The sequence below is a fragment of the Natator depressus genome, chromosome 5 (genome assembly GCF_965152275.1).
Source record: "Natator depressus isolate rNatDep1 chromosome 5, rNatDep2.hap1, whole genome shotgun sequence".
Classification (NCBI taxonomy): domain Eukaryota; kingdom Metazoa; phylum Chordata; order Testudines; family Cheloniidae; genus Natator; species Natator depressus.
In genome coordinates, this window is record NC_134238.1 from 29561671 (window position 1) to 29687011 (window position 125341).

At 43.9% G+C, this 125341-nt stretch overlaps 2 protein-coding genes across 7 annotated transcripts; one reads left to right on the forward strand and one right to left on the reverse strand.

Annotated features, from left to right (window-relative positions):
- The first annotated feature begins 5053 nt into the window (after positions 1-5053).
- On the forward strand, positions 5054-81062 carry NIM1K (NIM1 serine/threonine protein kinase). Of its 5 annotated transcripts, XM_074952518.1 has the most exons (5): positions 5054-5204; positions 67027-67162; positions 67795-68171; positions 78573-78841; positions 80232-81052. In XM_074952518.1, exons 3-5 carry the CDS (start codon positions 67880-67882, stop codon positions 80979-80981), a joined length of 1311 nt encoding a protein of 436 aa, XP_074808619.1. In that variant the 5' UTR covers positions 5054-5204; positions 67027-67162; positions 67795-67879; the 3' UTR covers positions 80982-81052. The 5 variants fall into 5 exon arrangements, with proteins under 5 accessions (XP_074808619.1, XP_074808620.1, XP_074808618.1 ...); XM_074952519.1 differs by lacking the exon at positions 5054-5204 and having other exon boundaries at positions 67015-67162; XM_074952521.1 differs by lacking the exons at positions 5054-5204; positions 67027-67162 and adding an exon at positions 77088-77220 and having other exon boundaries at positions 68038-68171.
- Positions 81063-84038: 2976 nt separating this feature from the next.
- HMGCS1 (3-hydroxy-3-methylglutaryl-CoA synthase 1) lies at positions 84039-104814 on the reverse strand. Of its 2 annotated transcripts, none has more exons than XM_074952516.1 (10): positions 104665-104814; positions 92938-93395; positions 91701-91826; positions 89248-89412; positions 88418-88586; positions 88111-88281; positions 86598-86704; positions 86093-86218; positions 85614-85777; positions 84039-85207 (listed from the first exon to the last, which is right to left on the reverse strand). In XM_074952516.1, exons 2-10 carry the CDS (start codon positions 93383-93385, stop codon positions 85115-85117), a joined length of 1569 nt encoding a protein of 522 aa, XP_074808617.1. In that variant the 5' UTR covers positions 93386-93395; positions 104665-104814; the 3' UTR covers positions 84039-85114. The 2 variants fall into 2 exon arrangements, with proteins under 2 accessions (XP_074808617.1, XP_074808616.1); XM_074952515.1 differs by lacking the exon at positions 104665-104814 and adding an exon at positions 96421-96495.
- Between the last annotated feature and the right edge of the window lie 20527 nt (positions 104815-125341).

Consider the following 125341-nt stretch of genomic DNA (forward strand, 5'->3'; position numbering starts at 1 on the left):
ATGCTGCTTTACACCCATAACATCTTAATTGTCTCTCTTTTTTAAAAAACAAAATAATCAGTGAGGTTGTGTAGATTTAACTGAGGGCAGAACTTGGCTTATTGCGCTTCACAAAAGAGTAGAAACAGGAGTCAAACAAGTGTTAATCTCCAATTTAGGGTTTCTGTCAAATCACTGCAACCAGCTTCTATTAATTTTTAACTGAAAGTATGTCATTGATTTTTCTAATGTAAATATTAGGAATATTAAATCTTAGAAACGTTAAATAGGTAAGCAGTTAAAACAATCTTCAGAAGTTATCTTTTTGTCAGGATTTGTTAAAACACACGGGTGCAGGAGCTTTTAAAATTGTTTTCTAGTAACCACCTGAAGAAAAAAGAACCACAGTAAAGAGACAAAAATGAATATTTATAATGACGGACTAAATGTTGATTTGTTTTGTAGATATTTATGTGCTAGTGCTCATGACCATGTAAAAATGGCAAAGTGTTCTATATGATCAGCATGTGCAATGTAAGGAGTCTCCTACTACTGCTAACAAGAATTGTTTGTTTTTAATTAATGACGATAGTAGAGAAGTGTGAAATGAAACTAAAATGAATTCAGGTAAATTGTTGATCCAGTGTAGATTCAAAAGGTGTACAGTATCCAGCAGTGAATTTTGGGGAAAGAGCCTCCATAGGTAAGAGTTTTGGGGAGGGGTTTGTCATACACAGAAAGTAACACGAAGTCCAGAGGTAAATTCTGCATGAGAGAGAGAGAGTAGTGTGTATCTACCTGTAGCAGGCATCTTATGAACACCCACCAGCAGCAGATAGTTTACTGATTTACAGAAACCAAAGGCTGGTCTTGCGTTATTTTGTCGGATGTGTAAAAATGACCAGGGCTGCTATCTCTTCCCCAGATCATATGATGCCACCTACCTACAGTAACTCCCCACTTAACTCCTCTCGCTTAATGTTGTTTCGATCTTACATCCCTGCTCAATTACAGAACATGCTCCATTTAAAGTTGTGCAATGCTTCGCTGTAACGTCGTTTGGCTGCCTGCTTTGTCCACAGCTGGCAGCCCCCCTATCACCTCCTCCTGCCCGCGGCAATCAGCTGGCTTGTGGCGTTCAGGAGGGAGGGGGGAGGAGCGAGGACTTGGTGCGCAAGCTCTCCCTCCCTCCCCTGCCTCTTGAATGCCGCAAACCAGCTGATTGCTGTGGGCAGGAGAGGGAGGGGGGAGACTGCAGTCCGAGTCCTTGCTCCTCCCTCCTGCCCCCTGAACACCGCAAGCCAGCTGATGAGTAAAGTGGGGGGGGGGGGGAGAAGAGGCGGGTTAAGGGTGGGGGTTTGGGGGAAGGGATGGAGTGGGCAGGCCAAGGGTTGAGCCCCCGCCCTGGTGCTTGCAGAGTAGGGGAAGCTGTGCAACATGCTTCTCCTAGCTTACAGCACCTTCAGCCTCCTTGCCTGCCTCGTCTCCAGTGCCAGTGGGCTGTGCCTGTGTGGGGTAAGGGAGGGGAACCTCCCAACTATAGTACTGTACTGTATGGCAAAAAAAAAAATTCCCTGGAACCTAACCCCCCCATTTACATTCATTTTTATGGGGAAATTGGAGTCGCTTAACATTGTTTCACTTAAAGTCTCATTTTTTAGGAACATAACTACAACATTAAGTGAGTTACTATATGCCCTTCACTCACTCCTGCTCTCTAGACACCCATTGCTCTCATTCCTGTTTATCCCCCAGCATATGTTCTTTGCTAATCAGCATGCTCCTTCACAGGGTAGGGAGCAGACCTCCAGTGGGACACCCTGAAATACCTGATTCAGTGGTGGTGAAGCAGTTCTCTAGCACTAGAAGCAAGAATCAGAGGGGGAAGAAGAAAGGGACTGGTTTGGATGGGGAAAATTTGAGTGTATAAATGTACAGAACAAAGGGTACTCCTACTTACATTTTTTCATAATATAAGGAAGATGCATGAAATAAATGCAGCTAATATTCAAATTAAGAAAAGGAGAAACACTTATGTAATGCATAACTAGTATGGGGAACGCATTGGCACTAGAGTTGCGTTAAAGAACCTAGTAGAATTCAATTGACATTAATTTGAAAATAACAGACCACAGTCATATTAGGCTAAAACTAAAATTAAGGATATAAAACCTCATCCTGTAGATCGTAAGCTGCTAATTGAGGGGAGTAGGAGAAAGTTCACGGGTGGGAAGGTTAATCCATCACATCCCTCTGTCAGGTTTCTTGTATCTTCCTGCAAAATTACAAAATATCTATACTGACCACTGTCAGAAATAGGGTACTCAACTAGATGGACTACAGTATGACCCAGTATGGCAATTTGTGTTACTACATAGGGACAAGGAAAGCTGGGAGAAGCGAGAGATCTGTCAAGAAAAAAATCTTCGGAGGCTCCTACCTCAGCTTAAAACACAAGTGATTCCCTCCCACTTCCCTCAATCAAACTTAACATAGATACAGCAGGAGGAAGGGGTGGAGAATGTATGTATGAAAAAAATAGCAGGTGATCATGTAATTAAAGATCATTGTAGCGCAGAAGCACAAGGAGTTTGAATTAAGATTGCACAGACAACCTTAATTCTGGTATTTTTTAACTTTGGGGGGCTTGACTTTGCATCCTTGATGTTCTTTTAATGTAGGGTTTTCAGGTTGGTGGGTTGGGTTGGTTTGTTTTATGTAACTTCCTAGGTTTTTAACAAAGCAAATAGAAATTCCATCATAGTAATACCAACATGGTTCTACAGCAAGGTTGGAACCTTGAGTTCCACAGCACAGACCACTGCCTGGTGAAATAAGAGTACTGCTAGCAGCAGTAGGCTATTATCCTCTGTGTGGGCCAGTCACTAGAGGGCGATGAGAGCAACATTTTTCCATCGAGTTTCATAATTGTTTGTTGACAGCAGAGGAATGTTGAGACTCAGGAAAGCTGGGTTTCAGTCCAGTGCTGAAGGCACTGTGTTCTAGTGGTTACAGACTCTTCTACCCTGTCCCTCCAGCCTGTCCTTTTCACACCCAGAGCCGTCCCTTGGGTAGGGCAAATTGGGGCAACTGTTCTGGGCCCCATGCTTTGGGGGGCCCTACGGGCTAGTGCGATTGGCCAGCGCGGTGGGTCCTGGAAGAGACTAATCCATCACTTCCACCCTGGGTCCCCTAGGGATGGCCCTGCCCACACCCTCCCTAGCTTTTTGGCCCAGCCTTCCCCACAACCCTACTCCCAGAAAAGGCTCCTCACAGCTCTGAATTCTGGTCACGCTGTTTCCTTGCTGCTTGGGCTAAGCAGATTAGCATTGGGAACACAGGAGAAAAAATTTCCCTGCTTTCAATTCTTGTGCCCAGTGCTATAGCAGTGCTTGGCTATTAGGAGGAGCAAGTCCAGGATAACTCCTGCTTGGCCTCTGCAACCATAGCATGGAGTAAACTGAGCTCCGATGGAATCCTCTGTGTATTTAGCTGTCAAACTCTTAAGTCTGAGCATGTGTGAACTGAAATTTTCACAGGATCACAAATTTGGGAGGATTTTCCTGGGCACAGCAAAAGAGCCATCCCTGACACCAGGGCACACATACCCCTGCTCTCCCACATCACAATCACATGTCAAGTCCCTGCTCCAAAGGATGGAGGCAGCAGGGCTTCTCACCAAACGGTAAGAATTTTTCTAATATGGCAAAACTAATTTTTCCCCAACATTGTTCTGAGAAACAGCTGGCCTGTTTTTGCTGAAATTTTCCAAAAATTTCAGTGTGATGCAGACACTGAGCATGAAATTCTAAACAGACAGGAGACTGGTGTATTGTTCTTTTCTTTTAACCTCAAAGCTTAACAAATTTACCAGCAACTGAAAACAAGGTCTGAGGTGTTGGACAACTTTAACTGGAAGCATCACTCCCTGCTTCACTTATAATATATACGCTCCCACCATTTATAGAGCCTCTGAGCAATTTGGGCTTAAAACTGCAGCTGATGCCTGTTACCAGAACCCCTAAAGCTATGCTAGGGCATATGGCTTTAGGGTAGGAATCAGAGAAGAATGATGGACTTACAAGACTTCTGCAACATAAAACAGTCACTCTTTTGTGGGTGCAGTCTACACCTTCTGTTGTATTGCAAACACAAAGTGAAGTACATGCACCTGTAAGGATGTAATTTGTAGCGTTAGTCAATCCTGCAAGAATCCTGATTTTGAATACAATGCAATCAACTGTGAGTGCCAATTTTGTAACCACAAGTTGGCCACAATTTGGAAGAAAATTCCCTTTGCCTGAGTTTCCTTATCTATAAAATCGGGCAAATGCCTATTTATTATCCATGTTAAGGGACTGTTGCCAGGATGAATTGATATTTTTCTGTGAAAAGTGTTACTTTATTATTAGACTGTTGGGATGTTTTGGGTTCCCCGAATCAATGCTGATCTTCAGTCCTAGTCTCTGAAACGCTTGATCAAGCCTACCGAGTTAAATGATCGCATTCCCATGACTGCCGTGTTCCCCCTTGCCGGGAGAATCTTGCCTGGGTAATGGCGAGAGAGCTAGCGGAGCTGTCCAAGGTTGTAGAGGAAAACAGCGGCTCGCTGGCTAATTGCATTGTCGTTTTTTAAAGCACCTGTCCCCACCCCAGTAATTCTGCCCTAAAAAAAGATGGCCCTAATCTTGGTCCTTGAGTCCCACGCGTTTCACCAGCTGCCCGCCTGTAGCTAGCGGGCTCCCCGCGCGGCGAGCGGCCCGCAGCCCTGCAGTGCCCAGGCGGGCTGTGTGTGTGGTCGGCTCCTAGCTCCATCTCGCCGCGCCCAGCCCGGGGGCCGCCTCCCGCTGCCGCCAATCAACGCCGAAGGGCCCTTCCCACCGCCGAGCGGGCGCAGAGGCGGCTGGCTCCCCCCTTCCTGGGCAGCGGGGCTGCTGCGCGGTGCCTCGCCGGGCTCCGCTTCGCCATGCCCCGCGCGCGGCCCTCAGCCTTCCCCGGGGGCTGGGGCTCTCGCTAGCCCGGCCTTCCGCGGCCCCGGCGGCCCGCCCTCCCCAGGGCCCTGCCCCCCGGAGCCTCTCCCTCGCAGCCCCTTGACAGCGCTGGTCCCCTCGCTCCCCGCGCCGTGCGAGCCAGCCGGCTGCCCGGGGCTGCAGGGGGCTGCAATGACTGCCCCGCGCAGAGCCCCGCCTGGGGCCGCCCTGCAGCCGGGCACCCTCTCTCAGCAGGTAAGGCGGCCGGGAACGGGGCAGCCGCCGCGCCCCGTTAACCTGAGATGAGAAGGGAGGATGGGTGGAGGGGAGGGAGGCTGGAGGGGGCTGGGTGTGTAGGAGAGGGGCTGGGGATGAGGGGAACGGTGCTGTGGGGTGTTTGTGTAAATGGAGGGGCTGGCTATGTTTGGCGTAAGGGCAGCAGAGGCTGTGGGGAAGCTAAGGGGATGCCTGGGGAGATGCTGGGTTATAGGAGGTGTAGAAGATTGGGATGGGGGTTGGGGGACTGAAGGGAGAGTTTATGGTGCATCCTGCCAAACTTTCAGATGTATTTCAAACAGTCCGTTGTTACGTGCTAGCATATTGGGATGTAATTAAAAAAAAAAAAAAGTTTGCTGCCCTTAGGATGCCCAGACATCCCAACATTAGGGGCTTTGTCTTATAATAGGCAGCTATACCCCAGAAAAACAAAGTGTCCCGGTTTTTCACACTTGCTGTCTGGTCACCCTAGCTGCCCTTACAGTGCTTGCTGAGGTCGTTGCCTCTAGCATCCCTGGCTTCAGCTTGTTCCACACCCTGTATACCAAGCCAGGCATTCCTAGTGTTTGTGGGGTCAGAGGGAGACAAGGTAACATCTTTCATTGGACCAGTGTCTGTTGGTGAGAGAGACAAGCTTTCAAGCACACACAGAGCTCTTCTTCAGGTCATTTGTGAAGTCATGTTTTGCCAACGGAAAACTTAAAGGAGACTGTTGGCCTGATATTGCTTTAGTTCTACAAAGCATTTTTGAGATGTTTATTCATCTGCAGTCTAGGGCCCACTTGCTCTGGTGGAGTGTGGCAGCTGCTTTGCACTGTCCCCCCAGTACAAAGCAGCCTAAAGCTGGCAAAGCCAACCCAGGCGCGAGGGTGGAATATCTCCCCAGCATAGGGGGAATTCTCTGATGGCATAGAGCTGGCATAGTTGCTGCTGTCCTGTCCTCCTTCCCTGATGCTGACATCAAGGGCATGATCAAGGTTTTCTTACTTCCCACCAACTCCCTGCTGCAGTATGGGATCCATAGAGTAGTTATGGACTCTCCCAAATGATGACAAAGGTTTTGAACCAGCACACAGCCAGCCTAGTATTGGAGGAGCGCAAAGGCCGCCTTTTGCATGCCCTCCTCCTGAGCTGAGCTGTGTGTCCCTCAGACATAGCTGAGGATCTGAGCCTAAAAATGTATCAAAGAAGAAAGATGTGTTTATGTTGTAGCAGGGGTGGCTGCAATCATTATAGTTAGAGTTATTTAATAGTTTTCATTCTAAATCTCTGTCTTCACCTTACACGTCTCTGTAAATTCAGCATTTGGGGCTGAAATATCAGGGCATCACCTCTGCCCCCCATTGATTTTCTGTGCAAAATATTTGAGCAAAAACAGATCAGCTGTATTTGAAAATGAGAATGAAAATACTACTTTCCTCACTATTCAAATGGAACAGTAGTACATTTGGAACCTGAACCTGAAATGTGACATGCAAATAGACCCGCTTGAGGAGAAATGCCTTTGAGTGCTCCTGTGAAATTTGGTTTTGATCAAAAATTGTTTTTTCATGTGACTGAGTTAAAACCCTTTTAAGATCACATCCTGCTCAGGAACATGTTGGCTGTTTCTTGTTTGTTGGCTTTTCCTTTGCTAATCTTGTAAAATAAACATTTGAGGAAGCAGGCTGTGTATTCTGCATGGCTAATTTAGCTGCCTATTGAAAAGAATATTAAATTTGTACATAAACTAAGCAAGGAGCTCCACGTTATCCCTTTCTCCAGCTCCTTGTGCAATGCCTTGCTAAAGTGCACCATAAGGGAGTGAGCTGCTGTGGTCCCTCGCAGCTTTCCCCCTGGAGTACGATCCTGTCAACGGGACTTGGAACTCCGCTGGACAGCACTTTCTTGCAAGAGCCGCCCCATTCCCACAGTCTCCTCATTATATCTCACCATAGGGAGAGTTCCTGTGGCATTGGCAAGGTGAGAATTGATTGAGGGAAGGCTTCTGGGCACCTTATAAGGGGCACTGGATGAATCCTTGCTCTGCCATACCTTAAGGTTTCTCCATCTGACAAAGGCATAAGGCTCCTTGAATATGCAAGAGAGGGGCTCTCCCAAGCTGTATGGGATAGACTGTTCCAGCAGGCTGCTGCTAACTTGTTTCAGATTGTGGATTTTACCCACATTATTGTCAGTTTTCACTGTCCCAATAGAGCTAGTCAGTTTTGAAAATCCTGGCCACAATACATGAGTGCTTATGAAAATATTAATGTAAATACCATAGAAACAAGAGAAAGTATCTTACACAAAGTTTAAGTCAATAATGACATAGAGCAGTATTATGAGAATGACGCTAATGAAAGATGAATGAAAAACAATTGCAAGATAATATTTGTGAGAATCTACAATTGGAGGGAAAGTGGCACTATATATGGTATGTGATGCAGTGTGTGATTTAATCAAAGGTTATACTGTAATGCATACAAGGGGGCAGTGACTTTAGAGTGCTTAATTGTGCATCTTGAATGGTCTAACATAGTATTTTTTTTTATGTAATAGCAATCCTTCCCCCTACGTTTCTATTTTAATTTTCTTAGTCGTGTAAAATAACTTAGGGGGTAAATCAAAGCTCCTTGAAACGATTGGAAAGATTCCCATTCACTTCAATAGGCATTGGATCAAATTCCTTTTGTCTGTACATCTGGAGACTCTTGACAATGGAAATACTTTGTTGTTTTTGTAGTTTTTTTGGTGCTGTCATGAAAAAAAGAAAGATCTGGAATAAAACCTTTTTTCTAAAGGGTACCTAACAATTTTATGTCAAATTTCTAATGACTCACATAAGACTACCTTACTCCAGAAGTAATCCTGCTGATTAAATGGAGCTACTTTATGCAGTAAGGTGGCAGTCTAGTTCCCAGATTTTTCTTTCACAACTCTGAGGTTGTATCATGAATCCTCCTTATTAGGCAGAGCAGGATTAAAAGTAAATATTGTCTAAAACAAACTGACAAAAATATATTTCCCTTTGCCCTATGCCAACCTGAGTTTTAAAAAACCTGCTGCAAAGAATCTGGCTATGAGGACTTAAAAAAATCTGTACAATATATTCCCACATGCTGTGCTTAACTCTAGAATCCAGTACTATAATCTATAATAAACACATTTCTAGTTTGCTCAGTTTTCATCTACTATCTAAGTATTTTGGGGTAGCATTCCTTATCTCTTATAGAATTACTGATCTTTGGACTCTGTAAACCAGATAAAATGATTGTTCCCCTGACAAGATTTGCCTCTTCTGTTTCTACAAGGTGACTGGTATATACATTTCCTTTGTATTACAGTACATATCATAATGAAATATTTCTACATTATCCATTTGTATCCACATTTATCCATTTATGATGGTTATACTGTCTCTGCTTGAGTCTTTATCCAGCACTTCAATTCCCTTCCTGCTTTCTTGCCCCTGACACTTTCTGAGTTACAGAACAATTTACGAGACTGGCCAATTGCATTCAGAGCATCGCTTCATTTGCAATTGTCATTCTGAAGAGACATCTACGCAGCTTTCTTTGATTGTGGCTTGTACCTTGCTTTTACTGCTGTTCATATGGAGAAAAAGAAAGTGCACCCCGATCTCTTCAAGCTATCTTTGATGTAATATTCCAGAGAGTTGACAGAAATTCAGGATTTGTCATGCAAGTACAGTGTTCTGATGTTTGGAAAAAAAACCCTGCTATTAAAAATGAAGATAAAGGGACAATGTCAAGATGGTGTATATTAAAAAGATTTCTTAAACCACTGCATGTTATTAAAAACTGAAATATTTTTTTTAAATTGAAATGATTCTCCCCTCACTTATGCTGATTGTAAATCAGAGGTAACTGCATTGAAGTTGATCAAGTTATATTGGCATAAAAATGATGTAAATGAGGCAGAATAGGGCCCCCAGTTTATGCATTTAGGCCCCAAGCCATCAAAGTACCTATGCACATGCTCAGCTTTAATGATGTGAGTAGTTCCATATATGTTAATGGAACTAACAACATGCTTAAAGTTAAGCACATGGTTAAATGCTATGCTGGAATGGGGCATTATTAATATTTTATATAGTTTAATTGGTGTATATGGCAGCATCTGATAAGTGCAGTTATTTACAAGAAAATAACAAATCCCTGCCCCAAGAATTTTAAAATCTAAGGCTCTGATCCTGCAAAGGCATACACATAAGTTTAACTTTACACACTATGAGTAGACTCATTGAAGTTGCTTGCCTCTGTGTGTGTGTGTGTTTAATAATTTAATTTTCCCCAGGGTAAGTAAGAGGGAAGATACAAGAGGGTACAATATTATATTAATACTATACATTAGATACATACAAAGAATATAATTTTGTAACAACAAACATTATTCAATCAAATAAAATTTACTTTTAGTCATACATACAGACATCCTCTCACACTTCCTATCAGTACCGATTCAATGGCACACTTCCAAAAAGCAAGACCTAGTTTCTTGATTTTTTTTTTTTAAATATTTTTTCACTTTTCTTAAATGATTTTTTTATTCTTAAATAATTTATCGTCTAACTTTTTCTGAGATTCAGAACAGTTTCAGAGACTGATCAGTCCAACTGCTAAAGTTGGGAGAGAGTAAGTTTCCACTATTTATTTACCCTGACATTTGTAAATATTATGGTCCAAACTCTGGTAGCTTTTCTCCCATTGAGAGTTCTTCAGTAAGGACTACTTTATTTAAAAATAGTCCCACTGACTTCAAGCAACACACATGATGATGCCAGTCAGTGAGACTATTTGGGGAAGAAGGTACTACTCATTCTAAGGGTATCAGAAAATGGGCTTATGTAAAAAAGGTCTCATGAAGGCTGCTATTTCTAGATTTTTATGTACTAGTTTAGGTATTGTGACTTTGGAATCTTTTTGTATCATATTTAAAAACTGCAGAAGTAATCTGCTGCTAGGTTTGTTTAAAGTTTTCTTTAAATTATAAGATCTTTGGGGCAGGGACTATCTTTTTGTTATGTGTTTGTACAACACCTAGAACAACGGGGCCATGATCCATGATTTGGACCTCAGCGTGCTACTGCAGTGAAATAAATAATTATGATAAACTATGTTGAAGGCAGTTAATTTACACCAGGCATGAATTCACCCCACTTAATGTGATAGCATCACAAGAAACTGATTGAATAGCCTTTTGCTTCCAAGGTCAGGTTTTTCTGTGGGTCCTATCCACACTATTGTAGAGTTTTCTGGACTCTAAAATAACGTGTCCTCTTGAACAAGTATGTCAGCATTTCCCACTACACAACGTGATGCAAGGCATAGGCATAACCAGATGTGACATGTCATCCCGGGTGAAGTGCTGAGCCTGCGGGAAATAAAAACAAAACAGTGGATTATTCTGAGCTGTATTTTAAAAATGCTTGTTTTTCATTGGAGAAATATGAACAGGAGCTTATAAATTGTAGCCATACTAATAGGGGAGAGTCCCATACAGCTGGGAACAGCACAAACAGCATCTGCATGGATAGCCTTGGCCTCTGGAAGATTACTAAGATTCAAAAATTTGGGGAATTGCTCCCCCCCTTTTGCATTTTTAGAGGGGACCTAAACCATACCCCTGGTACTTGCCTCCAACAATGGAATGATCTTGTAGAAATTCTTTGGGGAGAAACCTACAATTTCTCATTCCCTACGTGGGTTTTTCAGTGTGTAGGACCAGAATATTCCTTAGTGCTTATATAGTGCTTTATTATTTCAAAGCACTGTACAATTATTAATGAATTCAGTTTCTCGACACCTGTGTGAAGTAGGTAAATATTTATTATCCTGTACCAATGTGATAACTGAGGCACAGACATATTAAATGATAAAGATTAAATTAAAGCTCTACAGGGAGTCAGTGGTGGAACTGGGAATAGAACCTGGCATCCTGACTCCCTTCCTATGGCCTATGAACAAAACCATCCTTACCTTCAAGGAAGCCAGGTTATTGGAAGAATTAGAACTCCACTCTCTAGTTCTCTGAGTGGAAAATAGATACCCCTGTCCCCTTGTTTGAATAAGCAAGGTGCACCTCTTTCCTCATCATTTATGTCAGGAGTACTGTATTATTTCTAGGGCTGTCAATTAATCACAATTAACTCAAACGATTAATGCAAAACAAATTAGCTAGATTAAAAAAAATAATGATTAACTGCAGTTTTAATCACACTGTTTAAGTGGTAATAGAATACCCATTTACATTTATTATAAATATTTTGGATGTTTTTCTACATTTTCAAATATTGATTTTAAGTACAACACAGAATACAAAGTATACAGTGCTCACTTCATATTATTATTTCTGATTACAAATATTTGCACTGTAAAAAAGATAAAAGAAATAGTATTTTTCAGTTCACCTCAGACAAGTAATGTAGTGCAATCTCTTGTATCGTGAAAGTGCAGCTTACAAATGTAGAATTGTTGTTATTATTATTATTATTACAAAGCTATACTTAGAAACAAAACAGTGTAAATCTCTAGAGCCTACAAGTCCACTCAGTACTACTTCTTGTTCAACCCAAGCGCTAAGACAAACAAGTTTGTTTACATCTGCAGAAGATAGTGCTGCCTGCTTCTTATTGACAATGTCACCTGAAAGTGAGAACAGGCATTCGCATGACACTGTTGTATCCGGTGTTGCAAAGTATTTACTTGCCAGATATGCTAAACTTTTGTATGCCCCTTGATGCTTCGACTTGTAAGCTCTAAAGTTTTACATTGTTTTGTTTTTGAGTGCAGTTATGTTAAAAAAAAATTCTACATTTGTAAATTGCACTTTCATGATAAAGAGATTGCACTACAGTACTTGTATGACGTGAATTGAAAAATCCTATTTGTTGATCTTTTTTCCGTGCAAATATTTGTAATCTGAAATAATAATATAAAGTGAGCACTGAACACTTCGTATTCTGTGTTGTAATTGAAATCAATACATTTGAAAATGTAGAAAAACATCCAAAAATATTTATAATAAACAATAAAAGAATAGCAATTTAAATTTAACAGTGTGATTAAAACTGCGATTAATCACAAATATTTTTTAATCTTGTGATTGCAATTATTTTTAACCGATTTACAGCCCAATAATTTGTTGTTACTAGTTATTTGATTAGATTTATAAAATGATAAGATCCTCTCTGAATGCTCTATTTCAAAATACGAATAATCTCATGGAAGTGAATTATAAATATACATTTCAAATAATAACCAAAGATCTCTCTTTCCTTCCAGTTTTGATCTTCTCACTGATTGTTAATTGCAATGCATTTGCAAGTACTTTGCTATTTATTAAGATGTAAAGGGAACTACAGATTATACCTATCGAGGTATCTGAAATAAAATCATCCTAAATATGTCAGTGCTGGTGATAAATCCTGTTAATGCTACATGGAGACAGATCTGTTGAGAGAGGATTAGCAGGATACATTTTCTATTGGTTGTCGTGACAACCATGACTCCATGCATCTGTAAAGCAGCATGTTAATCCATGCAGGTTAATCTAGTTTCAAGATTAGCTCATCAATATCAAGCCACTAAATAACAGGGGGGTTAAATGCCTTTTATTCTTTTTTCTTAAAAAAAAAAAACCCAAAACCTATACAGATAAATAAATTATATGATCCTGGAAAATATTTACACATTGAATTAATTTGTTGATCCAAATTATTATTATTATTATTTATTAATTACAGCAGTAACCAAAATGTGCTAGGTATTGTGTGTGTGTGTATATATGTGTGTGTGTGTGTGTGTGTGTGTGTGTGTGTGTATATATATATATATATATATATATATATATGTATATATATATATATTCCTCCCCACCCCCAAGGAGTCCAGGGATGGGGATATGGATACAATCTACTAGCAATATGGTGAGATAAATGATGACTGGTTTATGTCTTCTTACTACCAGGGTTGCCTGTTTGTTTTGTTCAGTTATTAGATTTTTCATAAATGAATGTCTGGCTCATTTCTTATAGAAGTCATGGCAGAAGTGGATGTTGAAAAACGATTTGATATCCTGATACAGCACAGCACATAAGCAAATGCTTAACTTTAAATTTGTGAACAGTTTACTTCAATGGGACTACTCACATGCATAAAAGTAAGCATATACTAAGTGCTTATTCAAGGATGGAATGAGGAATGGCCTGGTGTATAAGCTCTGGAAGAGTGTTCTGTTCATAATGCTAGTGGAGAAAAGGGGGGTGGCAGGCAACATAACAAATACGGTCTAATCAATAGGATGGAGCAGAGTTATGCAGCACCTGGAAGGCCAGGACAAAAAACTTCAAGTAAAGTGGCTCAATTTATGTGATGAAAATTGAAAATTAAGCACTTTGTTTCCATGGGAAGCAAAAGAAAATAAAAGAGTGTGAGAAAAGGTTCTTAGACTAATTAGTCTGGTGGTTTGGCAAAGTTGCAGACTTTGGCAGCATTAGAACAGCCATCTAGGAATCTAGATTCTTGGGTTTATTCCTGTCTCAGTCGCTGGCTTGCTTTTTATCCTTGGACACATCACTACGTTACAGGTGCTACAGCGGCACAGCTCTGGCACTGTACCTATGCCACTATAGCACTGTATTGTAAAGGCACACTACAGCGACGGAAGGGATTTTCCCATTTCTGGAGTAACTCCACCTCACCTAGTGACGATAAGTGGGTTGGCTGAAGCATTCTTCAATTGACCTAGCCGTGTCTACACTGGGGGTTCAGGGTCTTTGTCTATGGTGCTCAGGGGGTGTGGATTTTTCACGCCGCTGAGCATGGTACCTATGTCAAGCTGAGTTTTTAAGCGTAGACCAGGCCTTAGTAGCTCAGTTTCCCCATGTGTGAAGTGGGTGTATTGATACTTACTGTACCTCACAGGAGTGTTTTAAGACTTTATTAATGTTTACAAAGCTCTTTGCAATTCTTTGGTATAAAAGACCCTGCAGATATGTATATTTATTATTATTACTATTATTTTATCAGTTAATAGCCTAATATAACAATGGCATTACTTAAAAATGATCTGAGCTATCAGCATGGTCTTGACTATAATCATAACAGTTGGATACAAAAAGCATTAATCATTTAGGTTAAATACAACTTAATTTTCTGAAATGTAGCTTACATATGAGTTTTTCAATGAAATAAAATGTATAAAAAGTTTGAAGTTTGTATAATAGTGCTATTCTGTTATTCAAATCATTCAAGTCAATGATTGCTGATTTTTTAAAAAAACATTATTTTAAATGTTTATCATGGAAAAGTAAGAAAGTTTGTCATCCAGAAAATGAATTAGAAAATTCAGTTGTCCTCGGAGGCGCAATTATAAAAAATTTCAAATGAAATTCATTAATTAAACTATAAAGTATGGGTATTTTAGTCCTGCTTCCAGCTACATGAAGAAGAGGAAAACAAGGGCCCAGATTTTGTGTGGCAAAATGGCCACTTTATGCCATCCCATTGGTGTAAAGATGCCATAAGGGACCCCCACAGAATACACTCATTATAGCCATAGGGCAGTTCTCCATACAGTGTAGAGCTGGCATAACAACTCTATGCCAGCCCTTCCCCAGTGCTGCTCTAAATTGTCCAACTGGTAACTGTCCTGTATGGCCTGTTCTGCCAGCAAAGAAAAGGTGGATTATACTGCATTCCAGTCACACTACCTTCAGCCCCCTTCTACACTGGCGGGGAGGGACAGTGTAGAGCCACTGTGCCAGCTGTATGCTATATTGAGGGATGGAGGGATTCTGCAAGGACCATTTAAGCCCTCCTGTTATGGCCCCTTTATATGGTGGAGTGTCTGTTTTGCCATATTGAAACTGAGCCCTTGTTTTCCTGTCTTCAGACAAAAAATTTCATTTCACTGAAGTGAAGGCTGAAAGTATTGTCAGTCCAGGAGATGCAAAATAGGAACAGAGCACTGCAGAATTTAGAACAAGGTCCCTGCTTGAAAGGGACAACTCTCTGTGGATAAGGGTGGCACAACTGTGTCCATGCGGTGTAGATCATTTTGCAACGTCAATTAAATTAATTATTACCTTTTTTGACCCAAGTAGGTCTTCTGGGTTGGCACTGTTAGGTGGAGAAATTGATGATGGAGTCAAGTATTTCTTTGGTACAATCCTGTTTATTACAAAGCATGTACAAAGTCCTGTTTCCCTGAACAAATCAAATGCAGGAGACTGTTTCTTTGCTCACACTTTCAAGCCTCTCAAACCAGCACTCTACCCAAAAGCTCTCTCTCGCTTAGCTTCTTCTCAGGTTCATGGTGCAAGTGATTCTTCAGGGCTTCCTTGCTTTCTTCTCTGTGGGCTTCTGTGGTGTTTCTGCTGCTTTTCTCCACATGCATCCAGCCACTCTGCCTTTGCATTCAACCCCCCAGTGAAACCCCTTTGCCTGCGTAGCTGAAATTCTTCACCACCCTTGCACGTGGCCTGTATTTTGTGAGAGGGCTCCCATTATCTCAACTGTCTGTTTCATAAAGAAGCTTAATTGTATTTTTACATTTATCCTGAATGACAAGTGGTTGTCACACACCCCAGCTTCAGCAAGGTTTCACCCAACCCGCAGCATAGGAACATAAGAATGGCCATATTGGATCAGACCAAAGGTCCATCTAGGCCAGTATCCTGTCTTCTGACAGTGGCCAATGCCAGGTGCCCCAGAGGGATTGAACAGAACACTTAGTCATCAACTGATCCATCTCCTGTCGCTCATTCCCAGCTTCTGGCAAACAGAGGGTAGGGACTCCATCGCTGCCATCCTGGCTAATAGCCATTGATGGACACAGGAATATATTTCCGAAGGCACATAACTTAAAGCCATAGAGTGAAATGGGAGTTTTGCCATTGTCCTCAATAGGGCCAGGATTTCGCCTATAATTTATTTTTTTGCCATAGGAGCAAGGCTCAATGTTTTGTTTTTTAATGGTTTATGTTTTCATAATCCAAAGGTATTGTGGAGTCATTTTACATACAGTACAGTTCACACTGATTGCATCTGATGAAGTGAGCTGTAGCTCACGAAAGCTTATGCTCAAATAAATTGGTTAGTCTCTAGGGTGCCACGAGTACTACTTTTCTTTTTGCGAATACAGACTAACACAACTGCTACTCTGAAACCAGTTCACACTATATTACTCTTTATCGTTTCAGACATGTTAGTATAGAATTTCTTAATTTTCCATCAGTTTTACTTGAACAAAATTGATGCTGAATGCAGGTTTCAATGATAGGTTTGATCTCTTATAAGGTACCTCCTCTGTTAAGTGACTGTACCTCACTGGAGTTGTGATGTGCTGGTCAGTGTAGTGGCCAGCCCCTGTGCTTGTGTGCTAGCTGGAAATCCTGCCCTGATGCTGTACTCTTCTCCCTCCATCCCTTCTCCATAACAGGGTAAGATTTAACCCTAGGACTCTTATGTTTTTGTTACAATTAAAGCAAATGTGACTTAAAGGAGCAATCATATTACTACTTACATCTCTTTCCAGTTGCTGTAGGTTATTAAAATTTCATGGCCTTAGGGCCCAGTTTTGTGATTGCCTGTTTATTGCTTCAGGGTAGCACTCTTCAGAGAGAGCTCTGCATGCCTAATTGCTTAAAGAGCAGGTAATTTGGGCAATAGTTTTCTTTCCTTTAAGGCACTATATTTATTAATGATTTAATCCATTTCTGCATATCTGTTCTGCCATGAGTGCAGGGGACTGGGCTAAATGACCTCTCGAGGTTCCTTCCAGTTCTATGATTCTATTGCTAATAAATTAATCATGTTGACAACATATAGATGCATGTGCACAGACAGATAAATGTATTTATGACATTTTAAAATATACTAAACACAATCCAGGGTCTAGTAATCTAGAAGTTTACCCCCACCACACCCTCTCTGCCTCAGAAAAAGTAATGATGAGAAGATGCAACTATCCATTGCTTAATGACTTCAGTGTTCAGATATAGGAGTTCAAGAAAGAAAATGTTTACCTTTTAGAACAGGGAGCAAGGGGTGGAAGGGAGAGGGCTCGTCTACATTGAGTTTATTCTGGGCCTATTTTATACTCTTCAGTAATGCATATAGTCTGGTTGGATAGAAAGCCGTTCTTCAGTACTAATCGGCAAGTACCTCTGCAATATGTTCTCTCAGGAAGCATGGACTTAAGATGAGTCAGCAGTAAATCTCTTGAGTGTTTCATAGATTCATAGATATTTAGCTCAGAAGGGACCATTATGATCATCTAGTCTGACCTCCTGCACAACGCAGGCCACAGAATTTCACCCACCACTCCTGCAAAAAACCTCACACCTATATCTGTGGTATTGAAGTACTCAAATCGTAGTTTAAAGACTTCAAGGAGCAGAGAATCCTCCAGCAAGTGACCCGTGCCCCATGCTACAGAGGAAGGCGAAAAACCTCCAGGGCCTCTTCCAATCTGCCCTGGAGGAAAATTCCTTCCCGACCCCAAATATGGCAATCAGCTAAACCCTTTTTTTTTCCATAGAATATCAGGGTTGGAATATCATAGAATATCATCTAGTCCAACCAACTGCTCAAAGCAGGACCAATCCTCAATTTTTGCCCCAGATCCCTAAATGGCTCTCTCAAGGATTGAACTCATACCCCTGGGTTTAGCAGGCCTTAAACCACTGAGCTATCCCTCCCCGAGTGTTAGTAATTACTCTCTTAGCTGTGTATCAGAATTGACCTTTTTGCTGCTTAAACATGCTAAAGACATAGAGTTATGGCAATTTCATCATGGTTATGGGAATTTTTCAGTGTCTCTTTCACTGTGATACATTTCATTCGAATGCCCAGACTTCGCAGCACTAAAGTTGCCAGGAATCCAAAGTCTGCGGCTGATTTACATGTAAATGCATTGCACACTTATGGCACCATAAATAAACACTAAATAATAATTGCACTACATGTGCAAATCTTTTTAAAAATAGCTAATGCTCATGGGCGTATCCTTGAACCTCCCTGACAGAGCAATACGAACTTCTTCCTGTTTGAATTCACCAACAATAAACCCTTACCCAACACTGTGCTGTTACAGCACAAGGAAAGCTGCAGTTCTCATTTTAGGATGCTGCAAGCCATATTTGTCACTCGGGCTGCATTTGAGCAGCCCTAATCTAGGGCCTGATCCTGCAGAGTGCTGAGACCTGGAGCTCCCGTCAGTTTAAAAGGAGTGGAGAGCTCACAACATCTCTCAGGAGGTGTTCAGTAGCTTGAAGAATTGGCCACCTAATAAACATCAAAGGCAAGCATCTAAAACGCATCCTAATGCAAACTTTGTGCTGCCACCCATTAGATAAGCAACTCTCTGATTTATAAAAAGAAAAGGAGTACTTGTGGCACCTTAGAGACTAACCAATTTATTTGAGCATGAGCTTTCGTGAGCTACAGCTCACTTCGAAGTGAGCTGTAGCTCACGAAAGCTCATGCTCAAATAAATTGGTTAGTCTCTAAGGTGCCACAAGTACTCCTTTTCTTTTTGCGAATACAGACTAACACGGCTGTTACTCTGAAACATCTCTGATTTATATCATCTTAATTTTGAAGCATAATCAGAGCTTCATGTGAGGAGGAGTTTTTCTTAGTAGCAATTCACTGGTAATTAACTCTGACATGTTCTTGCTTCAGTACTAAAGATTTCCTTGTCTATTTTTCTCTCAGGCCTTCCCACCAATTCCCACCCTGCTCACCATTTTATCTCCCCGCTTCATTTGGCTGCTAGATGCCATTGAAACAGCTGATGTCCTGCTAGGTTAGGAGAATGATGCAGGGACTCCCTCCAGAGTCAGAAAACCAGAGCTCTTGTAAGAGGTAGGGTTGGCAACTTTCCCAGACACAGATTACATCCCCTCTTTGGTGTTCTTGGCCTCTAGTGACCCAGTATTTGATGAGCTTCTGAATGCTTGTTTGGCAGAACAATGAAAGTGCTGATTTGCCTGGCCACCACAAACTGGCCCCACATTTTACATGAAAATAGAGACTTCAAGAAAAAATACAGTATATAAATGCAGGTTGTGAGGCAGGACTAAGCTGGGCATTGCTAATATTCATTATACATATTGGACATGTCAAAAGAAGCAAATTACTGATTTAGTTTTATTTCTAAATAGGTACTGGGATCATCCCAGCCCATATCCTCACAGAGAGCCCTTCTTGCAGTCCTTTGGCTGCAGGCAAAACTCCTGATGACTTCAAAGGGAATTTTTTTATGTGAGGACTGTAGAATCTGGCCCATAAATGCTGCTGAAGAATTGTTATAATTCTATTGAACCGAAATCAGGTGATTAGATCATCCTTTTGGAAACTGTCTCTGACGTCTGGAAAGAAACAGGCTTGTGTGTGTGTGAATTACAGTAAATCACAGCACATAACATAAATCACAACATGAATCGAAGGCACATAAGCTCTCCTGCTTCTTTTTCACTATCCACAGGGAAAAGGCAGTCACACTTCCAGTACAGGCAGCATCCGTCCTTTTGTCATCAAGTAGCAAATCTAGGGGTTGGTCCTGGTTCTCTCTATATCAAGTTCCCAGTCTATAACTAGGAAATAGCTCCCTTTACAAGGATGTTGCAGAACATAGTTTGCTTCAGAGAAAACCCTGGTTTGGCAGTTCTTTATTCTTCTTTGACATCTTTTGCTATCCTGTTATCTGAGAGCTTCTGATTTTACTAGTTAAATTATACTTTGCTCCTTCTTAGAGAATCTTGTGTGAATTGTAAATCCATAATCAGTTGTATGGTTCCCTGAATACTTGAAAGAGCTGCATACATGCTGAGCTTTATTAGCCCACTGTGACAGAATGACCTTTAATGAAAAGCTGCTGTAACTGTAAATGCCACAAAATCCTGGGATTAGTAGTATAGCATTTTTCACTAGTAGAACTCAAAGTGCTTTAAAAAGGAGGTAAGTATCATATCCCCATGCCTCACTCCCAGTACTCAAGTGAAGAATGATCATTCAGAAGCTCTGGCAGGATCCATATTTTGACATCACCAGCCAAAGGGAAGGAAACTGGGAAGCTTCATTCTTGATTAGAGACAGACGCAGAAGGAAGAATCCCAGTGGATGCCATCTTTCCGTGATTGGTGGCTTTCCTTGGCCGTCATGCACTCCTATGTATAAATCTGGGTATCGAGACAGTAAATTATATATATTCATGAATTATGTATCGTAAGTTTTTTAAATTAAAATTTAGGATTGAAATAATGCATATTTTAAATACCTAAAAACCAGAATTGTATACAGGTATGTTTTAAAAAAAAAAAAAAAAAAAAAAAAACCTGACCAAGAACTCTCTGTCACAGCCTTTCTACTGACTCACCAAAGGACCAAAGATGTCATATGAATCAGTTAATGCTGAAATAAAGGGAGCATGCACTTTTCTTGTGTACTGTATTCACACTGGAAAGAGCTTTCTTTCAGCTTGCTGTTGTCATTTAGGACATCTTATAGATGATCAATTGTTTATTGTCAAACAAGTGTAATTGACTGGAAAACTACATGAGAAAGCAAATGATCAGATAGTCTATACTAGTTTGGGAACCCATATAAAGGCAAAACTAGGGCTGGGCAAATGGTTCAGCACAGAGATGAAGTTGTTGCAGGCTGGAGTTCAGCAGATTGTAACCTGTCATAGGTCTGTGTTGTGATATGATGTCAATTGTGTCATTACATCATCTCACTGGAACAGCATCCCACAAGAGCCTACAGTCTCAGAACTGAGCCCTAAAGCATGAAGAGAGGAAGTCCCTTCCCCATGCTGCATGCTTGCTCTACCCTAGAGCTGAGATTTAATGGGTAGGCATTATGACTTCATGATAGTTAGTCTGCACTGCATTATTGCAAAGGGTATTGTACACTTAAACCAGTTTTCAGTCAGGATTTCCTGAATGCTAAACCTGGCTTGGATACTGATTCTCTGCAGTCTTGGGCAACTCTGTTAATCTCACTACCTCATTTTCCCTATCTGTAAAATGGAGATAACTAACATATCTGCTTGTAGTGCCAATCTGAGGATTAATCAGTGTGTCTTAAAGTATTTCAGTACCTAAGTGCTAAGTGGTATGAGGAGGCACAAAAGCATGCTTACATGTTATCTGATTCTCATAACAAATGCATCCTTCCAAATAACTGGATTATCTGGTGGGCCCATTTAAGAGAGGCTGGGGGAGGGGAAGCCCTCTCTTTATTTTTTATTAGGCGTTATTTTCATTATTCTATCTTGCTTGAAATGGTATTTCAAAAATGCCCAACATTTAATATACTTTTTTTTTATTTCAAAGAGACCTTTGCTGAAACTCTTAAGGCTGGGATTCCTAAAGAGGGGCTGAGGGGCCGAAGGGCCCCTCTCCCACTGAAAGTCAATGTGTGTTAGGCACCCAGCTCTCTCTGGCCCCATTCAAAGTCCCAGTCTAAATGCTTTGGGACAACCTTAATGGGATTGCAGTTGGTTTCTAAGAAAGCCCAGGATTTACTTTTAAAACTAGAGTGAAGCAGCCAACATTAGCAAACGTTGCCAGGCCTCATTGACGTTGAGATACGTGCAAATGAGATTTATATGCCAGTGTTAAAACAAGTTACTCAGGGAAAAGGTAAAGGGATTTCCTTCTCCTAAATAATGAGACTGTGTCTATGAGCCAGGTATCAAACTAGTAACCTTATGCTCACACTCTGAAGATTAAGGAGCCAAGATCTACATGATAGTCATGGGAAGGGTCTAAAGTTTTTTATATATATTTGCAAATGGTTCACTGAAGCCATTATTATAACCTAGTTATTCTTCTGGAGGTAAATATGTTCAAACAATTTTTGTCTGGATGAAAGCATGTATTTTGTTTTGCTGGAAAGATATCCGAAAACACAAAAGCTGACTATGTTGGAAGAAAGAGAGAGCATCAAGTGAGGAGAAAGTTAATATGCAAACTAACATAAAACCCCTAAAAAACAGTAACCATCTCTACAATCACTGCTGTGTACCTTGTTAGCATGAAACCCTTTTTCAGTGCATTCCCTTCAAGTGAATCTGATCAATATGCATGTACAGAAATTGCATCTTATTTCCTTTTCTAAGAAACAAGACAATATAAGCTTTGGGATCAGATTTTTTTTCTGGTTTCACCTGATACATACACCCTAGTTTTCTAACTCTAGGGTTGATTCATCAGTGTGTTATTCTGGTTTTACATTGGTGTAACTAAATTTAGTACAGTGAGGATACACAGAAGTCAAACTTGAGTAATGCAAGAGTGAAGCAGATATCATGCTTCTACCATACTTACTTAACAATAGGTCAAAATAGAAAAGTGCAGAAAGAGAACTGTTTAATTCCTGGCGTATCTCCATCAACTAGAATACAAGGGATTGGATTGAGAATGGATCCAATGTCCATTAAATTCAAGGAGACTCTTCTCATTGACTGCAATGAATATTGGATTTGACCCTAAGTGTGTATGTAGTGACTCCATAAAGCAAGAAACTAGCACAATGTGGAAGCAGGCATTTTTTTTGTTTGTTTGTTTTTTTGTGAAGCCTACAATCCATAGAAACTTCCGGTTCTGTTATGTATTTAGCCAAATTCTTCTGAGTTATCCATAAAAAGTGTGATCCACTGCTCCAGCTTTGGCACTGAAACAAACCTCCACAATAATGGTTTCACATTTCTCTGGTTTTCTTTTTTAATTCTCCCTCTCACTTTTTAACCTGTAATCACTCATGTATGTTCTCACTGAGAAACAGAATTCCCATGTTCTGTGCTATTAACATCAAAATCTTGCCTAAATAGGTAACATAAATTTAAACTTATGCTAAACCAGACTTTCTTTCCTTTAATCCTATTGCATGGAAAACAATAGCACTCAGCAAAAGACAGCACAACAAAAATGTTTCTTAACTTTTGATTACAGATTAAAACACAGTTGCCAGAGTAACTGTTGTTCTTTGATTGGGTTGTTTGTATGGACCTACACTCTTGGGACAGATGCAGCTAGGCGTAAAAACTCAGAATCATTTAGAAAGTAGTGCCCCTTCGTCCCTTGTGTAGGTTTCCAAGCGTATAAAAAGGGGGAATGGGGAGTTGTCCTAACTGCCCTCCAGTTTCTTTCATTAATTCAGGCCTTCATAACCCAAAGCTCCAAAGAAATGGAAAAGGTGGATCGCTACAGGTCATAATCTTGAGAGCACGACAGTTGCTATCTGTTTCACAGAGTTTTATGGCCAGAAAGGGACCATGAGATCGTCTAGTCTGACCTCCTGTATATCACAGACCATTAATTTAACCCAATTACCCAGGTATTGAGCCCAATAACTTGTGTTAGGTTATAAAGCATTTCAATGCTCAGGAGCCTAAACTGACAGATTCAGGAGAGACCAAGGTGCCACGAATGCCCAAGGCCCTGCAGGTGAGGTAAGCCTAGATGATTCCAGCAGGTGATCCATGCCCCCTGCTGCAGAGGAAGATGAAACCCTCCCCCTAACAAGATCCCTGCCAAACTGACCTGGGTAAAAATTCCTTCCCAATGACAAATCTGGTGATCAATTTGATCCTGAGCATGTGAACAAGACCCACCAGCCAAGTATCTAAGGCCTGGTCAAAACTAGTAATTTACTTTGGCATAGCTACGTCTCTTAGGGGTGTGAAAAATCTACACCCCTGAGAGAGACAGCTATACCAATCTAACCCCCAGTGTAGACCAGCGCTGGGTCAAAAGGAGGGTTCTGGGTCAACCTAGCTACCATCTCTCAAGGAGGTAGATTACCTACACCGATGGGAGAGCCCTGCTATTGGCATAGGTAGTTGGCAAAGGCTGTGCCTTTGCAGCATTTTAAATGTAGACAAGCCCTAAGAAAAAGGATTCTCTGTGCCAACTCAGAGCACTGGTCAGACCCAGCAGACCCAGGGAATTACAGACCAGTCAGCTGAATGTCTGTACGCGGAAAGATAATGGAGCAAATAATTAAGCAATCAATTTGCAAACACCTAGAAGATAACAAGGTGATAAGTAACAGCATGGTTTAATCAAAAACAAATCGTGTCAAACCAACCTGATAGCTTTCTTTGGCAGGGTAACAAGTCTTGTGGTTGGGGGGACATGGTAGACGTGATATATCTTGATTATAATAAAACTTTTGATACTGTCCCGCATGACTTTCTCATAAATAAACTAGGGAAATGCAACCTACATGGAGCTATTATAAGGTGGCTGCAAAACTGGTTGGAAAACCGTTCCCAGAGAGTAGTTATCAGTGGTTCAGAGTCATGCTGGAAGGGCATACATAACAAGTGGGGTCTCACAGGGATCAGTTCTCGGTCCAGTTCTGTTCAATATCTTAATCAATGACTTAGATAATGGCATACAGAGTAAACTTATAAAGTTTGCGGACGATACCAAGGTGGGAGGCGTTGCAAGTGCTTTGGAGGATAGGATTAAAATTCAAAATGATCTGGACAAACTGGAGAAATGGTCTGAAGTAAACAGGATGAAATTCAATAAGGACAAATGCAAAGTACTTCATTTAGGAAGGAACAATCAGTTGCACACATACAAAATGGGAAATGACTGCCTAGGAAAGAGTGCTGCGGAAAGGGATCTGAGGGTCATAGTGGACCACAAACTAAATATGAATCAACAGTGGTCTAGATAATTAGTCCTCCCACAAGTGCAGGGGACTGGACTAGATGACCTCCTGAGGTCCCTTCCAGTTCTATGATTCTGTGACCCAGAATTTGCGAACCGCTTCCATAGACCTTCAAATCAAGTTCAAGGTCTCAGTCCTTATCTTGAAAGTGCTCGGTGGCTTGGGCCTAGGATATCTATTAACTTGGGTTTGAATAGAGACTAGGAGTGGCTGAGTCTTTAAACATATTGAATCTATTTCCCCATGTTCAGTATCCTCACACCTTCTTGTCAGCTGTCTAAATGGGCCATCTTGATTATCACGACAAAAGTTTTTTTCTCCTGCTGATAATAGCTCATCTTAACTAATTAGCCTCTTACTCCACCTTTTTATGTTCTCTGTGTGTGTGTATATATATATATATATATATATATATAATCTTCTGACTATATGTTCCATTCTATGCACCCGAAGAAGTGAGCTGTAGCCCTCGAAAACTTATGCTCAAATAAATGTGTTAGTCTCTAAGGTCCCACAAGTCCTCCTGTTCTTTTTATGGTCAACAACTTCACTTCTCTGGCACAATAGAACTTTTTCTACAGTAAGAGTAAAGTAAAGTCTCTCTATCCATGCATCAGAGGGTGGAAAACTTACCAGCAGCCAAATGGGCCCTGATAGTTCAAAACAGTTTTGACTCTTTCAAATGTAATAGCTAATCTATTGGTAGGGATGGAAGATGGGCTGGGGTATACACCCTTTTGATCTGTCTGGATGGAGAATTCTTCCAATTCATCTAGTAGGTTCATCTCCCCAAAAGTTTCTGCTTTCTGATAGGATCTTGTGGACTTCATCAGAACACACTTAGACTTGTTCTTTGGGGAATCCAGTGTGAAAGTAGAATGAATTATATTGAAATTATAATTCATTAAAGAAATGCTACTTGAAGGGTTTGTTGAAATATAGTTGTCAGGAAGAGAAACATTAAGGAGTGTGAGACAATGGGTCCTCAAACTAATTAACTTAGAGCTCCTACTGAGCTAGGAGATTGGTAAACGTTAGTATGCAAATAAGATATGTATGTATATTTGTCAGTTTCTGCTTCCTTTTGTCTCCTATGTTAAATTGGCTTTGGCTTATTTGTATAAATAAGTTAGCTTGAGCCTCAGAGAGGGGCTCACATATCTGGGTGCATTGGCAAAGCGCTTTGCTAATAAACAGAGTGGTCTGACAAATTATGTGAGTCCTGAATCTGACTTTGACACCAGCAACTGAATCAAGGATCCTTATTTAGATATAAAGAAAAAAGAAAAGGAGTACTTGTGGCACCTTAGAGACTAACCAGTTTATTTGAGCATGAGCTTTCGTGAGCTACAGCTCACTTCTGCATCCGATGAAGTGAGCTGTAGCTCACGAAAGCTCATGCTCAAATAAACTGGTTAGTCTCTAAGGTGCCACAAGTACTCCTTTTCTTTTTTCTTTTTACGAATACAGACTAACACGGCTGTTACTCTGAAACCTGTTATTTAGATATATAAGTGCCGCTCCACTAATGCAGGCAGCTATATTAATCTTCTTTTCCTTCATTTCCAGTCCTAAAACATTGTCTGCCATGACAATGTACTGGTAAAACACCCATATAAAGTACATTGAAATTTTTTAGTGTGAAAGGTGCTTTTGTGAAAAGAGTTATTGGATCTTTAATAACCACAGATTTTTAAAGCCATCTCTCTCATGAAAGTATTCAGTGTTGCTGTAGCTATGTTGGTCCCAGGATATTGAAGAGACAAAGTGGGTGAGATAATATCTTTTATTGGATCAGCTTCTGTTGGTGAGAGAGAGAGAAGCTTTTCAAGCTTACACTAGAGCCCTTCTTCAGGTCTGGAAAATGTACTGAGAGTGCCACAGCTAAAAACAGGTCAAACAGTTAGTTTGGCATAAATAGCATATATTCTAAGGCAGTGGTTCTCAAAGCTGGTCCACCGCTTGTTCAGAGAAAGCCCCTGGTGGGCCAGACCAGTTTGTTTACCTGCCGCGTCCGCAGGTTCGGCCGATCGCGGCTCCCACTGGCTGCGGTTCGCCGCTCCAGACCAATGGGGGCTGCGGGAAGTGGCGTGGGCCAAGGGACGTGCTGGCTGCCTTTCCCACAGCCCCCATTGGCCTGGAGCGGCAAACCGCGTCCAGTGGGAGCCGCGATCAGCCGAACCTGTGGACGCAGCAGGTAAACAAACCAGTCCGGCCCGCCAGGGGCTTTCTCTGATCGAGCGGCAGACCAGCTTTGAGAACCACTGCTCTAAGGAACAAAAGTGTATGTGTGGGGGAGGTGTTAGTGGGTTACAGATTGTTGTAATAAACCATAAATCCAGACCATGATTTTTAGTGTCTAGCAGAGTTCTGAATTTAAGCTCCCAGGCTCATCATTTGTAAGTATTGTGCAGGTTTCCTTTGAGGATGGGGATTGATAGGTCAGATATAAGAGTGCTCCCTTTGTGAAAATTGTTCACCTGCAGGTGATATGGTGTTTTTGTCTTTTATCATTTTCCTGCATAGTGATTGTCTGGTTTCACCCACATAGTTTTTATTAAGGCATTTAGTGCACTGGGTGAGATACACCACATATTGTAATAGGCATGTATAAGGCCCATGGATCTCAAAAGGGGCGTTGTGGGGCGTGTTGATCATTTTAGCAGTGGAGCTATGTCTGCAGGCTTTGCATCTGCTTTTCTGGTAGGGTTTGGTGCTACTTTTGAGTTGGTGTGTCCTGGTCTCTGGGGAGCTTCCTTCTGATGATGAGCTTGGAGTGGTAGGAGGGTTGTTTGGCCAGAAGAGAGGGTTCAGGAAAGATTTCTTTCAGGATGGGATTCCCATTGAATATGGGTTGTAGTTGTTTGATGATATCCTGTATGGGCCCCAGTGTGGGGTGATATGTGACAAACCCCACCTCTGACTGCGGACCCCTAGTTATTTCTGTACTGAGGCAGGTTCTCTTGGGGTATTTGTGTGGCCTTTTCCATGATGCAATCTACTTCTCTGTGGAGTGTCCTTGTTGGTGTATGTTAAGGTGTATATCCTGGACTTTCTTTTTGGAGTATATTCTGTAGTATCTGCGTGTCTGGCTGTAGATAACTGATTTCTTGGTGTGTTTGGGGTGGTTACTGGATTTGTGAAGGTAGGTGTGGTGATCTGTGGGTTTCTCGTATATGATTGTGTGTAGGGTTCCATTGTTGAAACTGATTGTGGTGTCCAGGAAGTTTATGCTGGTGTGAGAGTGTTCCAAGAAGACTTGAATAGATGGATAGTAGTTGTTGAAGTTGTGATGGAAATCTATGAGGGAGTTTAAGTCATCTGTCCAGAGGATGAAAATATCATTGATGTATCAGGTATATCATTGCTTTTGTGGTGCATATGTCCAGAAATTCTTCTTCAAGGTTGCCCATGAGGAGGTTGGCATATTGAGGAGCCATTGCAGTACCCATGGCTGCTCCCATGGTTTGGACAAAGTGTTTGTTGTTGAATGTAAAATTGTTATGGAAGAGGATGAAATGGATGAGTTTGGCAATGTATTTGGGGTGGTTGTCTGAGTGTTGTCCATTATCTGGTAAATATTTGAGGCAGCCAGCAGGGATGTTGGTGTATAGGGAGGTGACATCCATGGTGGGAAGGATGGTGTTCTGATGGAGGATGTTAACGTTGTGGATATTGTAAATTTCCACCACAGCTTTAACAGCCACCACCCATCCATTAAACTCTCTCTAGAACAGCGGTTCTCAAACCTTTTTTTTCGTGGACCACTTGAAAATTGCTGAGGGTCTCAGCAGACCACTTAATGATCTTTCCAAATGCTGTTTGTACCGTTAGCTAACTATTGTAAAGCATGTTGGATAAAAGCGCTATATTCAAAAAACCGTAATAATAATTAACATTTTTTGTTCTACAAATGAACGCACACAATTCATATTTTAATATCAGTAGTCTTACCTTTCTAATGTGATTGATGTGCCCTCCCTCCCCTGCCACGGCAGGAGCCCCCGAGCTGGGGCTGGGAAGGAGGGGGGGGTTCTCTCCCCCACCACAGCAGCCACAGAGCTGAGGCTGGGAAGGAGGGCTGTCTCTCCCAGCAGCCGCAAACCTGGAGCTGGGGAAAGTTGCCTCTTTCTCTGGCCGCTGCAGCCCTGCATGTCCCAAATTCCCCCCACTCCCTCTTCTCACCCCACTTCCCCCTCCCACCTACCCCCTATTCCCCCCAAGGCCACCACCTCACTTTACATATGTGTCTTCTCCAGGGTCATGCGTGGCTTCACTAATTAGGTGGGTGGCCCTTCATTCTTTTGTGTGCGGCTGCCCAGGTGTGCACCTTAGAGGGAACTATCCGCGGACCACCTGAATGGAGCTTGCGGACCACAGTTTGAGAACCTCTGTCCTAGAACACAGTGTTTCCCTCTTTCTTTCCCCCCATGAATGGAGAGATTTTAATGGGCTGCTTCACTTTGAATGTTCCCTTGAAATATGTGTTAACTACTTATGCTAAACAATCTGTTCAGCTTTGTATTTATCTGATACACTGAGTGCATTTCCCAGACCTGAAGAAGCGCTCTGCATAAGCTCGAAAGCTTGTCTCTCTCACCAACAGAAGTAATAAAAGGCATTCCTCATCCATCTTGTCTCTCAAATGCTGTCTTGGCATTTCAACCTGATTTCAGTTGCACCATCATAGAGCTTGGTCCAATACCACCAAAGACTCTCATTGACTTCAGTGGGCTTTGGAGTCAGCCCACAGTGCTTTCTAGCACCTAACTGGGATATTGGTTTAATCTGATTCAGGGCCTGTTTACACTACACTACAATTCAGGGCCTGTTTACACTACAATTAAGTTGATCCATGTTAGGTCAACTTACAGCTACCACATGTCCACACTGCCCTCCATAGATGACATGTGGGGCGGCATGTGGGGTCAAATGCCCCCCAGATTTCTGCTCAGCCTGCTGGGGGGCAGGGAGAGGGGCTCTGTCTTTCTCCCACTGCTCCTAGCCCCCATCCCCACCCCACAGTACGTTTGGCTCCTGTCCTTGGCAGCTGGGCCCTGGCAGCGCACGGAAGGTGCAGGACAGAACTGCTTCTCACACCAGCTGAGGGTGGACGCTCTTGGTCACTGCTCTGTGCAGCACAGTGGCTGCCTGTGAGAAACCTGCTGGGATGCAGGGGCAGCCTGCCCCCTCTGCTCTCCACTTTGGAGGCAGCCGGGCTCCCAGCTGGAGTACCGCACTCACCCCAGAGTGACAGCCCAAGCTGTGAGCCTGGCTCAGGCTTCACAGCATGAGCCTACCAGCCTTTCGTGTCAATTTCATAGCTGCCTCTAGCTCAGAGCAGCAGTCTAGCTCACACCTGTGAAATTGACAAGAAAGGCTGCATAGGAACCATGCTGTGAAACTGAGCCAGGCACCAGGCTCACAGCTGGGGCTGTCACCCAGTGGTAGGGGGCAGTGACTCCAGCTGTGAGCCTGGTGCCCACTGGACAGCTGGAGGGGGGGGGGGGCAGCTGTGAGCCACATGCTGGGCTCTCTTTCATAGTAGGGAGGCTATCAACCTTTCTTGTCAATTTCAGGGCTCCAGCTGTGAGCCAGGTGCAGCAGAGCTGAGCTATGAAATTGACAAGAATGACAGCCAACAGCTGATGTAAGTAATGCAGTGTCTACAAGGACAGGGCTTCGCCCTAACTACACCAACATAAGCCCTACACCTTTTGTGGAGGTGGAGTTATTATGTTGGTGTAGTAGGGCATTTACATGGGCAGGAGCAAGGCTGTAGTGGAGACACTGACATAATTAGGTCCATGTAAGGCAACTAACTCTGTACTGAAGACCAAGCCTCAGAAGGAAGTACACCACCTACTGAATTACAAGCACCACTACTTGCAGCTCCCAGATTATGCTTAGAAGTTCCTCATCTCATTTGATCTCATTGGCCTTGTGTGACCCTACTTAGCTGTGAAATGTGAAGGGGTTATCCACCCCTATTTTCCAAATTTTTACCTGTTCAGAGATTCAACCGAAAATGCTGATACATGTTTACATATGCAGCCATTGCTGGTAGTACTGAAATGAACATTGCTTTTAAATCCACCACAATAAGTGGTTCTGTTCTTTGCTTTAATATTTAAAGAAACAGAATATCCACTAGTATTCTTTATGTTGCTGTGGGCATGTAGCTTTGTGTGAATACATTTTAAACAGCTATACTATTCATCTATGACCTCAGCTACACCCACACCTATGGCTTTCACATGTTGTTCTCCAGTTTCTAATTTAGTAAATTATAAACATTTTTTAGGTTTCAGAGTAACAGCCGTGTTAGTCTGTATTCGCAAAAAGAAAAGGAGTACTTGTGGCACCTTAGAGACTAACCAATTTATTTGAGCATGAGCTACAGCTGTAGCTCACGAAAGCTCATGCTCAAATAAATTGGTTAGTCTCTAAGGTGCCACAAGTACTCCTTTTCTTTTTGCAAACATTTTTTAGTGTTGTATGTTTCTAGACAGTTGCCACCATGGTAACTTTATATATCTTTTTAATAGTATGATTTTAAAACCCACATGTTAAAAAGTATATAAAAAACTAGCATGTATAATTGCATTGCATATTTTGTCAGATTATTTTCTCAGAAACTAAAGTGAAACTAGAGAGGTTTTCTTTCTTGATTTTTGTTTTGTTTTGTTTTCCCTTGCAACTTCTCTCCATCTAATTCTGCTCCACTCATGCCTTTCCATGTGTTGGTGGCAGGTTGCTTTGAAGAGGCACAGCATTAAGGAAATCCAGGATGGATTAGTCAGTGAATGAAGTGCCAGAAGCACTGTTAATATCTATGTAAAAATAGCTTTGGTTATTTCAGAACTTCCATCAAGCAGTATTAGCTTGTAGCTTCTACTGCACTTAAAAGACTATACCTCAGTTCTCCCAATTTCCTTTGAAGTCTGGATTCTTAGCCACAACTTTTATTTAAGATCCTGGGGAGGAACGGAGTCCGAGTGACTTTTTTTTAAAAGATTTTTACACAGACTTTTGTTATTGGGCCTGTGGTACTAGCAGTGGTTCTACAATTATGAAGTATTGCTTATAACATCATCAGGTAAGTGCAAATATCAGCAAGAATAAAATGTAGGGATCTTGAGTGTTTGTAGAGGAATTGGAGGTGAAGTATGGTAAATTTAAACATACTAGTGTGAATTTCTCTGACCCAGAACTCTATCATTCATAGGCTGATATATATCATTTGACACCATATATATCATTCATAGGCTGATCAATAAGAAACTGTAGTCTCCTAAAAATAAAGGAATGATTCTGATCTCATTTGTAACTCCGTAGATTCAGTCAATGGATTTACTCCTAATTTACACTCTTGCAAATGAGATCAGAATCTGGCCCCAAACCTTTAGGAAGAGATTGTATTTTATTTTCAAAGTAAAAGTTTAAACAAGTATAATCTGTCCTACCTTCTAGAAGAACATACCTTCTGGCTGTTTTTATTGTCTTCTTTTTTGTGGCAGTTCAAATACTATATTGTACAAAGTTAGCAGCTCCAACATCCTTTGGAATAATATACATAATCTATGTGTTTAATTAGAAATGGCTGGTCTCCTACAGATTACCCCATTATTGTCAGATATTCAGGCCAGTGTTGCTCTTTAAGGATGTAAATGTGTAGGAGTCTTCAGTTTATCCAAAAATATTATTGGATCTTTGAGTTTCTAGGCCAGATACTCAGCTGTTGAAAATACCTGTAGCTCATTGAAATCAATAGAGCTGCAGCTATTAATAGTAGCTGAGTATCTGGCACTCTGTGTTTTGTTTGCTTAGGTTTTTTGGCTGTTCCTTTTTATTGTTAATCAAAAAATCTCATTCAGATCAAGCAAACTGTTGAGTTGGGCTTTTTAAAGTGTGACATGGGGAAACTGGATGTCTGTAGGGATAGGTACTGGAATATGGAGCATTTAACCTTTAGTTACTACTCTAGTTTATAGGTGTATCTAATTGTATGCCATTCTATCTTATAGTTGTACCTCTGATTGGTACTTTCTGATGATTCTTCTTTGGCATATGACTCTTTGGTGGCCAACAGAGAAAACGTTTTTGACGCTCCTGCCCCTACCCCAGAGCTGCAGAGGAGAAAACACATGCACACATACCTACGGCGCCCCCTGAAAGATAGCGCCCAGAGTGACTGCTCTGGGTGCCCACCCCAAAACCAGCGCTACCTGTCTAAAGTAAGTTTCAAGGTCTCAGTCCAGCCAGCAGGTTCTACATCACAAAACTCTTGACATTTAATTGGAACCTTTTGGAAACTGAACTGGGCTGAAACCTTCAGCAATGGTCCTGCCAGGACAGAGTGGAGGCCCAGTGGCAGGGCAGTGTGGGCAAGCTTTCATCGCTGCTGCATGTGCAGCACTTGTTCTATGAACACGTATAGGTCTCCAGGGCCATCAATTCAGCATCTCTTCAAAAAGAAGTAAAAAATGTCAGATGTGAGGCTTCTGTTGAACTTCTGACCGAGGCATGTTATATATTTCAGTATTTTCCTAACACTGGAAAGTATGAAATTAATGTTTACATCCAATATGATGAAATGACCTCTTGGAGGTCAAACTGTGTGTGAAATTATATATTTATCAATGAGAAGGTGCAGTGTTTGATCTCCCTGCTTGGACATTATTAGAAATTAAATGGGGAGGTTAATCTAATTCTTTGATAAACGGAATTTATATTATTATATCATAAATGGTGATCAGATTCTGATAATCTTTTCTCATGTTGAATTATTCCATGAATAGCCCCATTGAAGTTAATGAGTCAAATTGCGAGGCCCTTACCCACACTGATGCTAAGTTATTCAGATGTAAGCAAGGGGGTTACTGTCTGCCCGCGAAGTTATTTGCTGCAGCCTGCCAAGCTCCCTGCACCCGCCCCCCTGAGTTATTTCCTGCGGCCACCAAGCTTCCCTCCCCTGCTGCCTCCCCTCCCGCCCAGCCTGCTGCGTCCCAGCTCCTCTGCCTACCTCCAGGCGCTTCCTGCCGCCAAACACGTGTTTGGTGGTGCTTAGCACTTTCCAGGAGGGAAGAGGGAGGAGCGGGGACCCGCGCGCTCAGGGGAGGAGGCGGAGAAGAGGCAGAGAAGAGGCGGATTTGGGGAAGGGGTTGGAATAGGGGCAGGGAGGGGGCAGAGTTGGGGTGGGGACTTTGGGAAGGGGTTGGAATGGGGGCAGGGAAAGGGTGGGAAGAGATGGGGCAAGGGCGGGGCCTCATGGAAGGGGTGAAGTGGGGGTAGGGGCGGGGGCAGCCGTGGGAGGGGTGTCAGTGATGTGGCCCTCGGGCTAATGTACTAGTCCTCATGTGGCCCTCATGGTGATTTGAGTTTGAGATCCCTGGTCTGGACCATTGGGACTATTTGTGAAATCAGAAACTACTCAGCATGAGCAAGGCTATCAGAATCTGGCCCCTAAGAACTGAAAGGCAACAATTCAAAAAATGTAGTGGAAATCATCTTCACACATTGATACTCACCAGATAAAGTTATAGTTTCTTCCTTCAACCTCCATTCACTTCACTTCTTTCTTGTTTTGAATATTACTCATTATTTTCTTTCCTCACTCTCCTTAAAGAAGTTTTGCAGACAGGTCAATCAGCTAGCATAGCAGTACATTGCATAGTGCCAAGAAGAGCCACTCTAAAGAACTTGGAGGCAACATGGCATTACTTGCAGGGAACACTTAGATATTTAACATGCACCCACATTAAGTTGCACAGTTATTATTCATTGTTAAACTAGTTGCTGCTTCTGGGGAGCAAAGCAAGCTATACCTTGATTTGCTCATTTTAGGGAATGTTTTTCATTGCCACATTAAAAAGATTCTAATCAGATTTGTTTTCACCAACCCAAAAGTTTCCAAGTATAATCAAATCTCAAGTCATGGACATAGAATTCCTTTGAAATTAAACTGCTTCTTTGATATTTGTTTTGTAGGCTTTTAAAAATGTACAGAATACCTAACCATGATAGGGTCTGAACTTTTGTTTTTAATCTCTTATTATTATATTTTATTAAATATGTCTAAATGTAGCTCTTGAGAGAGGGCCTGGGGTGTGAAGTCCTCTGTTAATCACAGAAGAGGTACAGCCTGGGTATTAGCCGCACAAGCTTCCCCTCGCTACCTGTTAATGTGTCCCAGCCCTGCTATAGAGGCGTTATCTGTAGGGATGAGATAACAGTTCTAGCTAGCTAAGGTACTTAGGTGGATCCCATTACCGTAGTACTGGAACTTTTAACAATCTTTTTAATATATATATCCTCGCTATGCCCCTGTGAGGTTGGGAAGTACTGATGTGCCCATTTCACTGGTGGGGAACTAAGGCACAGAGGGACAGACTTTGAAAGGTATTTAGGCACCTTAGGGTGCAGTTAAGGGACTAGTCGGGTTTTCAAATGGGTGTTTAGGCACCCATCTCCCATTGATTTGAAATCAGTGGGAGTTAGGCACCTAGGCTCATTTGAAAATCCCACCAGGTACCAATCAGTATCTTTAAGCACCTAAATACTTTTACAAATCTGGCCCAGAGAGACTCCAATTGAAGTCAGTGGGGCTTAGGCATCTCACTTGCTTAGATGTTTTTGAAAATCCCACTAGATGCCTATCTGCATCTTTAGACACCTAAATACCTTTGAAAATCTGGCCCTAAATGTCTTGCCCAAGGTCACACAGGAAAGTCTGCGGCAGAGCAGGGAATTGAGTCCAGGTCTCCTAGGTTCCAAGCTAGCACCTCAGCTACTAGGCTATCCTTCCTCTCTGTTCAGTCTCTATAGCCCCTTCAGCCTTTGGACTCCATATTGCTACAGGTTGCCTGTTAGTGCTAAGCACCAAGCATGGTGATGGTTATTGTGATTTGTCCACTAATAAGTATTGGTCTGAAACCACCAACTCATTTTGTGAAGGCTTCTGATAGGTCACTGTCCATGTGGAGGTTAAAACTCCTATGGCACTGTAAAAAAAGAGTGGAGGGTATCACTGGTGGCCTAGCAAATATTTCCTCTCTCAGTGAACAGGTTCTGATGCCCCAGGCCATGCCTGTGTAACAGGGTTGCCAGCTTTCTAATTGCACAAAACCGAACACCCATACCCCACCCCTTCTCCGAGGCCCCGCCCCTGCTCGCTCCATCCCCCCTCCCTCCATCGCTCACTCTCCCCCCACCCTCACTCACTTTCACTTGGCTGTGGCAGAGGGTTGGGGTGCGGGGGGAAGGGTATGGGCTCTGGGCTGGGAGTGTGGGCTCCAGGTGGAGCCAGAAATGAGGGGTTCAGGGTGTGGGAGAGGGCTCTGGGCTGGAGAGGGGGTTGGGGTGCAGGGGGGTGAGGACTCCGGATGGGGGTGCAGGCTCTGGGTGGGGCTGGGGATGAGGGGTTTGGGATGGAGGAGGGGGCTCAGGGCTGGGGCAGGGTGTTGGGGTGTGGGAGGGGGTTCGGGGTGCAGGATCCTGGCAGCACTTAACGTGGCTCCCAGGAAGTGGCCTCCAGGTCCCTGCAGTGCAGCTCCTAGGCACAGGGGCGACCAGGGAGGCTCCATGCACTGCCCTTGTGCCCACATGTGCTGCTCCCGCAGCTCCCATTGGTCACAGTTCCCAGCCAATATGAGCTGCGGAGCTTGCACTGGGGTGAGGGCAGTGCACAGAGCCTCCCTGGCCACCCATGCAACCACAAGGACCTGGCAGGCACTTCCAGGAGCCGCGTGGAGGTAGGGCAGGCAGGGAGCCTGCCTTAGCCCCAGGCCCTCGCTGTGACACCAACTGGACGTTTAACAGCCCAGTCAGTCGTGTCAACTGGAGCTGCCAGGGTCCCTTTTTGACCGGGAGTTCTGGTTGAAAACCAGACCCCTAGCAACCCTACTGTGCGAGCTATTGTTGGTTGCATGATACCTCTACCACCTTTGGTCTACAGTTTCAACACTGCCAATATGTTATTGCTTTGTAAAGCACCTTGGGAATTTGTAGTGTAATAAGTGTATGGTCAAACCTGAGTACAGATATCACACTTGTCAGCTAAACTGTGCACATGAAATATAGAAAATAGAGCAGGTCTGAGCCAGTCCAGTAGAAAGCAATGTCATACAGTCCCTACATCTTTAGTATGAATGGTGCTACATGAAATGATATTCAGGATTTTTTCAGTTCCAGTGTTACCCGGGGTTATCTGAACCCAAAGCTATGGTAACTAATCTGTTTTCCAGGCTGTTTCAGGAAATAAATCAGTGGGGGACACAGCACCCCTGTCTGGTACACACCAGAGTGCTTCCACTTGTTTTTATTGAGTACAAAGCACATATCAAAACTAGCAATACTCTAGAACAGGGACAGCAACCTATGGCACGCATGCCAAAGGCGGCATGTCAGCTGATTGTCAGTGGCACTCACACTGCCCAGGTCTTGGCCACTGGTCCGGGGGGCTCTGCATTTTAATTTAATTTTAAATGAAGCTTCTTAAACATGTTGAAAACCTTGTTTTCTTTACATACGACAATAGTTTAGTTATATAATATATAGATTTATAGAGAGAGACCTTCTAAAAACGTTAAAATGTATTACTGGCACGCGAAACCTTAAATTAGAGTGAATAAATGAAGACGCGGCACACCACTTCTGAAAGGTTGCCGACCCGTGCTCTAGAAGCACATTCAGTTACCCAAAATCTGAGGTGGTGTCAAATGACAGGAACAGGATTCTAGTGGCCTGCCTTTCTCCTAGCCACTTGGGAGTTTGATGCCAGTCTCCTTGCTTGTAAAAAATCCAAACTTCTGCAAAGTACAGTCTAACTAAACTCTTTATAGATTTTCTCCAAACCAGGCACACAACTCATAATGGCCCCGATAGGCTAACAATCCCCTAGTAACAGCAAATAAAAAATTATTATTCTACTCATCAGGAAAGCAACTTAGGCACCCAGACCAAGGGTCAGTTTTCCACCCCCTCCCCATGAATCTGTCCTTTCACTGTATCTATCCTGTTAGTAATACTGCAGCTTTGTGCAGCTGTTTTTGTTCTGTCCGCCTAAGCCAAGGCCAGATTTTCTGACTCTGTGGCATCCTTGCTTCTAGTTTTAAGTGCATAAGATGGCTGCAAGTTATGTCAAATCCAATTCTCTCATTACACTGAGAGCTGCCTCTATGGTTCAGAAAATAGTCCAGTACCAGTGCACAGCTGCCATGGTTGCTCCATCCACTGTAGATCCAGGGACACTGCTGAGCCACAATGTTCCCATTGCTATGCTTCAACGGGAATTGTAAACCTTAGTTTCTTCTGTGAGTGGGTTTTCAATTTCCTGCTGATCCAGAGCATATGTAATGGAGCTGCCTTACTGGAATTGCATTATGTGTAACTGGAGGAAAAAATCAATGCCATCAGTAGAGAAGCAGATGCGTGTCCTTGATGTCTGAACTCCTGGAGCAGGCTATTTATAAAGTAAAACGTTCTCCTGAGACTTTTGAGAAAATACAGAATCCTGCTTGGGGCTTCATTGCTCAAGTTACATGTGTGCTGTATATTGATTCAGAGGGGAGAACATTTGTTTTGTAAGACTATTTAGTCTAAAGGTTTTTAATATTTTATGTCTCTTATTTCATCCTGTTTGGATTGCTGTTGATGATAATATGGGAGTCCGTAAGCATGCTTTGTATAAAAGGCCATTTCTATGAAAACGATTGGGTCTGTGTAAAACTATACTGTCTGGTGTTCTAAATCCAAATAATTTCAAATTTATCTCCATGCCTCTCACCACCACCCTCCTGATCTGACTGTTTTTAAATGGTTTTGATCTTTCATGCTTCAATAGCTCAGAAATAGCTAAATAGATTTTCTTCAAACTTTACAAAACAATTCCAAGCCCAAAAAAATCTCAGTCCGAAAGGTAATTTGTGGAGAAACTGATGAAACTGAAAATCGGGCTTGAATTTAATGTCCCATCTTGGTTGTAGGCATAGTGTGACTTTCTGGTAATTCCTGTGGAATAATCCATTGTATTGTTTTCAGCCAAAACATTTTTATCCAAGCGAAAAGGATAATATGTTTTGAAAATCAAGACAAGAAAAGTACTGAGAATTTATGCTACACAGGGAAATTAAACTGCAATTTGGTGATACAGTCAATGTATGAATGGCAGCAGGGTAGCCAGCAGATTCAAATGTGTATGTACACCCTGGCTGATCCATTGTCTTCAGGCACTCATCAGAGTATATCTGTAGTTTTGCAGGGTGGGTATACTGTTGTGTACAATGTATGAAATTCACCCTCGGATAGAAGACCCACACAAGGGTCTATGTACCATGTAAATCCTCAAAATAGGATTTATGTGGGATTTAATTTGTTCATAACTAGATCTCAATGAAATTTTTTGACTGAAACTTTTTTGGCAAAAAATGCAGATTCAGCAACCTGTCTGGGCCAGCAGGAGCATGCAGCTGGCCTTTGTGGGGTAGGGGATGTGAGTGTCTGGGCCAGGGAGGGCCCCATGGCTGGGCTCTGGGGATGCAGGGGTGTGAGTGTCTATGCCAGGGAGTGCCCCACAGCTGGGCTGTGTGCGGGAGGAAGGGTGAGTGTCTGGCCTCCCCGGGTGGGCTGTGAGGGGGTGGAGGCAGAGACACAGGAACTGGGTTTTCATAGGGGTTTCTTTAAATTTCTACTCCTGGGGGGAAATTTGTGTGTGTCTGTATTGTTAAAGACATACTTGTTGACAGGTATTTTGAAATAAATTACCAAAATAATTGAAACTGGTGTGATTATATGGTGTTACTTTGACAAATTTGTGTGCAGAATTTTTAATTTTTTGGCACAGAATTCCCCCAGGAGTAACATTAGCAGTTTGTTAATGCACTTTGATCTAGTCCTGTTTCAAAGAGGACTAGATCAAAGCACATTAACAAGCTGTTAATGCATGTCAGCAGGGTCTACATGGACAGTTAGTCCTTGGCAGGCTAATGCAGGCAGGGTAGATTCACACCCTAGGATGCCACTAACTAATTGTTCATGTAGACACGCCCAGAAGGGTCCATTGTGATCATCTAGTTTAACCTCCTGTATAGCAAAGGTCATAGAATTTCCCCAAAATAATTCCTAGAACATATATTTTTAGAAAAACGTCCAATCTTGATTTAAAATTTGTCAGTGATGGAGAATCCACCATGACCCTTGGTAAAGTGTTTCAATGTTTAATGACCTTCACTGTTAAAACATTTACACCTTATTCCCAATCAGAATTTGTCTAGCTTCAATTCCAGCTATTGGGTTGTTTTATACCTTTCTCTGCTAGAGTGAAGAACCCATCATGAAATATTTGTTCCTCATGGAGGTACTCATAAACGGTGATCAAGTCATCCCTTACCCTTCTCTTTAAGCTAAATAATTTGGGGTCCTTGAGTCCCTCAATATAACACATGTTTTTCTAATTCTTTAATGATTCTCATGGCTTTTCTCTGAACTCTCTCCAGTTTATCAACATCTTTCTTGAATTGTGGACACCAGACTGGACACAGTGTTCCAACATCAGTCACACTAGTGCCAAATACAGAGGTAAAATAACCTCTCTTCTCTGAATCGAGATTCCCCTGTTTCTGCATCCAAAGTTCACATTAGCCCTTTTGACCATAGTTTCGCACTGGCAGATCACGTTTCAGCTGATTATCCACTATGACCCCCAAATCTTTTTCAGAGTCACTGCTTCCTAAGATAGAGTCCTCCATCACATAAGTGTGGCCTACATTCTTTGTTCCTAGATGTATACAGTAGTCATATTAAAACACATGTTGTTTGCTTGTGCCAAGCTTACCAAGTTATCCAGATCACCCTGTATCAGTGACCTGTCCTCTTCATTGTTTACCATTCCCCCATTTTTGTGTTGTCTCTAAACTCTCTACATCACTTATTCATGATGAATTTGTTTTTTTTCCAGGTCATTGATAAAAATGTTAAATAGGGTAGGTCCAAGAACTGATCCACGTGGGGACCCCATGAATGCACACCCACTCAGTGATGATTCCCCATTTATAATTACCTTTTGAGACCTATCAGTTAGCCAGTTTTTAATCCATTTAATATACGCCATGTTAATTTTATGTCATTTTATATCATTCTAGTTTTTAAATCAAATGTGTGTTACCAAGTCAAATGCTCTATAGAAGTCTAAATATACTACATCCGTTCTATTTCCTTTGCTAATTTATAATCTCATAAAAAAAAGACAGGCTAATTTGACAGGATTCATTTTCCGTAAACCCATGTTGATTGGCATTAATTATATTACCCTCCTTTAACTCTTTATTAATCAAGTCCTGGATCAGCCACTCCATTATCTTTTCTGGGACTGATGTCACACTGACAGGCCTATAATTACTTGGGTCATCCCATTTACCCTTTTTAAATATTAGCATATCATTAGCTTTCTTCCAGTCTTTTGGAACCTCCCCAGTGTCTCAGGAGTTACTGAAAATCAACATTAATGGTCCAGCAAGCTCCTCAACCAGCTCAGGCGCAAGTTATCTGGACCTGCTCATTTATAAATGTCGAACTTTAGCAGCCGCTGTTTAACAATATCCTTAGTTATTGTTAGAGTGGAAAGTATTTCATTATCGTCATATGATATGATTACATCATCTGTTTTTTTCCCCAAATACAGAACAGAAATACTGATTGAAAACTTCTTCCTTTTCTGCATTATTATTGATAATTCTATCATTTCCATCTAGTAATGGACCAATACATTGGTAGGATTCCTTTTGTTCCCAGTATACTTAAATAACTCCTTATTGTGCTTAACTCTACTGGCTATAAGATTTCTCCTTGTATTCCTTTGCTTCCCTTATCAAATTTCTACAATTCCTAGCTTCTGGTTTATATTCCTTACTATCGACTTCCCCTTTATTTCATTTTTATATATTATTTTTTAATATTTTAGCTGGCTTCACTTCCCCTCTAAACCAGGTTAGTTTTTAACTGGTACGGCCTTCTTAATCGATTGTGGCTTTTGGGGTATCAAGTAAAGCGTTCTTAAACAATTCCCAATTATCATTCACCTTTTTCTGATTAAATGCTTCCTCCCAGCTGATTTGCCTTGTAATTGTTTTCAGCTTTGTTAAATTGGCCCTTTTAAATCTCCAAATGTATATATTACTTGTTTAGGCTTTATTCTGTTTGCATATTATAGATATGATAAGGTCATTATTGTTTATACCTAAGCTACCATTAATTTTTTAGTTCATTTCCTCTTTATCTGTCAGAATGAGGGCTAATGTAGATTTCCCCCATGTTGGATGCAACACTTTTTGAGTTAGCAAACTGTCATCTATAATATTTTGAAAATTCCAAGGATGTTTTAATTTTGGCACCATGAGACCTTCAGCATATGTCACTCAAACTGAAGTCCCCCTGATCATGCAGCTTTTTTTCCTACATGTCATAAATAGGTACTTAAGGAGCCAGTCATGCTGTTCCCTAGCGTGATTTGGTGGTTTGTAGCAGACAACAATTAATACAGCGTCACATGCTTTCTCTCTTAGGACATTGATCCTTAAGCACTCAAGGTCATTTTCTTCTGAGTTGTCAGTGACTCGGAAATGGGTAATACTATTTTAACATAGAGTGCCTTCCCCGCTCCCCCTTTTGCCTACTTGATGCTTCCTAAATAAGTTATAACCATTGATTTTAACATTCGAATCATACGAATTATCCCACGAGGTCTCAAGAAAACCAACTAGATCCAATTACACTCATAAATGAGCAATAACAATTCCTCTTGTTTGTTCCCCCAGCTCCTAGCATTGGTGCACAGGCAATTAAAGAATTTCTTTTCTTCATGTCCCTTGATTAATTTTGTTATGATATTGTGCTAATCTTATCTTCTCTCTTTTTACCCTCCCCTTTTGTTATTACTTTACCCCCCTCCTGACTATGCTAGCCTGCTGCCCCTTTTTGTGGAGACCTTCCAAATGATACAGCCCCCTTCCCCCATAGAGAATAGGCCAATATTCCATAAAACCAAAGCCCTCCACCACTTACCTAGCCAGCCGTTCACTTCCACATCCTGCTGCTTCTGCCTTCCTTTGTTTCTGGGACAGGAAGAATATCAGAGAACATTGCTTGGTCATTATTATTCTTCAGCACGCTTTCTGAGTTTCTTGAAGTCCTCTGTTATCTGTGAGATGTCTTGTGACACAGTGTCATTGGAGTGTTCTCTTCTCTAAGTTGCTTTGAAATTTTCTGGTAGGTAGGAGTTGTCTTCTAATCTTGACCTTTAACAGCATATTGTACTGCTCTAGCGCTGGTGTCTGCAATCTTCTGCAGCCTACTCAGCTCACAGAGCTGAAATAACGTTGGGTTGGCTGGGACCTTAGGGTCTTCACCACATAGTTATTTAAAACTATTTAAATTTTTTTACATAGGTATCCTCAAACTGAACACTCATGTAAAGAATGTGACTAGTTTGCCCTATATGTTTCACTTAGAGAATAGAGTCCTAGTCAAAAGTTTGAGTCTTCAGTGGATAATCTGTGCAAACCAAGGATGGTGCAATTTTATCTGCCTTCCAACCCCCATGCCCATCAAAATGACTCAGAAAGGTCTGATACTAGTGATATCTGAAGTTAGGCAGGAAAAGCAATTAAAACCAGTGTTTATCCTGTGCTTAAAGTGGTCTTAAAGAGCTGCCAGTCATTTCCTACTGATGGAATTTCATCCGTTTGTAACACTGTTAGGGCTCCAATGGCTTGTTTAAACTCATGTGTAATGCTTCCTCACCAGCAATGAGTTGGTCTAACACCCACCTCAGAGATCTCTGTTTATTTTCCCTGCTGGCCCTGTGACCCTGTATGCCCCAGTCTACTTTCAACCTTCCATGAAAGCTCAGAGCCAATTTGCCAGAAATCAGTAAAGATCAGACAATATCTGACTCTACCTTGAGTGGCCTCCACTGCAGTCAGAGTTTTACTAAATAAGACAAATGCCATCCCTGTTTCCAGATGAGAGAGAAGTTTTGAAGAAGGGTTTGTCCTTTATGTCATGTCAGAGTCTAACATCACTGTGCAACTTAATATATGGAGAACTTTATGCCACTGCTGCCCTTTGTCATATCAGCAGCTGACTGATTTCAGCACACTTCTACCATTTAAAAAGCAAAAAGGATTTTGAGAAGCAGATTAGTTTTAATGTATCCTCTCACTAATTCACATTAATTAAGGAGGAAGTATTTTTCTTTTTTGGAAGGATGGGCAGATCATTTAAGAAGATTAGTCTTTTATGCCCACTGTTGTCTTCTGCTCTTTACACAACATATGTTATATGAACAGATTACTAAGTATATATACCATACAAGGACAACCTATGTATACACACTGCTTCTCTGGCAGGGTTTGTGTGGCTTCTGAAACATAGTGAGGGCCACTAGAAGGCTCATAAACTATTTAAAGAGACACTAACCAATTCTTTATACACTGCACCAGCCTATCAGTTGTTTCAGACAGGCCTTTTGCCATGCTTGAATATGTTTGGAGCAAGGAGGGTGGTTTAAAAGTGTATGCCTCTGTTATATAAAGTTGATACAAAAATTCAGTTGGGAGCAAATATGATGAGGAAGACCTAAGCAAATCTCACTGGGGATGGCAGCCTGTGACCTTACCCAGAGTACAAGCTGGACTGTTCGACTGTTCTCCAACCAGGGGGACCTTTTACATTGCTTTGCTATGAGAGCAACCACTCCTGACCTGTTCACACACAGCCCCCAGCATGTAAATTACCCCTAGCTAGATTGCAAGAGTGCTTCAGGCAGCCAGCCTGCCACCCTTGAATTACACTGCAGAGTAACACCAGCAAATTCCCAGCCCCAGACTTTCCCCCAGAAATGTGTGTCTTGTAGTGCCCAGTACCCTCCCGGGCAATGCAAGCTCATATAAAGTCCATCATTTCATTAATAGAAAATGATATTCACAAACCTTGTTATCGCAAATGGAGTTCCCCAAACACTTCAGTCCAAACATACTCTGGCTTATGTAAAACAATAAAATATGTTTATTAACTACAGAAAGATAGATTTTAAGTAATTACAAGTAATGAGGCATAAAAATCAGTATTTGGTTACAATAAAATAAAAGATAAAAATGCAACTAATAGCTAATTTAACAAGCTAAAGTGAATTCAAAGCAGAGGATCTCTCACCACATGTTCTAGCAGTCTTACTGGCTGAATCTTTCAGCCAGGATCACCCTTCAGTCCAATGATACTTCCTTTGTCTTTCAAGTGTCATTGATGCCACGAGTAGAGATGAAGGGAGAGATTATTGTGTCCTCTGTTCTCAATTTTTATAGTTATTTTCTTCTTTGAAAATCATCTGCAGCTGAGGTTCAGGAGACGAAGAGTCTATTTGTACAGGAATTTCCAGCTGTTCCATTGCCAAAGAATGCTCTTCCTGCCAAAGAATGGTCGCTTAAACAGGTGATAGTCCATTTGATTTTGTTGACACTTGGTTGAGGCATCAGTTTACCTTGTCTCTGAGGAACTGGTCTGTGCCTGCTTTTCTAAACTTGGAATATGTCTCAGTAAAGTCCTACAGCAGAATCTTATAACTTTACATACAAAGTTGCCACACATATTTTACCAGGACAATAATGACCAGCAAATTATGAGTTTTCAGATGATACCTCGCAAGGCATATTTATAAACTCTTATAGACTCTTATAAAAAGGGTGAACATAAAAATACAAACTGTCAAACAGCCCCTGATAAGTTCATCTTTAGATGGAAGGCCAGTGGGAATACTGTGTGAGCCAAATTGCACTGGACCAGTTTGGTAAGATTTTAAAGGTTCTGTGGTCAGATAGGACTTCAGTTAACACCTTAGCCACCCCAAATCCACAGAAGTGAGCAGGGATAGAGCTTCTGTCCTTCTGCTAACACACAGGCTCCTAACACAAGATCTAAAAATGAATCTTATTGAGGATTCAATCCTGCAAGGTGCTGAGCAGTCTGGCCCTGATTCAGCAAATCGCTTAAACAAATTTCCCAATGTCTTCAGTGAGATCAAGAGGGGCCCTTTGTCCAGTGGTGATGATATTTGGTTTACTGAAGAGGCTTCTCATTTGTCTAGGTTTGCTATTAATTGTGTTATTAAAATATCAGTGGCAAGAAAAACAATCTAGGGAACAGAATACATCCTTCTAAAAATGAAGGGCCTGGTCCTGGCTGCAACCAAGGAGCATTGTGAATTGTTGGTCTTTTTTTTTTTTTGGTAGATTCATAGAGTATAAGGCCAGACGAGACCATTGGATCATCTAGTCTGAACACCTGTATATCACAGATTGTTAAATCTCACACAGTTCCCCCTGTACTGAACCCAATAATTTGTCTTTGACTAAAGCATAACTCATATTTGCCAAGCGCACATTTTCCAGAAAGGCAGCCCTTCTTGATCTGAAGACATCTAGAGATGGGGAATCCATCCTTTCCTTTGCTAGCTTGTTCCAATAAAAATATGTGCCCTATTTCTAATTTGAATTTGTCTGGCTGCAGTTTCCATTACATCTGCACAATTACCTTAATGAACCAAACTTGTAATTTCCTCAAAGAATGAAATCAGGTTTGTTTGGCAAGACCTATTTTCCCTAAAACTATGTTGACTGGATTTATTATATTTCTATCCTTTAATTTTTCATTAATTGACTCTTATATCCTCTTTTCCATTATTTTGCCTGGGAATGATGTCAGGCTAACTGGCCTGGTCATTCCACTTGTTTTAGAATATTGACACAATATTAGCACTCTTCCAGTCTTCTGGAATTTCCCTGGTATTCCAAGATCTATAAACTATTAAGTTCTCTAGCCGGCTGACATTATCAGCCAACTGTTTTAGGACTCTTGGGTTCAAGTTATCCAGGCATCCTGATTTTAAAAATGTTTATCCTAGTAGATGTTGTTTTTAACCTCCTCCTTGGTTATTAATGGATTGGAAAGTATTTCATCTTCATGTGATAAGAGTACATCCTCCTGCTTCTTTCCAAAGACAGAACAGAAACATTTACTGAACACTTCTGTCTTTTCTGCATCATTATTATCAATTTTACTATCTCCATCTAGTAATGGATCTATACCATGCTAGGATTTGCTCCCCAATATACTTTAAAAAATCCTTTTTATTGTTCAGAACCCTGCCAACCATGGATTTTCCCCTTGATGTCTTTAGCATCCCTTATCAATTTTATACACTTAATAACTTCTAATTTATATTGATTTCTATCTATTTCTACTTTTTTCCATTTGACGTATATTGCTTTTTTTATTTCTAATTGCTACCTTCACTTCACCAGTGAACCACGATGGGATTTTAGCCAAAGACATCCTATTTCTTGAATGTGGAATCATGGCTTTTTGGCCATCTAATAAACTCTCTTCTTAAGGAACTCCCATTTTTCATTCACATTTTTCTCTCTAAACTATTCCTCCCAATCAACTTCACTCATTTTCACAATAAGAAATTAGCTCTCTTGCCCATTGCACTCTCCCCCCCCCCCACCCCACCCACCTCTGATTGGAACTGTCTTCTGTTTGCCCATATTGAATGTAATATTACTGGTCCCTTGGCAACCACCAACTTCCAGTCCAGCGATTAATTCATCTTCATACTACTTGGCACAGCTCAGAAGGGATGACACAAAGATGTTCTTATTGTTCCCCTAATTCTAGGTTGTCCAGATGCCAGAGTGGGTCCCAGCATGAGTTAGGACAGTCTGAAGGCTGCTCTAATTTATGGAGGCTATTAACAGCCCAGTGGGTTTTCTTTTCAGCCATGGATTGATGGGGCACGGAGATGGACTGTGCTCCTTTCCCAATTTTTCCAGGAAGGAGTGACTCCCATTGAGCATGCTATGTACTAATAAACAAGACAGTCATGTACTGTACATATGACATATGCTATGAAAAATACACAAGATCAGAGTAACTATCAGGAGATAAAACCAGAAAATTCCCACTGAGAGGCTCCAATTCAAGGACACAGAGATTAGCCAAAGCCAGGTACTCTGCTAATCCTCCATTAGCGTCACCTATCTTATTCTTGGATAAATTCTTTGCAAAACAAATCATAGGTAAGTGCACTAATGAATCTGCTTATTAACACATTTCTTTCTGACATGCATGCCAAATGTTTAGGATTTGCCGCTTCCTGAATTAGGAAAACCATCATTTTATATTTTTAGTGAACTGGGTTGCATTGGATAGTGAAAGATGAGGTGGGTCCTCTCCAATTACAGCAGGCCAAAGCCAGTTTTGGAGCCCAGGACACAATACACATAGCCAGACTATGCATAGGGGTCTCTGTGGGACCAATGGAAAAAGGAATCATCTTCCTCCAAGCCATGAAGCAGCAGGGAAGCCACCCCATGATCACTACTGCATCTTCAGGACAGCAGTCTGTCTGCATGCCCCCTATATGGGAGAGACTGGCTAACAGATCTCCTTGGCCATGTGGCCACTCTCCACTCCATGCACTGTATTTGCAAAGGGCAATTCTGTTTATCCTGAGAGGTCTGCATCAGAATATTCAATACACTACTAGTAGTTTCACTTTCTGTTAAATCACAATGTTGAATTTCCTTGAGTTACATCAGTGAAAGCCAGGATTAATGTTACAGGCTGCTTTAAAGCAGATCCTGCCAACAACATCCAGAGATTAAAAGATTGTCAAAGAGAGATCACTTGAGGTTTAATAATTGCTATATGAAGTCTAGACAAAATAATGGCTATTTTTCTTAGTATTTTCACAGCTGCGTACAAGTGGATAAAAACAAGTCACAAAAGAAAGCTCAGTTTTCTTTGATTTTGATTAGTTTTCTGACTACATACTTGTTTCTTGAAAATTGGAATGAAAGAGCACACAAATCAGTATGGGCAAAATTACCCTTTCCAGCTTTTACATAATCTGCATCCAATCTGAATTAAATTCACCATGTCTGTAGAGAGCCAGAACAAGACCAATACACCACTTTAGCCCTTAAATCGGTCTTATGTGTGGTGCATAGTCCTTGTGCTGTTTGGTTCTCTGTACCTTCAGCCCCCAATTAAAACCTCTCCAGCGCATCATCAAAGATCTACAACCTATCCTGAAAGACAGTACCTCACTCTCACAGATCTTGGGAGACAGGCCAGTCCTCGCTTACAGACAGCCCCCCAACCTGAAGCAAATACTCACCAGCAACCACAAAACAAAAACACTAACCCAGGAACCTATCCTTGCAACAAAGCCCAATGCCAATTCTGTCCACATATCTATTCAAGTGACACCCTCATAGGACCTAATCACATCAGCCACACCATCAGGGGCTCGTTCACCTGCACATCTACCAATGTGATATATGTCATCATGTGCCAGCAATGCCCCTCTGCCATGTACATTGGCCAAACTGGACAGTCTCTACGCAAAAGAACAAATGGACACAAATCTGACATAAGGAATCCATAACATTCAAAAACCAGTATGAGAACACTTCAGCCTCTCTGGTCACTCAGTAACAGACTTAAAGGTGGCAGTTTTGCAACAGAAAAGCTTCAAAAACAGACTCCAACGAGAAACTGCTGAACTGGAATTAATTTGCAAACTAGATACCATTAACTTGGGCTTGAATAGAGACTGGGAGTGGCTTGGTCATTACACAAATTGAATCTATTTCCCCATGTTAAGTATCCTCACACCTTCTTGTCTACTGTCTGAAATGGGCCCTCTTGATTATCACTACAAAAGTTTTTTTTCTCCTGCTGATAATAGCTCATCTTAATTAATTAGCCTCTAAGAGTTGGTGTGGCAACTTCCACCTTTTCATGTTCTCCGTATGTGTATATATATATATCTTCTTACTATATGCTCCATTCTATGCATCTGATGAAGTGGGCTGTAGCCCACGAAAGTTTATGCTCAAATAAATTTGTTAGTCTCTAAGGTGCCACAAGGCCTCCTGTTCTCTTTGTACAGTGTGAATATCCCTATCTGTAGGCAGAAGTGCCATTGACACCAATGGAAGCCGCATACATGGAACAAGTGCTGAGGAACATACTCTGCAGGGATAAAAAAGTTCTCTACAACAACAACAAGAAAAAATAATGATCTCAGCCTGTGCCCCATGTCGAAGCAGCTGATTTGCTGATTAGATTATTCCTGGTCCTGACTTTTGACAGCAGTCTTTTTTAGACAATTGTAGTAAGGTAAGTCAAAGAGCGATTTAGTGGTACGCCAAATGTAGACCGGTTTTGCCTCATGTTTTAGTCATTTTCCTTTGAGGAAGGTGTCTAACTCATGTTTAGCACTTGTGTTGTGGCGGTGGAAGATGCTCAAAACTGTCTTAGTCACAGCTGGTGGATAAGCTGCTCCAGGACTTTGAAGATGACACACAGCAGAGAGATTGGTCAGTAGCTTGCCGCATTGTATGGGTCCTTTCCAAGTTTTAAAAGGGCAATCACTTTTTTTGACATTCTGAAGATCCTTGGCAGGTCACCCTCATTGACAACTTAAATCAGGAATTTGGATAACCATTGATGGGCATGGTTTCCAAGGTGGTTCAGAAATTCTGGTAAAATGTTGTCATATCTTGCTGCCATTCTGAGTTTGATGTTGCTCAGTACAGTGTCTAATTCAGCACTTGTGAATGGTGCTAATTCTGTAATTCTGGACGAAGCCAGAAGTCATTGAAGGCCATTTGTTTACATCCAGGAGCAGAATTTGGCCTAGAGTCAATTAATATACAGTAGTCACAAAATCATGTCTCTAGACTTATTTTAAAAAAAAAAGTGTCTTCCCATCCTCTCCCCCAAATGTAAGGTTTTCCTGTGCCCTGATGTGTGCTTGTGGTACACCTCTACCCCGATATAACACGAATTCGGATATAACGAGGTAAAGCAGTGCCCGGGGGGAGGGGGCTGCACGCTCCAGTGGATCAAAGCAAGTTCGATATAAGGCAGTTTCACCTATAATGCGGTAAGATTTTTTGGCTCCCGAGGACAGCGATATATCGGGGGTAGAGGTGTATTTGTTAATGTATGGTACATGTGCACATTGAGGGTGTGTCGATACTGCAACGTTCAGGCTCCGGTTACAGGCTGAGCTCTGGGACCCACCGACTTTGCAGGGTCCTAGAGTCTGGGTTCCAGCCCAAGCCAAAATGTCTACACCACAGTTGCAGTTAGCCCAAGCCCAAGTCAGCTGGCAGGAGCCAGCTGTGGGTTTCTAATTGCAGTGTAGACATACCCTAAGGGGCTAGCAGACTGCTTTGATTTGACTCAGTGTTTGGGTATGAATCAGAGAACTGTTGTTTGATGTTAGGGTCTGTGTATATGACTAAGCATAGTTGTTCTAGGAGGTTTACAACTTGACTGGGAAAAGCATTAGTTAATCGGCTGTAAAGATCACTCCTGCATGGACAGGGCAGAGGAATTCCAGCTCCATTTTTTTGTTATTCTTTGATTCTAAGTTAGGGGCATAGTCATGCTATTAGGTTTTTAGCAAAAAGATAGTGTTGCTATCTTGTAGTGTGGTAGCACTCAGAGGGCCCCAGCCAGGGATCAAGGCCACCATTGTGCCAGGCGCTGTGAGACCATGGGAAGTTCTGCTTAAAAATTAATGGTACATTCTGGCCCATAGTTGCATAAATGTTGTTATAAACCTGATACCTAGTCTGTCAGAATTGCAAACATATGTTCAATTATATAACAGGAGAGTGAATGCTATAATGCAGTGCACATGATGTACATTATTATAAATTAATATGGCACACACATTGTGTTGACCAAGTAGACTTACATGAATTACTGAACAAGAAATGAGAATAGAGCATGTGATCAATCTGCTATAAGAGGCTTATCTCCCAGGTCACAACAGTCTAATTAATTCTTATATTCACCTGGCATGACACACCTATAGTATGGATAAAGCTTCGTGTTTTTAAAAGCTCTATGCTATTGTCTTAAATTGCATTACCCATTAGGCATGTCCGCTGTGTATATTAACCTTATGTACGAGGAAAGCCAACATACAGTGATGGTTTGGTTTTGGATTTTTTAAATTACAGGGCCTCATCTGTGTCTCAGCAAACGTTGAGTTACAGAGTGATAGCTCTGTGCTAAATGTAAAAGCAGTACTTATTCTGGGATGTAGTTAAGTTGGCAGCATGTGGACCTGCGCAAAAGAGCTAGTTTAGTTATTGCTGTAGGCTCTTCCAGCTGCACTCAGGACATTGTAAATATTTTCTCCTACTTGGGTTGGCAATGTAAAGCAATCTGAGTTCAAAGGCTGAAGTTGTGCCCACAAAACTGTCTCCCTACCCCCTAGTTTCATCTCTTGCATTTGGGATGTTACCTTGGAACATCCCAACTGGCCCCGAGGTGTTTCCTGTTGCTTGCATTTTTCGGATTTAAACAACATGCTTAGCAAAGGTTGAGGACAAACATTCAGCAACAGGAAGTTTATGTGGCTTGTTCTGGCTACTTCAACCATGAACTGAACCAATATAACACAAGAAAAAGAGCAAAATTGGGCTGCTTAAAATACTTTCCCTCTGCTTAGAAGAACATGCTGTGCAGTAACACCAGAGAGGTTTTGTGATGCTTTCAGCAGATCTGGTACCTCCACTAGTGCTCTGTCACCTTCTGTCAAAGCTAGGCCTTCAAAAATAGAAACAAACTAAGGCATCAGTATTTTCTTGAATTACCCAAATCTGGAATGCTGAATTTGGAAAGTGGAACCAGTGTTTTCTTCTTAATCCCATCAAAAACTCCTATTTGGAGTTCAGTTCAATTCCTAATTTGGCTCACAGTGAATAGAGGAACAACTTCTGCAGTAGTAGAAAGAAGTCTATTCGATAGGGATCAGATAGCTAAATCTTAATCTCTTGCTGTCTGGGAAATACTTCCAGGATCCTCCTATCTTTAGAGACTGTAATGAGGGACACTTGTGAAGTTAGCCTTCAGACCTGTGATCTCTGAAGGAGGGGAGCCAATCACCAGTGACCTCCTCCTAAAGATCTCTAAAAAGAAAAGGAGTACTTGTGGCACCTTAGAGACTAACAAATTTATTTGAGCATAAGCTTTCGTGAGCTCACAAAAAGCTTATGCTCAAATAAATGTGTTAGTCTCTAAGGTGCCACAAGTACTCCTTTTCTTTTTGCGAATACAGACTAACACGGCTGCTACTCTGAAACCTAAAGATCTCTGTGGCACCAAAAGTCTGTGCTGTATTAGGCCATCTTGTGTGTTCTTCCATGTTTACAGTTTTAAAATATATCTGTGGAGAAACCGCTCCATTTTCGTTATACAACATGCACTTTACATGCCGTGAAATTAAAAAACAGTGACCAAAGTTTTCAAACTGGGTATGATAGATATGGCAATTTCTTCTTCTAGTGCTTGCTTATGTTGATTCCATTTTAGGTGTGTGTGCACCCATGTGCACAGTTGTCGGAGATTTCTTCCTTAGAGATATCCGTAGGGCCGGCTGTGGTGCCCTCTGGAATGGCACTCCCATGCAGCGGTATATCAGCCGCCGCCAGCCCTGTGCCCTCTCAGTTCCTTCTGACCGCCCGTGATGGTTAGTTGGAGCACCTTGCCTTGCTTCGCAAGAGGAGTAGCGGTTTTTCCATAGACTTCATTTTGTTGTTATTATACATAGTTTCATTGTAGTTAGTCTACAGTGTTAGTTAGTCAGTGGAGTCCCAGTTAGACTCAGCCCAGCACCGTTCCATCTTGCCGGCACCAAAGAAGAGGCAGAAGAAGCAAAGCCCCTCAGCACTGAAGGACAGAGGGGCTTCAGGCAAAGGACCTACGTCAGGCCATGCATCTGCTACGGCGCTTCACAGGGGTACCACTGAGATCGGACCCCCCAGCCTGGCCAGGGACCTGCACCCCACCCTAGGCAGGGACAAGGGCTCCAAGCCACTTGTGGGGCCTTCAGTGCCCGAAGTGGTTCCGGCGGCCAAAGAGCAAGGCCGATTGGCATGGCAGGTGCCAGGCCAGGTGACCAAAATGGCTAAGCTTGCAGCACCAAAGGGGAAAACCACCGGGCTTCTGTAGTAACATAGACTGGCGGAACACCCCAGGTTACGGACTGCAGGTGCAAGTCCCCGTCACTGCAACCTCAGACCCCAGCACCGCAACCTAGTTTCCCCAGCCAGAAGGCCTAGGTCTCCATTAAGATCCCCTCCTACTAGGCGAGGGACTCCAGACTCGTGGCACCGCTCCCTGTACCATTGGTACCGGCGACCGTCTAGTCATAGGTCACCAGACGCTGGTCACGCTCTCCCAGAAGGTCTCCTTGTTGGTCACTGTCCCGGAGGGGTTGTTCAGGATTTCGGCCTAGTTTGCGCTTGCCCCAGTACCCCAGTACCAATACCCAGTACCCTAGTACTCCGGCAGGCGGTGCTACTCCCCGTCTCCCTGCCAATCACCTACCAGGGTCAGTAGGAAAACCCAGGCCTCAACAGCCCTGCTGTGGTCACTGGAGGGACAGTGGTCAGAGTCGGACCGTGATTTCAGCCCCTTCCCAAGAAGGGGCGACTTCCCAACAACGTGGGAGACTGGGGCAGCACCAGCCATGGTGCTAATGCAGCAAGGACAGTGGCCCCCCAAAGTGGCCATACTGGTACCCGTTGGGGGTGCCGGTGATACCTGTCCAGTACTCCCATGCAACATATGACAAACCAGCCAGGGCACCGCCAGTACTGCAGTAAGAACACGGCACCAAGGAGGAGGCCTAGCCTGCGCACCGTACTCCGGCACCGAGGGAGCCCTCCCCTGACAAGGAAGGGGATAACACATTCCCTCAGGTGGCCCACACCAGCAGTCCCCTGAATGATTTTAAGGAGCACCAGGCCCTCCTTAAACAGGTGGCTGAAAAACTTGGCCTGCAGATCCAGGAGGTTGCTGAGGAGGCCGACAACTCTTCACTGTCATCTCAGCCACCACACCGGCAAGCATTGCATTGCCTGTCAACCCAGGGGTGCTCAGGATAGCCAAATCTTTGTGGCAAACCCCATCTTCTATTCTGCCTATGTCAAAGAAAGCAGAAAAGAAGTACTGTGTCCCTGCAAAGGGTTTTGAGTATCTATATACTCATCCCCCTGCATCATCGCTGGTCATGTCTGCGGTGAATCAAAGGGACAGACAGGGCCATGCCAGCGGAACACCAAAAAGTAAAGATGCCAAAAGACTAGACTTATTTGGCAGGAAAATTTATTCAATGGCCAGCTTACAGTTTAGGATCTCTAGTTACCAGGCCCTGCTGGGACATTATAACTCTAACCTGTGGGACTCCCTTAATAAGTTCACAGAGGCCCTCCCACAGGATCATGCCCAAGAGTTCACCGCGTTGGTGAGCGAAGGCACGGTGGTGGACCGGGGAGTTCTCCAGATGGTTGCGTTGGTGGTGGCCATGAGATGCAGCTCCTGGTTGCAGGCTTCTGGGCTGTCCCAGGAGAAAGCAAGCCACTATCCATTTGAGGGTTCGGGGCTCTTTTCTGAGCTGACTCCAGGCTCCAAGGGCTCAAGGACTCCCGAGCCACTCTCTGCTCCCTGGGCTTGCACACCCCAAGAAACCGTTCCGGCCTCTGCCTCCTCCTCCTCCAACACAGTCTAGGTCCTGGGGGGGGGTCCCAAGTCAGGCTCCTACAGGCGGAAGGACAAGGACAAAGGGCCTCAGAGATGCTTCCTGTCCTCTTCCCGTTCGGCTGCCCAACCTGATCCTCCCAGAGGTCAGGGAGGCCAGAAGCAGTCATTTTGAGGGTGCGCTCGAGGATGATGCCCCTGCCAATGTACTGGATCCACTCCCCTCCTTCCTCAACTGCCTTTGGCCTTTCCGGTCAGCCAGGTCCCATATCACCTCAGACAGCTGGGTGTTCGATACAGTTTCTTTGGGTTGCATCCTGCAATTTATAGCCAACCGTCCCCCCCCAGCCCCCTTCCCCATCCCTCGTCAGGGACCCTTCTCATGAGCAACTCCTCATTCAAGAGGTCAAAAACCTCCTGCGCGTAGGGCTAGTGGAAGAGGTTCCTCGGAACATAGAAGGAAGAGGATTCTACTCCCGCTACTTCCTAGTTCCGAAGGCAAAGCGGGGCCTCAGACCCACCCTAGACCTGCATTGCCTCAACAACTCTCTCAAGAAGTTGAAGGTTCATATGGTCTCCCTGGCCTCCATCATTCCATCCCTGGATCCAGGAGACTGGTACGCCGCCCTCGATTTAAGGAACGCATATTTCTATCTTCCCGGGGCACCGGCGCTTCCTCCATTTCATGTTTTGCCAGCGCCTCTTCGAGTTCACAGTGATGTCTTTTGATCTCTCATCAGCCTCAATAGTCTTCACAAAGTGTATAGCGCCAGTGGCCGCTTACCTGCAACATCGGGGAGTCCAAATATATCCGTATCTCGACGACTGGTTGATAAGGGGCCGGTCCCCAGATCAGGTGCGGAGGCATCTCCATCTGGTCTGTTCCCCCTGTTGCGACCTGGGGTTGATAATAAACAAGAAAAAGTCAACCTTAACCCCAGTGCAATGCACAGAATTCATCGTAGCGGTCCTTGACTCCAGTTGGGCCAGAGCCTTCCTCCCCGAGACTTGGTTCCAGGCTATAGCGGACCTCATATCGGGCCAATGGGCCCACCCACTCACCACCATCTACACATTCCTGAGACTGTTGGGCCACTTGGCAGCATGTACTTACTTGGTCCGGCATGCACGGCTCCGCCTCAGACCCATACAGGCATGGCTGGCGTTGGTCTATGTCCCCAACTGGCACAGGATGGACTGGATGATCAGGATTCTGGACAGCATACTGTCATCTCTCATCTGATGGCAGGATCCCATGTCGGTGCTGGAAGGCGTTCCCTTCGCAGCCCCGGCCTCGTCGGTGGACCCTTGTCTCTGATGCCTCCGACCGGGGATAGGGAGCACACCTGGGCAATCTCAGTACTCAAGGATGTTGGTCCAGATCGTTCCCTGCATATCAACGTCAGGGACCTCAGGCCGGTTCGATTAGCCTGCCAAGCCTTTCTACCCTCTGCACTCTGCCAGGAAGTGCTCTGGCTCTGGGATTTCTGTCCGCTGCACATCCATCTCGTAGCCACTCACCTTCCAGGGGCCAAAAACACTTTGGCAGATTGCCTCAGCGGGGCATTCTTGTCTCCTCACAAGTGGTCCCTTTATCCGGAGGTGGTCAGTTCCATCTTCCACAGGTGGGGAACTCCCCAGGTGGACATGTTTGCTTCCAAGCAGAACAGAAAATGCCACATCTTCTGCTCGATTGGGGGCATGGACAGAGAATCCCTGTCAGACGCCTTTCTTCTCCTGTGGTTGGGGGCTCTGATGTACACCTTCTCTCCGGTGCCGTTGCTCCCCAGGGTCCGCACGAAGATCAAACAGGACAGGGCCAGGGTCATCCTCATAATGCCGGCTTGGTTCAGCACGCAGCTGGGCCTCTCGGTTACAACTGTGTTCCAGCTACCGCTCAGGTTGGACCTGTTGTCCCAGAACCACGGCAGTCTTCTACACCCCAACTTGACGGCGCTGCATCTCACGGCTTGGCTGCTGCGTGACTAAATGCACAGGAACAGCAGTGCTCACCTGAGGTTCAGTGAGTCCTGTTGGGGAGTAGGAAGCCCTCCACCAGAGCAACCTACCTGGCCAAGTGGAAATGGTTCACCTGCTGGATTGCAGACAAAGGTGTTTGTTCCGAGGGGACTTCGCTGCATCATATTCTAGACTACCTCCTGGATCTCAAGCTCCAGAGCTTGTCTCTCTATTCAATCAAGGTCCATCTAGTGGCCATCTCAGCCTTCTACCAGCCGTTTGAGGGCAGGTCAGTTTTTGCTCAGGATATCACAGACAGATTCCTTAAGGGCCTGGAGCACCTCTACCTGCACATCAGGGACCCCATCCCTCTGTGGGACTTGAATCTGGTGCTGTGGCAGTTCACAGGTCCTCTCTTCAAGCCTCTGGCTTCCTGCTCTCTCCTTTTCCTCTCTTGGAAAGTCGGATTCCTGGTCATGGTGACTTCGGGCACTCACCTCAAAGCCGCTGTACATGGTCTGCTATAAGAACAAGTTCCAGCTAAGGCCACACCTGGCTTTTCTTCCCAAAGTAGTCTCAGTTTCATTTGAGCTAGGACATTTATTTATGAGTCTTCTTTCTGAAGCTGCATAAGTCGGAGGAGGAGTGCAGGCTACATGCCCTGGATGTCTGGAGGACTCTGATCTTCTACATTGACAGGACCAAGCCATTCTGTAAGTCGACGCAATTATTCGTCGCTGTGGCTGACAGAATGAAGAGTCGCCCGGTATCCACTCAAAGAATTTCTTCTTGGATCACTGCCTGCATTCTCTTTTGCTATGATCAAGGAAAGGTGCCTCCCCCAGGTGCTCATCACCGCCCTTTGTACCAGGGTGCAGGCCTCTTCGGTGGCATTTCTGGCCCATGTGTCCATTCAGGACATCTGTAGAGTGGCCACCTGGTCATCTGTCCATACCTTTATGTCCTATTATGCACTGAGCCAGCAGGCCCAGGATGATGCTGGCTTCAGTAGGGCAGTACTGCAAGCCGCTTAACTGTGAACTTCGAGCCCACCTCTGTGGATACTGCTTGTGAGTCACCTAGAATGGAATCGACATGAGCAAGCACTCGAAGAAGGAAAAACGGTTACCTATCTTTTGTAATTGTTGTTCTCCGAGACATGTTGCTTATGTCCATTGCATTACCCGCCCTCCTGCCTCTCTGTCGGAGTTGTCAAAAAGAAGGAACTGAGAGGGTGTAGGGCTGGAGGTGCCTGATATACCGCCGCATGGGAGCGCCACTCCAGAGGGCCCTATGGATACCGCAAAGGCAGAAATCTCCAACAACTGTGCACACACCTAGAATGGAATGGACATAAAAAACATATCTTTAAGAACATTAGTTACAAAACAGTAGGTAACCGTTTTTTCCTGCAATATCCTGGACAAACATTATTGAAATAAGTTAAACCTTATTGGATTAAATTAGTGATTCTGGGGAGCTCATTGTATTAAAAATGCAAAGGCTTATGTGTAGAACCCTCCGCAATAATTTACTTGTATCCAATTCACGATCTGTGCTCCAACTTTTATGTGTATCAGCATCCGTGCGAGAACCCTCTAGAGCAGCTGTTCTCAACCAGGTGTAATGAAATGTTGTTATCCTTATTGCATGAGTAAAGGGAAGTGGAACTGTACTTAGCTTGTCCTGATTGAGGGGGTCACCCTCAACTGAACTCACTAACCAGGGGGTTCGGATGCCAGAGCCCAGTGGAGAGAGAGAGGGTGGGGACAGGTGTTTCTGCCTGGTCTTGTGGGCTCTACCTAAGAGTCATAGGCACTATCTGACCTGCCCCCTCTAATGTTCAGAGAGAGAGCTGATTAGGCTCCATTGAGAGTCTTTTGTTTTGTTAAGTGATCACTAGAGCTGAAATCACCGATAATTAGGTCTAAGGCCTCAGACAACGTTGTTGTGCAAGCAACTGCCCAGTCTGCACTAGCAATGAGGTTCCCACAGTAGCTGCTGAAATCACTGAGAGCTGGGTGGAACCTCAAGAGACGACTCACCGAGGTCACAGTAGACAGGCAGGTGGCTGCAGAAAGGGCTGGTGCAGAGCCATCGGCACTGGCGCAGATGACGGTGGGGTAGAGTGAACAGTGGCACAAAGGATGACAGCCGCGGAATGAATGATGGTACAGCGACAGCAGCAGGCAGGCAGCAGCAGGCAGTGACACAGAGCGAATGGCAACTCTGAGCCAGTTGTGGTGGCAGCAACACCTGAGACATTGCTTGATGTTTCTTCCCCCCACATCCCGGGTGGGAGGTGAACTCACATGAACACACCTCTGAACTCTGGGTCTTCGCTGACCAAGGACAGCAGCTGTGAGTGGGGTGCGGTGAAAGGAGAGGGGAGTGGCGTGTGAAAGGGACGTTCGTTTGTTGGACTACCACACTGCAAAGTGAGAAATGGAGGCAAAGGACACTGCCCAGTGTACTATGGTTGGGGGGGTGAGGTGGGGGACTTTTGCTCAGGGTCAGATGTGTTCAGATCATGGTTATGGTGTTTTCCCAAATTAATGCCAGGTTCCTTTCCCCTTTTTATTAAAAGTTTTCTCTGCTATACACAGACTCAGTGCTTGCAAGTAGGGAAGTATCACCTCTTAGAGGCGCCATGAAGTGGTGTTTAATTTTCCCAGATTACTGGGTGGGGGCTCGAGCTGGTTCTGGACCCCTGGATATTGAATCCGTTCCTTTTTGCTGCTAACTCCATCTAGCAGAAGGAATTACAGATGCCAATACATGGATTTAGAAGCTTACGTTATGCATCAAAGTCTGAAAAATATTGACCTAAATTGTATTTGCAAGTTAAAAGTATTCTCATTCTTGGCTTTCTCCTTCTTCCTTTCATTCTAATGTGTTTCCCAAGTCTGTGATGTAAGGCTTGAGCCAGTGGCGTCACTGATGGAGGGTGTAAATGTTTGAATAATGGGGTCAAATATTTTGTCTTGCTCGTGGCTCTAATATCACTAGTATTGATTTTTTAGCAATGAGCTAAATCAGACAGACAGCAGGCTGGCCAGCTGCTGTGGGTCACTAATAAGCCAGGTGAGTTACAAAACTGAAGCACTTTGGAACATAAGCTGCCTTTCAGTACATGAGGCTCCTGGTTGTATCATAGAATCATAGAATATCAGGGTTGGAAGGGACCTCAGGAGGTCATCTAGTCCAACCCCCTGCTCAAAGCAGGACCAATCCCCAATTAAATCATCCCAGCCAGGGCTTTGTCAAGCCTGACCTTAAAAACTTCTAAGGAAGGAGATTCCACCACCTCCCTAGGTAACGCATTCCAGTGTTTCACCACCCTCCTAGTGAAAAAGTTTTTCCTAATATCCAACCTAAATCTCCCCCAGTGCAACTTGAGACCATTACTCCTTGTTCTGTCATCTTCTACCACTGAGAACAGTCTAGAGCCATCCTCTTTGGAACCCCCTTTCAGGTAGTTGAAAGCAGCTATCAAATCCCCCCTCATTCTTCTCTTCCGTAGACTAAACATCCCCAGTTCCCTCAGCCTCTCCTCATAAGTCATGTGTTCCAGACCCCTAATCATTTTTGTTGCCCTCCACTGGACTCTTTCCAATTTTTCCACATCCTTCTTGTAGTGTGGGGCCCAAAACTGGACACAGTACTCCAGATGAGGCCTCACCAGTGTCGAATAGAGGGGAACGATCACGTCCCTCGATCTGCTGGCAATGCCCCTACTTATACATCCCAAAATGCCATTGGCCTTCTTGGCAACAAGGGCACACTGTTGACTCATCCAGCTTCTTGTCCACTGTAACCCCTAGGTCCTTTTCTGCAGAACTGCTGCCGAGCCATTCGGTCCCTAGTCTGTAGCGGTGCATTGGATTCTTCCGTCCTAAGTGCAGGACTCTGCACTTGTCCTTGTTGAACCTCATCAGATTTCTTTTGGCCCAATCCTCCAATTTGTCTAGGTCCATCTGTATCCTATCCCTACCCTCCAGCGTATTTACCTCTCCTCCCAGTTTAGTGTCATCTGCAAACTTGCTGAGGGTGCAATCCACACCATCCTCCAGATCATTTATGAAGATATTGAACAAAACCGGTCCCAGGACCGATCCTTGGGGCACTCCACTTGATAGCAGCTGCCAACTAGACATGGAGCCATTGATCACGAAGCGTTGAGCCCAGCAATCTAGCCAGCTTTCTATCCACCTTATAGTCCATTCATCCAGCCCATACTTCTTTAACTTGCTGGCAAAAATACTGTGGGAGACCGTGTCAAAAGCTTTGCTAAAGTCAAGGAACAACACGTCCACTGCTTTCCCTTCATCCACAGAGCCAGTTATCTCATCATAGAAGGCAATTAGATTAGTCAGGCATGACTTGCCCTTGGTGAATCTATGCTGACTGTTCCTGATCACTTTCCTCTCCTCTAAGTGCTTCAGAATTGATTCCTTGAGGACCTGCTCCATGATTTTTCTAGGGACTGAGGTGAGGCTGACTGGCCTGTAGTTCCCAGGATCTTCCTTCTTCCCTTTTTTAAAGATGGGCACTACATTAGCCTTTTTCCAGTCATCCGGGACCTCCCCCGATCACCATGAGTTTTCAAAGATAATGGCCAATGGCTCTGCAATCACATCCGCCAACTCCTTTAGCACTCTCGGATGCAACGCATCTGGCCCCATGGACTTGTGCACATCCAGCTTTTCTCAATAGTCCCGAACCACTTCTTTCTCCACAGAGGGCTGGTCACCTCCTCCCCATGCTGTGCTGCCCAGTGCAGTCGTTTGGGAGCTGACCTTGTTCATGAAGACAGAGGCAAAAAAAGCATTGAGTACGTTACCTTTTTCCACATCCTCTGTCACTAGGTTGCCTCCGTCATTCAGTAAGGGGCCCACACTTTCCTTGACTTTCTTCTTGTTGCTAACATACCTGAAGAAACCCTTCTTGTTACTCTTGACATCTCTTGCTAGCTGCAACTCCAGGTGTGATTTGGCCTTCCTGATTTCACTCCTGCATGCCCGAGCAATATTTTTATACTCATCCCTGGTCATTTGTCCAATCTTCCACTTCTTGTACGCTTCTTTTTTATATTTAAGATGAGCAAGGATTTCACTGTTAAGCCAAGCCAGTTGCCTGCCATATTTACTATTCTTTCTACACATCGGGATGGTTTGTCCCTGTAACCTCAATAAGGATTCTTTAAAATACAGCCAGCTCTCCTGGACTCCTTTCCCCCTCATGTTATTCTCCCAGGGGATCTTGCCCATCAGCTCCCTGAGGGAGTCAGTCTGCTTTTCTGAAGTATTCTGCTGCTTTCCTTTCTTCCCTGTGTCAGGATCCTGAATTTGACCATCTCATGGTCACTGCCTCCCAGGTTCCCATCCACTTTTGCTTCCTCTACTAATTCTTCCCGGTTTGTGAGCAGCAGGTCAAGAAGAGCTCTGCCCCTAGTTGGTTCCTCCAGTACTTGCACCAGGAAATTGTCCCCTACATTTTCCAAAAACTTCCTGGATTGTCTGTGCACCGCTGTATTGCTCTCCCAGCAGATATCAGGGTGATTGAAGTCTCCCATGAGAACCAGGGCGTGCGATCCAGTAACTTCTGCGAGTTGCCGGAAGAAAGCCTCGTCCACCTCATCCCCCTGGTCCGGTGGTCTATAGTAGACTCCCACCATGACATCACCCTTGTTGCTCACACTTTTAAACTTAATCCAGAGACTCAGGTTTTTCTGCAGTTTCATACTTGAGCTCTGAGCAGTCATACTGCTCTCTTACATACAGTGCAACTCTCCCACCTTTTCTGTCCTGCCTGTCCTTCCTGAACAGCTTATATCCATCCATGACAGTACTCCAGTCATGTGAGTTATCCCACCAATCACATCATAATTCCTTGACTTTGCCAGGACTTCCAGTTCTCCCTGCTTGTTTCCCAGGCTTCGTGTATTTGTGTAAAGGCACTTGAGATTAACCCGCTGATCGCCCCTCTTTCTCAGTATGAGGCAGGAGCCTTCCCCTCTCACGCACTCCTGCTCATGCTTCCTCCCAGTATCTCACTTCCCCACTTACCTCAGGACTTTGGTCTCCTTCCCCCGGTGAACCTAGTTTAAACCCTCCTCACTAGGTTAGCCAGCCTGCTTGCAAAGATGCTCTTCCCTCTCTTCGTTAGGTGGAGCCTGTCTCTGCCTAGCACTTCTCCTTCTTGGAACACCATCCCATGGTCAAAGAATCCAAAACCTTCTCTCCGACACCACCTGCGTAGCCATTCATTGACTTCCACGATTCGACGGTCTCTACCCAGGCCTTTTCCTTCCACGGGGAGGATGGACGAGAACACCACTTGCGCCTCAAACTCCTTTATCCTTCTTCCCAGAGCCACGTAGTCTGCAGTGATCCGCTCAGGGTCATTCTTGGCAGTATCATTGGTGCCCACGTGGAGAAGCAGGAAGGGGTAGCGATCCGAGGGCTTGATGAGTCTCGGCAGTCTCTCTGTCACATCGCGAATCTTAGCTCCTGGCAAGCAGCAGACTTCTCGGTTTTCCCGGTCGGGGCGGCAGATAGATGACTCAGTCCCCCTGAAGAGAGAGTCCCCGACCACCACCACCCACCTTCTTCTCTTGGGAGCGGTGGTCGTGGAACCCCCAACCCTAGGACAGTGCATCTCATGCCTTCCAATCAGTGGAGTCTCCTGCTCCCTTCCCTCAGACATATCATCTGGTCCACTCTCCGCATTAGTACCTGTGGAGAGAACATGAAAACGGTTACTTACCTGTACCGGCGTTGCTGGTACATGGACGTTCCCCTTTTTCCTTCTGGAGGTCACATGATGCCAAATTTCTTCACCGTCGTCCTGTCCCCGATGTGCAGCCTGCTCTGAATCTTCAGAACCTTGTGCCCATAGAAGCATATCTTGACGTCTGTCCAGGAAATCTTCGGTTTCTCTTATGTAACACAGGGTCGATACCTGTTGCTCCAGAACTTGAACCTTCTCTTCCAATATGGAGACATTGTGGTAATGTCAATCTCTCCAGTCTGTCTGTCTCGCTTTTGGAATTAGTATTATTTATTTACAGGCATCTGTGAAGTACCGTTCACCACAGTATTTGGGTGCATTCTACATCAGTGGTTTTCAACCTGTGTTCTGCAGACCCGGGGGGGTTCACAGACTATGCCTAAGGGTCCATGAAAGGTTGCCATTACCATAGAACAGTGGTTTTCAACCTGTGGTCTGCAGACCCCCTGGAGGTCCGCAGACTATATCTAAGATTTCCAAAAGAGTTTGCACCTCCATTCAAAATTTTTTGGAGGTCTGCAAATGAAAAAAGGTTGAAAACCACTGTTCTACATGATTTAGATTAAAGAGTAAGACAACATTGGCCACAGCTGGAGAGCATATACTCCATTAGCTCCTGCAGCACTGAAATAGCTCATGTTAAAGGACTGAGGAAACCTAGCCAGTCGGCTAAGTGCCAGGAGATTGCAGGGCCTGCAGTTAGCGGGAGGGTTGGAAAAAGAAATTAATCTTAGGCTGTGTTCTAAAAATGGCCATCTTTGGGCTCAAGCAAATATTTGGGAGGCATAAATTCCAGAAGGACCTGGTGCTGAAAATGCCTTGACCCAGTTTCCTCTTTGGATAGACAGATCTGGATTAAAGCATTCTCATAGCCGTGATATTGAGCTTCCACAGCTGGCCTCTCTTTGCCCATAATCAATATCACACAATGACTGTTCACATAGGTCTATCTGACAGGCTGCAAGAAGGATTTTCTTCAGCCCTTTTGTACAGCTGATTGGTGCAAAGGCATAGGTAATTCTTGCAGAAGATGGCCTTAATTGTTGAGTATCCTCTGTATGCCCAATTAGCATAAGTAGGCTGACTCTTTCACACCGAATGAGCTGACAGGCATAATGATGAGCTAGACTTCTGTGGTTAATTTTCTTTCACTAAGGTAGTGCTCATGGCAATCTGTTTTTTGCATTTCTGGTTTCTGCTCTCTGACTCCAACAAACATAACTTTGACAGCAAAGCAGAACTTCATGTTGGCAGCCACAGATCGCAGAAATATCCAGGGTAGAGCCTGGGTGCTGAGGGGAGCATACTTAAAATGGTTTTGCGCCTTTGTTTAAGGGCCCAGTAAGTGCTTTTTAAAAGGGAGCAAGCCCTACTGGTGCAGCATATGCTCTGTTCCCAGCATCAGCCCTACAGCTGATTCTGGGGGGGCTTGGCCCTAGTTATGCCCCATCTAGGGTACGTGTACACTGCAATTAAAAACCTGCAGCTGGCCTGTGCCAGCTGACTTGGGCTAAGGGGCTGTTTAATTATAGTGTAGATACATGGGCTCAGGCTGGAGCCTGTGAGGTGGGAGCTCCCAAAGTTTGGCCTGCAGCCCAAGCCCAAATGTCTACACTACAATTAAACAGCCCCTTAGCCTGAGCCCCACAACCCAAGTCAGCTGGTACAAGCCAGCCATGGGTGTTTTATTGCAATGTAGAGATACCTCTAGTCACTCCTCACTCAGCATACCGTGTTAGCTTATGCCCTCTTGTGCTCCTGAAGTGCAAGCCCCAACACCCTGTCTGCTCCCATAGCACTTGCACAAGGGAAGGAAGGGTGGGTTATCTGTGCCCTCTCACCACTCTTGTGCACCCATGCTGGAGAGCCAGAACCTAGCAATGAATAGCACCTATACTGTTGTGATATAATAAAGACTTTGGTTGGGTTACTGTCAACCCAAAGCAGTTTAATTAAATAATAATGCTTAGCTCTTATTGCTCATTTCAGCTCTTTTCAAAGGAAGGTGAGTATCGTTTCTGGGGCACAGAGAGGTGACGTGGCTTTGCCTAAGGAACAGCAAAGCAGGAAGAGAAACCAGGTCTCCTGACTCCCAGTCTAACGCCTTATCCACAATACCTTCCATTTCTCCACCTATCCCCAGTGGCACAGGGAACTTGTCTTCAAGCCAGCCAGCTTCATCCTGCAATATATGCAGGACACGAGTGGTAACACCCCTTAAAATGTGATACCTTAGATGACTATCTTCCAAAGCTCAAGGCCTTGAGTCATTGGGGTGTCCTCACCATCTTTACGTACCTCACGCACTCCACATACTTAAAGTGATAATCATTTTGTTGGTCTAATTCTATTTAATCAGTTATGTAAGGATATTGCTCCTGTGTCTGTGCATGGGCGAGGTAGGCTAGAGGCAGCAGCTTCTTTAACATCTCCACGCCTTCTGTGCACACACTGGTACTGCTGGGTACAGAAATGATTAACAGTGTCTGATAAAATTCCTCTTCCTGCACAGTTATCAGCAGGTAGAGAGGAAAGAACATCTTACTATTATTGTGTGAAGTGACTGCTTGTAAGTATGTTTTAGTACAAGCTGTAATTTGTATGTGTGCCAAAACCAAACGGTGTGGAAATAAAATTGGTAAAAGATCTAATCTATCATGTAGCTCAGTGAAACATGAGGCGATTTATATAAAGGGTTTAATGACTTTCTTCATCTCTCTTCTTAGGAAGACAACGCATCTGGCAAAATTTTGAGAAGGCTCAAGGCTTTAAAGAAGGCTCGTCTAAATAAAGGAGGGTTAAAGTGACATTGCAGTTACTTAATCCTGTGCTTTCCTTCCATGTGACTCGAGCAAGACTGAGGTACAGCTTTTCTTTTTCCCAGGGCACAGATTACACTGCTCCTAGCATCCTCCAGCAGCAGTTCTGTACATCAGAGTAGCAATGGAAATTAAACAAAGCAGTGGCAAGCATTTTACAGCAGGGCTGCAAGGTAAAGGTCAGGCATTTCCAAATCACAGTGAAAACCTTGCTGGCTGAAAAATGAATCCAAAGAAAATTCAGCTTTTGGACTGAGCCTTGAACCAAGAAGGACTGCATCATATCCTACCGAAGCTGTTCAAAGTGATCTGAAAGCTTTTGGATTTATTCAAAGTAGTTATTGAGCTACCAGTCTGAGGTGTGCCCATCAGTGTTTTCAGGGCAGCAAACCAGAACCTGAAAGTTAAAGAAGTGTCAAATGTATTGCATTTGTTTGCACTCCATTGAAAATGGACTCCTTGCTTTTGTATGTGTACAGTTTACAGCTTTAATTAGCAAGCCTTTTTTATCTTACAGATAAGGATTTAAAATTGCTCGCTGGAGATTAAAAGCCAATTGGCTTTTAATTTTACTTCTGATTTTGGATAGAAGCAGCAGTATATATATATGATGGAAAATTTGGTTTGTAAGTCATTTCCACATTGATCTTTGGACCTCTGGCAATTTTTGTTCAGGTTATCACAATTCTGTTATGTCCAGGATTGTATTCCACTGGAACAGCTTGCTAAACCAAATGGAAATGTGATCACTCTGTGGACTATGACAACAAGCTATATGAATGGCGGAGGTCTTGGAAACCACCGATATACCAGGTGGAATCGTGAGGACAGCGGAGAGGACTATGGGCGGGCTGAGTGCTATGGAGAAGATGAGGAGGGCAGGAAGCGCAGGCTGACCCCATTGGAGAAGCTAACCCAGGATATGTCCCAGGATGAAAAGGTGGTGAAGGAATTAACTCTGGGGAAGAGGATTGGATTCTATCGAGTCAGAGGGGAAATAGGGAGTGGGAATTTCTCACAAGTGAAGCTTGGAATTCATTCTCTAACCAAAGGTAGGCGATGCCATTTGCAACACGTTATGATTGTGGTGGTGCTGTGTATATATATGGTGCAGGGTTCTTTGGAATGAAAGGCACTGTGTGAGTCCTACATACCTATACAGTTTTGGCAACATGTATTTATAGGCAGGGACACAGGTAAATGCTTAGGACTAGATTATCCCTTTCCTTTGAACAGGGGAAGGATCATTCCCCTATCTAGCACCTCCTGAGCCAGATTCAAGGAAAATTGCAGTCTCTGTGTTCCAGGACTTGCACAGGCTGCATCCCTTGGCTTCCAACCACCACAGATAGAATGAGCCTTGGGCCTGCCCCCACATCACACAATAAAGCTCATTAAAGGGTGGTTCTGTGTGCACATACCCCTGAATTCCTTGGAGCACTTGGAGGGGTTGTGCCTCTCCCCAGGGTCCTCGGCCACATGGCAGCCTGCACTTATGTGATCCGGCATGCCAGACTGAGGCTCAGACCACTCCAAGTGTGGCTCACTTCGCCCTATCACCCCAGGTGCGACAGCCTGAACTTAGTGGTCACCTCAGCAGATCGTTCCGCAATCACGAGTGATCCATCCGACCAGATGTCATACATTCCATCGTCCAAAGGTGGGGGTTTCCCCAGGTCAATCTGTTCTTCACCCGGAGCAACAGAACCTTGACAACACTGATTACACCACGCTCCTGGAGCTGTCAGTGGATGCCCTGATCACGTTGCCACTCCTCCCCAACCTGATCACACAGGACCACGGTTGTCATCATCACCCCGACCTCATAGAATATCAGGGTTGGAAGAGACCTCAGGAGATCATCTAGTCCAACCCCCTGCTCAAAGCAGGACCAATCCCCAATTTTTGCCCCAGATCCCTAAATGGTCCCTTCAAGGATTGAACTCACAACCCTGGGTTTAGCAGGCCAATGCTCAAACCACTGAGCTATCCCTCCAGTCCCTCCACCTCACGGCCTGGAAGCTTCATGGCTGAACCCTATGGAGTTTCTATGCTCTAAACAGGTAAGGGAGGTCCTCCTCGGCAGCAGGAAACCCTCTACTAGAGCCACATATCTGGCAAAGTGGAACAGGTTTACTTGCTGGTGTGACCAGCATTGTACATCCCCACTTCAGGTGTGTATACCTTCATCCTAGAATACCTTCTGCACCTGAAACAGCAAGGCCTGGCAGTGTCATCCATAAAGGTACACCTTGCAGCTATTTCGGCTTTCCATCCAGGAGCATCTGGACGTGGGACCTTAACTTGGTCCTCTCCAAATTAATGGGGCCCCCGTTTGAACCACTGGCGACTTACTTCCTTCTCTACCTGTCATGGAAGGTAGCCTTCCTGCTCGCCCTTACCTCCGACCCACCTTTATAGGATTTTCCACAGGGATAAGGTACAACTCAGGCCTCACCCGGCCTTTCTTCCTAAGGTTGTGTCACATATTCCTGCCTGTTTTTTATTCTAAGCCTCATGCCAGTAGCCAAGAGCAGAGGCTGCACTTTCTGGATGTTTGGCAGGCGCTAGCCTTCTACATCAAGCTCACTAAGCCGTTCAGGAAATTGAACCAGCTGTTCATAGTGGTGGCAGACTGGATGAAAGGTCTCCTGGGCTCTTCTCAAAGAATATCTTCCTGGATCGCATCCTGGATCATGTGCTACGAACTGGCCAAGATACCGGCCCCGGCACTTACGGCACACTCCACAAGGGCACAAGTCTCGTCGTCAGTGTTCCTGGCCCAGTTCCCGATACAAGAAATCTGTAGGGCAGCAACTTGGTCCTCGGTGCATACGTTCACTTCTTATTATGCCATCATCCAGCCTGCCAGAGATGATGCAGCATTCAGTAGAGTGGTGCTCCAGTCAGTGACTCCATAACTCCGACCCCACCGCCTAGGTAGGGCTTAGGAGTCACCTAATTGGAATCGAAATGAACAATCACTCAAAGAAGAAAAAACAGTTACTCACCTTGTTGTAACTGTTGTTCTTCAAGATGTGTTGCTCGTATCTATTCTAATACCCACCCACCCTCCTACCCCTCTGTCAGAGTCGCCGGCAAGAAGGAACTGAGGAGGCGCCGGGTTGGTGCCACTCCAGGGGGCTCCACAGCCGACCCGCCGGGAGCTACTAAGGGAAAACTTTCTGACGCCCGTGCATGCAGCGCGCGCACACCTAATTGTTCTCCTTAGCCACTGAGGACAGGACACAAAGCAATGGGCTTAAATTGCCACAAGGGCGATTTTAGGTTAGACATTAGGAAAAACTTCCTAACTGTAAGGGTAGTTAAGCTGTGGAAGCTCCATCAAAGGAGGTTTTAAAGAACAGGTTGGACAAACTTGTCAGCGATGATCTAGCTAATACTTAGTCCTATCTCAGAGCAGGGGATTGGACTAGATGACTTGTCGAGGTCCCTTCCAGTCCTACCTTTCTATGATTGTGCTTGCTGCAATGCTGAACATAGAGGAAGGTATGGTCTCTGTCCCAAAGAGCCTATACCTTCAGACACAGGCAATGGCTTCCTCCAGGCCCCAGGGGTGCTCAACTCCTCCCCCCACCGTCCGCTCCACTCTGCCCCAGGCCCCACCCCCACCCAACCCCTTCCTCCCAGTCCCCATCCCTTCCTCTTCCTGCCCAATTCTGCCCCCTCCTCCAAGCGCACCCCATCCCCATTCCTCTCTCCCCCCCCCCCCCCGAGTGCCTCCTGCACACCACAGAACAGCTGATCGCGGAGGGTGGGAGGCACTGGGAGAAGTTGAGCGGCAGAGGCCCTGGGGGGTGCTAAGCACCCACTAATTTTTTTCCATGGGTGCTCTAGCTCTGGAACACCCACAGAGTCAGCACCTGTGCACTGAGAATAAAATGTCTTCATTGTGGTTCATCAAAGAGCACACAACCCACTGTTAATGTAGATCTAAAACAGTCACTCAGAATGAGCAGTAGGGACCAGATTAATCTGTAAACAAATCCTGCTTTTTTATGCTATTTCAGTGACACAAAGCTGCTGCTGTGCTAAGTTTAACCAGGTTTCAGAGTAGCAGCCGTGTTAGTCTGTATCCGCAAAAAGAAAAGGAGGACTTGTGGCACCTTAGAGACTAATAAATCTATTTGAGCATAAGCTTTCGTGAGCTCACAAAAGCTTATGCTCAAATAAATTTGTTAGTCTCTAAGGTGCCACAAGTCCTCCTTTTCTTTTAAGTTTAACCAGGTTATCCATTTATGTATACAACGTGTTCACTGGGGTGAAGAAATGGGGGTCACAATGTACTGATGATACGTATGTAAGCATGGCTGCTTTGCATCACCAGATTAGCACGAAGTAGCAGGAGCAGTTCATTGGTATAGTCCTACTTAGCAGTAGGTACATGAACTGGTAGGTGGCTTCTGAGCACACTTACTGGATTGGGCCCCACATGTGAGTAGGTAGACAAATGTCTATCTCCCTGGGCTTTGTGGATCACTCTGGGTTTCAGATGGAGACAGGCATCCAGCTGCCTGGAGTACGGTAGCAGTATGTGTGAGCACCTATTTTTGCTGTAAGCACCTACTTTGTTTGGTGGCAGCCAAGCAAGAATTTTGTGGCGCACAGTAGAGCCTAAAACTGGGACATAAGGGCCTAAGTACCTTTGTTTTCACTAGTTGCGTATTAAAGTTAGTTCTGTCCAGGTTATAACTTTACATTCTCCAGTCCTCAATCCACTAGATAATCATTGTGGCTTCAAGCGCCTTCAGTGGAAAAAGCAGGAATTACAGCAATAGCTGGAGCGTGGACAGCTACTGCACTGGAAATGGGCGGTGGAAACACCCCAGAGACAAGCTTGTTAAAAGCCTAACTGGTTGGGATGCAAACACCAGCAAAATCAATGATACTTGCTAGGGATCCATCACAGTCTCTTTCTGCTTATCGCTCTTTGTTTTGTCCGTTGTCCATTCACAAGGGTGACTAACCCCCTTGGTATTTTGCACCTGCCTCAACAATGTATGTTATCATATGATCAGGTTGGTACAAGAGGCTAGAATCTTAGGGCTAAATTGACAAGGGGGGTTTAGGCACCTAACTGCCACTTCAGGCACCACTGGCATTCACAAAACCACCACTCAGCTGCTGCTACTCTCTGTAGGCACCTAAAGTCCCTCAGGGCTGAATCCCTAAAGGGGCTTAGACTCAGCATTGCAACACCTAACTTTTAGATGCCCTGTGCCTAATGGAATCCACAGCCCAGAGTTTGTTGCCCAGCTCCCTATACAATGCATAGGGAGAGTTAGGTGCCTATGAATGGGATTCACAAAAGCCAGCATATTGAGCAGGGAGCCATCTAAGCTAATCAATAAGACATACTGTGGAGAGGGACCTAAGCCCCACCACGGAAAGTGAGTGAGGAATCTCCCTCGATTTGGGATTCATGCTGGAAACCCTCTCCTAAAGTTAGGCTAAACCCGATCAGTCCTTTCTCACAAAAACCCAGGAGGTGGTGCCTTCCTGGAATGAAATAGCCCACTACTCAGAGCACTCATTCAGCATATGGGAGACCCAGGTTCAGACCCCTGCTGGGGAGCAGCAACTTGAACCCAGCTCTGCCACCTCTCTGTTAAATACTCAAACCACCAGGTTAGTGGGGTGTGGTTCTCTCATTCTTTCCTACTGCAGCTGTTCCACTTTGTATCAATTAGAGTAGGGGCTTGAACTTGGTTTTCCCCCATCATTGCTCAGTGGCCTAATCACTGAGCTATAGCATCACCTAACTTTGTTGTTGGCCCAATTACTATTTAAAGAGTCTTATTCACCCCTTATTCCCCAAGTCACTCTTCTTCTCACACCCTCTTTTGAGGACTATGCAGAATTTGAAAAAATGGATCATTATGGAAATTAAATCTACCACTTTTGTAAGATAAGGTTATACTTTAAGCTTGTCTGTGGTATCAGACAGCATCTAACCTTTGCTGCTGATGTAAATATCTGAAACAAAGCTTAGAACAGGCATGAAGGAATCGCTTTGCAAAGCAACAAAGAAGCCAGGATGTACTTTAAGTGCAACTTTAGCCCCAGTCAATTAATTTTCTAATAGTTAATCTTCTTAAATTTTGAGTTAGGTCAAAAGTTAAAACCTTGAATCTTCATAATAGCTCCAAATCCTGTATGTAGGAACTCAGCACTTAGCAAGATGGATCCTAAGGTAACAGAAGTATCACAATTTTCTACATCTAGGAGCCCCTAGTTACTTCAATGGTAGCATGAGCAGGCCATTAGTTTGGTGGGGGAGGGGAGGTGCGGATGTGTGTGTTAATAAAGAAATCTGAAAAAAACACCTTTGTCTCAAATATTGCTATTATTGAGACATGCTTTAACTTCTGTTAAACATTTCAATATGTGTGGGTGAAATACCAGTCTAACAGATACAGATTTGTCACTGTACAGGTTAAGAAACCTCAACATTTTGCATCATTTCTCTTTCCTAGTAATTTAAAATGCACAAAACCATCCAGATCTCAAAACTGTAATTATATAATTAGTTAAGTTGATGCTTCTAAAAGATACTGCAATTTTAGCCCAACATATGAGGAATTTCTTTTAAATGCACAGAACAAGAACATGCAACATGAGCCAGGGCAGGGCAAGCTTCCCCCCACTGCCCCGTTAAGTCCTTTTTTGCTGAGCAGTCCAGCTGTGGTACTGGTGGTGGTTCAGTGATGTGGACGCCTGCCCAGTCTGAATCAGCCAGAAATCACCAAATCATTTCACGTAAGCAACACACCAGTTATCCAGTGTTAACTTATAGTTAATAACAGCCTTGGCAGGTTTCAGATTGGTGATCTAGACGTGAAAGGCTCCTTATCCTATTATTAACTGCCTGATCCATCCTGTCCCCAGTGAGGAAATATAATTATACATTACACTCACAAAAACGCAATTTAAAAATCCTAGTCTAGAGAATCCTGATTACTTTGGCATTTTACTGGGCAACAATTAAATCAACAGAAATACTGCCATATGCAAAGCTTACAGTATATTGTTTTTCATGACCAATATAAGTGTTCAGATACTATAGTGACTGATATTCTATTATAGCAGTTAAGATTGAAGCTTGCTTCTTATTATAAACTGATTTTTCAGCCTCTCTTATGACTTTAAAAAAAAGAAGTAACATCCCTCTGCACATTGCATGTGCCATATCTCATTACAGGATACACATTTACTGAGAACACTGGTTTAAAAAAAAACAACAGAAAAGGCATTTTAAAGCTGAAGTGCCTGATTCCTCTCTCACACTAGTGTAATTCAGACATAAACTCACTCAAGTCGCTGCAGTTACACAGTTGTAAAGTGAAAGAAGACTAAGCCCCACAGCGTTTTGAATATTTTCTGTCTTAACTTTTGAAAAACATCATTTTCTCTTTTGGGGGGGTGGGGTTTTTTTGGCTTCCCATACCTCCAAACTTGCTTGGCTTACGAACGCCAAATGATCTTTGTTTTGTTGTCCTAGCTGAGCAAAAGAACCTTTTAGGATTTTTTAACAGTTGGTGAAGACTAACATTATTTCCAATTTTAATAATGAGTGGAATTTCAAGAGGCAGAATATAATTAGAATTTGACCTGGACATCAGGGTAACACCAGGACTCTTACAAAAAGATCGTAAGAATTTTTATAAGCCAGAATTTTGTAAGCCAGTGCCACCTAACACCATGATGACACATTTGTTCAGCAGGTGGAATTACTAACACCCCTTCTTGAAGCATGTAAGTGTTTTTGTGTTGGTCTCTCATCCAAATACTAACCTGAGCTGACTGCTTAATTTATGAGAACACATGAGCTCGTAAGTAGAGTTAGTTGAAAAATGCTCCTCCCCCCTGGAAAATGTTGACGTTTCATCAAAATTTGTAACTCCCTTTAGGGTTGAAAATTAAAGAATGAACATTGTCAGCCAAAGAGAGCCAAAAAAAATCAGCTTTGTGGTGAAAAAAACCCAACATGTTTTAAGGAAAGCAGATTTCCCACAAAAAAATTTGTTTATTTGAACCCCCAATTTTCCATCAATACAAAAGTTCAATGGAAAATTTTCAGCAAGCCCTATTCATAGGCCAACGTGATCTCTCTCCAGGATTCAGTAACATACATGCGGGCCCAGACCAACCTCTGACTCTAGTGTCCTCCCTGCTCCTTCCTTTCCTTGGTATTCCCTTTATTGCTGCGTGATTGATATTAAAGGAGATGTTGCTCAATGATAAGATACTGCTTCCCCTAAAAAGCAAACAATCAAATCAAGCAACATATTGTGGGTCACATGCAGTAGATAGCTCTTCTGGTACCAGTGAAAGAAAATAGAACAAAAACCTCATGCATGGGGAAAGATGGAGGGTTTGCAAACCTTTAGAATATGTATGTATTCTATATATGTACAGCAAAGAGAAGAAGAAAAGGTCAGAGAGAGGGAAGGGCTTAGGGGCTTTAAAACATCTCTTGGAGTGGCTGGAGAGGGAATGCAGGAAGGAAAGGGCAGGGCCATGAGAAAGAGTTGGAAATGAGGATCAAAGAGGAGAAAGGGATAAAAGGGCACAGGGAAAAATGGGAAGTCTTAGAGAGGGAAAGTGGTGTCGCTTCCCCTTATTTTCAGACAATGGTAGAGTGAACTCTTTTTTATGAACATTGATTGAATCCTAATTGAAATTTACATGCATGTGTCATAGGTTTTATACTAAAGTTGTGACATTCAGGAATCATGGTGAGAGATTTGTCTTTGTTTCCCTGCACCAGGCACCTGACACAGATCAGTGTTTCAGAAGGTTCTTACCTCTGTCACATGGCAGCAATCAGTATCCACTGATTGTGGTCTCTAATCTTTATTTATTAGAAAGACTAGAAAACGACAATGAACATTGTTAATGCCTGTTCTTTGTATATACTTCCATAATTTTTAATTTAAATACTGATGCAGTTTAGCATTTTTTTGTATCTGAGCCAATAAATGACTCTTGAGCGTGACTGCGTAATAGCCCCTAGTCCAAGTTTTCATGCAGCTGTTGATTTGGAAGTCATAGCATGGTGGCACGGTTCCACCAGAAGTGAATACTGCAGTATAAATGCTAATGATCCCCACCCACATTGCAGTGGGGGGGGGGCTGGTGAGGTTTGATTTTGCAATGCACAGCAGAGGATATTGTTCCAAGAAAACATATTAAAACCTGGGGCATAACTGACACTTGGGTGACATTCACCTAAGAACGTAAGGACTGTAGTAGGCCTCCACTGTAGCGGACTAGGGTAGTTCTGCTCTACTGGATGTTGGCAGCTAGAGAGGGGACACACAGAGGGCCTCAGCACCCCTGAGTGTAGCAAAGGTTGGCCCAAGGCCTGTTCTGAATTCACCGTTGTGGACAGGACATTTAGGGGCAGGGTTACATAGATCCAGTGGACACAAACCCCTATGCTGGGATTGTGCAGAAGTCTCAGCCCCTAGTCCAGGCTAGGAATTGGAGTCACAGCTGAGGATAGGCTGCAGAGAGGCACTGTTTCCTTTCTGCCCCCCAGCCTTGCACAACACGACACTGATGCGCTCTTGTCTACTAAATACCATCTTTCTCAGGCCTACCAGAACTGGGAGGAGGAAGGTGGAAGTAGAGCAGTGCAGACACAGCCTGGCAAACTGAATCCCCTTTTCTAAATCAGTGCACTCCGCATGTATCCAAAGGTTGTATGCACCCAGACCTTGCCTACATTAGCAACAGGGTTCATTTACAACTTGCTTGAATGTGTCTCTAATAGTTTGTGGCTCATAATAGGACGGAGGACTGTAATTCCTTGATCTAATTTCAGTTGTTGGGTTTGGTGTGTGGGTGCTAGGTAGTGTTGGTGGCCTGTGATAAACAGGAGGTCAGACTAGGCAAACTCGTGGTCCCTTCTGGCCTTAACTTCTATGACTCTCTCCCTAAAGGCCTTTGAAAATAGGCATCATCCTGTGCACAGAAAAGTAACATCTGCAAGACCTGCTGCACAACACATGCAACTGCGACCTGGACAGGCGGTGGAGATTTTGTTGACGTCGTCTTGGAACCCTGGGCCTGATGGTAAGCCCAGGGGGTCCAAAAAGTCCATTGTGTTGGAGGCTGCCACTGGGGATGCCTTGCCATCGGTGTCTCCCTCCGTCGCTGGTCCAATCTGTGCCTGCTGTGGCAGGAACAGAAGGAGTCCCCGTCAGAGTCGGACGAGACCGATCTCAACCGTGATCACCACGGTGGCGCCAAAGGTTATTGCGCTGGGAACCGACGATGCAGGGGAACAGTGCCGAGGTACCCTTGCTGGGAATCCGTGAGCTCCTCTCACGGTGCTGGGGAAGGGGAGCATCGCCCCACTGGTGGCGGGGAGCCAAGCCTGGAACCTAGTGCCAGATAAGTGTCTTGGCAACCATGATCGGGAGCGGCGCTGGGGCAAATGGTGCTGCTCTGGGGCGTCGTTGGACACCAGACTCGACAGTCCCCTCAGGGGAACCGAAGTCAATGGCACCAACTCCTGATGTTTGGGCACTAAATGCTCCTTCGTGGGATGCACTGCCAGTCCTGCTGTCTTTGGCATGGGGAGCGCCCCCTGTTGGTCTTCCTATGCCACTTGTGCAGCACTGGTTAATGGGAGTGGTGCCGGGCTGAAGCTTGCAGTGCCGAGAAGCACCGGTACTGCGGGTTTCTTAGAGTCCTTCCTTGGCACCATGTCATGCAAGGCACTCTGTACGGACACGCTCGGTGCCGGGTCCTGACGATCAACGGCAGGCTGGGGATGAAGAACGGATTCCATCAGCAATTGTTTCAGTCGGAAGTCTCACTCCTTTTTCGTCCTGGGGTGGAAAGCTCTACAGATTTTGCACTTGTCTGTTTGGTGCGCCTCCTCCAGACACTTCAGACACGAGTGATGAGGGTCACTCGTTGGCATAGGTTTGCTGCAGGCTCCGCAGGGTTTGAACCCTTGGGCTTGTGGCATGCCCCAGAGCCCAGAGAGGGAAGGGTTAGGGATTGGGGAAAAAAAAAGACCACTCCCCAACCCTTATCACTATATACTAACTATTACTACTAACTAAGAACTAAACTACAACGATCAGAAATTACGCTAAGGGAAGCACTTGCTAGGCAAGCAACCACAGTTCCAACAACTGTCACTAGTGGTAAGAAGGAATTGAGGAGTAGCCGGGTCAGCAGGGGCATATATTCAGTGCCATGAAGGCACCACTCCAGGGGGCTCCACTGCTAAGGGAAAACTTTTTGACGACTGTGCATGCAGCACGCACATACCTAATTGGAGTTTATATGAGCAATCACTCAAAGAATTGAGATTTTTAAAAGTTTTCAGTTAAATGAGCATTGTTTTAAAGTAAGAGTGTCAATATAAATATTTGTTGTACTAATACATTCCAATACATTTTACTCTCCAGAAAAAGTAGCAATTAAGATTTTGGACAAGACCAAGTTGGACCAGAAGACTCAACGCTTACTGTCCCGTGAAATTTCCAGCATGGAAAAACTGCACCACCCAAACATTATCAGACTTTACGAAGTGGTCGAAACATTGTCAAAACTGCACCTTGTGATGGAGTATGCAGGAGGTGGGGAACTCTTTGTTAAAATCAGCACAGAGGGAAAGTTAGCAGAAATGGAAAGTAAATTAATTTTCTCCCAGATTGCATCTGCTGTGAAGCACATGGTAAGTTGTTTTTCTGTAGGCCTAAATTACCCTGCATTACTTTAGCAGACTTCATGTATTTTTGTTTTGTGTTGCACCATGTAAGAGTAGTGCTAATGAAAGGTTCCTGAAAGGCAGCTCTGGACACTAAAAATCCCCGTAGAACAGATACCCCCATGTGCAGTGGCAATGTTGACTTCCCCACATCACTGTTCTTCAGCCTTTGTCTAGGGATATTGCTTTTAGGGAGAGACAGTACTGTTGTCTCCATGCCCATTCAACTCTTGGCCTCTCTGTTTAATGCCTAACTATGCTGCCTTTGCGGTGTGTTTTCTGATACTGTCACCTCTTCTTTGGGTATCGGACTGAGAACACAAAACTCATTTCACATAAAACAACACACCAGTATGACAACTTTCCTTACTCTTGTGCAGCACTCTCATCCACATATGAAGTCATAAGCTAGGTGTTACATCTGTAAACACACTGAATGAGACAGTCTATATCATGCCAACTATTGGAACCCAGAATTAGCATGTTAGAGCAGGTTTCTGTTTTTGTAGGTAATGGAAGTGCTAATAATGGGGAGGGAGAACGCAGCAGATGAGAGGGAACAGCATAATGGCACCTGTTAGCACTGCTGTAGTTTTAGAATAAATCAAGGTCTAAAAAGTGATGATAATCCCATTTAGAAGATCTTCATGGATCAAATTCAACCCTGGCCTAAACTTCTATAGAAGTCAATGGGAGTTTGGTCTGCTTTTTAATCAAGACTAAAGACTGCTGAGATATCATCCACAGAAACATTCAAAAAGAGATCAAAGGATGTTCTGTTTGGATACAGGATAGTGCATAAAGGCCAATCACATGCCTTTGGCATTAAATTCTAATCCCACACAAACACAGTAATAAGATGGAGGTATGGTTAAAAGTACTTATCAGTAAAGTAAGGTAAAAAACGTGAAAGATATTGTAATTATTGCAAAAACAGTGTTATAAACCCCTTAAAAGAAATATGAATATTAGGGTTAGGAAATGCAGTTAGGTTGTTCAGGTGCCTTTAACCGTACAACTATGATTAATGCATGTGTTGTTATGGTGTCAGAGTACATTGATTTTTAAAGACACCTTACAGCTTTTTCTCCCCCACCCCCTTGGTGTTAACACAGGGAAAATTTAAGTTCGTTTGGGCACCTTAACTGTGCATTTCCATACTTTACATCTAGACTTTCCTAGTCCAACTATAGGGAAACAGTGGAGGATCTCAGATCCACTGTGTGGTAACTTGGCAAATGTTGACTTTTTAAAATGGCAACTTTTGTATAGCAAAGATAAAGGAAAAAAAAAAAAAAAGCTAGAAAAGCCTTCTCATATATACTAATACTTAATTTGCTTTCCTTTTGCTCTACAGCATGATAACAATATCATTCACCGGGACCTGAAAGCAGAAAATGTATTCTATACCAGTAACACCTGTGTGAAGGTGGGAGACTTTGGATTCAGCACAATAAGTAAAAGAGAGGAAACTTTAAACACTTTCTGTGGGTCTCCTCCTTATGCTGCCCCTGAGCTCTTCCGAGATGAAAACTATGTTGGTGTTTACGTGGACATATGGGCGCTAGGCATCCTTTTATATTTTATGACAACTGGTACAATGCCATTTCGAGCGGACACAGTAGCCAAATTGAAGAAGTGCATTCTTGATGGGACATACAGCCTGCCCCCATACCTTTCAGACACTTGCCAGAAACTGATCAGAGGAGTTCTTCAGCCAGTCCCAACTGCACGATACTCTATTGAATGTATTATGAAGAACGAATGGATGCAAGGGATACAGTATCCAAAAGCCTTGGACCCATTTAAACTGGATCCAAAGTATTTAGCAGAGACTAGTACCCTCAAAGAGGAGGAAATTGAAGTGAAAAATACCTTGGAAGATTTGGGAATCACAGAAGAACACATTCAAAATAACCGTGGAAGAGATTCTCGAAGCTCAATAACTGGTATCTACCGAATTGTTTTGCACAGAGTGCAGAAGAAAAGAGCCCTGGAGACTGTTCCTATAGTCACACAACCAGAACCCAAAGAGCAGGACTTAAAGAAAGGTCACAGTTTGCACCGTGGTATCAGACATACATCCAAGTTGTGTTCAATTTTATGAATTGTATATAGCAGACTTTACATTCAGTAACTTTAACAAAGGGTTTTATTCATTTCACAGTAAACTCTGATGTTACATTTTTGTAATTTTTAAATAAACCAAAACTGCCTTAAATCTCAAAATGTATTAGTTCATCCAGAGGACTGGTGTGCTCAAACAGACTTGCTTGTGTTTGCACTTTGGCCCACAGACCTCACATGTAAAATGGAAGATATATTAATTGATTAACAAATACAAGTTGTTGAATGGATGTTTTTTAATAATTGAGTAGAATTACTCAATATAGCTGGGCTGATCTTTTAGGACAGCTATTTATAATATGTGGCCACTTGCAGAAATATTACTTTATTAGCCTGATGTTAAGTCACAACAGTACAGGAATCTAAATGACTGCCAATTTGCAATGGACAAAATCTGGTTATTTAAAAAGACTGATTCCTGAACAGCTGTGAATATTTATTTACAAGGAATCTATAACTAACAGGCATATATGAGGTATTAAATGTTAGCGCTTCATTTTTAGCTATTCCACCTTGACAGATAAAGAGGCTCTAACCTTTTTTCCCTTTCTCATCATTAGTCCAGGATCAGCTTTTGAAAAATCCAGAAAATTGCTTCTGGTTTGTCTAGGTATTTCTTGCTGTAATGTATCACAAGTTATCCTATATTTAAAGTCAAACCCTAACATGCTGCTCCACTAACTCAAATCAAACATTTTGCACCTTTATTTTAGTACCACTGTGAGAAATGCTGCTACTCCTGGGTACTGACAGCTTTGCTGCCATCTACTGGCCTTAGTATGGTTTGATCCTTGTGTGAATTAATAAGTAAGGCTACGATTTTGTCATGGACAGGTCATGGGCAATGAACAAAAATTCACAGAAGCCGTGACCTGTCCTAGACTTTTACTAAAAACATCCCTGACAAAATGGGGAGGCAGGAGGGTCCACCACTCTGCCCCGCTACATGTAGTGGCAGGGAGCTGTGGCCCCTCACCCCTGCCCAGCGGCTAGGAGCTTGGGGACGGTCAGGGGGCGGCTGGGAGCTGAGGGGGGTCCTCCGCTGCGGCTGGGCGAGAGCGTCCCCCCGCTGGCAGCAGTGGCTGTGCTGCTGCAGGGCCCCAATGTCACAGAGGTTGGAGAAAGTCATGGAATCTGTGACTTCTGCTACCTCTGTGACATACTTATTAATAAGACCATGAGTAAGGAGACGAGGTATCAAGAATGCAGAACTACAGCGTACCCAGTCCTGCTCCAAATGAAGGCCATGGGCTATTGCTAACAGGACCAGACTCCAAGTTTATCTGGCTTTAGCTTCACTTATAGATTCAACATTAAATGTCCTTGAATAGAGCATTAAGGAAACATACCACAATGCAGTGCTTCAGCAGTAAAGATTAGCACCGAAAGCTGAAACTGTTTGTTTTTGTTTTACTTTTAATGGTCACTAGTATCAAAAAATCAACCACCAAATACCACAAATCATACACAAGAGTGGGACAGGGTTGGTTGGTTGTTTGCTTTGGAGTTTTTTTTTATATTCTAGTCTCTTGTAATAGTGGTCTCCTTGCTTTATTCACATTGCTATGTACCCTTTTAAGAGACAGTTGCCCTATGCAATCCTTGTGTGTAAGGTAGGAGACAAAGATACCCCTACTTCCGCTTAAGTCGGAAGTTCTGGGCTCTGCTCCCACCTACTATCAACTTAAATACAAACTGTAAGACTGTTTCCCCAATAGTTATACCACTATGAGCTGGCACAGTTAAAATGGCTACTTTGACAGCTAGAGGTAAGCCCCTGTTAGGCCAAGGAAAAACTGAAGTTGCACAGCTTCAGTTTGTATTACTAACAGACAACCAGAACTTAAGTTCAAATGCAGCTTTTCCATCTCTACACTGGCCTGGTAGGGTTTTAAATAGCTCTTTTCATACATTAAAAATGAAGAGGGGTGGTTCAATATTCCTTCATTTGCTTTTATGTAGTAAAGAGGAGCTTGGATTTAAAAAAAAGTAACGGGAAACTGACTGCATCGTAGTCATAGATGGGTGCAGAGCAAGAGGGCAGTCAAGAAAAATTAAGCTATCAAGTCTTTCAAAATACTGAAGGAAAGGGGATGGGAATAGAATTGTTGCAGACTACGGCTGCATTAGAAATGGTTTGGGTTTAAAGAACAGGCTGTACATAATATTGAAATAGACAGTCCTAAAACATGATTCTAAATATTTGTAGGTTCGAGTGTCAGCTAAACAGTCTAATTAATTTTCCTCTTAATATTCCACTATATACCAGAACACCTGCATAGCCTGAGTTCCCTGATCAGTAACCTGTATACTCTCCAGTGTTTGCTGGGTCATTAGATTTGTCCTAATCCATTTAAGAGATGTAGTCCACATCAGTTCAGCACTACACCAACACCGGTTTCAAATATCTCTAAAACTTTATTTACAAAAGCATCTGCTTCAGTGTTAGTGAGGATGGCAAGTTAATTTTTTTGTGCCAGTAGTTCTTGGCCTGTCCATTGCCAGCAATGGACTTTATTCTGTGATAAATTTGTCTTCTGGCGACAAATTAAGTTGCTCTTATGAAACTAAAAACCCAAACACTTGCAAGTATCTTCATGCCTCATTTCTCCATCACTTTCTGTAAAAGCACTTAGACCATTCGTCCACATCAGTTCATATTAAATGAAATTTTAGAAAGTTGACTGTACATGTCCAACAAAAAAAAAAAGTTACCAAATCCTAGTGAGTGACATATGGTGTATTATACAAACACTACGTTACACAAAAATCTGCATTTTGCAACATGTCATTTCTGCAAGTTTATATTAGACAATTAAGTTTTGAAGTGGACAGTAAAATAAAATTAAACAAGAGACTCAGTCCTGTACATTAGAACAATTTAAATATATTTTACAAGTTAGCAAGGCTCTTCATATCTCAGAATGGTCTCCCCACTAGCTTTGGGCATTTAATCCTTGCCTGAGGAACAGCTTTCAGATTGGAAGGATGGAAAAAGGTTTTTGTGTTTTCCTGCAACAGTCTTGTTACAGAAGTACAAGGGGAGTGTGAAACATGAAGCCAATCATGAGTTCAGAGTTAAAAATTGTCATGAAGAAAAATACAGTAAAAGCAAGAGCTAGGAGTCAAGGACGAACTATTATATCTTTTCCCTTTGTGGGTTGTCAGTTTGATAAGCTCCCCATAGTATCTGGAAACTGAGGACTAGAAGTCTGCTCTCTGATCACTCTGACAAAAAAAAAAATTAAAAAAAAAAAGAGTATTAAACCTAAAGGCCTTTTAAAAGGTGCCAGATTGAAAGAATTAGGGAACTAAACCCTTTATTTGACAGATATAGCTTTCTTCCCACTGCCCTGCCAAGAACTGCTCAGTGGAAGGACAATCCAACTTCATTCAGTCCTTGGCCTCTGCTAATGTTGCCAGAACAGTATAGTGGTGAGCTTTAAGGATGTGGATAAAAGCGATGCGATATGGACACTGGGAGTTAGACTGAGACCAAACCTATCTAGTGGTCACAGATTTTTGATCACTTAATACCTATTCCTAACTTATTTTTTTAAGCAGGGAAAGAAATGGGTATATTGTATTTAGAAAACTGACTACTTATTGTCAAGGCACTGGGGACCCCAACATTAAAAACCAAAGTGACTTCAGAAATTGAGAGAGAGAAAATGGCTTTTGGTCAGTTTTTGAGGAGAGGAGGGAACCCGTTCCTCCCTCCTCTGCACCTCCCCCCACCCCCTTTAAAAAAAATTTTACAGCCTATTTTAGAAGGTTTCACTAAAAATTTTGGGAAGTCAAGCAAAATTCCTGTTTTTCTGTGTCCAGTTACCAAGATCTTATAATTGGTACACCCATTCCTGAACCCTTTTTTAAAACAACACGAACATCCAGAGTTATGAAAGCCCACAGAACCTTTGCCTTTTTCTTTTCCAATACATTCATGCTTTAGTGTTATGATACCACATTAAACAAAGCCTCTCAAAGAGTTTAAACAGTTTTCCATGCTCCAATTAGAGTATTTCTGTACAGTGAACCTTAGATAATATTTAATCCCTTTTCCTTTCCCACCACACACCCATTTTTATTAATTTCGCACCTCACAGAGGTATATTAATGCTCTCCATTGGCAACAGAGACAGCAACAGCTTCAGATTCTTTTGTTGCAGGGATTCTTGGCACTTTCTTAGCAGGGCTTGGGATAAGCTGAGGAGGAAAAAAAAAGAGTTTTAGAAAACACAAGTTTCCAGTTCCAGTTTTACTCTTAGATTTTATTGCTTCTTCCTAGACTCCCAGCATTATCTCCCAGACAAAATTCATGCTACACTAGTTAGAAAGTTTGGTTTTAGGTATTCATGTCTGATTGGATGTTTCTGCAGTCTTGGTTTATATACAAACTGACTCCATCTCTCTTGCACCAAAACTTACATTCTGCATTTTTTTTTAAATGTATATCTTTAATTTTTTGGTTCTTATTTTACCTTTTTTTAACAAATTAGATGAAAAGAACTTGTCATCCCCTGGTCCTCCTTTTACAGGGGGTTTGCATAGCACCACCATATAGAAATAATAGATGTAAATAGCAAAACTAACAAAAATACAAAATTTTCACCTCATGAACTATGCTTGAATGGACAACATCAGCTCCTGCTTCCAAAGGCCCATCACCCAGCACTGGACGTCGAGCATAAGTTCTTCTGTGTTTTTCATCCACTCGCATTAGGTACCACGTTCCCTCAAAGAGATCATTCACTGAACACTGCGGAATGTAGTTGGCTATGAGGAAACCAGTAAAATACTGTTACCTGATTGTTGATAGTTAATGTTTATTGTAACATTCTCTGCCCCTTTCCAAATTGCAACAATAGCAGAAGAGCAAGTGTACTAATACCAAAGTCTAGCCTTCACTTCAGCTCAAATTGTGCCATGAATACTTAACTACTGCAGTGCTTGATTGAAATTATGTAAAAACTAGAAAGGTGTGAAAGCCCCGGACTTTGACCCTTAACTGAATTCATGGATTTGATAACAATATCAGGAATTTACTTTGTTAAGCATATTGTAATTTACTTTATATGAAAATGCCTTTACCCAAGTGATGCGTTTCCTGTCTAATCTTCATGTTTTCAGCAAAAACATCCGGTGCAATACACTTTCTTGAGTCAAGTCTTGTTTTCAGATCAGATAGGCTAGCAGTTATTTTATCCAGAGAAGAACCTGGAACACACAAGACCTCCACTAAGTCAATGCTATCATCATACGTAAATGTCAATGCACTAATATTTCAAGAGGACTTTTGTACAAACTGGAAGACTATAGTTGTATTTTAATATGTAATTTTCATGATCTCTGGGACTCAAGATTACATTATTATAGCTTTAGTCATTATAAGTGACAAAAAGTTACAAAGCTACCCTTTTGGGAGTTAGGGCATGGTGAGACAGCATCTTGAATTTTAGTCTTTTTCCAAGGGTACAGAAATACTTCCATCACTATTAGCCAGTCTGTTGCATGTCTGCTTATACTAATGTTTTACTGTAGCCAACTTTTCAGGTGAGCTGTTCAAATGAGAAATGCTATAGTTAAATTAACTTACCTGGTGTGGCATCCTGTGTAACTCTAATGGAGTAGAGTGTAGCAGCAAAACCAGAGCCATAGGAGAACACACCAATTCTTTGTCCTGCTAGCTGCTGTGGGGAGTACCTGTACATCAAGCAACAGTTAAGAAGAATTAAGAGAACTACACTTAAGTGCCAATTTTAAATAACCAAGTGTGATATTTAGCTTCCAGGAAGAAGCCTGCTAAGACCAAAGTTGATTGGATCAGTGCAGCTCACATCTCAACTACAAGCCACAGTTCCTACACATAAAACAAGTAACACAAAGAGTGCTCCTCACTTCTTGTTTTTTCACTTCTCATGGTGAGGCACCTACACATTGCATCGCCTGTATTAAGACTGTATGCGTCTCAGGAAAGGGGTCTTCTCACTTTCCAGTTGAGAAGTGCCACATACATCTACAGCACTATATAATGACCTAGAAAACAAGATTTAGGATTCTGCAGTGCAGCTACCTTCAAACTAATTTAAATGGAATGGGGTTAAATAATGACCAGAACATTACAATCCTCAGGTTATTTGCTTTTTCCATGCCTAAAGCGTATCACCACCTCTAAGAAAACTAGAGAGCCCAGGTTGAGAGAAAGTTGATGCTAAAGAGTGGACTTGCTAGAGTTCCCTTTGGTGCTGTCACAGTCTCAGTGGCTGCACCACAGCTGATGTAGCTGGAACTGTCTGCAAAGAAACAAATGAAGTTGCTCTTTGGGTATGCTTGTTTTGGTGGGGAAGAGAAGGTGTCTTGATTTCTCTCCTCTTAACTTGTTTGGAGGCTGGGAGAGGTGTGTGCTAGTAAATGAGAAATTTAGTCAGTGACTAATTAGTTTGGATAGTAGGAAAGCAGCTATTTCTGGATGCAACTCATGAAAGATGGGCGGATGAAGTATGTGAGACAAGAGTAAATACAAATTAGTTACCGGCGGAGGCTGGTTTCACATTACTAAGTGTGCATGCAGAATCATTTGAGCTGCAACCAGCCTCTAGTAATCATCTAATCAACCCTGCCATAACCTGTGGCAGGTTAAGAAAGGCTTCTGATCCCTAATCCAGCAACCATGTGTGTGTGTTAAGACTGCAACCAGGTGGGGTGGTTGTTTTTTTGTTTTGTTTTTTACAAAGATCTAAAATGTTGTTTTGCTAATCCAAGGCATAGATACTTGATGCACCTATGTTTATTCACCATCAACTGTTAGTATGCGGTCTTGCACAAGATAGCTATCAGGAAAACCCCTTCCCTGGAATGCGTACAGTCTGCTTTCCCACTTCCTTTGCATGACTAATGTATTTAGAGCACTTTGCTAAACTTATGTTCGGGTTTTAAAAAACAAAACAAAAAAGAGATTGCTACCTGAATTTCATCCAAGGGAAAAGATTTTTTTGAAGCTAGTTTGTTTTGGTTACAGTAAGCCTGTTGGGAAAAAGTTATGTTTCTAGAGCTTTTCTAGAGTTAACAGGTCAAGTCACAACTTCTTATTTTGCTGGATTTATACTTACTGTGCTAGAAGAGAAGCAAGGCAGCCATAGACTGAAGGGGTATACATGTTTCCATTTTGATTGGATACAAGTAAAGAAGCTTTGGTTTTCTGATTAAAGAGTTCAGCACTAGCTTTCATAAAGGCCTTTTCCACATCTCTGTCAAAGTAGGTATCCTCCAGTTTTGCATCCCTATTTAAAAAATAGGGAGGTTTAGAAACTGCTGCTACTCACTAAAACAGCTGAAAGGGAGAAGCATATAGGATGCATAGCACATTTTAGATTCCCTTCTTCCTTAGACTAATTAAGTGATAGTAGCAGTTCTCACCTAAAAGCTTCCAAGCCACTATAGATACCATTTTCTGTTTTAGAGTTCTGGTCACTAAGAAAGTCATTCAACAACAGTCGAGCCACAGATTTCTGTACAAGTTTACAGTATGGAGAATGGAAGATCATGAAGCCAAAGTCATTCAAGGTAAACTCTCTGTCACTTCCTTCTGGAAAAGGCAAAAAAAGGCACAGTAAGTTGTAACAATACATGTACAATTGCTCAAATTAGCCACTTTTTTTAAAAAAGCAAGCTATAGTATGGCAGCATCCAGGAGATTACTGTAAAATCTAGCCTTTGCTGGCAAGTTACTAGAAGCACATCAGTTATTTGCATTTCAAAATACAAGGTAATTTCTGGCAATCAAAGAATCTCTTCAGATAACAATTGGCAAGTTGTGCCTGTATCGTCAATTGACGTATGACTGGGGTGCTACATAAAAAAAGCAGAACAGTATTTTGGCACATTGGTAAAATTTAGTAGTGGCAGGAGGTAGTTATTTATCTCCAAAACAGTGTTGCTCAACAAATATGAAACAAAATGCTTATATTTATTCTGAATAATTGTTGAACTATTTAATATAAATCTCAGTGTCACAGGATTAAGGGACCATTAAAAAAGCAAATACACACTCACATCCCGCTAGGCAAGGTACACTGGAGGTATAAGCTAGCCAAAGTCCTGGTGACAATGTTGCTTCCCTGAGGTTTATTTAATATTTCCTTAGGCTGGATATGCGGTTGTACAGATACTGAATTCTCATTATGTGCTCTGGCAAACTGAATTTTAGATTGCCACCAATGCATGTAAACATTTTCAGTAATACATACCTTTTTGCCACTGAGCACGGATTTTGTTGCGGTAGACAAAATAGCAGCGATCTAATGCACTGAGGTAGCACTGAATAGATAGTTTACCATCAACTACAGGATATTCAGATACCATATCTGGCTTATAAAAGTCATAGGCATGTTGCATATGGGTCCCACGCAGTCCTATTTTAAAAAAAAAAATTGCTTAAGAAAATCACTTTATAAGTCAACCTGAATAAGTCACCCCAGGTTAGTGGCATACAGGTAAGATTTGGTGCTGGCCAGACACCTTAGTTCTCTCACATCCATGGTGGTTTGACATACAGCTCCAGATCTCCCACTACCCAGGTGAGAGTGGAAGTGCTGGCAAAACACCAGGATAGATTCACAAAAGGATTTAGGTGCCTTAGTTCCAGTATCAGGCCCCAGTGTGATTCACAAAACTTTCACCTCAGCTGCTGCCAAACCCTCTAGATGTCTAAACTCACTTAGGGCCTGAATTTGTGCAGTAAAAGTTCCCTAGGTGCCTATGTTTCTGTTTGAGCATGTGAACTGCAGCCCACTCTAGACATCTTGACATCTAAGCCCCAGTGCGATTCATGAACTGGGGGGAAAATAGGCATTTCTCCACCTAACTCCCCTGTGGAGCCCAACTCAGCAGGTGTCCTCAGACCTCGCCTACCACATCAGGCCCCTATAAGCAGGCTTACACCAAACAGGCATTGAGGCTAGGGGATGACCTCCCTCATGACTTTTAGCCCAGTTAGGGTACTCACCTGGGTTGTCCCACCTCCACCAGAAGGGGAGAAAAGGGATTTGAATGTGGATCTGGTCCCTCTCAGGTGAGCTCCCTAACCACTGGGCTATTCTGATGTACAACTCCCTCAGTCTCTCCTACTGAAGGTATTCCACGGAGGATAAATAATTAGAATAATTGCTGTAGACGGACTGAATGCTGGGTCTATCACCTCCCAGGTGAACGCTCTAACCACCAGGCTACAGAGTCATTCTTATACTTAGCTGTTCTCTCTGGCCTAATGACTCTTATTTATCCAAACTGGAACAATTTCAACAGGAGAGACTGAAGGAGGCCCACATCAGAATATCCCAAAATGCAGGAGGTTAGGGCACTCACCTGAGAGGTGAAAGATCCCTGTTCAAATCTCTTCTCCCACGCAGGTGGAGGGGACTTCAACTGGGGGAAAGAGTCTCCACACTCCAGGTGTGTACCTAGACCGCTGAGCTAAGAATCATAGAACTAGAAAGGACCTCGAAAGGTCATCTAATCCAGTCCCTTGCAATCAGGGTAGGACTAAGTATTATCTAGAGACCACCCCTGACAGGTGTTTGTCTAACCTCCTCTTAAAAATCTCCAGTGATGGAGATTCCACAGCCTCCCTAGGCAATTTATTCTAGTGCTTAACCACCCTGACAGTTAGGAAGTTTTTCCTAATGTCGAACCTAAACCTCCCTTGCTGCAATTTAAGCCCATTGCTTCTTGTCCTACCTTCAGAAGTTAAGAAAAACAATTCTTCTCCCTCCTCCTTGTAACAACCTTTTATGTACTTGAAAACTGTTATGTCCCCTCTGTCTTCTCTTTTCCAGACTAAAGAAACCCAATTTTTTCTAATCTTCCCTCACAGGTCATGTTTTCTAGACCTTTAATCATTTTTGTTGCTCTTCTCTGGATTTTCTCCAATTTGTTCACGATTCCTGAAATGTGGTGCCCAGAATTGGACATAATACTCCAGTTGAGGCCTAATCAACAGAGTAGAGCAGAAAAATTACTTTTCGTGTCTGGGTTACCACACTTGTGCTACTACATCCCAGAATGAGGTTTGCTTTTTTTGCAAGTGTTACACTGTTGACTCATATTTAGCTTGTGGTCCATTATGACTCCCAGATCGCTTTCCGCAGCACTCCTTCCTAGGCAATCATTTCCCATGTTGTATGTGTACAACTGAATGTTTCTTCGTAAGTAGAATACTTTGCATTTGTCCGTATTGAATTTCATCCTGTTTACTTCAGACCATTTCTCCAGTTTGTCCAAAGGTGCCTAACCCAGGCTTTGTTAATCCCAGTAATTTTCTAGGCTCCTAGAAGTTGGGTGTGCGGACGCTCAGCATCACTATACTTACATTCCTTCGTGAATCTACCCTATCCTGCCTGTAACAAGTCAATTTTCATCATTTGACAGCCCCCCCCTTGAGAAAACTGCACTAACAGGCACTAGACTAGACAATGCAGCCCTTGTATTTCCACTGGTGAAACTCTGAAGGAAGGCAGGCAGTAACTCCTACTCTACCTGCCAGAAGCAGCAACAGGTCAGTCTAGACCAACAAGATAGACGTTGATCTGGCTCCCTGGAGGCCTGGAATGATAGTAACTACAGTACAGGACATCCTGGAGTTGAGGGTGTTCTGCAGGCCCCGTATATGGTATTCGTTTTAAAATCTTTCCACGAGACTCACCTCTCTCAAAAATTAAAGGAGCATTTGGACCAATTAACATAGCAACAGCACCAGCTCCACCGGTTGGCCTGGCATTTCCAGTGGCATACACAGCTATGTCTCCAGCAACAACAAGCGCATAACGACCTGGAAAAGATAAGAAATAACTATGGAAAGAAGTCCCTGGGAAACTTTATTTTTAGCTTGCAATGTTTAGTTTTTCAGTTTACAGGAAGAGATGGTTACAGGATTGTGCGAGATCTAATCAGCTGACACGTCTCCAAATTTATTTCCGCCTTTTATTTTCATTCCTTGGAGCATTCCAGATTTCCAAGAAAAGATCACTGATAAGTAGGTGTCTCAGAATCACTTTGTAAAGCATATAAAATACATTCTAATTTCACATTTCCACAAGGTGTAACCTAGACGCGTACGCAATCTTGGAAGAATACATTTTCTGTCTAGCACAGGGGCAGGCAAACTTTTTGACCTGAAGGCCACATCGGGTTTTGGAAATTGTATAGAGGGCCGGTTAGGGGAGGCTGCGCCCCTGCCCCCTATCCACCCCCCCTTGCTTCTCGCCCCCTCCCAGGACCCCTTCCCCATCCACCCCCCCCCACACTCCCTGCCCCCTGACCGCCCCATCCAATGCCCCCTCCTTCCTGACTGCCCCCCCAGACCCCTTCCCCATCCACCCCCACCCCAACCACCCTGCCCTCTATCTAACCCCCCCTGCTCCCTGCCCCCTTACTGTGCAGCACAGAGCACCAGTGGCTGGCGGCGCTACAGCCACGCTGCCCAGAGTGTTGCCCGGCTACCCAGAGCATTGCGCTGGTGTAGTGTAGTAAATTGCTCTCCGTAACTGCTACCAGTAGCACATTCCTATGTGAAGCAGTTTAATACACTACACTCGCAGCATGGCGTGCTGAGGCTGTGGGGTAGGAGGAACAGCGGGGGAGGGGCTGAGGGCTAGCCTCCCGGGCCAGGAGCTCAGGGTCCAGACAAGAGGGTCCCGCGGGCTGTAGTTTGCCCACCTCAGGTTTCCTGGGAAATATGCCAGACCAATCTCAAGTCCAGTGTCTGTTTTACTTAGCTTTTTTTAACTACAGAAAAGGAAATCTTATATCTTATAAAGTATGTTTAGAAAGCTTAGTATCCAAGCACAATGTTATGTGCTTGGTATTTAAGGTGGTTACTAGGAAGACTACTGGACAAAGATGTAAGATGTAGCTTTCAAACAAACAGACACCAAACTTACCATCCCAAGAACTGGACTCAACCCAGTTAACGGCATTAAAGATAGCAGCAGTGCCTCCATAGCATGCATTTGTTGTGTCAATCCCTTCTACATCTGTATTACCAGAATCCTCAAAGAGCTGCATCAGGACAGTCTTTACAGATTTTGACTTGTCAATGATTGTCTCTGTTCCAACTTCTAATCTCCCAATGCAATCATAGGAGAGACTGTTCCTCTCCATAAGCTTCTGTACCACAGTCAAGCAGAGTGAGTTGATATCCTCTCTATCCGAGCAGAATCCCATCTTCGATTGACCCAAGCCAATGGTGTACTTCCCAGCATCCACACCATCAAACGTTTCCAATTCTGTCTGGTCAACATACTGAGAAGGAAAATAGATCTCCAGGGCAACAATTCCCACATCTTTTGGCCAACAGGCTTCAGCATTCACAGGAAGAGACCCAGGCATTGTTGTAGAGCTTGGAGGAGGAGAAAAAAAACAAACAAACAACACACACCAAAGCTTATTTGGAAACATTCGCTTTAATAAGTAATTGTGCAGTAGACTTCTAATTTCCTACAAACTCCTTGAAAAACTATTTCCCACATATTCTATCCAATGCTGTTTGCTATGGCATGTCCTACCTGCTCATACCAATATGGAGTACTCATCTTCATTAGAGGTGCACTTCACAAACATGCTTAACTCCCCAATAGATATTATCTTTTTTTTTTTTAAAGTGTAACTAATTTTAAATTTAAGGGGAAAAAAAAATCAATGTTTCTATTTATGTACTGCTATTTATTTATTTTCTTCCCATTTTATTAGTGGATGCTTTGTACTTATTTCTTTGATTTTGTAATTGTCAGTAGAATTTCTGGTTTAACACCACTAAGAATTTTCGTAATTATTAAAAATACAAATTTTGTCCCTGAGGATGCAAACACTTATGCATATTAATAAGCCCACTGAAGTCAACTGGATGATTCATGCAAGGATGAGTCTACCAACAGAAGGTGGGTACCAAGTAGAGGTCTGCCAGATAACATTCACTTCTGAGCCATGGAAGCAGAAATTGGCTTTTCCTTTCCAGATTTATCTAATATTCAGGAAGGGAATCTAGCATCTGCCTTCCAGATTTGAACACCCTCAAAATTCAGGAGTGCTCAAGCTCAGTTTAGGCTGCTACTTCATTTCTCCCAAATCAAATATACTTATCCATTGTAATTTGCTGTAGAAAAATTAGGATAAAATTGAGCAACAAATGCTGGCATCTTCCCAGTGCTAACTAGGGCTGGAATTGCTTTTTTTTTTAGTTTTGTTTAAAAAGAAGACATATTTGCATTGGCAAATTCCCCACAGAAACAAAGAGTGGAATAAAAGAACAACAGAGACACCTCAACTTTTCCTCATTTATGTAGGACAGTTTTATAATATGGATCCAGATATCCTCCAATCACACAAGCTGAAAATGGTTCTGCTTTACTTCAATTTTGTAACCATGCGGGAACTAGTCCGGTCTGTGTTCTGTGCACAACCAAAATTCCTACTGAATTCAGAAGTACTTTGCTTTTGTGACCATACTACCTGATATTTTCAGCCCTTGTAAGCTAAGCAGGTTTACATTTAGTAATTGGGTGAAAAAGTTAGGTGTAGGAGACGTTACTTATTCACTAGGTAATGTGAGACCTAAGATAAATCTGTGGGGAGTTTCCCCTGATCACTATGAAAGTTCTACTCACTGTGAACAATGGTAAACCCACATGGGTGTACAGCTCAATGAGAAAAACTGGGGGCTGAGGAAACTGTGTATGGCAACGCATATAGTCATGCAGAGATATCTGACCAAAATGAAAAGTGTCTCTGAGATTCAGTACCGGGTATACTATGGCACCAATGGCACTGCCACACCAGGCCCACATTCGGAGCCCACAATGACTACATGGGGGCCCACAAAATATGTTTGACATCGGAGCCCCAGAAGGTTAATCCGGCTCTGCCCATAGGGCAACTACTACATGTAGAAACCTAGATTTGACTTCAAAAATTAAGTAAACATGATACAGAATGTAATGATGCCGGCATTCTAATTTGTCTACTCAGGAGCAGAAATCCTTTCAGTTAGTCACCTCCTGAAGAATGCAAATCAGGGGATCTTTGCAGTACTGATGCCACCTTTATTGTTGAAAGTGTTTCCCTGTTAAATTAACAAAACAAAATAGTGCGCTGCAGTGACAATAGGAACCAACGTTTAATTTGCCTCCTCTATAAATGCCCCACTATTAATAAATAATTCATACCTAGCTCTTTTATAGCACTTTTTATCACTAGCTCTCAGAGCGTTTTACAAGAGGACTTAGTGTCATTATCCCTATTTTACAGAAAGAAAAGGAGTACTTGTGGCACCTTAGAGATTAACAAATTTATTTGAGCATAAGCTTCGTGAGCTACAGCTCACTTCATCGGATGCATTCAGTGGAAAATACATATACATAGAAAAACATGAAACAATGGGTGTTACCATACACACTGTAACAAGAGTGATCGCTTCTGTAGTGATAATCAAGGTGGGCCATTTCCAGCAGTTCCTCAGACGTTCTTGTCAACGGCTGGAAATGGCCCACCTTGATTATCACTACAAAAGGTCCCCGGTCCCCCCTCCCCCTGCTCTCCTGCTGGTAATAGCTCACCTTAAGTGATCACTTTCTCCTTACAGTGCGTATGGTAACACCCATTGTTTCATGTTCTCTGTGTATATAAATCTCCCCGCTGTATTTTCCACTGAATGCATCCGATGAAGTGAGCTGTAGCACATGAAAGCTTATGCTCAAATAAATTGGTTAGTCTCTAAGGCGCCACAAGTCCTCCTTTTCTTTTTGCAAATACAGACTAACACCGCTGCTACTCTGAAACCTACTTTACAGAGAAACTAAGGCAGAGTAGTGGACTTTCTTGCCCAAGGTCATCCAGCCCAGAGTTGCTGAGTCCAAGCACCGCGCTCTGCCCACGAGCCAACATGGCACTCAGACAATCTCGTATCCACCCTTGGGGTCCTTCCGACTCAGGGTTACTTGGATGTCCCAAAACGGAGGCAACTCTCCCCCCCGCACTGCCATCTGCAAAGGGCAGAAAAGAACAACAGCTGCACAGCACCCAGCCTCCCCACCGCCTCACGCTTCGCACCCCCAGCGTCAGGCCGCGCTCCTGCCCCGCAGCCATGCGGCAAAGCCTGCCAAGCCCAGCCGGGGCACCAAGCCACAGCGCTGCTGCGATCAGCCCGGCGCCCGGCTCCGCGCGGCACGGCCCATGCCCGCAGCCCTCCCGGCGAGCGCGAGGCCCAGAGCCGCCGGAGGGGGCCCGCGGTCTGAGACGCCCCCCAGCAGGGCCCGGGGGCTCCTGCGCACCGGGAGCACCCCCGCCTGGGATAGGAATCGGCTCCTCAGCCACCCCCGGGGACTCCCGTCGCCGACCGCCCCCCCTCGCAGCGGCCCCCGCTCGCTTACACGTTACGGAATCCCATAGCCGGCCCCCAGAACGCACCGGGGGCGCAGACCCGAGTGCGCAGGCGCGCATACTACCGTCCCTCTGCGTGTCACCCAAATGCGCGCGCACGCACGCTGTTGCCGCAACCCACGCGGCCGCCCCCAGCTGGCTACTCCCCCCTCTTGGTGCTGTGACGTAGCGCCAGTTTTTGCTGCAGTGTAGACGCCGTCCTGGCCGGCCGGTGCGCGGAGAGCACAGCCCCTGCTCTGTCTTGTGGGTGAGGGACTGTGAGTGCCGGAGCCAGGCGCGCGCCGTGCTGCAGAGCTGCGCTGGGAGCGGGCACGGGCAGGGCCGTGTGGGCGAGAAGACAGACAAGCCCCAGCCCTGCCCGGCACCCTTCCCTTTGTTCGGGGTCCTGGGACTAGAGGGAGACAATAGCAGCCGCCGCAGGGGTGGGTGCGGCACACCAGACGTGGATTGAGTAGCTGTTACCCAACCACAGCTGGTATTTCTGCTGCAGCCTGTGGGTCATCACACCTGAGTCCTGTTGTGAGGTGGGAGGGGATCCCCGGCTAGCTGAGGCTGAAGCTTTCCCAACAGTAGGAGCCAAAGTGGAGGAAGCCTTTTTGTTTTCATGGAAATAGAGACTAGGGATGGAGCCTGTAGTTTCCAATAAAAAGAGTCATCCACAGGAATGACAGACAATAGCACCTGTGGTACGCCCACATGTTGAGTACTAAGTCATTATGCTTGTTTTTCCCTACCCGCCCCCCCCCCCCCCGTTCTTGTTAAACCCTGGATTTGTGCTGGAAATGGCCCACCTTGATTATCATACACATTGTAAGGAGACGGTTTCAGAGTAACAGCCGTGTGAGTCTGTATTCGCAAAAAGAAAAGGATCCAATGAAGTGAGCTGTAGCTCACGAAAGCTCATGCTCAAATAAATTGGTTAGTCTCTAAGGTGCCACAAATACTCCTTTTCTTATTGTAAGGAGAGTGGTCACTTTAGATAAGCTATTACCAGCAGGAGAGTGGGGTGGGATGAGGTATTTTTTCATGCTTTGTGTGTATATAAAAAGATCTTCTACACTTTCCACAGTATGCATCCGATGAAGTGAGCTGTAGCTCATGAAAGCTTATGCTCAAATAAATTAGTTAGTCTCTAAGGTGCCACAAGTACTCCTTTTCTTTTTGCGAATACAGACTAACACGGCTGTTACTCTGAAACATGTTGAATACTGTGTGCAGATGCAGTTACCCCATCTCAAAAAAGATATATTGGAATTGGAAAAGGTTCACAAAAGGACAATGAAAATTATTAGGGGGTATGGAACAGCTTCTACCTGAGGTGAGATTAATAAAACTGGGACTTTTCAACTTGGAAAAGAGATGACTAAGGGGGATATGATAGAGGTCTACAAAATCATGGCTGGTGTGGAGAAACAAAAGCTAGGAGTCACCAAATGAAATTAATAGGCAGCAGGTTTAAAACAAATAAAAAACTTTCTTCACACAATGCACCATCAACCTGTGGAACTCTTTGCCAGAGGCTGCTATGAAGGCCAAGACTACAACAGGGTTCAAAAAAGAACTAGATAAGTTAATGGATGATAGGTCCATCAATGGCTATTAGCCAGGATGGGCAGGGATGGTGTCCCTAGCCTCTTGTTTGCCAGAAGGTAGGAATGGGTGACAGGGGATGGCTCACTTTATTATCTGTTCTGTTCATACCCTCTGAAGCACTTGGCATTGACCCTAGTATAGCCGTTCTTATGTATGTCCAGGACGTAGTGCTATGCTGTGAAGTGCAGTCTGCACCTGGATCCTACAGAAACATGGGGTGTAGATGAGCCATTGCTGCGTGTAGTAGGGGCAAGGATCAGCACGTTTTCCTCCTCCCCTGATTTCATTCCAAAAAGGAAATAGTAGCCTGACCTGAACAGGCTAGGATGTGACAAGGTGATTAGGCACTGTAAAAGTTAGAGGTAGGCTATGTCTATGTTTCTCAAGCTTTTTGATACCAGGGACTGGCTTGCTGCTTTCCTAAACTGTATCAGGGAGATTTCTGGGACCGGCGTTGATCTATAGACCAGGGGTTGAGAAACATTGGGCTAGGTCCTTGACCACCTAAATAAAAAGGTGTGGTTCCTGCTATGAGGCACTGACACTCTCCATTAGACAGAGAGGGCAAGTAGGAATAAACAGGGAGGGGAAAGGCTGAGGTACAACACAGGTTACAACAAGATTTTTGTTTAGCTGAGGTGAATTTATCACACAGTACAGGTAGGTGTTACTACATAAAGGGAAGGCACAGACTTGTCTTTATGAGAAAGTTGCATGGATAGAATCCAGTTTGTTAATTTAAACTTATAGTGCCCCATTTAGGCTTGATCTATACTAGATGGTTAGGGTGACATAAGCTGCTTCACGTTAACCTAGCTGTGGAAGTATCTTCACTTATATTTGGCTCCTGCCCAGGTAAGTGCCTCTCTACACTGCTTTAGAAACTCCACCTCTCCGAGCAGCACAGAATCACAGTCAAGATAATTAGGTCTACGCAATGTCAGTGTAGACGCTGCATTGCTTAAGTCAACTGTTACTGGCCTGCAGGAGCCATCCTACAATGGCCCCCACTGACAATACAATTGATACAAGCACTCCTGGTGAGGGCATGCACTGTGGACACAAAGAGCTACACGTGCACACACAGAAGCAATTTAATAACTGTGGTGGCTGTATGCCAACATAAGTTAGGTTGACACAATTTTGTCGTGTAGATATGGCCTTTGGCCATGATCCTGCAACCATTTATACAGGTTCTTATTTTATTTATACAGGTTCTTACTACTTAATTTGAATAGTCCCTTTTAAGTCAATAGTTCTACTGGAAGTATGTGTTTGCAGCACTGGAGTTTTAGTTTAGAGTAAGAGTGCTTTGTGGTCTTGTTATACATAGACTGGGAGCAGGTTGAGTTAAATGACAAAACACAACACAAAGAGACTACTCAAACCAAAACAGGAGTGACCACAGAGGGATTTAGAGAAAAAAGGAAACGGAGTACTTGTGACACCTTAGAGACTAACAAATTTATTAGAGCATAAGCTTTCGTGAGCTACAGCTCACTTCATTGGATGCATCGATGAAGTGAACTGTAGCTCACGAAAGCTTATGCTCGAATAAATTTGTTAGACTAAGGTGCCACAAGTACTCAGTTTCTTTTTATGGATACAGACTAACACAGCTGCTACTCTGAAACTGGATTTAGAGAAGTTACACTAGTTCAGTTTGCCCATTTCGTTGCTACCTAAAAGACATAAATACTCAGATGCATTTATTACTTTGTAAACATGAAGCCAGAGGTTTGTTACTTAAGAACTGGTTGGTTTTATGATTAGAAGCAACTGCATAAGGATACCTGGAAAAGAAAGTATCACTTTAAAATAACTTTGCCCTGATGCACTAAGTAGTACCAAGTGTTTAATCGTGTTGTTTTCCACCTGCTAAGTTTGCTTGGCATGCATTTTGGGAGCACTAAAATAGTTATAACTTTTATGTAAGTTGCTAATCAGTCTAAATTACTCAAGTTTTATTCAACAGGTTTAAAATTAGTTTGTCAGTAGTTCAGATATTGTTCCTTTAGCTTATCCTTGAAGTGCTTGCTAGTACTGCAGTAAACTCAGGTTTATATTTCTGAGTCCCAGCGAAGTGAAATGGGACACTGGCTTCATCTCAGTGAAAGATTAAGTCACAATAGTGTCCCCTAGTCTGAAACATGCCAATTAATATTTATGCTATAAGAATGCAAAGCAGAAGTGGGTTGCATAAACTAATAAAAATCACTGTTTTTGTAGTATATCTAATCTGACAAACCCCAAATTGAAATCAATCATTAATTAGGCTGTCTATCAGAACAGATTCTGAATGGATAGAGCTGACAAGCAAACTGGTTCTAGCCCATCCTCTAGTCAACTGAGGATGGCTTAAACATTGGTTTGATTGAAACCTGCCACATAACAAAATGCCGTTTCCTCAGTTGTAACACTGAGTAGGAACAAGACTCCCTGAATAGGAAGTGTCAGTGGTAAAATAAATTTCAGTTGCAAAACTGTTCAAATCAGAAGCAATGCCATGACTATTAACAGTATTGCTCTCCTGCCATCTGAAGTTAGTCTATGTCTTAAGTTATATGGTCATGGATAAAGAGCATTTAAAGACAAAAAACATTATACACAAGATGGAGTTCAAATAACTCCCATTGTTGTAGTTTAAGTTATCAAGATAGAAAAACAATCTTCAGCTAAAATGCTGTTTCATGTCAAAGACAAGAATATTTTAATACCAGAGTTGTTGCTATAACAATACCAAGAAAGCCTGCACATCTCAGATGATTGAAAGGTCATTAATCCAGCTTTCACTTCTGTTCAAATCCAACGTACATTGATTGTGATCAAAAAGTCTTTGCCATCTGACAGGTCTGTAGTGGAAGAAACTGGCAAAACAGTCCATTTCCGGTTGCTGTTGCACAGATCTCCACATCACAACTGGTACCCTTATTGATAATATCAGCAAAGATCATAGGGCAGACTAACTAGTGTGGTTGGCAAGTGGCCTGTGTTTTTCTCTGGATGGGCACAACTGAAAAAAAACAAATCATTTATAGGATAGATGGAGACCAGTGGAAATCTGTACCAGTGAAAAGTCATATCTAGTGTAACCTGCGCTTGTAGCATAGCATCCTGGCCCATGACCCAGACAGTCAACACTTGAAAAAGACCAAAGTATGAGTTATGGAAACTGAGCTACCCTCTAACTCAAGGGTGGGCAAACTTTTTGGCCCAAGGGCCACATCTGGGTATGGAAATTGTATGGCAGGCCATGAAGGTTCACGAAATTGGGAGTTGGAGTGCGGGAGAGGGCTCTAGCTGTGGGTGCAGGCTCTGGGGTGGGGCCAGAAATGAGGAGTTCAGGGTGTGGGAGGGGGCTCCAGGCTGGGGGAGCTGGGGGTGCAGGCTCTGGGGTGGGGTTGGGGTGAGGGTTTTGGGGTGCCAGAGGGCACTCCAGACTGGGACTGAGGGGTTTAGAGGGCAGGAGGGGGGGGGGGATCAGGACTGGGCCGGGGGTTGGGGTGCAGGGCATCAGGGGTGAAGGCTATGGGTGGCGCTTACCTCAAGCAGCTCCCAGAAGCAGCACCATGTCCCTCCTCTGGCTCCTATGCAGAGGCACAGCCAGGCAGCTCTGAGCACTGCCCTGTCCACAGGCACCGCTCCTGCAGCTCCCATTGGCCATGGTTCCTGGCCAATGGGAGCTGCGGGGGCGGCGCTTGGGGCGGGGCAGCGTGCGGAGCCCCCGGCTGCCCCTACAAGAAGGAGCCAGAGTGGGGACATGCCACTTCTCTGGGAGCTGCATGGAGTGAGGCAAGCTCCCGACCCTGCTCCCCTGCTGGAGCGCCAGAGTGGGGCAAGCCCCAGACCCTGCTCCCTGGCGGGAGCTCGAGGGCCAGATTAAAACATCTGGAGTGCCAGATGTGGCCCCCGAGCCATAGTTTGCTCACCCCCACTCTAACTCTTACTACAAGCATTCCCTTCAGGAATGGAATGAGACCCATTAACAGGAAAGTATGGGTTGGGTAAATTATAGTGCTGCTTGTAATGTTCCTATTCTATGGTAGGAAGACTTCAGCTTTCATGAGTGAATGTTCAGCATCTTTCAGACCAGCTTTATTCACAAGGACAGCAATATTAAATTAAGTTTTTTATTAATAGGCCAGAAAGACAAGATGACATAACTCACACCAAAACTGATGCATGTAATAACCCTTAGAACAATTCTAAAACAGGCAGCCAAACGAGTTCTGAGAAAGATTAATGCCATCAGTATCAAAAGGAATTTGTGGCATTGATGATAATTAGTTATGTTCCCTCACACGACCAGAAGGCCTTTTTTAAAGAATCCCTCGGAGGCATAATGTGGCAAACCACAACAGTCCTTGCCTTGGTTGCAAAATGCTACTAGCTCAGTTTTTCCATAATGGGAGAGACATCACATGGTGGCATGCACTGTTTTGTTTTTTAAATTAGAGCAAGCTCCGCTAGTTTGCTTGAGATCATTCTCTAGACTTTTCAGATTATATATTTTTTAAATTTCTTTCTTTCACAGGATAGAGTCTGCTGAAAGCTACAAAACAGAATAAGAATTCATATCTTTGGTTCTTGCAGGCAACACAATTTGTCATTCACTTTTTTCCTTTTATTCCTGAAAATTTTCATAAATAAAAACACAAACTATTATTTTCATTTCTGAAGAAATACTGTTATGATGAATTTGATAATCAGTTAATATGCCCTTTAACTTAATGTAGTTCCTTTCTCCACCTATTTCAAAATACATTTAATCCGTGTGCATTGAATACAGCATGTACTACTAGCCACTGAACAGACCACCAATTGGTATTTCTGCCAAACATATGAAAAAGGTTATCTACAGATATTCAAAGATTTTCAGAAGGCTGCTGCTAGACCATGAAGTGTTCATGAGATGCAGCACTCTTCTGGTTACAGCTCAGGTTTTAGGCAGCAGTATACAGTCATAAAAAGAAATGCAGTGCATGTACTATTTCACATGTCTTTTCAAGCTCAGAATATAATTAGAAAATAACAATTTCTCAGAGAAATATTCTCTCTTCCCATAGCAGGTTTTACATTGCTAATGTAGCAAATACAGGATTTCAGTTATTAAAAAGCCCCTTGCATAGTAACACACAGGCTCAATTCTGTGATTGGGTTTGATCCTGCAAAGAGCTGGTCACTTGCCAGAGTGAGAAGAGAAGAAAGGGAGAGAGAGAGAGAGAGAGACACTTAGTAGCAAGCCTACTACTGTATATGATCAATGGTAAAGAGGGCTGAAGTAAGGAGATGGAAAAAAATTGTTTTGGGGACCTGGAGTTCTGACCACAGTGAAGTGGAGCAATAACAAATGTATTTAATGCACACACAAAGCTAATAGGATAGGAAGAGAGTCAGTGAAATTATCCACTAAGTCATGCCTTGCACTTATGCCGGCTTTTAGTTACCTGGTCAGTTCAGTTCCTGAATCACTGAAGCCAGCTACATTTCTAGAGTTTATGTAGAAAAGACATTTAGGGGGGAAAATAGTTAAGCTACATGTTTTAATGCGACTGAATTTCAGTAGGACAGTGCCTCCCACTCCTTTGCTTTATTTCTTTTTCAAGTCATACAAAATCCCTTCAACTGTCTGCCTCCAAAAGCCCCATACACATGCAGGCAAAATTCCCAGTGACATCAGTGACATCCGATGAAGTGAGCTGTAGCTCATGAAAGCTTATGCTCAAATAAATTTGTTAGTCTCTAAGGTGCCACAAGTACTCCTTTTCTTTTTGCGAATACAGACTAACACGGCTGCTACTCTCTCTGAAACCATTCACACCCAGGTGAATCAAAGATAGTCTATGGGAATCTACAGAGTTTTATCAGCGGAACAGCATTCTGTGGAGGTTCTGGCCGCACAGACACCATGCAGTAAAAGACGGTCCTGTACCTTAAAGTGGCATCCATTGCGAATACTAGGGCAGTGACTGCTGTCCTAGGCGCCCGTACAAGCCTAGCACATTTTGTATAGCACTATAATACACAAAAACCACCACCACAGCCTGGTTGGCATATAGCCCTTATTTTCATAGTATCTTTCTATAGCTGCCTTGTTCCGCTAGTGAGGCATAGTCTAAATCCACGAAGGATACCTGTTACTGACAAGTCCAAGGACGTGTGAACCTATCAGGGTACCTGGGCAGGGCGGGGTCGGGGTGAGCCATTCTGGGCTACCGGCTCCTTGGCAGGCCAAACACGGAGAGCCACCGTTTAATCCAGCCACGGACCCCGCAGCCAAGCGCAGGGCAGCGTCCCCCCGGTGCGATGCAGCGGGGCGCCCCTGGCCAGCCAATCCGGGCGGGCGAGGAGAGGCCACAGGGCGCTGATGGGTGGCCCCCAGGCGCCTGCACCCAGCCCACCACCGCAGCTCCGGGGCCGCTCGCTCCCCTCAGCCCCTGCCCAGCCCGCCGGGGTGCTGGTCTCACTGCAACGCCGGGAAGCCGCCAGCCCCGTCGCACGGAGCGGGACGGGGGCGCGGATGTCGCAGCTCCCCAGCAAGCCCCTGCACGGGTCCCAGCCCCGAGCGGAGCCGGGCATCTCAGTCCCGCCCCCTGCGAGCTGCTGGGGTGGCGGAGGATGCGCCTCTGCCCAGCTCTCACCTGCGCGATGCGACGGACCCGGCTACCCGCTTAATCCTCTCTCTCCCTCAGCCACTGGATGAGGCACGGGAGCAGGAGCGGGCCTTTAAACCAGCTCCGCCGCCCAAGCGGTCGCTTGAAACGTGAGCGGCAGCTCGTCCGCCCAATCAGAGTCCCCCGTCGCAGGGTACCCTTTTTGTCACCACTCCCAACCAGTCAGCGGACCGGGAGGCGGGTGGCGCTGGCGCATGGTGTGAGAACGTGACGCAACCTGGGCAGATTGCTGTTCGCCAATGGGAGCGCGGCTCAGGGAGAAGCCGCCCAATGGGAACTCGGCGCAGAGCCCAGCTGACCAATGGGAGGTGTGCTGCCGACTGCGGGTGAGGGTAGTGTGGCTGCGCGGGTCCGTGGCGCACAGAGGAGGATGTTACCTAGCAACGGGAGTGAGTCTCAGCCCAGGCAGAGGAAAACCAGAGCCTCACGTTCCCTTACGGGGAGAGGCGCGCCTGTGGGCGGTTAGGGGAGCTATGGGAGCTCTAGGATCCCAAAGCAGGGCCCTGGGTGGAGAGAGGCTGCTATGGGGGGATGGAGCTGCCATAAAGGTGGATAGGGTCAGGAGGTGGCAGGCAGGGGGATGGATGGAGGGTCTCGAGGAGATGGATGGGGCACAGGCTTCCTTAGCGAAGGGATGAACCAGGGACTCCCAAAGGTGAGAGGAATAGCAGTGGGTGGGGGAGGAGGCAGGTAGCAAGCATAATTTCTGTGAGTTTAACATTAGGGTCGTTAGGCACCTAAATGCCCTAAATCTTATAGGCACCTGTGTCCCAGTTTGGATCTGCAGAACTCCTGCCAAACCCTGTTTCAGAGTAACAGCCGTGTTAGTCTGTATTCGCAAAAAGAAAAGGAGGACTTGTGGCACCTTAGAGACTAACCAATTTATTTGAGCATGAGCTTTCGTGAGCTACAGCTCACTTCATCGGATGCATACTGTGGAAATTGCAGAATACATTATTATATACACAGACACCATGAAACAATACCTCCTCCCACCCCACTCTCCTGCTGGTAATAGCTTATCTAAAGTGATCATCAAGATGGGCCATTTCCAGCACAAATCCAGGTTTTCTCACCCTCCGCCCCCCCACAGACAAACTCACTCTCTTGCTGGTAATAGCCCATCCAAAGTGACCACTCTCTTCACAATGTGCCCATCTTGATGATCACTTTAGATAAGCTATTACCAGCAGGAGAGTGGGGTGGGAGGAGGTATTGTTTCATGGTGTCTGTGTATATAATAATGTATTCTGCAATTTCCACAGTATTCATCCGATGAAGTGAGCTGTAGCTCACGAAAGCTCATGCTCAAATAAATTGGTTAGTCTCTAAGGTGCCACAAGTCCTCCTTTTCTTTTTGCCAAACCCTGTAGGTACCTAAAAATACTCAGAGCCTAAGTTTTTCAGAGCAGAAGTTCTCCAAGTGTTTATGTTCTTGCCTCTGGGCCTGTGTACTGCTGCTTCCCTCTAGGCATTCAAATGCCTAGATCCCTGCCTAAGCCCCAAAGTAATTCACAAACTGCTGGAAGACAGACATTTGGCTGCCTAACTCACATGCAAGGCCCAATCTGGTAGACGTACTTAGAGGTCACCTATCAGATCAGCTCCCAGTCATAATACCAGGGTGGAGGGGAAGAGGTGGTGCACACACCATAACTTTTATCCCAGCAGTTAGATCATTTACTGGGAATGTGGGAGACCCAAGTTCAATTCTGCCCTTCTCTGCCTGAGGGTGTGAAGGGGTCTCTTGCTGCGCTACTTAAAAGTGCTGTCTAGCCATTGAGCTATGGGATATTCTGATGCAGAGTTCCCTCAGTTTCTCCTGTTGCACTCTGGATATATAATGAAAGAGTGATTGGAACAGGGGGACTGGACACCGGGTTTTGCAACACCCTGATGGACTACAGAGTCACTTTCTCTCCCAGTGACTGATCCACTGTGGATAAATACTTAAATAATCATTAGGCTAGAGAAAGAGAATGACTCCCAACTTTTGCATCAGTGGTAAACATCCCTGCAAGATTCAGAATTTGTAATACCACTCTTCCCACATAAATTGCTTATCACCTAGCTGTTGCACTAATATTTTTTCCAAATGCAATCTTCTGCTTCTTTAGTGCAAGAACTGAAAACAACTGAGGTGAAAGCTCACTGTGACACTAAGCACCCCTGTATTCACACACAACCCACTAATTTGTACAAAATATGCCTTGTGTGGTATCATTTGAAAACTAACAACTCACTGATCATTAATATTCTTGCATGATATATATACATGGTGAGTCTCAAGAGTTATGGAATATGCTGAAATTATGACTGAAATGTGTGAAAACCAGGTATGTCAGGGGGAGCTGGTAAACAGGTCCTCACTAAACAAAGACATGTGTTTTCCCCAGTTAGGAGTTGCTTCCAAAGTATTTTGAAGGACAAAGAGAATTTTTTTACATATTATGTAAACAGACTCATCAAGCTAACACAGGATGGAGGCAAATCTCAAACTAACACATGGAGGAAAAGACAGCATGGCGTCTACACCCAGCAGGAGAGAGAGAAGCTTGGCCTGGGTTTTACTTTTCAAGGGATGCATTGCAAAGGTTTCCTGGTCTAAAAACACAGGGGAGGGCTGAACCTCAATTGATCATAGAATCATAGAATATCAGGGTTGGAAGGGACCTCAGGAGGTCAACTAGTCCAGCCCCCTGCTCAAAGCAGGACCAATCCCCAATCAAATCATCCCAGCCAAGGCTTTGTAAAGCCTTACCTTAAAAACTTCCAAGGAAGGAGATTCTACCACCTCCCTAGGTAACGCATTCCAGTGTTTCACCACTCTCCTAGTGAAAAAGTTTTTCCTAATATCCAACCTAAACCTCCCCCACTGCAACTTGAGACCATTATTCCTTGTCCTGTCCTCTTCTACCACTGAGAATAGTCTAGAACCATCCTCTCTGGAACCACCTCTCAGGTAGTTGAAAGCAGCTATCAAATCCCCCCTCATTCTTCTCTTCTGCAGACTAAACAATCCCAGTTCCCTCAGCCTCTCCTCATAAGTCATGTGTTCTAGACCCCTAATCATTTTTGTTGCCCTTCGCTGGACTCTCTCCAATTTATCCACATCCTTCTTGTAGTGTGGGGCCCAAAACTGGACACAGTACTCCAGATGAGGCCTCACCAATGTCGAATAGAGGGGAACGATCACGTCCCTCGATCTGCTCGCTATGCCCCTACTTATACATCCCAAAATGCCATTGGCCTTCTTGGCAACAAGGGCACACTGCTGATTCATATCCAGCTTCTCGTCCACTGTAACCCCTAGGTCCTTTTCCGCAGAACTGCTGCCTAGCCATTCGGTCCCTAGTCTGTAGCTGTGCATTGGATTCTTCCGTCCTAAGTGCAGGACCCTGCACTTATCCTTATTGAACCTCATCAGGTTTCTTTTGGCCCAATCCTCCAATTTGTCTAGGTCCCTATGTATCCTATCTCTGCCCTCCAGTGTATCTACCACTCCTCCCAGTTTAGTATCATCCGTAAATTTGCTGAGAGTGCAATCCACACCATCCTCCAGATCATTTATGAAGATATTGAACAAAACCGGCCCCAGGACCGACCCCTGGGGCACTCCACTTGACACCGGCTGCCAACTAGACATGGAGCCATTGATCACTACCCGTTGAGCCCGACAATCTAGGCAACTTTCTACCCACCTTATAGTACATTCATCCCGCCCATACTTCTTTAACTTGCTGACAAGAATACTGTGGGAGACCGTGTCAAAAGCTTTGCTAAAGTCAAGAAACAATACATCCACTGCTTTCCCTTAATCCACAGAATCAGTAATCTCATCATAGAAGGCGATTAGATTAGTCAGGCATGACCTTCCCTTGGTGAATCCATGCTGACTGTTCCTAATCACTTTCCTCTCGTGTAAGTGCTTCAGGATTGATTCCTTGAGGACCTGCTCCATGATTTTTCCGGGGACTGAGGTGAGGCTGACTGGCCTGTAGTTCCCAGGATCCTCCTTCTTCCCTTTTTTAAAGATTGGCACTACATTAGCCTTTTTCCAGTCATCTGGGACTTCCCCCATTCGCCACGAGTTTTCAAAGATAATGGCCAATGGCTCTGCAATCACATCTGCCAATTCCTTTAGCACTCTCGGATGCAACTCGTCCGGCCCCATGGACTTGTGCACGTCCAGCTTTTCTAAATAGTCCCTAACCACCTCCTTCTCCACAGAGGGCTGGCCATCTACTCCCCATGTTGCGATGCCCAGCGCAGCAGTCTGGGAGCTGTCCTTGTTAGTGAAGACAGAGGCAAAAAAAGCATTGAGCACATTAGCTTTTTCCACATCCTCAGTCACTAGGTTGCCTCCCTCATTCAGTAAGGGGCCCACACTTTCCTTGGCTTTCTTCTTGTTGCCAATATACCTGAAGAAACCCTTCTTGTTACTCTTGACATCTCTTGCTAGCTGCAGCTCCAGGTGCGATTTGGCCCTCCTGATTTCATTCCTACATGCCCGAGCAATATTTTTATACTCTTCCCTGGTCATATGTCCAACCTTCCACTTCTTGTAAGCTTCTTTTTTATGTTTAAGATCCGCTAGGATTTCACCATTAAGCCAAGCTGGTCGCCTGCCATATTTACTATTCTTTCGACTCATCGGGATGGTTTGTCCCTGTAACCTCAACAGGGATTCCTTGAAATACAGCCAGCTCTCCTGGACTCCTTTCCCCTTCATGTTAGTCCCCCAGGGGATCCTACCCATCCGCTCCCTGAGGGAGTCGAAGTCTGCTTTCCTGAAGTCCAGGGTCCGTATCCTGCTGCTTACCTTTCTTCCCTGTGTCAGGATCCTGAACTTGACCATCTCATGGTCACTGCCTCCTAGATTCCCATCCACTTTTGCTTCCCCCACTAATTCTTCCCTGTTTGTGAGCAGCAGGACAAGAAAAGCTCCCGCCCAGTTGGCTCGTCTAGCACTTGCACCAGGAAATTGTCCCCTACACTTTCCAAAAACTTCCTGGATTGTCTATGCACCGCTGTATTGCTCTCCCAGCAAATATCAGGAAAATTAAAGTCACCCATGAGAACCAGGGCGTGCGATCTAGTAGCTTCTGCGAGTTGCTGGAAGAAAGCCTCATCCACCTCATCCCCCTGGTCCGGTGTCTATAGCAGACTCCCACCACTACATCACTCTTGTTACTCACACTTCTAAACTTAATCCAGAGACACTCAGGTTTTTCTGCAGTTTCGTACCGGAGCTCTGAGCAGTCATACTGCTCCCTTACATACAGTGCTACTCCCCCACCTTTTCTGCCCTGCCTGTCCTTCCTGAACAGTTTATAACCATCCATGACAGTACTCCAGTCATGTGAGTTATCCCACCAAGTCTCTGTTATTCCAATCACGTCATAATTCCCTGACATCACCAGGACCTCCAGTTCTCCCTGCTTGTTTCCAAGGCTTTGTGCATTCGTATATAAGCACTTGAGATAACCTGCTGATCGTCCCTCATTCTCAGTATGAGGCCGGAGCCCTCCCCTCACAGACGTTCCTGCCTGTGCTTCCTCCCGGTATCCCGTTTTCCCACTTAGCTCAGGGCTTTGGTCTCCTTCCCCCGGTGAACCTAGTTTAAAGCCCTCCTTACTAGGTTAGCCAGCCTGCTCGCAAAGATGCTCTTCCCTCTCTTTGTTAGATGGAGCCCGTCTCTGCCCAGCACTCCTCCTTCATGGAACACCATCCCATGGTCAAAGAATCCAAAGCCTTCTCTCCGACACCACCTGCGTAGCCATTCGTTGACTTCCACGATTCGACGGTCCCTGCCCTGGCCTTTTCCTTTCACGGGGAGGATGGACGAGAACACCACTTGCGCCTCAAACTCCTTTATCCTTCTTCTTGGCTCCCCTTTGCAACCTGCTCTAAATCTTTAGAGCTTTGTGCCCGTAGAAGCATATCCTGACTTTTGTCCAGGAAATCCTCAGGTTCTCATATGCAACGCAGGGTCGATAAATGATAAATTTATTGATAAATTAAAATTAAATACAGTTGGGAGCTACAGTTCATAAATGATTGTATACAATATTACTGAATGTATATACTTTTAAGCCAGATTTGGGCTGTAGACAGGCTCCTGGGGTCAGAGCTGCTTAAACAGGACTGTCTGGCATAGGGTTGCCAACCCCCCCGGTTGCATCCGAGAGTGCTAAAGGAGTTGGCAGCTGTGATTGCAGAGCCATTGGCCATTATCTTTGAAAACTCATGGTGATCGGGGGAAGTCCCGGATGACTGGAAAAAGGCTAATGTAGTGCCCATCTTTAAAAAAGGGAAGAAGGAGGATCCTGGGAACTACAGGCCAGTCAGCCTCACCTCAGTCCCCGGAAAAGTCATGGAGCAGGTCCTCAAGGAATCAATCCTGAAGCACTTACACGAGAGGAAAGTGATCAGAAACAGTCAGCATGGATTCACCAAGGGAAGGTCATGCCTGACTAATCTAATTGCCTTCTATGATGAGATTACTGGTTCTGTGGATGAAGGGAAAGCAGTGGATGTATTGTTTCTTGACTTTAGCAAAGCTTTTGACACGGTCTCCCACAGTAGTCTTGTCAGCAAGTTAAAGAAGTATGGGCTGGATGAATGCACTATAAGGTGGGTAGAAAGTTGGCTAGATTGTCGGGCTCAACGGGTAGTGATCAATGGCTCCATGTCTAGTTGGCAGCCGCTATCAAGTGGAGTGCCCCAAGGGTCAGTCCTGGAGCCGGTTTTGTTCAATATCTTCATAAATGATCTGGAGGATGGTGTGGATTGCACTCTCGGCAAATTTGCGGATGATACTAAACTAGGAGGAGTGGTAGATACGGTGGCAGGTAGGGATAGGATACATAGGGACCTAGACAAATTGGAGGATTGGGCCAAAAGAAATCTGATGAGGTTCAACAAGGATAAGGGCAGGGTCCTGCACTTAGGACGGAAGAATCCAATGCACCGCTACAGACTAGGGACCGAATGGCTAGGCAGCAGTTCTGCGGAAAAGGACCTAGGGGTGACAGTGAACGAGAAGCTGGATATGAGTCAACAGTGTGCCCTTGTTGCCAAGAAAGCCAATGGCATTTTGGGATGTATAAGTAGGGGCATAGCCATCAAATCGAGGGATGTGATCGTTCCCCTCTATTCGACATTGGTGAGGCCTCATCTGGAGTACTGTGTCCAGTTTTGGGCCCCACACTACAAGAAGGATGTGGATAAATTGGAGAGAGTCCAGCGAAGGGCAACAAAAACGATTAGGGGTCTGGAACACATGGCTTATGAGGAGAGGCTGAGGGAACTGGGATTGTTTAGTCTGCAGAAGAGAAGAATGAGGGAGGATTTGATAGCTGCGTTCAGCTACCTGAGAGGTGGTTCCAAAGAGGATGGTTCTAGACTATTCTCAGTGGTAGAAGATGGCAGGACAAGGAGTAATGGTCTCAAGTTGCAGTGGGGGAGGTTTAGGTTGGATATTAGGAAAAACTTTTTCACTAGGAGAGTGGTGAAACACTGGAATGCGTTACCTAGGGAGGTGGTAGAATCTCCTTCCTTAGAAGTTTTTAAGGTCAGGCTTGACAAAGCCCTGGCTGGGATGATTTAATTGGGGATTGGTCCTGCTTTGAGCAGGGGGTTGGACTAGATGACCTTCTGAGGTCCCTTCCAACCCTGATATTCTATGATTCTATGATTCGCCAGGAGGCTCCTGGAATCAGGCTCTATCTCCTGGAGGCTACTGATGCCAAACCGGGAGACTTTAGGCTGCTAAAAGTCCAGTGGCATAGCGGGGGTAAGGCCTACCTGGCCTCGCACTGTTCCTGGAAGTGGGTGGCAGGCCCCTGGGGGGGACCAGGGGTCTCCACGCGCTCCCCAAGTGCTGACTCCTCAGCTCCTATTGGCTGGGAACTTCGGCCAGTGGGATCTGCAGGGGTGGTGCCTGCAGGCAGGGGCAGCACGCAGAGCCCCATGCTTCCTCCCCACCCCTCCCCCCACTGTGGCTGCGGGGACGTGCTGGCCACTTCTGGGAGCAGCGCGTGGAGGGGGCAGCGCGCAGAGCCCCCGGCTCCATTTACCTCAGGCAGCTCCTGGGCGGCAGTGCAGAGGGGCTAAGGCAGGCTCTGCCCCAGCCCCCTCCCACACTCCAAACCCCTCGGCCCCAGCCCAGAGCCTGCACCCCCTCCCACATCCCTGCCCCAGCCTGGTGAAAGTGAATGAGGGTGGGTGAGAGCAAGTGACAGAGGGAGGGGGTATGGAGTGAGTGGTGCGGGGGCCTCAGGGAAGGGGCGGGGCCTCAGGGAAGGGACAGGTAGGGAGCAGGGCAAGGTTGTTTGGGTTTGTGTGATTAGACTGTTGACAACCCTAGTCTGGCACTCCAACACTCATGCTGGTAGGCTGGTTGTGAGCAGCCCAGGTTGGGAGCTACAGCAGCAAAGCATTGTGTTACAGACACAACCCCTCACTGGTCTGGGTTACACCCTGCACTCAACTCTGTGACACTCACACGGAAGTTTTCCATTTTCTGTAGGCTCCTTTGGTGGACTTAGTTCACACTCATTGTATGGAGAAGATCAAATTCCATTTTTAAGTATGTTCCATAAATGGGTAAAAAATAGAAACTTTCATTCAAAAAATAGTTTAGATTCTGAAAACGGCATGCAGATCAGAGATACATCTTGCAGGCTGTATCATACCTACAGGCTATATGTTTGACAATTCTCCATTTTAGTTACTTGAGAGGATGATTGCCTAGTCAGAAACATTCAGTTTTTTCATACTTCGTTTAGCTTTTAAAAAAGGAAAAAAGAAAACCTGTTTTTTCATCCTGGACTTCAAAAGTTGTACCTAACTTCAGCATGTCATCATACACTTCAGTAATGTGCGTTCCTTCACTTTCAAACACTTTAACTGATATGCAAAAAGAAAAGGAGTACTTGTAGCACCTTAGAGACTAACAAATTTATTTGAGCATAAGCTTTTGTGAGCTACAGCTCACTTCATCGGATGTATGCAGGTATTTGTTTTTTAAAAATGTAATTGTAATTTAACCATGTAAATTCAGTCTGGCATCTGAAAGTCAAACTGGGTTTTTTCTTGCTCTCCAGTAATAAAAGATCAGATGTACAAAGGGACTTGAGAGCCTAAAGCCCAGTTTTAGGCACCAGTGTACGTACAACAACCCCTATTCTGCTGCCACCTCACCCTGTAGGTATGTGAACTCACTCAGTGTTTAAATTTTCACTGTAAAAGTTCCCTGGATGCCTAAGTTTCTGTCTCTGGGCATGTGCATTGCTGCTTCAGGCAGGAGCTTGGGCACCAGTCTCATGCCTTGGTCCTAGCATGTTGCTCAAACCAGGAGAAGATAAGCATTACACCACCTAGCTTGCCTGCAGGGTAGGTCTGCTCAGAGCATACCTAGTTCCACACAAAATGACCACTGGGGATGGGGGCCATCCATATAAACTTTAGTCCAGCAGTTAATGTATTTATCTGGGATGTGTGAGACCCAGGTTCAAGTCCCCCATCTACTTGGTGAGGAGAAGGAATTTGAACAGAGATCTCTGACCTCTCAAGTGAGTGCCATAGCCACTAGACTTAGGATATTCTGATGTGGTTCTCTCTCAACCTCTCTTGTTGAAGCCATTCCACCTTAATTAAATATTAGTTGGGCCAGAGACTGTGCAAGAAACACTCTATAGTCTAGTGGTTAGGACACTCCTCGGAGAGGTGTTGTTTCAGATCCCTTCTTCTACTCAGGCTGAGGTGGGAACTGAACCAAGGCCTCTCACCTCCGAAGTGAGTTCCCTAACCACTTGGCTCAAGTTTATAAGGGAAGCTAGTGTTGCCTTCTCCCCTCCCCCCCGCCATTCTCCTTTTTGCATGGAATCAGGTAAGCACTTTATCATGGAGTGTATAGACCGCATGTTAGCTGGGTGGCACCAGCCAGTGCCAAACGGCAGCCTCACAGCAGCTGGGAGAATTAAAAGAGCTGAGAAGCAGAGGGGTGGAATGGCTGTTAGGGGAGCAAGCAGACTGGAGAAGGAAAGTCCTGCCAGCAAGCTGGTGAGAAGCCCCCCAGAGAAGAGATGACTGCATCCACAGGCTGGAGAAGCCTACAGAACTAAGAGAGATAGGAAGGAGATTGGGGCACAGCGGGAGTTGTTGAGGCTTGATTCCACCTGCTCAGCTTAAGGCCCTGAGCTGGAACCAAGTGGAATGGGTGGGCCTGGGTTCCCCTACCAATCCCTCAGAGACTTAAGAACCAAAGGGGTTTCTAGAGCCCTCTGAGGATCAGGACCATCTGATCCTGCCAAGTATAAGTGGAAACTCATATACCCTAACGGGACTGTGACTAACCTCCTTCATAACCCAGAATGGAACTACCACAGGGACTTGGGCAAGAGAAGTTAACTAAGTGCCCTGCCAGACTGAGTGGACTTTGGTCAATGCTCTGTTGAACAAGAGGAGGTACTATTGTATTAGCACACCTACGCACATGCCTATGCCATCTGACTCCAGCAGACAGGTTCCTGGCTCTGGATTGGAAGTAGAGATAGGTGCCTCCCTGTAGCCCAGACTTAGGTGCCAAACTCCTTGAGAGGGTCAGGACTTAGGATATACCCTCTCATTGGCATCTCCCACTGGGTACCTTAGGTAGCTCCCCACCTACCTTGCTGGCTTTTGTGGATCCCATGCTCAGGGCTTGTCTCTCCCCATTCATTGTATACAGAGCCTAGGTGCCTAACTCAGGCTCTATGAATCCTAGGGATTTTCAAGGCCCCTGAAAGTTTCATGTTGTCATTCTAAGCATAGCAACACTTAAATCCCTTTGTGGATCCAGTCCAAAGATGCTAGAGGACAAATTATTCCATTGCAGTTGTGCTGCAAGTCTGGGTTTTCCCAGAACCATCTGGTTTGTCCACCACTGGAGCTGTATTTATGAAAACTGACTAGAATTTGGCCCTGCAGTTGAACTTAGCTAACAATTCCACTAGTAAATTGCAAGCCAGAATAGACTCCAGCGTTATATCTTAGCTGTGATAATAAAAGTTTAGGTATATTGAAATCATTCAACTGAACTCTAACAGCTTCCCATTAGCTAATATGAAGATTTTCACTACATTTTAGAGTTGAAATAAAAATGTTTACTTTCTGTAAAACATGTCTTTTCTTTGTCATCTAATTTACTATTTATAATACAGTTTCCAATGCCTAAAAGTTTGTAACAATGAAAGCCTCCCAACAATGGTCTAGCAACATGCCTCAAAGCTGAGTTGAAGGAACTGCTGAAACTGCCAACTTGTGCCAGTTGTGTTGGTGCTCTGTTTTTATTCAGGGGGGGCAACTGGACTGAGACCAACAAACTAATGTTACATAACCACTTAACAGCTATCAGATGTTAGGAACTTCAGCCCAGATCCTCACATGTATTTAGGCACCTAATTAGCTAAGCGCATCCAGACTTCCAGTCGTCCCAACTTGTGGTGGATTTGAAGTTCCAATCAAGAGGTGAAAAGTTGGTGCATGTTAACAGTCTATCCTGTTTCTCTTGCAATGCCCCTTTTATACTATAGGACACTGGGATAATTTAGTAGTTTTGTTTGTTAGGAGGACCAGGTTTGTGAGAAGTTAACCAGGCTGACTTGTCCAAGGTAACACTCATTTCCTTTATCACAGTGTTTTTCTAGCAAATTGAATTTTGGTCAGATTCCTAGGTGCTGTTTTATTTATTATAACAAAATTCTTATCTAAACAACTTTTTTTAAAAAAAACCCTGAATTAAGGGACACGCTCTTGTCATTCCCATTCTGGTAAGTCTGTGACACAAAAAAGCTTAAAATCTAAGGAGAGGGAAATTGTAGGATAGAACATCAGATTAATGTCTATTTTATATTCAGAGTTAATTTATTGCTCATGAAAGTTGTGGGCCTAAAAGTCCTGGAGAGTGAAGTCTGATTTAGCTACAAAATAGGTCAATACATGCAGTAGTAGTGGAGGTTTCCTCACACTGTCCTGCCAATGTGCATCAACCCTGCCTTCACAGTCAACACCTTTAGGGAATAGAAAGTACTTAACCCTTAGGAACGTGATTAAATTCCTAGTGGTTAAATTGAGCTTCCTCCTCCACAACAACAGAGATTTATTACCATTAGATTCATAGAGTTTAAGGCCAGAAGGGATCTTCAATCATCATTAATCATCTAGCGTGATCTCCTGTATATCTCAGGCCCATTAACTTTCACCCAGTTACCTTTATATTGAGCCCAATAGCTTTGTTTTGACTAAAGCATAACTTGTGTTTGGCTAAGGTATATCTTCCAGAAGGACATTCAGTTTTGATTTGAAGATCTCAAGAGATAGAGAATGAATTTCTTTTCTCAGTAGTTTGTTCCAATGATTAATTACTTTCCTTTGTTAAAATTGGGTACCTTATTTCTAATTTGAATTTGTATGGCTTAAGCTGCCAGCGATTGGTTCTTGTTATGTCTTTCTCTTTTAGATTAGAGTACCCCATGAAAATACTGATACAGGATCATAAAGTCACTCTTCAGTCTTCTTTTTGACAAGCTAAACAGATAGTGCTCTTTGGTCTCTCAGTGTGTGGTATTTTCTCCAGCCCGCAAATCATTTTTGTAGCTCTTCTTGGCACCCTCTTCAATTTTTCAACCTTGTTTTTTAAAATATAGACACCAGAACTGGATACAGTATTGCAGTGTTGGTCTCATACAGAGAAACTCACCTCCCTTCTCTTACTTACTACTCCCCTGTTTCTACATCCAAAAATTGCATTAGCCCCTTTTAACACAGCATCACACTGTGAGCTCATATTTACTGTGAGCTCATATTTAGTTGCTTCTCCACTATGACCCCTAAATTCTTTTCAGAGTCATTGCTTTCAAGGATACAGAATGGCAGACTGCAAGTTTGGCCTGCATTCCTTGTTCCTAGATACATAACTGTAAGCAGGGTCTGAATGAGCTCTTCCCTGACATCTACTAATGAGCTGGGGGGAAAAGATTTCAGCAATAGACTGTTTTTGTGTAAACATGCCTACTGTGCCTAGGTACACAGCATGTTGGAGTTGCTTTATCAAAGTGATCAATTTTGGCTGGTGTTGGGTTACAAGTCACTTCACTATTGAGTGCAGGGGTAATGAAATGTTATCCTTATTGCAGTGTTTCTCAACCTGGGGGGTCACAACCCCCAGGGAGGTTGCGGGATGGGTTTAGGGGCATCCTGAGCTCAGACTGTCAGCTTCAAGCGGCAGGGCTCAGGCTCGGGCTGTCAGCCCCGGGCAGCTTCAGCCCCCTACCTTTTCAAGCCTTAGTAGGGGGGTCATGATTTTTGTTAAGTCCAAATGGGCTTGCCAGCACAAAAAGGTTGAGAAACACGGCCTTATTGTATGAGTAAAGGGCAGCAGAACCATACATAGCATGCCCTGATTGAGGGGCTAACCCGAAACTGAAGCTCATTTCCTAAACAGGGGGTAGGGATACCAAATCCCCATGAAGAGTAGAGAGGGTGGGGATAGCTGTTCCTACCTGGTGTTGTGGGCTCTGCATAAAGTTTTGTTTTGTTCAGTGATCGCTAGAGCTGAAATCACTGATAACCTACCAGGTGCTGACCCTTACACCTGCTGCGGGACAGCTTTGTAGTGAAAGAAATTGCACAGCCTGCACTAGCAGTGAGGTTACCCACTACCTGCTGCCAAATCAGCCTGGCAGAAGGTTTACATTATATTGCATTATTCTGTATTGAAACACATTTTGTTTGAATGGGCCCAGTTTACCAAATGATCCAGATCTTGATGTATGACTGCACTAACCTCATCATTATTTACCTCTCCACCAATCTTTGTTATTCACAGATTTTATCAGCAGTGAATTTATATTTACTTCCAGATCAATGATGAAAATACTACAAAGTGTTAGGCCTACTACTGATCCCTGTGGAACTCCACTACTGTCATTCAATGATGATTCCCCACTGATTACTTTTTGAGATCTGTCACTTAGTCAGTTCTTAATCCATTTAACTCTGTTGATATTGTACACTAGATATTTTAAATCAGAATATCATGCAATACTAAGTCAAATGCCTTACAAAAATCTAAGTATATTACATCTACACAGTTACCTTTATCAAACTTGTAATCTCATCAAGAATGAAACTGAGTTGTATGACATGACCTTTTTTCCATAAAACCATTAATGATTAGCATAAATTATATTCCTATTGTCTAATTCTTTATCAGTTGAATCCCATATCAGCTTTTTGATTTCTTTTCCCCTAAATTGATTTCAGTTTAAGCAGCCTGACATTACTATTTCCAACCCCTATGCTTTGGTCACTGAGGTTATATTATATGGTTCATACTATTTGCATGGCTGTAGAAGTGGATCTCTCTATTTGTCTTTGTCTAATCCCTGATAGTCACAACTCAGAGTGACTAATGCACTTGGGAAATCTTAGTACATCTGAGGGCATTCCTTTACTAGGGTTCCTACTACTGAAGAAGCTTCAGAAAAATACTGTATGAACAGCAGGTTGAGAATTTGCCAATGAAAGAAAGAATATCCATCTGACTCTTCTTTCTTATTGCTGAAAGCCTGCTCAATGACCATGTCACCTCTTATCTTGGTTTCTGTGATGCGCTCCTCTCCAGCCTCCCTGGATCTCCTCTCTTCCTGCCCCAGCCTATTTAAACTATTACCAGCAAAATAATTTCCAGTCTCATTTTTCTGACCACATCCCCTCTTCTTGAGTTCCTTCAGTGGCTTCCACTTATCTTCAGTTTCAGGTTCAAGGTAGTCCTTATCCTCAAGGCTCTTCACAGTGTCTTCCGTACCTGCATTTCTTCTTTCATTTACTCCCTCTCCTGCTCCCTGCTTTTCACTTAGGTATCCTTCAGTTGCTACTTTCGTTTCTTGGGCATTAGTCCCATTTTAATGCCAATCCCTGAAATTGGAATAGCTCCCAAATTAATTTATGCAGAGCACACTCCCTTTCCTCCTTCCAAAACTTCTGAAGATTCATCTATTACAAAGGCATTCTAGCTACAAAGAACACACCCATTATGTGTTTTGTTTTTTTCCACTACTGTATCATCCTGTGTTGCATAACCCACTTAGGGTAATCAAGTCCCATATGTCAGAGTAATAACAAGCCACCACAAGGTCAGGAAGGAATTTCTTCTCTCCCCATGTGCAGCCTTCTAAAATTAGCAAGGTGCATTATGTTTTTCATTTTCTTTGGTAGCATCTGGTATGGCCACTGGGCCAGAGTCAGGATACTAGACTTGATGGACCATTAGTCCAATGAGGTAAGACAAGTCCTTTGTTTCTATGTAACTCCTATGAGTGTCCTAATTTTGGTGTTTGTTAAAGCCTACCCCGCAGAGGGAAGAGAGCAAGACTATCACACTTGGATAATACAATAGCTTTTAAAATAAATTTTAAGAAAACTGGACAGTAAGAGATTTTCCAAATGTATTTAGAACCAGGTTTTTAAAGGTATTTACATAACAAAAGATGCACATAGGCACCTAGTGGAATTTTCAAAAGTAACTAAGGAGGTTAGGCACTTAGGCCTTGTTGAAATCAATAAATATTTTTGCTCTGCATCTGGGAAAAAAAGAGAGATGATGTAGTCATCTGATAACACACTTTCCAATCTACTAATATCTCAGGAGGATGTTGAACAGCAGCAACTAAAGTTAGATATCTTTCAATCAGCAGGTCCAAATAACTTTCACCCCAGAGTTTTAAAAGACCTGACAGATGAGCTCCCTGGAGAATTAATGCTTTCAATAAGTCTTGGAACATTGGGGAAGTTCTAGAAGACTGGAAGAAAGCTAATGTTGTGCCAATATTTAAACACAATAAATGGGATGACCTGGCTGATTATAAGCCTGCCAATCTGACATCAATCCTGGGCAAGATAATGGAGTGGTTGATATGGGACTCGATTAATAAAGAATTAAAGAAGGGTAATATAATTAATGCGAATCAACATGGGTTTACAGAAAATATATCAAGTTAGTTTGACAGGATTTTTTGTGTGTGTGAGATTACAAGTTTGGTTGAAAAAGGTAACAGTGTTGATGTAATATACTTAGACTGCTTTGAGGCTTTTTACTGGGTACTGCACAACATTTTGATTTAAAAACTAGAATGACATAAAATTGACAAGATACACTCAGTGGAATAAAAGCTGGCTAACTGATGTCTCAAAATATAACAGTAAACAAGGAACGATCATCGAATAGATGTGTTTCTAGTGGGGTTCCACAGAGATCAGTTCTTGGCTCTGTGCTATTGAACATTTATTAGTTACTTGGAAGAAAACATAAAATCATCACTGATAGTTTGCAGATGACAAAAAGTGAGGGGGTGGTAAATAATGAAAAGGACGGGTACTGATACAGAATGATCTCTGGATCACCTGGTAAACTGGACACAAGCAAACAAAATGAGTTTAAAATGCATTTATGAATAAAGAATGTTGGCCAAACTTATAGGATGGGGGACTCTATCCTGGGAAGCAGTGACTCTTAAAAAAGACTTGGGGATTGTGGTGGATAATCAGCTGATCATGAGCTTCCAGGGTGATACTGGCTAAAGGGGCTAATGGAATCCTTGAATGCATAAATAGGGGAATCTTAAATGGAAAGAATAGTAAAATAACCTCTTTACATTTGGCACTGGTGCATCTACTGCTGGAATACTGTGTCCAGTTCTGGTGTCCACAGTTCAAGAAGGATATTGATAGACTGGAAAGGGTTCAAAGAAGAGGCATGACAATGATTAAATGATAGAAATTATGCCTTATAGCAAGGGATTCAAGGATCTCAATTTGTTTAGCTTCAAAAAGAGAAGGTTAAGGTGTGACCTGATTACAGTCTATATGGACCTACACAGGGAACAAGCATTTAATAATTGGCTGGCTCTTTAATCTAGCAAAGAAAGGTATAACATGATTCAATGGCTGGATGCTGAAGCTAGACAAATTCAGACTGGAAATAAGGTGTAAATTTTTAACAATGAGAGTAACCCTTGGAACCATTTACCAAGGGTGACAGTGGATTCTCTAGTCTTGACAATATTTAAATCGAGATTGGATGTTTTTTCTAACAGATATGCTCTAAGAATTATTTTGGGGAAGTTCTATGGCCTGCATTGTACAGGAGGTCAGACTAGAAGATCATAATGGTCTCTTCTGGCCTTGGAATCTATCAATCAATGGGGGGAAAAGATCAAATGATGTTAAACACTTAAATACCTTTGAGGATCTGGGCATAGGTCCCTCTATGTCTTTTGAAAATCTAGCTCCAAGACCCTCCACTCAGCAGAGAAAACAAACACTGATAGGCTACAGGGCCCTCTTTTCCTCTGAAAAACAAAATGCAGAGACAACTTTACTGAAAGAAAACTATTGATTTAAATTTTGTTTCCAAGTAGGTAAATAGCAAAGGTCAAAAAATTACAAAGGAATGGAGAAAACTTACTTTACTTCACCGGACTCACAGAAGTGAGTGAGATTTATCGAACAGAGCATTTTGTTAGGAAGTGGACAAATGAGGTTTATCCCAGGGCTCAAATACTGTTTTAATAAATAACAAAATGTCTCACTCCAGTGGTTCACATTGGCATGTGGCATTTAGAGTTCACAGTGTTTTATTTTTTACACATCTGTGTGCCAATGTTCAAGCAGAAATGAAACTTACTTCTTTTTGGGAGGGGAGGGGTTGTTGGAGCGGGGGTGTAACTCAAGCTGTTCCGGCATTGTGCCCCCCACACCCGGTCAGCAGGCATGGGTTGTCCATGCTGATAGATTAATTTACACCTAATTCCTGACCCAAACAGCATACATGTTAGACCAACAGACTGACACTTGATTACTGATATGTAACTTACACCGCCTCATCTCTGAATTTGCCTTATACTTAGTCTCAACTTTGAATTGGTTTTGATAATGTTGCTTAATGGAGCAAGTACTGCTTAATGGAGCAAGGCCTCAGCAGACCTTGGTTCTATTTCCTATTCTGCTTCTGGCCTGCTGGGTGACCTTGTGTTAGTCATTTCACCTCTCTGTGCCTCAGTTTCCCATCTGTAAAATGAAAATAGTTATTTGTAAAGCCCTTTGAGATCTACTGATGAAAAGTGCTGTATATGAACAAGCTGTTATTAAGGACTTAGCTCTGTGTGATTCTTACAATGCCAATGGCTTTGAAAATGTAAGTGCTCATGTCTTGTTGTAACTATGCTAGTGACCAGCAAGGGGCAAGTGTGTGTTTAGGCACCCTCCCTGCAGAAATGGTGCTCAGCAATTGTCCATTAGATGGCTATTCTTAAATGTTATAACACAGTTTTTGTTTCTAGAGTCTGTTTTATTTTGGAGAAGGACCAAGGGCAGAACTGTAGCAGATCCAGCTATGAATCAGTAATTTCTCAACACACAAGAATTCAGGAGAGGAAGACAGAGGAATCTAGCGACAGAGGAGATACAACATTACCAGTAAATATATAAAGTACACAGACAATCACCTGTAACATCCTTTATCTGGCAGACCCTACTCCCTCACCTAGAACTGGCGTTCCATTATAACATTGGGCCAAATCCTCCCATTGCATTTTGCCCTCAACACAGCAGAGCTGTTTTTGCAAAACCTGTGGGGGTGGAGGCCCTCCCTGCAGGCTGGAACAGGCCCTCTCAGGAAGGCAGATTCTAAACCATAAAAGAATCGTTGCACCCTCAAAGTGCTGAGCATGTTACCACTGATAAAAAAAGAACACTCCTGATGCCTAGCAGAGCGCCCCATGCCCCGTCTGCCAACAGAACTTCATGGAGCTTCCCACAGGCCCATATTAACCTCACCATTTGCTGAAACACCCATCACTCTTCTTCCCTCTCTGGGCAAGAGAATGGGAATAGCTGATGTTTGGGAAGGATCCTCTTCTTTTTTGCACTGCTACTCACCTGGATGGGACTGCATCTCCAGGGCATCTTGGGTGCGATCTCTCCCCTTGCCTGTGCGTTCCAAGACTCTACTCCAAGTGACTGCTGCTGTCTGCTGCCCCTGCTGAAGTTGCAGCTTTACCACTCCTCATGCTACCTCTACACCCCACCACTCTTCCCTTCTCTCATCAGCCTGCCTCTGTACACTCCTGGCTTTGATCAAGCATGCTTTCTTGGTTTGCGTGTACAGTGTGAGGATAACGAATGACTGCAGGGGAGGAAACAAATCAAATGGGCCCACTGAGGACCTAGGACATACCTGAACCAGCTTTGCGAGACAGGTGCGGAGGTCAGATCCTGTGAAGAGCTGAGCATCTCCTGTAGGACGTCAGTGGGAGATAAGGACACTCAGCAGGAACAAGCCACTGGTGGAGACCACTTACTTACACAGATTGAGGGCCTGAAAGTCACCATAACCCTGGCCAAGAAAAGTGCCTAACTCAAGAGGGAAGAGTCCAAAGATAAGTTTGGTGATTGCCAGCAGAATACAGGCCAAGGAATACTCATATGACTGCGGGAACTAACAAGGTACATTATATAGGGCTCAATCATACATCAAAGTGAATAGGCATTGAGAGTACTCAGTACCTTGCAGCACTGGGTCCTACAGCATGGCTTTCATCTAATACGTTCAGTATATTCAAGTAGTTATTCAGGGCCAGCCTTATGGGTGGGCAACATGCGCTACCTCCCAGGGCACCATGGTCAAGAGGGTGCCGGTGCCCTGGGAGGTAGCGCATGTTGCCCACCCATAAGGCAGGTTAAGAGGTGAGAGCCTGTCGGCTGGGCTCCACTAATGGGTGGCTTTGTTGGCCCACACAGTGTCCTGTCTCAGCAGAGGGGGCGGGCAGGTAGGGTCAGCTCCCAGTGGGGGGAGGAATGAAGTTGCAGGGGTGTTGTTGCAACTTGCAGCTGTGGAGGATCTGGGGCAAGCTGCAGGAACCCCAGCGGGAAAAGGGGAGCACCTTCCAGGGCAGGCTGGGGCCAGGGTTGGCCTTGCCGCTGGGGCTGTGCCATGTACCGGTCCACACCGGGCTGGGGGGTGAGGAGAGCACCAGGGAGAGACCTGCTTCTCCGTGGTGTCTCCTGCACTCACCCTGGGCTGCCTGGTGCAGCCCACCTTCTAGAGTAGCCACTCACCTGCCCCCAAATGCCCATGGAGCAGGAACAGACAGGGCATACTTGGGTGAGTGGTGAGCACTCCTGGGGGCATAGAGCGGTGTCCAGGGTTGGGCAGTGCTAAGGAATGGAGGCAACGGGGCTCCCTGGGCAGGTTTCTGGCAGCTTGGGGAAACAGACTCCATGCCGGATGTGTGCTGTGCTGGACTTCAGTTTATGCCTCACAGTGCTTCCATCCCCCCCAGCGCTTCGCATGGCTGCCAGCCTGGCGTTCTCATCGCTGGTGCCAGAGGCTCGGGTGCTACAGTGAGCCAGTGCTGAGCATATGGGCTGCCCGTGCCATTTGAGGTGGTCTCGGCTATAGGTGAACACAGTCCCTACTATAACTTAAAAGTTTCTCCAATAAACTCAAGGTGTGTGACCATACTGTGTATCGGTACTTAAACTCAAAGAAAGGGCACAACAATACAAGTTTGCCCAGGTTGCCATCTTCCCTCAGGCC

Bases quoted from the DNA above. Each gene is read 5' to 3' on its own strand.
- NIM1K (XM_074952518.1), top strand. From the start codon at position 67,880: ATGACAACAAGCTATATGAATGGCGGAGGTCTTGGAAACCACCGATAT. The intron at 68,172-78,572 runs GTAGGCGATGCC...TTTACTCTCCAG, and splicing joins AATTCATTCTCTAACCAAAG to AAAAAGTAGCAATTAAGATT. The intron at 78,842-80,231 runs GTAAGTTGTTTT...TTTGCTCTACAG, and splicing joins CATCTGCTGTGAAGCACATG to CATGATAACAATATCATTCA.
- HMGCS1 (XM_074952515.1), bottom strand. The intron at 85,778-86,092 runs GTAAAGGCATTT...GTTTCCTCATAG, and splicing joins ACAGGAAACGCATCACTTGG to CCAACTACATTCCGCAGTGT. The intron at 85,208-85,613 runs GTGAAAATTTTG...TTTCCTCCTCAG, and splicing joins ATTCAAGCATAGTTCATGAG to CTTATCCCAAGCCCTGCTAA.